This window comes from Salvelinus alpinus, chromosome 12 (assembly GCF_045679555.1).
Source record: "Salvelinus alpinus chromosome 12, SLU_Salpinus.1, whole genome shotgun sequence".
In the NCBI taxonomy this organism is placed as follows: Eukaryota; Metazoa; Chordata; class Actinopteri; order Salmoniformes; family Salmonidae; genus Salvelinus; species Salvelinus alpinus.
In genome coordinates, this window is record NC_092097.1 from 34777422 (window position 1) to 34919662 (window position 142241).

The 142241-nt window shown below is 43.1% G+C and overlaps 8 protein-coding genes and 1 long non-coding RNA gene across 19 annotated transcripts; 5 read left to right on the plus strand and 4 right to left on the minus strand.

Moving 5' to 3' along the window:
* Positions 1–9461: 9461 nt before the first annotated feature.
* LOC139535997 (protein unc-119 homolog B-like) lies at positions 9462–14316 on the minus strand. Its single transcript, XM_071336048.1, has 5 exons — positions 13937–14316; positions 12644–12757; positions 12349–12448; positions 12008–12180; positions 9462–11535 (listed from the first exon to the last, which is right to left on the minus strand). The coding sequence occupies exons 1-5, from the start codon at positions 14169–14171 to the stop codon at positions 11420–11422; spliced, it is 738 nt and encodes a 245-aa protein (XP_071192149.1). The 5' UTR covers positions 14172–14316; the 3' UTR covers positions 9462–11419.
* Positions 14317–15124: 808 nt separating this feature from the next.
* On the plus strand, positions 15125–50702 carry LOC139535996 (trichohyalin-like). 3 transcript variants are annotated; one of them, XM_071336047.1, is made up of 10 exons: positions 15125–15314; positions 20484–23915; positions 36213–36328; positions 47108–47342; positions 47986–48142; positions 48315–48335; positions 48418–48551; positions 49143–49333; positions 49571–49660; positions 50113–50702. In XM_071336047.1, exons 2-9 carry the CDS (start codon positions 20499–20501, stop codon positions 49644–49646), a joined length of 4347 nt encoding a protein of 1448 aa, XP_071192148.1. In that variant the 5' UTR covers positions 15125–15314; positions 20484–20498; the 3' UTR covers positions 49647–49660; positions 50113–50702. The 3 variants fall into 3 exon arrangements, with proteins under 3 accessions (XP_071192148.1, XP_071192145.1, XP_071192147.1); XM_071336044.1 differs by lacking the exon at positions 15125–15314 and adding an exon at positions 19612–19736; XM_071336046.1 differs by lacking the exons at positions 15125–15314; positions 48315–48335 and adding an exon at positions 19613–19736.
* LOC139535999 (uncharacterized) lies at positions 26013–46416 on the minus strand. Of its 2 annotated transcripts, none has more exons than XR_011667241.1 (4): positions 37765–46416; positions 36499–36577; positions 36144–36337; positions 26013–27808 (listed from the first exon to the last, which is right to left on the minus strand). It is a non-coding gene; the product is annotated as an uncharacterized lncRNA (long non-coding RNA). The 2 variants fall into 2 exon arrangements; XR_011667240.1 differs by having other exon boundaries at positions 36499–36580.
* Positions 50703–50882: 180 nt separating the features above from the next.
* Positions 50883–58690, plus strand: LOC139535998 (beta-crystallin B3-like). Its single transcript, XM_071336049.1, has 6 exons — positions 50883–55175; positions 56124–56205; positions 56593–56711; positions 56982–57114; positions 57970–58112; positions 58266–58690. Exons 2-6 carry the CDS (start codon positions 56131–56133, stop codon positions 58492–58494), a joined length of 699 nt encoding a protein of 232 aa, XP_071192150.1. The 5' UTR covers positions 50883–55175; positions 56124–56130; the 3' UTR covers positions 58495–58690.
* Positions 58691–66831: 8141 nt separating this feature from the next.
* On the plus strand, positions 66832–70097 carry LOC139535982 (voltage-gated hydrogen channel 1-like). Of its 3 annotated transcripts, XM_071336016.1 has the most exons (7): positions 66879–66938; positions 67354–67500; positions 67982–68204; positions 68424–68528; positions 68646–68868; positions 69092–69204; positions 69362–70097. In XM_071336016.1, the coding sequence occupies exons 3-7, from the start codon at positions 68028–68030 to the stop codon at positions 69416–69418; spliced, it is 675 nt and encodes a 224-aa protein (XP_071192117.1). In that variant the 5' UTR covers positions 66879–66938; positions 67354–67500; positions 67982–68027; the 3' UTR covers positions 69419–70097. The 3 variants fall into 3 exon arrangements, with proteins under 3 accessions (XP_071192116.1, XP_071192118.1, XP_071192117.1); XM_071336015.1 differs by lacking the exon at positions 67354–67500 and having other exon boundaries at positions 66832–66938; XM_071336017.1 differs by lacking the exon at positions 67354–67500 and having other exon boundaries at positions 66851–66934.
* LOC139535980 (tectonic-1-like) lies at positions 69990–80728 on the minus strand. The gene is made up of 13 exons (XM_071336014.1): positions 80292–80728; positions 78997–79114; positions 78781–78914; positions 77681–77832; positions 77384–77486; positions 75252–75364; positions 74881–75051; positions 74408–74533; positions 74161–74246; positions 73661–73798; positions 73331–73484; positions 72831–72962; positions 69990–70463 (listed from the first exon to the last, which is right to left on the minus strand). Exons 1-13 carry the CDS (start codon positions 80614–80616, stop codon positions 70317–70319), a joined length of 1899 nt encoding a protein of 632 aa, XP_071192115.1. The 5' UTR covers positions 80617–80728; the 3' UTR covers positions 69990–70316.
* A 43-nt stretch (positions 80729–80771) lies between these two features.
* On the minus strand, positions 80772–91441 carry LOC139535979 (STE20-like serine/threonine-protein kinase). The gene is made up of 17 exons (XM_071336013.1): positions 91097–91441; positions 90180–90344; positions 89846–89894; positions 89398–89547; positions 89074–89146; positions 88739–88933; positions 88362–88530; positions 85482–87539; positions 85038–85168; positions 84712–84835; positions 83837–84016; positions 83553–83682; positions 83214–83338; positions 82878–83063; positions 82565–82690; positions 82272–82385; positions 80772–81292 (listed from the first exon to the last, which is right to left on the minus strand). The coding sequence occupies exons 1-17, from the start codon at positions 91244–91246 to the stop codon at positions 81167–81169; spliced, it is 4251 nt and encodes a 1416-aa protein (XP_071192114.1). The 5' UTR covers positions 91247–91441; the 3' UTR covers positions 80772–81166.
* Positions 91442–119398: 27957 nt separating this feature from the next.
* On the plus strand, positions 119399–130525 carry LOC139535983 (phospholipid phosphatase 5-like). Of its 6 annotated transcripts, none has more exons than XR_011667236.1 (9): positions 119421–119743; positions 120444–120563; positions 121660–121768; positions 122063–122153; positions 123163–123368; positions 123544–123714; positions 128396–128500; positions 129602–129779; positions 130274–130525. XR_011667236.1 is itself a non-coding variant. In XM_071336020.1 (8 exons), exons 2-8 carry the CDS (start codon positions 120493–120495, stop codon positions 130338–130340), a joined length of 876 nt encoding a protein of 291 aa, XP_071192121.1. In that variant the 5' UTR covers positions 119399–119625; positions 120444–120492; the 3' UTR covers positions 130341–130525. The 6 variants fall into 6 exon arrangements, 4 of the variants coding, with proteins under 4 accessions (XP_071192121.1, XP_071192122.1, XP_071192123.1 ...); XR_011667237.1 differs by having other exon boundaries at positions 119428–119625; positions 123163–123351; XM_071336020.1 differs by lacking the exon at positions 128396–128500 and having other exon boundaries at positions 119399–119625; positions 123163–123351.
* A 1501-nt stretch (positions 130526–132026) lies between these two features.
* Positions 132027–141184, plus strand: LOC139535287 (triacylglycerol hydrolase DDHD2-like). The gene is made up of 16 exons (XM_071334600.1): positions 132027–132033; positions 132644–132846; positions 133266–133358; positions 133494–133611; positions 135384–135473; positions 135590–135731; positions 135875–136083; positions 136226–136287; positions 136400–136528; positions 136616–136705; positions 137060–137215; positions 137494–137649; positions 137752–137857; positions 138083–138256; positions 140537–140696; positions 140780–141184. The coding sequence occupies exons 1-16, from the start codon at positions 132027–132029 to the stop codon at positions 140844–140846; spliced, it is 1962 nt and encodes a 653-aa protein (XP_071190701.1). The 3' UTR covers positions 140847–141184.
* The last annotated feature ends 1057 nt before the right edge of the window (positions 141185–142241 follow it).

The following is a 142241-nucleotide window of genomic DNA, read 5'->3' on the forward strand; positions in this document are numbered from 1 at the left end:
AGGATGGAGTGGCGTCAAGACACTTCTATGGATTTGACATGGGGTACACCAGGGATTCATGACAACTACACTACGCCTTGCAGACACAGATACATGATTTTTACACTATCACGTTGACCCTAACCATACTGTTGATTTACTATTTTTACACTGCTGACACAGATATTTTATTTCACCGTTCCAGCAATTTATGGATGCATAACCAGGACAGCGCAGTACAGCTTTTATTGTCCCAGCTCAGTACACCCCCTTAGACCTCCTCCTTGCAGAGACCCATCCAGGTTGTGCCACCAATCTGACCGACTGGGTTCAAACCATCAACCTGTGTCTCTTGCACACAACAAAACTGTGTTAACCTGCTGAGCTAAAGCCTATAGTAGGCATTCTCTCTAGGAACTGCTCTGCTCCGGGGTGCCAGAGGCCTGATATGTAAGCTACACAGTACCATGCCTCTGCTCATTTTGAACAGTTTTAACTGTACTGTACATGCCTGTTCTTAGTCACAGTAGCAGCAGGTTGCTATGGCTCTCTGTCTCTTTACAAATGGTTGAGGTTTTAAGTCACCCTGGATATGTCTCAAATGGTCCTCTATTCCCTAGTGTACTACATTTGACCAGATCCCATATGGCTATGGTAAAAAGTTGTACACTGTGTAGGGAATAGGGTGACATTTGGGACAAAAGTCCTTATGCCCCCACACTGCATGCCCATGTGACCACCCATGTGACTGCCTTAACCAACTAAGTGGCAGATTACCAGCTTTTCCCCTAAGTAGGCTACCCTCTTCACTGGGACAAGAATGTCGCCTGAGGGCTTTAAATGCATTGGTGGGACTGCTCCTGTCCTATGGTACAGTGAGGTGCATGTACTACCCTACCAGCTATGTGTATATTAGATGAACTGTCAAAGTGTACATGTCAAAACTGCAGTTTGTTTACTGCTATTTACTGTGCTGATTTGAAAGGTGCACATTGAGCTATAGCCTACATAATATGTGCATTACAGAGAAATGGGCAACATCTAATGCATCAAAACATTGAATGAGTGACAGAGAGAGAGAACGAGAGAAAGGGAGAAAGAAAGAGAAAGGACAGAGAGAGAGAAAGGGGGCTCCAACAACTAAAAACTCTAGTCCAGACTCTCTCATTTTCCACACATAAATGTGTGTGTTTACAATACCTCCAATGCATCAAACTGCACTTAATACACACACACACACACACACACACAATAATGAGTGGTGGCTGTTTATGTGCAGCCTCACGAGACGTGCTGTCAGGCGTATGTGTGTCAAACGGTTGCGAGGGCTGGTGTTGGGGGTGGGGGCTGGCGGGGGGAGAGGTGGACCATGGCGAGAGAACAGTATGTAGGACAGAGCCTAGCTAGCGCCCTATCCTGACTGACTGACTGACTGGAGCAGTGGGCGTGATACATTTCTGCATGCATGATCAATGGGGCTGAATAAAGAGAGATAGAGGGAGTGAGAGAGAGGGTGTGAGAGGGGGAGGGGAAGGAATGAGTTGTGAAAGTGATAGGAAAACGAGCAAGAGGAGAAAGGTAGGAAACATTTTTGCAAAAGAAAGTGATGGGACTAGGTGCTAGATATGATATGATGGAGAGAGGGAGACACTTGGAAAGTATATTAGTATATATGAATGAGTAAATGGGAATGAGTAAAAATGGGCTAAAGAAGAGAGAAGGCAAACAGAGATCCAATCAGTACAAAATAGACGCTTAAAAGAATAGTAGAGAGAAAGATGAAGACTTAAAGTATGTCATCAAATCAAATCATCAAATCAAGTTTATTTTATATAGCCCTTCGTACATCAGCTAATATCTCGAAGTGCTGTACAGAAACCCAGCCTAAAACCCCAAACAGCAAGCAATGCAGGTGTAGAAGCACGGTGGCTAGGAAAAACTCCCTAGAAAGGCCAAAACCTAGGAAGAAACCTAGAGAGGAACCAGGCTATGAGGGGTGGCCAGTCCTCTTCTGGCTGTGCCGGGTGGAGATTATAACAGAACATGGCCAAGATGTTCAAAATGTTCATAAGTGACAAGCATGGTCAAATAATAATCAGGAATAAATGTCAGTTGGCTTTTCATAGCCGATCATTAAGAGTTGAAAACAGCAGGTCTGGGACAGGTAGGGGTTCCATAACCGCAGGCAGAACAGTTGAAACTGGAATAGCAGCATGGCCAGGTGGACTGGGGACAGCAAGGAGTCATCATGCACGGTAGTCCTGACGTATGGTCCTAGGGCTCAGGTCCTCCGAGAGAGAGAAAGAAAGAGAGAAGGAGAGAATTAGAGAGAGCCAAGATTTTCAAAATGTTCATAAATGACAAGCATGGTCAAATAATAATCAGGAATAAATGTCAGTTGGCTTTTCATAGCCGATCATTAAGAGTTGAAAGCAGCAGGTCTGGGACAGGTAGGGTTTCCATAACCGCAGGCAGAACAGTTGAAACTGGAACAGCAGCAAGGCCAGGTGGACTGGGGACAGCAAGGAGTCATCATGCCCGGTAGTCCTGACGTATGGTCCTAGGGCTCAGGTTCTCCGAGAGAGAGAAAGAAAGAGAGAAGGAGAGAATTAGAGAGAGCATACTTAAATTCACACAGGACACTGGATAAGACAGGAGAAGTACTCCAGATATAACCAACTGACCCTAGCCCCCCGACACATAAACTACTGCAGCATAAATACTGGAGGCTGAGACAGGAGGGGTCAGGAGACACTGTGGCCCCATCCGATGATACCCCCGGACAGGGCCAAACAGGAAGGATATAACCCCACCCACTTTGCCAAAGCACAGCCCCCGCACCACTAGAGGGATATCTTCAACCACCAACTTACAATCCTGAGACAAGGCCGAGTATAGCCCACAAAGATCTCCACCACAGCACAAACCAAGGGGGAGCGCCAACCCAGACAGGAAGATCATGTCAGTAACTCAACCCACTCAAGTGACGCACCCCTCCTAGGGACGGCATGAAAGAGCACCAGTAAGCCAGTGACTCAGCCCCTGTAATAGGGTTAGAGGCAGAGAATCCCAGTGGAGAGAGGGGAACCGGCCAGGCAGAGACAGCAAGGGCGGTTCGTTGCTCCAGAGCCTTTCCGTTCACCTTCACACTCCTGGGCCAGACTACACTCAATCATATGACCTACTGAAGAGATAAGTCTTCAGTAAAGACTTAAAGGTTGAGACCGAGTCTGCGTCTCTCACATGGGTAGGCAGACCGTTCCATAAAAATGGAGATCTATAGGAGAAAGCCCTGCCTCCAGCTGTTTGCTTAGAAATTCTAGGGACAATTAGGAGGCCTGCGTCTTGTGACCGTAGCGTACGTGTAGGTATGTACGGCAGGACCAACTCGGAAAGATAGGTAGGAGCAAGCCCATGTAACGCTTTATAGGTTAACAGTAAAACCTTGAAATCAGCCCTTGCCTTAACAGGAAGCCAGTGTAGGGAAGCTAGCACTGGAGTAATATGATCAAATTTCTTGGTTCTAGTCAGGATTCTAGCAGCCGTATTTAGCACTAACTGAAGTTTATTTAGTGCTTTATCCGGGTAGCCGGAAAGTAGAGCATTGCAGTAGTCTAACCTAGAAGTAACAAATGCATGGATTAATTTTTCTGCATCATTTTTGGACAGAAAATTTCTGATTTTTGCAATGTTACGTAGATGGAAAAAAGCTGTCCTTGAAACAGTCTTGATATGTTCGTCAAAAGAGAGATCAGGGTCAAGAGTAACGCCGAGGTCCTTCACAGTTTTATTTGAGACGACTTTACAACCATCAAGATTAATTGTCAGATTTAACAGAAGATCTCTTTGTTTCTTGGGACCTAGAACAAGCATCTCTGTTTTGTCCGAGTTTAAAAGTAGAACGTTTTCAGCCATCCACTTCCTTATGTCTGAAACACAGGCTTCTAGCGAGGGCAATTTTGGGGCTTCACCATGTTTCATTGAAATGTACAGCTGTGTGTCATCCGCATAGCAGTGAAAGTTAACATTATGTTTTCGAATAACATCCCCAAGAGGTAAAATATATAGTGAAAACAATAGTGGTCCTAAAACGGAACCTTGAGGAACACCGAAATGTACAGTTGATTTGTCAGAGGACAAACCATTCACAGAGACAAACTGATATCTTTCCGACAGATAAGATCTAAACCAGGCCAGAACTTGTCCGTGTAGACCAATTTGGGTTTCCAGTCTCTCCAAAAGAATGTGGTGATCGATGGTGTCAAAGGCAGCACTAAGGTCTAGTAGCACGAGGACAGATGCAGAGCCTCGGTCTGACGCCGTTAAAAGGTCATTTACCACCTTCACAAGTGCAGTCTCAGTGCTATGATGGGGTCTAAAACCAGACTGAAGCATTTCGTATACATTGTTTGTCTTCAGGAAGGCAGTGAGTTGCTGCGCAACAGCTTTTTCAAATTTTTTTGAGAGGAATGGAAGATTCGATATAGGCCGATAGTTTTTTTATATTTTCCGGGTCAAGGTTTGGCTTTTTCAAGAGAGGCTTTATTACTGCCACTTTTAGTGAGTTTGGTACACATCCGGTGGATAGAGAGCCGTTTATTATGTTCAACATAGGAGGGCCAAGCACATGAAGCAGCTCTTTCAGTAGTTTAGTTGGAATAGGATCCAGTATGCAGCTTGACTGGGAGTGTTAGTGGCTAGGCTGTAGGTTTCATAAGTTCTATGGCTTTGTGTACGTTCTCAATACATAAATGCTGGGCAAGGCCAACACAGATTACGAGATCATTTTGTCATATTGTAGCAAATTCGGGGCAAGCCTTCGTAGAATCTTGCACCTCTGCCATGTAAATTAACAGTGGCAGGGAAATGGAAATTACTGCTGAGTGAGAGATTTCCCTCACAAATCACTTGCCCAATGCCACTGCGTTGTAGGTTCATGGCACGCCAGGAAGCCTTTGCCTTGGGTATCGGGGAGGAAGCCAATAGACCAACAGGACACCAAGAGGAAATAAGTAATTCACTTTGATCGAGGTATTGTTCAACTGGCAGGTGGTAAGAGGAGGAAGGGAAGGCTTTAGGAGAAGGAGTGAAAAAAAACAAGCACACCTGTGCTGCTAGGGCAGAGCTCCACCTCTGTTCTCCTGGTATGACAATCCTTCCATCCCCAGGGGAGGGTTTATCGAGGGAATGAGACAAAGGGAGGAGAGAATGGGCGAAATGTAGAGGAATGCCTCAGACAGCTTCAACACAATGGTGGACGTTTAGCTGGTTTTAATTCATTTAGATACATCTTTAATCTCATAAGCACAATACATATACTATCAAATGATTGATAGTATATGGAAGCAAGGAAAAGCAAAGGGGGAGAAAGGAAAGTGGTGAGTGTCACGCCCTGACCTTAGTATTCTATGTTTTCTGTATTATTTTGGTCAGGTCAGGGTGTGACGAGGGTGGATATGATTGTTTTGAATTGTCTAGGGTTTTTGTATGTCTAGGTGTGTGTGTGTAGTCTAGGCATATGTAGGTCTATGGTGGCCTAGATTGGTTCCCAATCAGAGGCAGCTGTTTATCGTTGGCTCTGATTGGGGATCCTATTTAGGTTGCCATTTTCCAGTTTGTTTTGTGGGTTATTGTCTATGTGATGTTGCATGTCTGCACTCAGTGTTTATAGTGGTCACGTTCGTTTTGTTGTTTTGTATTAGTTTGTTCAGTATATTTCTTTATTAAAAATAAGTATGTATTATAATCACGCTGCGCCTTGGTCTCCTCTCTATGATGTTCGTGACAGTGAGGGAAAAAAATAGTTTATTTACACATTATTTTACTCAGACAACTGGGTGACTATTTTAGGTGTTTCAAAAAAAGAAACTGGGAGTGACACATACACACAACACACTCCAACACAGTCACAACAGAGGCTTCCAGCTACGACTTAGCACAGGCCTAACACTTACGGACAGCTTGTCAATACAAAGTTACAAAGACAATGGCTACGGGAAACACGGCACCATTAGGGAAACTTTATATCCATCGTTGTCTTACTTATTGCATTATAGTCTCTCCCAACCAACTCACAATTCACTGATCATGTCATTTCTACACATTGACCACTTTTGCACTATTAGCTGCCCTTTGAGTATTTCGCACATGAGCTATAACGTTACAATTGCTATCTTTGGAAAGGAAGGTTATATTGATAGATGGTGTTTTCTTGTTGAAAATCTCTAGCTTTGAGGGTTGTGTGGTTCATGGTAATTTTCAGGCTTGGGCATGCATTCACTTTTAAAGCAGTAGTACCATGGTTGTACAAACATTATACATCAGCGCAATTAACGTTGGTTAACCATTGCATAAGTGCAGAAAATGTCAGTTTTCTAGACACCATGGTAACCGTGTAGACACCCATCATTACATATTTAACATTACCATAATGTCTTTGGCCTTTGAAGATGGTCAATGTGAGATCTAAATTTGAATATTGTGGTCGTGACCAATGGACAAGTGACAGATCAACCACCAAATAACGTTAACAGTCCGTCAGATCAGAAACCCCCCCATAGGGACCTTTGGGGGAAAGACTTTGCCCAGTGGCTAAATCTACAGCTCTCATTTACAAAGCACCTCTGCCAAAGACACACACACACACACACACACACACACACACACACACACACACACACACACACACACACACACACACACACACACACACACACACACACACACACACACACACACACACACACACACACACACACACACACACACACACACACACACACACACACACAAGTGAAGTCAGAATATGGCCCTGTACTCTTTTAATCCTTCCCCTCCCCACTCCCCCCACTTCCATCCACAGGGCCTATCAACGCCATACCTCCCTGCTATTTATAGGATACGACTGTCCCCTCATCCGCTCCCCCCTGCCAAAGCACAGACATGGAAGTGCATTTCAATAATCAACAGTGGCCTCCTCTCCTCTCCTTCATCTGCACTGATCCCAACCAGAAGGGAGAGGGGTGAAATGGCAGATGCCAATCGCAATTGTAAATGAGAACGTGTTCTCAATTTGCCTACCTGGTTAAATAAAGGTTAAATAAAAAAAATAAAAAAAATCAACGACCCCTATATAGAAGTCCATGGTTATTGATTCATGGGGAAGGGGCAGATTGAACTATCTGATTCAGAAGCCTATAGTTTGATAGTGTCCTGATTTTCTGTTTGATTGATTGATTTTCTGTGTGTATGTATGTGTGTGTGTGTCTGTGTGTGTGTGAGTGGGAGCGAGAGAGAGATGGGAGAGAGGTAACTCATGCTGTAATTGGTGTGTATTCCAACATGTAGCATGAGCTTGTATATTTACATCTAACCCCTCTCACCTTTCACCATGGTAACGTGGCCAAGTGGCCCCCAGGCAAAGCCTTTTGTGTGACCTCACCAGTAAGGAAATATCAAGATGACAAAATCAGCAGGAGCAGAAACTCGCTGAAGATTTGCAGAAACTCTTCATCAGTTTAGATTTTGGCCAGTCATTTAGCAAAATTCTATGTATCACATTTCAGTATTGAAAGGAGCAGTTCGGCTGGAGGGGTCATCTTGTGGACCGAACCGGAAGTGCAACATGAAGGTAAACGTCAAACAGACAGAACAAATGTTTGACAATTCACATAAACATAATATAATTAACTTAAAACCATTTAACAGAGTGACAGGAGAAAGAACGAAAATGAGAGAGAGAGAGGCAGGGTAGGAAGACAGGGAGGTACAGTGTTGCTGAGGCTCCATTGTGGGGGCTTTTGTGAGGCTCAGATTGTCTTCTTCTCTGGGAAAGTGGAAACTCAACACTTCTCTCCGGAGGTCTGGTTACCAGGTGAGAGAGGAAGCAAGAATGGAAAAACAGAGCCCAAGCGAGAGAGAGGAGGAGGGAGGCGGGGCGGAGAAATGTGGAGAGAGGAATGGGCGATGAGGGAAGAAAAAGAGAATGAGATTTGGACATGAGTTGAAGAGAGGTGGAAAGAGACAGAAACTGAGAAAGGGGGAGATGTAGAGCTGTACATACAGATAAGAAAATAGAGAAGGAGAAAGAGGGAGGTTTTGTTCAAAACCCCACAGGACTCAAACAGCTGGGGGTAAGTAAGTGTTCACCGTAAATCACTGAATAGACTACACCATTTTGTATAAAAAAAATGTGTCATTCTACAAAACTTTCTGTGTATCAGATCTAATAATACACTACGTCTAAATCCAATTTCTACAACCTTACATTTTGGGTTATCATAGGGTTATGATAGGGTAAGCAGTGGTGGAAAAAGTACTAAATTGTCATTTGTCAAGATTCCTTAATAGAAAATGACTCAAGTAAAAGTGTCACCCAGTAAAATACAACTTGAGTAAATGTCTAAAAGTATCTGGTTTAAAATGTACTTAAGTGCAGTGGTGGGAAAAGTATTCAATGGTCATACTTGAGTAAAAGTTGAAGAAAATGCTATACATCAAATTCCTTATATTAAGCAAACCAGTTGACACAATTTTCTTGTTTTTTATTTATTTACAAATAGCCAGGGGCACACTCCAAAACTCAGACATAATTTACAAAAACACTATTTGTGTTTAGTGAGGCAGTAGCAATGACAATGCATTATATTGATAGGTGTGTGAATTGGGCCATAATTGCTGTACTGCCTGAGCATTCGAAATGTAACGAGTACTTTTGGGTCAAGGAAATTGTATGGGACTAAAAAGTACACATTTTCTTTAGTAATGTAGTGGAGTAAAAGTAAAATTTGTCAAAAATATAAATAGTAAAGTACAGATACCCCTAAAAAAAACTACAAGGAAAACTCCACCCAAAAACAATATTTTGGTATTTGTTTCATTAGTCCATTGTTTATATAGTCCCAAAATGTTTTGCATGTCAGCCATCAGGTTATCAAGATATATAACTTTCAAAATACAGAAATACAACTAGTATGATGAATTTTGCATCATATGATGCTAAATGCATCATACCAGCTGTATTTCTGTACTTTGAAAGTGATATATCTTGAAAACTTGCTTGCTGACATGCAAAACATTTGGGGACTATATCAAACAATGCACTAATGAAACAAATACCAAAAGGGTGGAATTTTCCTTTAGGTAGTACTTCAAATGATTTTTACTAAGTTACTTTACACCACTGAGGATAAGACAGTTGTAAGCTCATTAGGCATTTCAAATTATATTCTTCAAGAATCAGTGGTTTTGAATCATTAATCATTCAACAGATTGATCATCTGTGATTTAGTTCTTGTTGTTGTAGTAGTTTCTTGACCAAAACAGGACAGGTTCTTCTCACTTGATTCTTTGTCACATGACTCCCCCTCGTGGCCAACACCTGACACTGTTTTCTTCTTAGGAAACCCGGAAGAGCAGGCGCTCTCTCCTTCCAAGTAACTTCTTAACAGGTTGAATGAATGAATTACATTGCTGAAACATACTGTTGTTGCACCTCATCAAAGGAATTTGAAAATTCACATGTTTATTTTGGATACATTTTAAGTATACACTTAACCCTGGACACCAGTAGTTTACAAAACACAAAAGGATACACAATTTGATTTCTAGCTATCTCTAACAAAGATCTATCACCAATTTCCCTAAAATCCACACATATTTCACACATTTTGATGCCTCATGCAGTTTTGGTGTTTCTTGAGGAAACAATCAAAAACACTACAACTTTTTACTTTATAACATGATAAAACATGGTAATAAAAAGTGTCAACCTGCCATATTAATACAATCAAGAGTTGGGTAAAGAACTGTATCCTATATGACAATTTCTGACCAGGGTTGTCTTTTCAGTTTGTATAAATAAAAATATAATACTACGTTCTATTTATAAGTGCCTGTCAAATCACTGAAGAACACCAAAAATAAAGGATACATTATGTACAGAAATGTTTTAGTTGCAATACCTGTCTGTTACTGCTTTAGATTCTTTCGTTCTGAATCCGATTTGACTGTAAACGTAAGAGTCCTTCCTCTGATCAACTTGTTTGTGAAGTATGTTATTGGACCTGCATGTTGGATGCACTATAAATAAAGTTGAATTTGAATGCAAGTACATTCAGGTGACATGCTACAGTAGGTCTCTCTGGGAGGGGGTGTGGTGAAAGTACAGTGCCTAGTGAAAATATATACACCCCTTGCACAGTTGTCACATTTTCTGCCTTCAAATTAAATATTTAAAAAATAAATTACATTTAGTTTTTATTTCCTACTAATATACACAACAAGCTCCACATTTTCAAAGTGAAAGAAAAAGTATAGAACTTAAAAAAAAAAAATTATAATAATTAAGATGTCTTCAGACCCCATAGTTAATATATGGTAGAAGCAACTTTGTCAGCAATTACAGCTGTAAATCATCTTGAATAAGATTCTACCACCTATGCACAACTCTTAGGGCAACATATATCCATAGTTTTTGTCAAAATTGCTCGAGCTCAGTACATTTGGAAGGGAATCATTGATGGGCAGCAATATTCAAACCTTGTTTCAGATTTTTCAAGCAGATTTAAGTCAGGACTGAGACTGGACCATTCAGAAACACTCAACACCACTTTGAAAGCCATTCTGGTGTGTCTTTGGCATTAACATTGGTGTAATTGTCTTGCTGTAAAATAAAACTCTATCCCAGGGTATTCAGAAGACTGAGGCAGGTTTTCCTCTAACTTCTTACCTGGGCTTTGCTTGTTTCATATTTATTTTGATCCTGACAAACTCACAAGTCCCTGCCGGGGACAAGCAAGTGGTGTGTAGACTTTCACTAGGCACTGTATGTGAGTGAGCTGGCATGTGTGTTTGACAGTGAGTGTGTGTGTGAGTGTGTGTGAGTGGGTTTGTGTGTGTCTTCCCCCTTCCTCTCTTATTAATACATCTAGAGTGACGGGTGGGCACAGCAGGTAACGACAGAGAGAGAGAAATAGAGAGAAGGAGAGGGAAGGAGGGAGCGAGGGAGATTGTTTCTATATCTGTCTGCCTATCTGCCTGTCAGTCTGCCTGTCTGTATGTATGTATGTGGGCATTGTCTGGTCCTTTATGAGTATGACTCCCCCTAAAAGTCAAAGAGTGAACAGTACATTAACTGTCCTTTTACACACTAACATAAATCACTTGGTTAGCTGAAACACATTTCATTTTTGGTGAGAGAAAGATAAAGCACTATATGGCAGAATGTTGCCATACTATTGCCAGTAGTCTATTTGGCTCTAATGTGGATCTGTCCTGCTGTTCTTAAACTTTTCCATACTAGCAGCTATGCCATGACAATAGAGTTTGTTTAACTTACAGTACTCAACACTTGGGTGAGAGTCTGTTTGTGTGAGTATAGGCTTTGGCACAGCACACACACAAACATACACACACACACACAAACAGGCACATAACAGACTCAACGCCTGCCCCCGTTATAAGAGTAGTCTGCCTTGTTGTGCATGACCAGTCTGTTGTCTACGAAGTAGAAGCTGTCCGATCTCGTCTCGTAGGGATGCTCCACCATCTGATGAACTGGAAGGGAACATAATCATAACATGGAACATATTATTCTGTTTTTGATGTTATTTCAATCCATAGGGGTGGCAGGTAGCCTAGTGGTTAGAGCATTGGACTAGTAACCGAAAGGTTGCAAGATCGAATCCCCGAGCTGACAAGGTAAAAATCTGTCATTCTGCCCCTGAACAAGGCAGTTAACCCACTGGTCCTAGGCCGTCATTGAAAATAAGAATTTGTTCATAACTGACTTTCCTAGTTAAATAAAGGTCAAAAATATACAACTGCTAAATACAAAATGTCTGGAAAATGTATTCAAAAGGTGATGTGCATGTCCTTCAGTAAATGGTTGCAGTTCCACCTAAATGTAATGTACACATTTTATTTATTTACTCAAAACTATTTATTTATGTAGCACTTTTCACAAAAACATCAGTACCAAAGTGCTTCAAACGGGGTCATTGATTGATGGATGGAATGTGACACTCACCCAAGCTCTCAGACAGCTGAGGGAACTCGTAGATGTGTTCACAGGTGTTGCGGCTGTTTGGGATACAGAAGCCGAAGTCAAAGTCAAAGCTCTTCAGGAGGTGATCCCTGAAGTAGTGCCTTTCAATCATCCTGAAGCTGTTCAGAGGCCGGTTACCAACCGTAAACTCCACTCTGACACATCAGAGAAAGGTGTCAACATATAATAAGTACTGTGTGTGTGTGTGTGTGTGTGTGTGTGTGTGTGTGTGTGTGTGTGTGTGTGTGTGTGTGTGTGTGTGTGTGTGTGTGTGTGTGTGTGTGTGTGAGAGAGAGAGAGAGAGAGAGAGAGAGTATACGCACGTGGCTCCCACAGTCCTCAGTTGTAGGAATGCAGTGGTGAACTGGTAGCATACAAAACGTCCGGCACTCATGTCTCCCTCTCCATTCTCCTCATCTTCCTCTGAGGTCAAAGACACAACAACAAACAGGATATATTTTTAAACCAATGGCACGGTGATCAATCAGAAATACAGGGTATTTCTCAGACATACTACAATAGTAATACACTGACACACACAGACACACACCCACACACACACCCACACACACACACACACACACACACACACACACTGAGAGGGAATATGAACTGTACCCGTATGAGGTGGTTTTACAATTTCAAACAACACAGTCCCTGTCTCCAAGTCTCTGATTTTAAAGCGGATGAAATCTATGTCGAAGATGTTGTCCTCTGGTTTACACAGGTACCCTGGGATGGACAGACAGTAGAGGTGGTCAGTGGCTGTCTTAAAATATATACTATTTTAAAGGGCAGTAAAATCTATCTATCTTTCTTTCTTTCCTGAACAAAACTATAAAAGCAACATACAAACAATTTTACTGAGTTACAGTTTAAATAAAATCATTAGGCCCTAATCTATGGATTTCACATGACTGGGCAGGAGTGCAGCCATGGGTGGACATAGGTCCACCCACTTGGGAGCCAGGCCCAGCCAATCAGAATTTGTTTTTTCCCAACAAAAGGGCTTCATTACAGAGAGAAATACTCCTCAGCATCCCCTCCCTCCCCTCAGACGATCCCGCAGGTGAAGATGCCGGATGTGGAGGTACTGGGCTGGCGTGGTTATACGTGGTTTGCAGTTGTGAGGCCAGTTGGACGTACTGCCAAATTCTCTAAAACAACACTGGAGGCGGCTTATGGTAGAAAAATTAACATTCCGATATCTGGCAACAGCTCTGGTGGACATTCCTGCAGTCAGCATGCCAATTGCACGCTCCCTCGAAACTTGAGGCATCTGTGGCATTGTGTTGTGTGAAAAAACTGCACATTTTAGAGTGGCCTTTTATTCTCCCCAGCACAAGGTGCACCTGTGTAATGATCATGGATTATCTTGGCAAAGGAGAAATGCTCACTAACAGGGATGTAAACAAATTTCTGCACAGAATTTGAGAGAAATAAACTTTTTGTGCTCATGGAAAATGTCTGGGATTATTCCTGCTCATGAAACCAACATGTTGTGTTTATATTTTTGTTCAGTATATGTGATTTTTTATTTAAGTCACTTAAGAATAAATGCTTATTTACAATGATGGCCTACCCCGCTGAACCCGGACAATGCTGGGACAATTGTGTGCCACCCAATCATGGCCAGTTGTGATTCAGCCTGGAATCGAACCAGTCTGTAGTGACGCCTCTAGCACTGAGATGCAGTGCCTTACACCGTTGCGCCACATCTAGCAAGGGATCTCTGATTTGTCATAGCAACTAGGCTATTCAGGTAAATAGACAGGCATAGCTTGCCAGTTTTACTCAACGCCAGTGTAGCTATGTAAATTATACTGTATGTAAATTAACCTGTAGCTAGCTACCCATTTGTATAAACAGCCAACCACTGCCAATATCATGTAGAAAATAGATATAGCCTACCCCGAGTAGCAACCCGCAATCTTAGGACCTCTTCAGGGGTGATGTGGCCAACTTGTGTTCGAAGATCATCTTCTGTGACGGGCCTACTATCCACCTGGCTTTGCCGAGACTTGAGTCTCTTCAGAACCCCTCCACCTGGCTTGCGCTCCCGCGCAGCAGCCGCGGAACTGTGCCCGGTGATCGAGACATTCTCAGTAGCAACAGGCGGGTCGATGCGAGCTCTAGCTCCGCTCATAATTACCAGTGATGATGACAACCTTGTCTATTTGTCTCGATCTACCTCGCTCAAAGCAATAAGATGGCGCCGTAGATGTCGAATGAAGAACCTCCGCTTCTCGCTGACGATGGATCAAGCACTTGTTTTTGTAAGCACACGCTTTACAGTTGCCATGGCAACAGGTCAGAGATAAAGTTGAGGTGAGATGGACTTTCAGAGAAATACCGCTAGGGGCAGGATGTGCACCACAGACCAGACATGGCACAGGCGACACCTGCTTGCTTTTAAACGCACACTCGGACTTTTGCGCTAAGGACATTTGGAAAGGACAATTCGATGTACGCATGTGGTGGGCAAAGGCATTCGAACCACATGTAACCCTTGTGTTTTTTAAACACCCCACTAATTAACAGTCCCTCCAAGATGTCTTGCTTTTCATACGCATTAATTCTGGAAGAGACGGCTTTATGAGTTTTAGGATGCTGTAGGGGAGTATGGGGTAGGTTGAGCTAAATGGCTAAACTGAGCCACCCTTGTTTCTAGGAAATGGCCATGAATTCTGATTATTTCCAGGGATACACAACATCCAGAAATATATGTAGATATCTTTGTTAGAAATAATACAATATTTCCCATGATGAAGTGATGCTGAATGTAAAAAATGGCTCAATTTACCCACTCTCCCCTACTGTTTTATCTCAGCTGGAAATCTAAGGCTGTAGCCTATTAGTCAACACAAGCCTATGTTTTATAGGCATAGGCCTACTAATTAGACTTTCAAAACTGCAACTACTAACTACTGCTATCTAGCCTACTAGCAAATTGTGGTTAGAGGCGCAAGAAACTAGGCAAAACCAAAATCACCATCACCAATCAGGGAAATTTTGAGCTTCTTGAACTGTAAAAATAACCCATTTCTCTAGCCTCTTGTTCAATTCATATCAAACCTGTTTGTCCAGTCAGTCATGCCGCAGCACCTGTGGGAGGGACAGATCTGTCCGGACACCCGCTCTAGGGACTGTCGCAGACTATCGTTCGCTGTGGCACAATAGTATTCTTGTGTGGGATCTGTGTTGAATGACTTTGGGAGAGACGGAGACAAATTCACCAAACAGCCTCTCTTCAACACATATTGTAATCTGGAGATCCTAAAGATAACAGGTAAAGTCTCAAGCCTATTTATATAAAACACCAGAGTTGTCAGTTGATCAAAGCAATATGTCCACTCCTGTAACAGCTACGTTATCGTTAGTATGCTATTTGATCATAAAACGCTTTTAATTTGTCGGTATAGGCTAGGGATATGCAACAAGGAAAAGGTGAACTATTTCACTACCAGGAATCATAATAGCGCAGGAGGTCATTTCAGGACTTTAGTTATTTTAACTTTAAAAAAAAGTTAGCGCTGGTTTTAACATGACAGTATTTATTTGGTCTCTACCTGCGGCGAAGGAGATATAAGATTACATGAGTTCAACGACAGAGAGTTCATTGTGTGCTGCATTTATTTATTGGTCACTTATTAATACCAACTAAAGGTTACAGTCAAATAAGTTTTGTTTATCGCTTGTTTTTCTTACAACCAAACATGGCGCAATACTTTGGTATGTGTTCCGTAGAAAAAAAAGACCTGTCTTAAATATCAGTCTGCAAAGGATAGACTTGGCTAGTGGAGTGTATTTTCGTATTTTCTTTGGTGGACTGACTGCGAACATAGACACACCGATTTGAGACTGGTGGGAGCTCAGTTACAGGTGTTCTGGAATTGCGAATACAAAAAGTATCAAACACAGTGTTTTTTGTGGTCTATTATATGGGGTGGAATAGATCATTGATAATACAAATAACAGAATTGGCTAATAGTTTTTGATTGAAAGTGGTGACCGTCACCATTTGTTTACAACAAGAAGTGACTATGTTGCAAACATTTCCCATTAGATCCTATTTCACTATATGACAGAGCCTTATTCAATCGAAACCTGTTCTGTACTTAAAAGTGGAAACCCAGTTTGATGAGAGCCCTGAGCGCCAGTACTATAATGACGGGACTAGAGAGGGGGACAATGTGCTTTTCTGGTCAGAAGTAGCCTAGTGCACTTTATATGGAATTAGAGTACGATCCCACTGGGCAAAGACATCAGTTCAACATCTAGTTTTGATTTGCAATTACGTGAATTCAGTTTGAAATCAACAAACCATTTCACCACGTCATTGGATTTAGGTGGCAAGTTGGGTGAATAAATTACGAAAATCCCTTACATTGATGACTTTTTGCAAAACCAAACGGTTTTCCACATTGATTCAACATCACCACATTTTTTATTTATTTAAATGACATGGACACAATGTTTATTCAACCAGTTTTTGCCCAGTGGGATTTGGGACATACACCCATGCCTCCCAGTCAGACCTTGGGGCTCCTCAGATGGTTTTAAAGTGCTTCATATGTGGAGCAGTGGAGTGTGGTTGGACTGGTTTATACTACATTGAGAGCTGACAGGAAAAACCAGACAGGATGTGCGACATGCAACTGGGACACATTTGTGTTTTGTTCCATTCAAATCAGATGACTTCACTCACAAATCAACCAAACAACCTGGCTTGCCTCTTTAATGTCAATCCAAGAATGGTTACAATTTGAACAGCTTTCTTAAACATCTCAATAAAAAAGTCATAATAGCATAGAGATTTGGCACTATCAGCTATACTAGTATCAATCAGAGATAACATCTGTTTAGATTTGATATTAAATCATGAATATAATGGCAAAGGAAAACTATCACTGTTTATTTGAGGGTAACAACAGCCCTTTTTGTAGATCGTCCCTGTAAAGGTGATCATAAGTATAAGATTAATCATCTTTAACTCTGTGAGACCCAAACATAGATTCAAATGAGGGAAAAAAATATTACCCTCTATAAATATTACCCTCTAATACTCCTAATAGACCTCTGATGGATCAAAATCATTGACAGGCGATAGAAAATATTGTGTCATGGTATATAAACCTAAAATGTAGTCTTATTTTGTCTGAAATAGCTAAATTTATCATCTTGACCAATCCATATTTTAGTATTTTGCTATCAAAAACATATATTTTTCAAAGCCTCAACTATTTTGAAATACATACTTTTAGTTGTATTTGGTTGTCCTTTCTGGCTGGACTTGGAAAGATAACGTGTCTTTACCATAAAATTAATGACCGTGAATGGTATTATTCTGACTTCATAAACCACTATATAAAAATATATATATCTTCATTTTTGTTATTTTAATGTCTAGAAGGAACATCAAAGTTAATGTTGAAGTATTTGGTTATCCATATTTGCAGAATTCGGAAGGTATACAATCTCTTTAACTTGTCTATCAATCTATAAATGTGGTCCTATGCCTGAGTTTGGCCACCCTTTAATAAACCCAATGTTGCCTTTTTGAAACACTTACAAAACTACTTCTACATCTGGCTCAGAATGTGTGTTTCACAATTTTTTTTATATACATAATCACTACATCTTAAAGAAGACAGGAAAAAATATTTCAAGTCACGTAGTTGCATGGATGGCCTACTACATATGCTTGTGTAAGGGACCAGTGTGGTCTCAGACAAGTGGACAGGTGTCAGATTCAGAGTGTTTAATAGTCACATGTACAAGGTTGCAGGTGTGATTGGAAGGTTCAGTGAAAATCTGTCTAGTGGTGGCTATTCAGCAGCCTGATGGTCTGAGGGTAGAAACTATTGGCCAATCTTCCAGTTTTTGCCATGATACTCCTGTATTGCCCACGTCTAAGGGAGAACAGGCCATGGCTTGGGTGGCTGAGGTCCCTGATGATCTTCTTGGCCATCCTGCGACACCTGGTGTTGTAGGTGTCCTGTAGGGCAGGCAGTGTGCACCCAATGGTGCACTCGGCTGCATGTTTCACCCTCTGAAGCACCTTGTGGTTTCTAATGTTTCAGAGGCTAATGATGCCACAATAATCACTGACACACACAAATACGATTAAGAGATACATCTGGGCCTAAGGAGATGCACTGTGCTTGAAATAATAATTTAGTTTAGGACCTGTACAGGATGCAATTTAGGAAGCATTGCATTTTTGCAACTGAGGGTCTCAGGGTTAAGTGAATATAGTGCTAAAGATTTGTATTTGGTTGCAAATCCCTCGCTAAAATAAGTGAATTGTTATGCATAATGTAGAATTTAGCATAACAACTGTCAGTCCAATGACATTTATTTCACTGACATAACAATAATACTGTACAGTTACGGTGTAAGAGGTAGCTTATGGTATAAGAGGTACAGTTGAAGTCAGAAGTTTACATACACCTTAGCCAAATACATTCAAACTCAGTTTTTCACAATTCCTGACATTTAATCCTAGTAAAAATTCCCTGTCTTAGGTCAGTTAGGATCACCACTTTATTTTAAGAATGTGAAATGTCAGAATAATAGTAGAGAGAATTATTTATTTCAGCTTTTATTTCTGTCATCACATTCCCAGTGGGTCAGAAGTTTACATACAGTCAATTTGTATTTTGTAGCATTGCCTTTAAATTGTTTAACTTGGGTCAAATGTTTCAGGTATCCGTCCACAAGCTTCTCACAATAAGTTGGGTGAATTTTGGCCCATTCCTCTTGACAGAGCTGGTGTAACTGAGTCAGGTTTGTAGGACCTCCGTGCTCGCACACGCTTTTTCAGTTCTGCTAACAAATTTTCTATGGGATTGAGGTCAGGGCGTTGTGATGGCCACTCCAATAACTTGACTTTGTTGTCCTTAAGCCATTTTGCCACAACTTTGGAAGTATGCTTTGGGTCATTGTTCATTTGGAAGTACCATTTGCGACCAAGCTTTAACTTCCTGACTGATGTCTTGAGATGTTGCTTCAATATATTCACATAATTTTCCTGCCTCATGATTTCCTGCCTATTTTGTGAAGTGCACCCGTCCATCCTGCAGCAAAGCACCCCCACAACATGATGCTGCCACCCCCGTGCTTCACGGTTGGGATGGTGTTCTTCAGGTTGCAAGCCTCCCCCTTTTTTCGCCAAACATTACGATAGTCATTATGGCAAAAACTTTCTATTTTTGTTTCATCAGACCAGAGGACATTTCTCCAAAAAGTACGATCTTTGTCCCCATGTGCAGTTGCAAACCGTAGTCTGGCTTTTTTATGGCGGTTTTGGAGCAGTGGCTTCTTCCTTGCTGAGCGGCCTTTCAGGTTATGTCGATATAGGACTCGTTTTACTGTGGATATAGATACTTTTGTACCTGTTTCCTCCAGCATCTTCACAGGGTCCTTTGCTGTTGTTCTGGGATTGATTTGAACTTTTTGCTCCAAAGTACGTTCATCTCTAGGAGACAGAACGCATCTCCTTCCTGAGCGGTATGACGGCTGCGTGGTCCCATGGTGTTTATACTTGTGTACTATTGTTTGTACAGATGAACATGGTACCTTCAGGCATTTGGAAATTGCTCCCAAGGATGAACCAGACTTGTGGAGGTCTACAATTTATTTTCTGAGGTCTTGGCTGATTTCTTTTGAGTTTCAGATGATGTCAATCAAAGAGGCACTGAGTTTGAAGGTAGGCCTTGAAATACATCCACAGGTACACCTCCAATTTACTCAAATGATATCAATTAGCCGATCAGAAGCTTCTAAAGCCATGACATAATTTTCTGGAATTTTCCAAGCTGTTTAAAGGCACAGTCAACTTACTGTTTTAAACTTCTGACCCACTGGAATTGTGATACAGTGAAATAATCTGTCTGTAAACAATTGTTGAAAAAATGACTTGTGTCATGCACAAAGTAGATGTCCTAACCGACTTGCCAAAACCATAGTTTGTTAACAAGAATTTTGTGGAGTGGTGGAAAACCAAGTTTTAATGACTCCAACCTAAGTGTATGTAAACCTCCGACTTCAACTGTAACTTTTTCAGAGGTATTTTTTCTCTGTAAAAATCTAGCCCAACCAGCCTCTTTTAGCTTGGCCTGAGAGAACCAAACCAACTGGCTTTCAACCCTGAGTATCATCAGAGTATGTGAAAGTGATATGTAATGGTGAAAGTTTTTTTCACAGAGAGCAGAGTGACAGCTTAATGTGAAGTAAAGCCAATGATTTGTTTTGTACCTGGCTTCATGTAGCACGATTAGCCTAACATAGCCTTTCTTCTTCTCCCCTCTCTTCTCACTTCCTCCTCTTCCTCCCCTCTCCCTCCACTTCTGTCCCTTCACCTCTCCTGCCAAACTCTCCCTTTTTCTCCACCACTCTCATTTGCTCCACTCCCTTATCCTCTCTTCCCCTTTTCCATACTATTTTCTGTTCTCAGGAACGAAGTGAGGGCATGGCAGCTCGTGTGGACGTGTCCTCTGGTGAGGTGGGCCAAGCAGGAGATGCAGGTATCAAGCCTGAGCTTGGCCCCAAACCCTGCCTGATTCCCAAACCCTTTTCACTGCAGAGGAACACCACATTCCGCTCCATCCTAGCCCCAAAGACACCAGAGCCTAGCAAACCAGAGCCTTGTCAGCCTATTAGTGCCCCTGTGTCTGACTCAAGCAGCGTTGTGAAACTCGATGCAGAGAGCACCACGATACCTGAACTGACCAATGCTCTCGAAGTTCCTTCAGCCAAAACACCCCAAACTGAATCGACCCACACTACTGAACAAAACCAAATTGCTCTTTCCACATCCCTTACTACCCCAAAATCTGAGCCACCAGCTAGTACCACATCTGACCCAACTGGAACCTCAGAGGCAAATCAAGTCAGTCTTTCTGAACTGGACGAACATGGCCCCTCTGATACAGGCCACTCCGCCACTGGAACTGAGCCTGTACCATCACCATCAGTCACCTCAACTCCTCTTCAACCGCAGTCTGAAAACACTGTGAGTGAGCCCACCCCTGCGGTCGTCAGGCGCCACGCTGGGAAGGATCAGGCAGCCCACTTGGGAGGAGGCAGGAAGCGGCTGTCCATGGAGCTCACCTCCAGGTTTGAGTCGGCCGGCCTCTCGCTCCCCTCACAGCCACCAGCTAACCAGGAACGGGAACAGGTGACCATGAGAGAGACTGCAGTCTCCAAAGTGTCAGTCCTCAGGGCGAAAGAGGAAGAGAAGGTCACTGATTCACCAGGGTCGCCGTCTGAACCAGAGTGCAGACTCAAGCACTCAACACCACTGAATGAAGAGAGGGATGGAGAAGGGGTAGAGGAGGAAGGAGAAAAGAAAGGGAGCAGCATACAACGGAGGATCAGTCTGCTGTTGGACTCCTCCTCGAGGCCAGAGGCTCTGACCAATAGGGAGGAAGTACCTCGTCCAATGAAACAAGCAGTCAGTTCTGGTGGTGTGAAACAGCGGATCAAAGACTGGGCAGCAGACACACCGCCTGTTCGGGCATCCAATCAGAGGGTGGATGTTGCCCCTCAACCATTCCCTGTCAGAGTACACCCTGTGTTGAGTGTCACTGGGGGGTCGTTGGCGACGAGCAAAAGCGTTCAGCTAGCTCCTCGAGAGGACAAGGCTTCCACCCTACTTCACGCTGGACATTCTGGGATAGAAGATGAGGAGGAGGATGATGAAGACGAGGATGAGGAAGAGGAGGAGGGAGAGAAGGAGGAGAACATGGTACCACTCTACAAAACAGTAGGGATACGTCTTGGACAGGAAGATGGAGGGGAAAAACAGGAGCTAGTGGTTGATCAAATAGGGAAAGAGATGGAGGCTAAGGTAAAAGAGGAGGAAAAACTTGCAGAAGTGGATAAATTAAAACAGCTGGAACTAGAAGAGAGACAGGCAGAAGATGAGAAGGAGAGAGAAAGACAAAAAGTAGTGGAGAGGGAAAGGGAGGGACAGAGAGAGGAGGAGAGGGAAAGGGAGAGACAGGAGGAAGAGAGAAAGAGGGAAGAAGAGGAGGAGAGAAAAAGACAAAGAGAAATGGAGAGGGAAATGAAGAGACAGAGACAGAGAGAGGAGGAAAGAGTTAGGGAGAGACAGAGAGATAAAGAAGAGAGAGAGAGAAAGAGGAAAGAAGAGAAGGAGAGAGAAAGACAGATTGAACTTGAGAGGGAAAGGGAGCGACAGAGAGAGGAAGAAGAGAGAAAGAGGGAAGAAGAGGAGGAGAGAGAAAGACAGATTGAACTTGAGAGGGAAAGGGAGCGACAGAGAGAGGAAGAAGAGCGAAAGAGGGAAGAAGAGGAGGAGAGAGAAAGACAGATTGAACTTGAGAGGGAAAGGGAGCGACAGAGAGAGGAAGAAGAGAGAAAGAGGGAGGAGGAGAGAGAAAGACAGATTGAACTTGAGAGGGAAAGGGAGCGACAGAGAGAGGAAGAAGAGCGAAAGAGGGAAGAAGAGGCGGAGAGAAAAAGACAGATTGAACTTGAGAGGGAAAGGGAGAGACAGAGAGAAGAAGAAGAGAGAAAGAGGGAAGAAGAGGGGGAGAGAAAAAGACAAAGAGAAATGGAGAGGGAAATGAAGAGACAGAGAGAGGAGGAGAGGGAAAGGGAGAGACAGAGAGAGGAGGAAGAGAGAAAGAGGGAAGAAGAGGAGGAGAGAGAAAGACAGATTGAACTTGAGAGGGAAAGGGAGAGACAGAGAGATGAAGAAGAGAGAAAGAGGGAACAAGAGGAGGAGAGAAAAAGACAAAGAGAAATGGAGAGGGAAATGAAGAGACAGAGACAGAGAGAGGAGGAAAGGGATAGGGAGAGACAGAGAGATGAAGAAGAGAGAGAGAGAAATAGGAAAGAAGAGAAGGAGAGAGAAAGACAGATTGAACTTGAGAAGGAAAGGGAGCAACAGAGAGAGGAGGAAGAGAGAGAGAGAAAGAGGAAAGAAGAGAAGGAGAGAGAAAGACAGATAGAACTTGAGAAGAAAAGGGAGAGACAGCGAGAGGAGGAAGAGAGAAAGATAAAGAGGAAAGAAGAGGAGAGAGAAAGACTGATAGAATTTGAGAAGGAAAGGGAGAGACAGAGAGAGGAGGACGAGAGAGAGAGAAAGAGGAAAGAAGAGAAGGACAGAGAAAGACAGATAGAACTTGAGAAGGAAAGGGAGAGACAGAGAGAAGAGGAAGAGAGAAAGAGGAAAGAAGAGAAGGGAGAAAGACAGAGAGAAGTGGAAGGGGAAAAGGAGAGACAGGTAGAGGAAGGAGAGAGGGGGAAGCTTAGGATGAAAGAGGAGAGATTGAGAGAGAAGGAAAGGGAGAAACTCAAAGAAAAAGAGCGAGAAATGGAAATACAGAGAGAGGAGGAAAGGATGCAGGAAGATGAGATAAAGAGAGAAGAAGATCGGGAGAAAGAAGAAGCAGAGTCCCCAATCCAATTCATCACTCTTAAACCTGACCAACCTCCCAAGCCAGAGCCTCCTTCTCCCTCAACTACCGTCCCCATCATAGAACCCATACCAAAGGAAGAGAAGCAGCCTCACATCGAGGTGGTCTACGACGACTTCTCTGTCAAAGAGGAGAAGCCTCTTATCAAGATGGTCTATGATGATTTCTCCGTCAAGCCCCGGCGGTGGGGGTCTCAGGCCAGGTTCCTTGCTGACCGTGCCCAGGTCGAGTCACCCTCCCATGGAACAGAGGAGCCTGAGTCACTGGGCTCCTCGGAATCCGACCCCCAGAGAACCGTTGTTGACACCCAGGAGCCAGCCCAAGAGAGTCCAGTCAGCGTCGAACCTCACCCAGCCGAGAGGGATCTAGAGGGGGGAGTCCTCACCCCAAAGGACGGGACAGAGAATAAGGAGGAGGGCACCAGCATGGACACGGAGGAGGTAAGCAAGGGGAATATCAACTGGGGAGAAAATATGAAAATTATAACACAAAAGGGTATTTAATGGCCTAGGTCATTTTCCTTTCCAACACTGGTGTGGATTGACTTTCCATTGGTTTAAACCCTGGTGGTATACTGGGGAAATTGTGTTTCCATAAGAATCCACATAAAGGTATTTATGGGGGTAGCCATAGAGATACTTATCATTTTTATATTTAATTCTGCGTTACAAGCTATTATAAAATCTCAAAGCAGGTTACACGGGTATTGGCTAAATATCAAGGTATCCCTTTAATGTGGTACTACCTGTTAAAGGAACAGGTATGAAGTCACTGCTAAAGAAGGCAGTGTGTGTGAGTGTGTGTGTGTGTGTGTGTGTGTGTGTGTGTGTGTGTGTGTGTGTGTGTGTGTGTGTGTGTGTGTGTGTGTGTGTGTGTGTGTGTGTGTGTGTGTGTGTGTGTGTGTGTGTGTGTGTGTGTGTGTGTAACTGTAAATAGTTGGATCAAGGTGTGTCATTGTGTAATGATACTGACATGCCCTGAAACCAGAACCTATTCACTACCTACCCTGCCTGCTACCTAGATAACCATAGGTACAAATAGGTGTTGGTTCAAGGGGTGTGTGGTTATACACAGACTCTCTGTCTCTCTTACACACACACACACACACACACACACACACACACACACACACACACACACACACACACACACACACACACACACACACACACACACACACACACACACACACACACACACATGCATGCATACGGACTTGCACAAGCACACAAAAATACACATACAATACAAATACACCCGGGTACATACACTAACAGACAATGACAATGCCTACTTGGTCTTGGTGATATTTCATTCACTTCTTGTGGTTTTCTACTGAATGAGAAGTTGTCATTGAGCAAGAACTTATTGTGGCTCTCTGCTGCCCCCATGCAGTACAGAGACAGTATTACAAAACACATTGGGATATTTGACAGAATTTAGAACTTGAGTATAAGTAAATAGGAAAGTGTTTCTTTAATGAGGAATTCCCTTGGGTAATATAGCTAAGTTGTCTCAAATATCCCCACATATACTTTGTGTGTGGGCGTGTGTGCTTGCTTCCGTGTGTGAGCGAGAAATAGAAAGTAACCGAGATCGAGACATTTCACTTCCCTTCCATCACTACTGCAGTCTTTGTCTTCCTTTAATTTTACCTTCACTCAATGTATTTCTCTACTAGAAAAGGGTTGTATATACAATGACTTGTCCCATAGTACCAATTATATTGTCTTATGAAATTCGGATTGTTATTCTGTTTAAGTTAATAAGTATTTTAGTTTCAGGTTGCATATGTCTTTTGTTGCGATCTAAAAACAATAAATAAAATGTATATATAAAAATAAAAGGGTTGTATATAGGGAGGGAATTAGAATAGCCATATCTCCTCTTTTAGCTGTTTGACATAGATATGAAAAAGGACATTGGGAGATACAGGAAGGATAGGCCAGACTAAGGGTGATGTATAAAGGAGGAAGACAGAGAGAGAAGATATTGTGTATGGATACATAGGGATAAACTGATGAAGAAGTGTTAAAATAGAAATGCCTGAGGCTTCTATGGGTGAGTGATCTCTTCTGCTCATAGAATAACGAATAGCTATACTGTATATTGAAAGCTGTCACACTTGTGTTCATTGTGAAAGAGAACTAGAGAAGTCAGGGCAGTTAGCATGGCTAAATAGGAAGGTATCTCTTTAGAGCCACACCGTGCACACCACAAATAGTGTAGCTTTACTGTAGAATATCAATCTCGTTCTACTCGCTGAGAAGAGCATGAAATCACCACTAAAAAAGTCAAGCTATTACACGCACATTGGCACGACTAAGAGGTAGCAGCTAACAACATGCTGTAGTATTTTGATCATGCAAACCCTGCAAAATCTGAATTTGAATTAAGCGTTTAGTGACAGATGCAGATGAAGACAATTTAGACCTACGCAATTAGTTTATTTTTTTACAAATTTTTTATTTTCAATTTCATAAAAGCAGATGAATATTGACACATATTAATGCAGATGTGTACAATTCATGGTATATGGTAAAATAAGTGAAAATATATTAGGTGGTATATTAACATAACAGAAATCATAAAACATTTCCAGCCAGAGATAATCATTATTATAAACAAATAGAGCAATAGAAAAAGACACCCAAACCCACACACAAAAAAGTACAAATACAAAACAAAATGTGGGGAGGGGCTTTATTTCATGCCATTAATACTGCCACCTGCAATCATGGAATTTTTTTATCAGGAGTATAATTCATTGTCTGATCCATCCTGCTGACTTGGATGGGATTATGTCATCTTTTCATTAACCCATCAGAAGTCCCACCCAGTTGACTACTTCAACATGGTGAAAGTCCTCAATGGCACTGCCCATGCTGATATAGGCTTTGTGGCACGTGAGCCATCTATCCAAGTCTATGTTTTCCTTATATTTAGCTCACTTCCTCTATTCACTTTCATTTGAATGAGTGAGTTACCATTTAGTCCAGTAGATGGTGCTAAATAACCAAACTATATTTACTTGTACAAAAGCTGAAGTTACCTTTCAGTGAGTCTAATTATATTTACTTCCCATCGTGGGAATCCCTCACTCATTTCACTGGTTTCATGCAGATTTGAAAAGTTAATAATGAGCATTGTCAAAGGAGGACAGAAATTGTGTTACTAGTTACAAGCATTTCGCTATCTCACAATAACATCTGCTAACCATGTGTATATGACCAATACATTTGATTTGATTAGTTAATCCCCCAATCAATGCTCAATATGTATAGGATGTAATTCATCAATATAAAACTAAACAACACATCTGTGAAGCTAAAACAGTCTTTTCCATGTAATATTATCTTTATGATTTTTTAAGGTGAGTCAGGTTTCTCCAGTAAGAGCTAGAGGGAGAAAGGCTATTTCTGGTCTGAGAGAGCAGAGTGTCAGTGTCAGTGTGTTTGCTCTCCAAACACAGGCTGAGCAGCCAACCATGAGGGCTGTTCAGACTGACTGACTGACTGACTGACTGATTGACTGACTGACTGACGGATTGATTGACAGATTGACTGATTGATAGATGGACAGTATGTAGTAGTGGAAAGTTGCATGCATAACTTAATAAGATATTAGAATCCTGCCCTCACCCTCCATCCATTAACACTGTTCAACAACCCCACTTCTCTCATGATAGCAATTCATAAATACCATACATGGTACGACAAGCTAGATCTTGCTCTCTGTCTCTCTCCCTCCGTCCCTTGTCACCCCTCCCTTTGCTGAGAGAGTGCCTCTCTCCCTCTCTCGCTCTCTCTCTCTCTCTCCCTCTCTCTCTCTCTCCCTCTCTCTCTCTCTCTCTCTCATAAACATGGACGCACAAACACACAGTGAAAGCAATACGGCTAGAGGTAGGGCTCATCGACTGACAGGAAAGTTCCTCTTCTATTTTCCTCTTCCCCCGTTTTCTTTCTCACACATACGCAAACACTGTCTCTCTGTCCTTTCTCTCTCTTTCTCCTTCTACCTCACACACTCTCTCCACATACCTCTATCTCTCTCCCTGTTTCTCTCTCTCAGTCTGTCTCTCTCCCTGTTCCTCTCTCACTCAGTCTCTCTCTCTCTGTCTCACTCGTTCTCGTTCTCTCTCTCCCCAAGCCTGAAAAATTTAGATTTGGACTCCGGCACCTGCCCATTACCTACAGCACAGAGAAAGGGCGAGACGGAGGCAACAGCAGAGCAGCACCTTGGTCCATCCTCACCTTCCCATGGGATTTTCCACCTTCCTTCCTAACACAGAGCCCAGCTTTGATTGTTGTTTTCTGGGAACGTTCACTCAACTCTGTGGAGATAAAAGCAGAGAATTAAGCTCAACTCACCTGGTTGTGCATGAATGGATGCAAGGAGAAGTCAAGATTCCCATCTGGTTTTCCCATTTTTCTAAAAGAAATGGGAGGAAGGGTCTGAGAGAACCTGGGAGTTACGTGGTCTTTAACTGCGGGAGAGACAGACAGGTTTGGTTTGTGAACGAGGGAATGTGTTAGAGCAAGAGAGAAAGAGAGAGAGAAAGAGACTTAATATATAAAGAACATGCGAGAGCTTAAGTAGTTGTACGTAGATGAAGAGTAGATATAGGCTAGGTAGTCCATCTGGCTGGCTGGGTTTGACATTGAACGTGAACAATACAATAAGGAAAATAGTCTATCAACTGCAACAGGAGTCATAGATTGATAACTTACAGTGTGTTTTCACTTTCAGACTGTTTCTTAGTGTTTGACAGAGTCTAGTTGTCACTGTGTGTGCTCAGGTTTTCCTAGTCCCATCCATTGTGGTGAGCCCTGCGGTGTCAGAGGAAAGTTTTGTTGTATTCAGAGCACATGGTCGGCCAGTTCACATGATTGGCAGGGCTAAACAGGAAGAGTTGTTTCAGTAAGTGGGAGTGAGGTGTATACAGAAGCATGCTTTGAGCCTAAATTGGACTTTGATTAACTCAAACTGGACTGGTTACTGTGGACTTTCCTTGACGAGGACATGTTCTATCGCTGCCATCTTTGACCTTTGTCCTCTGAAACCAGGAAGTAAATAAAACACAGCCAGGGAAGGAGGACTTCTCAACCTCCACACCCCAAACCTTAATCCAACCCAAAAAAGTATTGACCCTTGGTTAGCACATTCTGCTGGTTTCCATATTAACCCGGTCACCACTGTGACCACTCAGCATTATCACGGTGGTAGCCAATAGACATGCAGAACCTGGGCGGTAAACTGTCCTCCGCCCAGGTCCAGGTCTCTAGCTGGGTGGGCAGCATGCGTCGTTCCCTACAGGGGGCACTGAACTTAGTCTGGGAAAATGATGATGAAGAGGATGAGGTGGTGAAAGAAGATCAAGAGGAGGAGAAGGTAGAGGAGGAGGAGGGAGAAGGTGGGGGCGGGAGGTTCCATAGGGCCGTGTCTCCACTGCATAGCTTTGCCTCCCAGAGCCGGCGATCCCTGAGGTTGTTCTCGGTCCGGAGTCGCCAGCGGATCAAGCTAAGTAGACGGGCAGCAGACACCAGCGCTGTAAGGGAACTCATCTGAACAACGTCATTATCTGCTCTTGAACCAGACTGTTTTTAGAATGAACATAGACCTAAAAGTTCTACTTAGCCAAACAGCTTAATTCCCTAAATAGTCTGAAGGCCACTACCACTTCTTTCTCCCCCTCCATCTCTCCAACACGTTTCTACCTCTTTCTGCTTATTCCTATCCTTCTCGCCCCTCAGAGGCTTGTGTAGGCCTATGGTTTGTGTGTGTGTGTGTGTTTGTGTGTGTGTCTGTGCGTGCCGTGTTTATCAGTGTGCGTATGGTTAGCATTTCCCTCTGTCAGTGGTGTGAATGAGAGTCTGGGGAAAGTGACAGGAGGCCTGAGGGAAAGAGATAAGATCCATGGAAACACTGTAGCGTGCGTGCGTGCGTGCGTGCGTGCGTGTGTGTGTGTGTGTGTGTGTGTGTGTGTGTGTGTGTGTGTGTGTGTGTGTGTGTGTGTGTGTGTGTGTGTGTCTGTGTCTGTGGGCATGCATGTGTGTGTGTATGCTCCTTGCTATGAATATCTGCTCATGCTAACCTCACACCTCTCAAGGCCCATGTTTTCGTGTCCATGTATAGTCTTTCTATTGCTCTCACTGCAGAACACATTTAGCAGAACCACACAGCTGTGTTGAATTGCTTACATCTCTGTAATAGAGCTGATGGTGTGGTTTGTGCTGTAGACCTGCAGAAAGGTAGACTGCTTCAGGGTGCAACAATATGCCGTCCATAACCACTAGTGTGTGTGAGTTTCTCGAAATTATGTGAGTGCGTTTTTTTAAACTCTGTTCTGTCTCGGAAGCGAGTATGTCTCCTTGCGTATATTTCTATCAGGCCTGAGGCCTGCACATTCAATGTCTGAACACGTGCATGGGTAATTTTTGGTGTGGGTGAGTGTGTGTCTATGTGTATGTGTCATTTATCGCTGCATTGTTTAGAGGACATGCATTAGGTCCTTTTTCAGTCTGGACGGCTTTGAGCCCCCCCATAACTTTACTGTGAAGCACAGATGTTAAAATGAGGTGTGACTGCAGAGTACTACCTGCTCTGTCTTGACTTGTAACCCTCCCCCCTTAGGATCCCTTGTTGATGTCACTTGTTAAATCCACTTCAATCAGTGTAGATGAAGTGGAGGAGACAGGTTAAATAAGGTTTTTAAGCCTTGCGACAATAGAGACATGGATTGTGTGTTTCATTCAGAGGGTGAATGGGCAAGACAAAATATTTACGTGCCTTTGAACAGTGGCAGGCACATTGGTTTGTGTCAAGAACTGCAACGCTGCTGGGTTTTTCATTCTCAACAGTTTCCTGTGTGTATCAAGAATGGTCCACCACCAGCCAAGGTGCAATGCTGCTGAGTTTTTCACGCTCAACAGTTTCCTGTGTGTATCAATAATGGTCCACCACCAGCCAAGGACATCCAGCCACCTTGACACAACTGTGGGAAGCATTGGAGTCAACATGGGCCAGCATCCCTGTGGAACGCTTTCGACACCTTGTAGAGTCATGCCCCAACGAATTGAGGTTGTTCTGAGGGCAAAAGGGGGAGGTACAACTCAATATTAGAAAGTTGCTCTTACTTACTACTGCCTACCTTATTTGACATTGTAAGCTTTTTATGTAAACAATGGCTAGCTGCCCTTTGGACTGCTATACAGCTGCCAATGCAACTCTGGAAATTTAACCCTGCTGCTATACATACACTACATGACCAAAAGTATGTGGACACCCCTTCAAGTGAGTGGATTCGGCTATTTCAGCCACATCATTTGGTGACAGGTATATAAAATTGAGCACACAGCTATGCAATCTCTATAGACAAACATTGGCAGTAGAATGTCCCGTACTGAAGAGCTCAGTGAAGAGCTGAGTAAAGAGCTCAGTGTCATAGGATGTCATAAGATGCCACCTTTCAGTTTGTAAAATTTCTGCCCTGCTAGAGCTGCCCCGGTCAACTCTAAGTGCTGTTATTGTGAAGTGGAAACGTCTAGGAGCAACAACGGCTCAGCCGCGAAGTGGTAGGCCACACAAACTCACAGAATGGGACCGCCGAGTGCTGAAACACATAGCATGTTAAAATTGTCTGTCCTCGGTTGTGAACTCACAACCGAGTTCCAAACTGCCTCTGGAAATCCTCTGGAGTGACGAATTATGCTTTACCATCTTGCAGTCCGACGGACGAATCTGGGTTTGACAGATGCCAGGAGAACGCTACCTGCCCGGATGCATAGTGTCAACTGTAAAGTTTGGTAGAGGAGGAATAATGGTCTGGGGCTGTTTTTCATGGTTCGGGCTAGGCCCTTTAGTTCCAGTGAAGGGAAATCTTAATGTTACAGCATACAATGACATTCTAGAGGATTCTATGCTTCCAACTTTGTGGCAACATTTTGGGGAAGGCCATTTCCTGTTTCCTCATGACAAGGCCCCCGTGCACAAAGCAAGGTCCATACAGAAATGGTTTGTTGAGATCAGTGTGGAAGAACTTGACTGGCCTGCACAGAGCCCTGACCTCAACTCCATCGAACACCTTTGGGATGAATTGGAACACCGACTGCGAGCCAGGCCTAATCGCCTAACATCAGTGCCCGACCTCAAAAATGCTCTTGTGGTTGAAAGAAAGCAAGTCCACGCAGCAATGTTCCAACATCTAGTGGAGAGCCTTCCCAGAAGAGTGGAGGCTGTTATGGCAGCACAGGGGGGACCAACTCCATATTAATACCCATGATGGAACGAGATGTTTGACGAGCAGGTGTCCACATACTTTTGGACATGTAGTGTATCAAACAGGGTTGTGAGGCCATACGGCTCTGTCCCAATGGACTTTAGTCAAAAGTAGTGCACTATATAGTTTATAGGTTGCCATTTGAGATGGAGCCGAAATACACCCAGTCCTCCTGTCTGTCACTGTACTTCCTCTATGAGGCCATAGCCTACTGTACTGTAGGCAAATCCCCTGAGAGAGGCTCATTCAGCCACACAGTGACAAGGCCAGCCAGACCAGAGTGATGCAGCACGATATGAAGCATTGTGCAAATGAAGTCACACAGAGATAATATCTCACTCACTCTTTCTCTCTCTGTGTGTGTAGCCTGACTCACCCCACCCAATCAATCAGCACAAAGCAGTAAAGTAGTTATGAAGGAAGATGTTTACCAAATCAAAAGCCGTTCTTCTCCCACTGTATTTACACAGAGGTTGTTTTTGTTGTCGGGTAACATAAAAAACGACAGTAGGTTGGCATGTGTGCCTTGACAAACACTAGTGTGAGTTGAGGTTCAAAGAATGTGTCAGTGTGTGTGTGTGTGTGTGTGTGTGTGTGTGTGTGTGTGTGTGTGTGTGTGTGTGTGTGTGTGTGTGTGTGTGTGTTGTGTGCTCATGTGGTGTTTGTGTTTGACTGTGTCAGTGCGTGTGTGTGTGTGCGCGCTCGTGTGGTGTTTGTGTTTGACTGTATCAGTGTGTGTGTGTGTGTGTGTGTGTGTGTGTGTGTGTGTGTGTGTGTGTGCGTGCGTGCGTGCTAAGGTGGTGTTTGGGTTTGACTGTGGTGTGCTGTGTGTGCATGTGTGCTCGTGTGGTGTTTGTTTATGACTGTGTCAGTGTGTGTGTGTGTGTGTGTGTGTGTGTGTGTGTGTGTGTGTGTGTGTGTGTGTGTGTGTGTGTGTGTGTGTGTGTGTGTGTGCGTGCGTGCGTGCTTGTGTGGTGTTTGTGTTTGTGTTTGACTGTGTCAGTGTGTGTGTGTGTGTGTGTGTGTGTGTGTGTGTGTGTGTGTGTGTGTGTGTGTGTGTGTGTGTGCGCGCGTGTGTGCTCATGTGGTGTTTGTGTTTGACTGTGTCAGTGTGTGTGTGTGTGTGCGCGCTCGTGTGGTGTTTGTGTTTGACTGTGTGTGTGTGTGTGTGTGTGTGTGTGTGTGTGTGTGTGTGTGTGTGTGTGTGTGTGTGTGTGTGTGTGTGTGTGTGTGTGTGTGTGCATGCTCGTGTGGTGTTTGACTGTGTGTGTGTGTGTGTAGTGTGTGCGTGCGTGCGTGCTAAGGTGGTGTTTGAGTTTGACTGTGTGTGTGCTGTGTGTGCATGTGTGCTCGTGTGGTGTTTGTTTATGACTGTGTCTGTGTGTGTGTGTGTGTGTGTGTGTGTGTGTGTGTACTCATGTGGTGTTTGTGTTTGACTGTGTCAGTGTTTGTGTGTGTGTGTGTGTGTGTGTGCGTAGGCGTGCATGCGTGCGTGTGTGTGCATGCTCGTGTGGTGTTTGACTGTGTGTGTGTGTGTGTGTGTAGTGTGTGCATGCTAAGGTGGTGTTTGTTTATGACTGTGTCAGTGTGTGTGTGTGTGTGTGTGTGTGTGTGTGTGTGTGTGTGTGTGTGTGTGTGTGTGTGTGTGTGTGTGTGTGTGTGTGTGTGTGTGTGTGTGTGTGTGTGTGTGTGTGTGCATGTGTGTGTGTGTGTGTGTGTGTGTGTGTGTGTGCGTGCTTGCTTGTGTGGTGTTTGTGTTTGTGTTTGACTGTGTCAGTGTGTGTGTGTGTGTGTGTGTGTGTGTGTGTGTGTGTGTGTGTGTGTGTGTGTGTGTGTGTGTGTGTGTGTGTGTGTGTGTGTGTGTGTCTGTGCGCATGGTGTTTGTGGAGGACAGTGTACCCTCTTGTGACCAGCTCATTAAAAGATGCATGCTTGGCTGGTTGTTCAACCTCTTCCTTTCGTTGTTGTAGTTACCGCTCTTGGCTTATTGTGTTCTGCCTAACACCGTCAGTGTTGTAAAGTACTTACGTAAAAGTCGTTTGTAAATAATGTCTGAGTGTTGGAGTGTGCCCCTGGCTATATGTACATTTTTAAAACAAGAAAATGGTGCCATCTGGTTTTCTTAATATAAGAAATGTGAAATTATTTATACTTGTACTTTTGCTTTTGATAATTAAATAAAACTCAGCATAAAAAGAAACATCCCTTTTTCAGGACCCTGTCTTATCAAAGATAATTTGTAAAAATCCAAATAACTTCACAGATCTTCATTGTAAAGGGTTTAAACACTGTTTCACATGCTTGTTCAATGAACCATAAACAATTAATGAACATGCACCTGTGTAACGGTCGTTAAGACACTAACAGCTTACAGACGGTAGGCAATTAGGTCACAGTTATGAAAACTTAGGACACTAAAGAGACCTTTTTACTGACTCTGAAAAACACCAAAAGAAAGATGCCCAGGGTCCTTGCTCATCTGCGTGAACGTGCCTTAGGCATGCTGCAAGGAGGCATGTGCCATACTGCAGATGTGGCCAGGGCAATAAATTGCTATGTCCGTACTGTGAGACGCCTAAGACAGCGCTACAGGGAGACAGGACGGACAGATGATTGTCCTCACAGTGTCAGACCACGTGTAGCAACACCTGCACAGGATCGGTACATCCGAACATCACACCTGCGGGACAGGTACAGGATGGCAACAACAACTGCCCGAGTTACACCAGGAACGCACAATCCCTCCATCAGTGCTCAGACTGTCTGCAATAGGCTCAGAGAGGCTGGACTGAGGGCTTGTAGGCCTGTTGTAAGGCAGGTCCTCACCAGACATCACCGACAACAACGTCGCCTATGGTCACAAACCCACCGTCGCTGGACCATACAGGACTGGCAAAAAGTGCTCTTCACTGACAAGTCGCGGTTTTGTTTCACCAGGGGTGATGGTCGGATTCACATTTATCGTCGAAGGAATGAGCATTACACCGAGGCTTGTACTCTGGAGCGGGATCGATTTGGAGGTGGCGGGTCCGTCATGGTCTGGGGCTTGTTGTCATTGCAGGCAATCTCAACGCTGTGCGTTACAGGGAAGACATCCTTCTCCCTCATGTGGTACCCTTCCTGCAGGCTCATCCACACATGACCCTCCAGCATGACAATGCCACCAGCCATACTGCTCTTTTTTTGTGGGTGATTTCCTGCAAGACAGGAATGTCAGTGTTCTGCCATGGCCAGCGAATAGCCCGGATCTCAATCCCATTGAGCACGTCTGTTGGATTGGAGGGTGAGGGCTACGGCCATTCCCCCCAGAAATGTCTGGGAACTTGCAGGTGCCTTGGTGGAAGAGTGGGGTAACATTTATATTTGAGCAATTACATTTACTTTTGATACTTAAGTATATTTAAAACCAAATACTTTTAGACTTTTACTCGAGTAGTATTTTACTGGGTGACTTTCACTTTTACTTGAGTATTTTTCTATTAAGGTATCTATACTTTTACTCAAGTATGACAATTGGGTACTTTTTCCACCACTGAACACTGTTCTATTGCATCTCCTTGTCTTCTCCATGTTCAGGGGAAGATCTGAACAAGACTCCACAAAATACGGAAAAGCATATTTGATGTAATCTGTCAGTTAACAAAAAGATAGTTGATAAGAGTTGACATCATTCAGATACCGTAGCTAAGATCATTCATCAGATAACATCATACATACACTGAGTGCACAAAATATTACGAACACCTTCCTAATATTGAGTTGCACCCCCTTTTACACTCAGAAAAGCCTCAATTCGTTGGAGCATGGACTCTACAAGGTGTCGAAAGCGTTCCACAGGGATGCTGGCCCATGTTGACTCCAATGCTTCCCACAGTTGTGTCAAGTTGTCTGGTTGTCCTTTGGGTGGTGGACCATTCTTGATACACACAAGAAACTGTTGAGAATGAAAAACCCAGCAGTGTTGCAGTTCTTGACACACTCAAACCGGTGTGCCTTGCACCTACTACCATACCCCGTTCAAAGGCACTTAAATATTTTGTCTTGCCCATTCACCCTCGGAATGGCACACATACACAATCCATATCTCAATTGTCTCAAGGCTTAAAAATCCTTCTTAAACCTGTCTCCTCTCCTTCATCTACACTGATTGAAGTGGATTTAACAGGTGACATCAATAAGGGATCATAGCTTTCACCTGGATTCATCTGTTCAGTCTATGTCATTGAAAGTGTTTTGTACACTCAGTGTACATCATACAGGTATCATACAGAGGTCGGCATTCATGGAATGCTCCTTTCATTAGCATTATATCGGCCCTCTGGGCCAAGTGTCAGCTGAGTATCGGTATTTGTTCTACTCCATGCAAAGTTTCCTTCTCCATGAAACTTACCTACATTTTTGATAATGGTCCCTCTCTGTTTTTCTCTCTCTCTCTCTCTCTCTCTCTCCCCCCCATCAGGTTCAGTTGACGTGTTATGTGGGGGCAGAAGAGGGGCGTGACACAGAGGCTCTGATTGGTGGAGAGCCAGACAAGCAGTACGGGGGCTGTGACACGAGACTGTCTGAGGATGACTGGTGGGTGCACTGCAAAACAGGGGAACCATACAAGAGTCAGTGCAGCTCAATAGTGCAGCTCAATAGTCTTAAGTAGCTCCCTCTCCTGTATGGCTCCCTCTCCTTTACCTGCTCTGATGTGAAAAGACAGGATACGGGTGATTCTTAATCGTCTTAAGTAGCTTCCTTACCTTGCCTCCTGTTCTTTGTCTGCTGTGATGTGAAGAGACAGGATAGGACAGCGGAAAGTAGTTTGGCTTCTTCTGACCTCTGCTGGTTGATTAAATGCATCACAGGTAGTGTATACCGAACAAAAATATAAAGCAACATGGAACAATTTCAACGATTTTACTGAGTTACAGTTCATATAAGGAAATCAGTCAATTGTAATAAATTCATTAGGCCCTAATCTATGGATTTCACATGACTGGGCAGAGGCGCAGCCAATCAGACTGAGTATTTCCCCACAAAAGGGCTTTATTACAGACAGAAATACTCCTCTGTTTCATCAGCTGTCTGGGAGGCTGGTCTCAGACGCTCCTTCAAAACTTGAGATGTCTGTGGCATTGTGTTATGTGACAAAACTGCACATTTTAGAGTGGCCTTTTATTGTCCCCAACACAAGGTGCATCTGTGAAATGATCATGCTGTTTAATCAGCTTCTTGATATGCCACACCTGTCAGGTGGATGGATTATTTTGGCAAAGGAGAAATGCTCACTAACAGGGATGTAAACAAATTTGTGCACAACATTTGAGAGATGTAAGCTTTTTGTTGCGTATGGAAAAGTTCTGGGATCTTTTATTTCAGCTCATAAAACCTAGGACCGACAATTTACATGTTGCGTTTAGATTTTTGTTCAGTATGTCTTGTCTTTGGCATCATTAAATTGAAGACTGTTATTTTATCAAATCAATTCTCTGTAATTATTATTACGTGAATATTCTAATCATGTAAATGTAATTAACTAGGAAGTCGGGGCACCAAGGAAAATATTCAGATTACAAAGATATAATTTTCCTAATAAAACTTTTCAGATATTTTAATATCTGATCAATTAGTCTTCTAATTAATGAATTATTCTTTACCTCACGTTAGTCTCATTCCAAACGTCGTAAATTGTTGGTTATCTGCATGAATCCAGTCTTCACTATGAATCATCCATTCCATACATCAATTGTCTCAATCATTTATTTATTAACTAACTAAATAATCACAGAAATGCATAAACAAATAACAAAGTAGATGTGGTTACAAGGAAATGACAGGGGATGTGCCCTATAGTGGGCTAAACCGATATTACGGCTTGGTGGACAAAAGGGAAGTGGGTGTAGACTGAGAAAAGCGGGAATTACACAAATGAGTCACTACACACTTGATAATTATATTCATTGAAATGCTAATCCTTTGCACATAAACGCTCACTCATTCAGTGAGCAATCAATCAATATATTTACGCTCAGTGTGTCGTCGTGATCTCTGTTGGAATTGTCCGTCTTTCTGTTGGAAAGTTCTTCCGCCCTCTCTCTCTCTCTCTTCCGTGGTTAGGATGGATACTTCAGAGTCCCATTCAGAAATATTCTTATAGAATAGATGTTTTGGCGTTAGTCAGTCCTCGCAATCACGGGTACATCATTTCTAGCTGCAGACTAGTAATTAGTATCGAAGAGTAGCTCTTGTTCTGTCAGATCGATAGTCTCAGAGTTTAACCACATGGTATGGTTAAAAGATTCAGCAATCTACTCAAACCTTCGCTCCCTCTGTGATTGAGGTACTGGTCTGCTGGGAAATTCCCAAGGTGGGGGTTATATCCAGAACCGTAGAAAAGGGCTGTCCCATGACGCCAGATCAATGTCTGTGCTCATGGGGCGGGCCTATAACTTAGTTAAACTCCAAAGGGAATTGGAGTTTCCTTCATTAAACAGTTTAAAATCACATTACATAATTTCACAAATAGTTTCGTCTTTACTCATTCATTTTATGCAACAATTAGATGCAAGCCTCACAACTGAGACTCTTGTATAAACAGAGTTATGGTAATGTGGCTGTATTGTCTCATGAGTTTCACAAACATTAAACGAAATGGACCGGTCATAGCTGGATTCTCCCCCGACCGTGTACACATTCTCCAAAACATGGACTTTGTTCAGTTCTCAGGTTCTGTGATGTGGAAGAGGTTCCTTCGTTCTCCTGTGAAACTCACTCTCTCTATACTGCATGGCCATGAGGAGAGAGACTCCTCTAGGAATTTATGACCTGCGATAACAGAGCCTGGGTGTAGGGGGAAGAGAGAGGTGGTGAGAGAGAGAGAGAGGGGGATGGTGCTCGCTGTATCCAAAGAGGGCCACGTCATGACAGTCCCCCCTTGTGGTTTGGATCTTGTGATTATCCTGCAAGTTACAAATCAACATAAAAATAATGACCACGTGATGTCCTGTTTGTAGATCATCGTTGCAGTCCCCTCTGGTGGTTGAACTTGGTAGGCTCTCTGAAAGCGGAGCAGTCCACCACAAGGATGTTCAGTTGATGTCCGGTTGGTGATCGCCGTTGCGGTCCCCTCTAGTGGTTTACCTTGGTAGGTTCCCTGGAAGCTGCAAAGTACCACAGGAAGGGCCAGGGGATGTACTGGTTGGTGATCGCCGTTGCGGTCCCCCCCTCTGGTGGTTTACCTTGGTAGGCTCTCTGAAAGCGGGGCATGCCGCCACAAGTATGGGCAGTGGATGTCCGCATTTGGGATTGCCGTTCTGGACGCGTTGTCTGGTCGTCCAGACTGGAAGATCTGGGCAGTAACTTAGGCAGATGTTAACAACGCACACGCACACGCACTCATGAAATATATATAATTACATTCATTCCCCAATGTGCAGCGTTGTGGCACTAAGTGATGGTTGTATGGGGACTTTGTTTATGGCTCTAACACTTCCTAAGTGACAAAGGAACTGAACCGAAAAGGAATGAAAGCATAAACAAAAGATATACAAAATATAGTTCTCACACAAAAATCATCTAATTGGACTGTATTCTATATACGTCCAATGTCCTGGCAAAATGACTATCAAGGCATTGTCTCTAATGCCATATCTAGGGTTTTCCTACTTGGTGTGTTGCTTAGGCACTATCCTAAGTTGATAACTATATGATAAGTCTACAGCTGTAAGGCACTAGTTTTGGACACTCTACAGGGATGACCTATGGACTTCTGGGAAGAAAACTGATGAATACTGTAGAGTCAAAGGCCTCAAAGTAAATGTTCAACTTTACTAAGGCTGGTATTTTGCTTGAACCCTTAAGTGATCCTAGCATAAATCCTAATTGGATGTTCCGTTGTGCATGTGCGTTTATGCTTACACAAGCGCGCATGTCAAGGGAAGAAAACCAAGTATCCTGGCAGATTACAACTTGTTCAGAATGAGTCTGATATAGTCAGGTAATTTTCAGGTCAATGCCTGGAGGTCAGTCAGAATTGGTGCGAGGGAGTCTGTATTGGTTTTACTCCAAGTCACTGTGTCTTCCACTATTGTAGTGGCGATAGGTATGAACAAGTCTATTTCATAGCTATGTTATCCACAGATGAGCTAATCTCAGGACTGAAGTACTCTTTAAGTATTGGACGAGTCGTACGTGGTGTGATCATGGTTAAAGACTTCTAATAATTTTCTTTCTAAATGAAGGATTCTATTTATTAGTGCCATGTGTGTTAACCATTGGAAGAGTGCACTGGAGATTCCCTTCCCCGTGTTGCACTCTGAGTGACTCCTATGTCGCTGTTGTCAAGGGTAATTTGATTGGTTAGGTTTCTAACCTTCTTCCTGATTGTAGCTGGACTGACTGTTGCTGGTATTGGTACTGGTACTAATATTCTGAAATATTATACTACCGGAACACATGATTAGAGCATTTTACTAGTTGTATTGTAGTTGAACCTACACATGGCAAGGAATGATTTTTGTTGCCATTTGTTTTGGAGGTGGACAAGTCCACTGGACTTCCTTTACGACCAGTGTGGTACACCTCAGTACTATCTTAGATGTGTTCTAAGATAATCCCCGTCTAGGGGCCTTTCTGCTCCTCACTGTTCTCATAGGGGAGTTTACAACTAGATTTGATTTATGCTCTGGCGGCCTCGTACGGTGTTGTCCATAGTCTCGACCCCCCCACCGGCCTCGATGAGGCTTATCATGGGTCTGGGCTACTATTCCCCCCCTTTGTGTCTCGGGACCCCCCCACCAGCGGGTGGTGTTGGTGTCCGAGGCGCAAACGAAAAGTTCAAACCCTATGTACGAGTTGCCAGTGGCCGCGTTATTATGAGAATGGCTGTAACCTTTCAACCAAATCTCCTGGTGTTTGTGCTTCAAAACGCTCAGTGGCTGTCGAGGCCTTTCAGTCACCACCGCGTCCGCGTGTGGCAACCTCTTCAGTACCTACGAACTGAGACGAGGATATCGGTTTGTGATATCGTAGTGTTTCACCAGTGGGAGTCATCGGGTCAGTTGCTGGACTGACGTCATTAGTGTCATTGTAAGGGGTGACAGTCCCCCACAAAGCGGAAGGTGTATCATGGGAAGCAGAGTATACTCTGCGCATCAATATTTTTCTTGCTGAGAGGGCTGCAGTGCTTGCAGGAGTGTCCGAAGGGCAAGAGAAGTTAATCTCAACTACTGTATTGCACGACTGCAAGGAGGAGGGAAGTTGCTCATTTACAGAGACAGCTGGCTCAAAATCATGAAAAGAATGGTCAATCAGGTTGGCTGATGGAATGTTTCAAGATATCGTAATATCTCCTTGGATAGGATTCTGCACCAAGAGGTTTCTAAACGTCTTTTTCCCAAGGGGTGCTTTCGACAGATACCCCTCGTGAATGACTGCATTGAAGCTAGCGTTAGGGGTAGACAGTGTGGTCAGTGGAGAAGGCACTGTGGCCTGTGACCATACCTGGTTGGTTTTCTAATCCATCAGTGGAAGTAACCGATCCATCAAGTCTCCTCCAAGTACCAGGGGTACAGATTCGAGGCTGGTAACATACACAGGGTGAATGAGCGATATGTCCTGGAAGTGTAGTTTCAGCATGACTCTCAATGTGAGAGACGAGGTAGTCTGAGTGACCCCTCGAAGTGTAGTGTCACATCGTTCCACTTTTAACCAACGTTTAGTTGGCTTCAAAGCTCTTTTGAGATCATCAAACAATGTTTGAGAGATGAGTGATATTGTCGCACCCGAATCAATTAGCGCATGACAAGTTAAGCAGTCCTCCATGACTGTTTCCAGGTATGGGCGTTTAGATTCGTGTTTAGTGGACATATTTCCCACAAAGTGGAGTGGTCGTTTGCAACGACGTGATGTGTCATTTCTGTTCAAGGTGGAAGCAGATCGACTTTTCAGATTTTGAGTGGGCTTGGCTTTAACGAAGCGTTTTACCTTTTTCTTCGCAACCTTTGTATCAGAGTGTATAGACAAAGCCTGTGGGCTTGTTTCTTGATCAATCGGGCCCTGGATAGGGTCTCGAGTGAGAGCAGGATAAATTTGAACTTTAACGTCCTTGCTATGGGTGTTAATTCCTGCGGACCTGGTGTCCGGTAATTCCCCGTGTAGTCCGGTAATTCCCCGTGTATCTTTTACCCTTTTCTCAAATTGTTCTCGCTTTAGTTCTTCACGTAGTGGAACTTCTGGAGAACATCTACGTTTTGATCGTCATTTAACCCTTTGTTACTCTTGTGCTCTGACACTTTTTGTGGGTTGGGTGCAGGAACATAGCGAACAGGTCAATTGTAGCGGTAGTCGTTTTAATGGTGACGTACTTTACAGTTATTTAGACCACAGAGGTTATTGGAATCATGATTTCGTGGTAGAAACCGTTGTTGTGCGTCATCTCTCAACGCTCCAATACCTGATAATGCACACTCTAACTGGAGTGAGTGCTCCTGGTCAAACTTCAAAACCTGGTCAGGGCTCTTAGCATTGTGAACTTTTGAGGCCTCAAAAGCTGTGCTTGCAAGCTCTCTGAGTTGTAAGAAAGGCAAGCCAACGTGGGCTGCAGGGCCCAAGTAGGTAATGAAGGTGGGATACATGTTCGACAGAAACATTTGTTTGAATGGTAACAGCTCTTCCATTCCTGTTTCAGTGAGCAGGCCAAAGTAAGCTGAACAAAGCCTATGATAGTAAGCTTGTGGGTGTTCGTTCCGAGCTTGTTTGACGGTGTTAGCCAGTGAGCTATCGTGTTTGCGAGTCGCAGAACCACTGAATTCTAATTTCAAAGCTGTGGCAAGTTTAGCGTAGTCATTTAGCACGTGTTGCTGTTGTAGACGAATGAACCTTGTCACGTGTCTATTCGACGTTCGCTTCAACAGGTAAACCCTGTCAGAACCCGTAGGGTTCGGGTAGCCATCCAACGTGTCCTCTATGTCAGCTAGGAACATCTCAGTATCGTTTGGCTGACCTGGAACGGGGTCAATGGTGGGGAAGTTCTTGACGAGTTTGTCAAGGTATTCCGCGCCAAGCGGGCGGAGAGGGTTGGCTTCATCCTGTGGGGAGATTGGGGCCGTAAGGCCAAGAGGAGAAGCCAAGCTTTGGCTTTGTTGGCCAAGAGGCGCCATATTACTCAGTGCCGAATGGCCAAGAGGAGAAGACTGAGGGACACATGAGGGAGGCAAAGTCTGAAACCTTTACTCCTGTGAGTACAGGGCTCCGGTTGCTTGGATGGGTAGTCATGCTGTAGAGCGTGACCATACTGGACTTCCTCCAGATGGTACCTAAGGGTGGTATTCTGCTGCATTGCAGAGTCCACTTGAGCGCTTAGAGTACTGCTTTTGGACACGTGAGTGTCGCACTTGCTCCTTTCGGTCTCAAACTTATCTGTCATGGTTTGCAGATAGAGTCTTGAGTACGGAGCGAGAGATTCAGTGATGAGATTTCCTCCGCTTGCTTAGAAATCAATGTTTCCATCTTCATCACCTGAGTTCTCTCATCATTCATTTGGTCAGCGACTTCAATGAGTTCTGCTGATTTGTCATCCAACTTTGTCATTGTGTTCATTAACTGATCGTCTTTGGTCCGCAGCGTTTTGAGTAGAACCGTGTTACTTTGAGTAACGTTCAACAAAACTGCATGCATGTTATCAAGTTGAGCGTGCTTGTTTGAAGATAACTCTTCAGATTGATCTAGTTTGGCGTGGACATCAGCGTATTTAGTTTTGGCTAAATCGAGTTGTTCCTGTAGAATATGATTTTGTTCCTGTAGAAGACGATTTTGTTGAAGAGTTTGTGCTTGTTCATTGTCATACGTTTTTGCAATTACATTTAATTGTTCCGTTTTCAAACGCAGTTCCATAGCTAGCAGAATTTTTCCCTTTTCTGCATTTGTCATTGGTCCACCTGTCCCTTTATGTCTACCGTTACCTGCTCGTGCTTCAGCTGTGCACTGCGGTATTGGACAGATGCCAATCTCGGATGGCAAGACATCAGGGCTAGACTGGAGAGAACCTTTACGAGGCCTGAACCCAATGGTTGATTTTGGACAGCGTTGTTGTCAGCTGTTTTTCCGCTAATGGCATAATTAGGGTTGATATCGCTGCTGAGGTCAGAGATCAATCCATTTATGGGTGGAGGTTCACTAATTAGCGGGCGAGTAGGGACTACCCCCTCTGATAGCTTGCACATTATTAGAACATTTGAAAGGAAAAATGTTTTTCCTATTTTTCCAAAGTTTGGTTTTGGAATATGTTGGAAGCTGCAAAGACAATTATAATCTATTTATAGACGTTAATGAATCATCAGTAATGTACCAGTACTGTGGGAGTTGGACGTGAATGAATTTGCAAAAGCAAATTGAATTAATCAATGATAATGATTAATCATACCTGAATAGGCTATCTAGGAAATTAAACTTTAAATTAACCTGGGAAGTTGGTTCATCTAGGTTACTATTGCAAAGTTTAAAATGTCTCATTAAATTGGAAGAACCTAGAAAGGTATGTTCGACAATTTAAATAATTAAATTGAATGAGACGATGATATCCAAGCAATTGAGATTGTCTGGATTATCATAAAAGTAACCAGTAGTTTAAATGTTAGGGTACATTCACCACTATGGTACACTTGCCCCTAAGGCTGAAGCCACATGGGATTCCCGCTGGAGGCAGGACTGATTGATCTATTTTAATGATAAATCAAACCTGTATAGGCTATCTGGGAATTAAACTTTAAATTAACCTGAGAGCATTCCTTCATCTAGGTTAATGTGGAAAAAGTGTAACTTGTCTCATTGTAGAAACCCAATTAATGTGGATATTATTTAAAAGATCCACTTGAAAAGTAAATCTGGCAATTTCACTTGTTAGTTAAATTGAATGAGACGTCGATATCCAGTCAATTGCGATTGGCTGGATATCTTAACGTGATCCAAGTTTGGGTGTCACATACTCCTTTTCCCAATAGATGTACTGGCGACTCTTCACCACCCGTGATCACAGAATGCTGAAATCAACGGAAGTACAAAGGGCGGGACTTCCGTCGCGCAAGGCGGATGAATTTAAACGGGACACAGGAAAAATAAAATACTGTTAGCTTAGCATCTCGTGCAAGCTAATCCTACTTTGTTCAGAAATATAACTTCCAAGCACAAAATAGGGTCCCCTTACCATGGAAAGTGGGGGTTTACTAGTGACGTCTCACATTAACCCATTCGGCATACTTTGCTCGCGTTATGTTGACCGGAGCGACTCGGTACATAATACAGATACGCCTGTGGTCTATCCACACTGGCTTAGTGTGGTAGGCGGACAGAATACTTCGGCTTGAGCGCAGAACAGATCTATTCTCTTATAACCGTACTGGCTCTATGCCCTAATATTGACTGACAGAAATAGTATCGTTTTACCTAACGGACTAAATCTGGAATTTATCACTCATTGCTCTGATGCTAACGACACACGACCGGAGGCACTCTCCGTAGCTTTTTCAAATGGAAACACACACAACCAATTAATTTCTATACAAAGCAGTCTGGTTGTACAATTCTGTTTGCACAATTGATATATAGAATTCAACAGCAAAGTCCAATTCTATCTAAGATTCCTCGCATGGGGCGTCATACATATCGTGTCTTTGGCATCATTAAAATGAAGATTTATTTTATCAAATCAATTCTCTGTAATTATTACGTGATTATTCAAATCATGTAAATGTAATTAACTAGGAAGTTGGGGCACCAAGGAAAATATTCAGATTACAAAGTTATAATTTATACCTAATACAACTTTTCAGATATTTTAATATCTGATCAATTACTCTTCTAATTAATGAATTATTCTTTACCTCGCATTAGTCTCATTCCAAACATCGTAAATTGTTGGTTATCTGCACGAATCCAGTCTTCACTATGAATCATCCATACATCAATTGTCTCAATCATTTATTTATTAACTAACTAAATAATCACAGAAATGCATAAACAAACAACAAAGTAGATATGGTTACAAGGAAATGATAGGGGATGTGCCCTGGTGGGCTAAACCGATATTACGGCTTGGTGGACAAAAGGGAAGTGGGTGTAGACTGAGAAAGGCGGGAATTACGCAAATGAGTCACTAAACACTTGATAATTATATTCATTGAAATGCTAATACTTTACACATGAATGCTCACTCATTCGGGAATAATTGCAATCAATATATATATTTACACTCAGTGTGTCGTCGTGATCTCTGTTGGAATTTTCCGTCTTTCTGTTGGAAAGTTCGTCCGCTCTCTCTCTCTCTCTTCCGTGGTTAGAATGGATACTTCAGAGTCCCATTCAGAAATATTCTTATAGAATAGATGTTTCGGCATTAGTCAGTCCTCGCATTCACGGGTACATAATTTGTAGCTGCAGACTAGTAATTAGTATCGAAGAGTAGCTCTTATTCTGTCGGATCGATAGTCTCAGAGTTTATTCACGTGGTATGGTTAAAAGATTCAGCAATCTACACAAACCTTCGCTCCCTTTGTGATTGAGGTACTGGTCTGCTGGGAAATTCCCAAGGTGGGGGTTATATCCAGAATCGTAGGAAAGGGCTGTCCCATGACGCCAGATCAATGTCTGTGCTCATGGGGCGGGCCTATAACTTAGTTAAACTCCAAAGGGAATTGGAGTTTCCTTCATTAAACAGTTTAAAATCACATTACATAATTTCACAAATTGTTTCGTCTTTACTCATTCATTTTATACAACAATTAGATGCAAGCCTCACAACTGAGACTCTTGTATAAACAGAGTTATGGTAATGTGGCTGTATTGTCTCATGAGTTTCACAAACATTAAACGAAATGGACCAGTCGTAGCTGGATTCTCCCCCGACCGTGTACACATTCTCCAAAACATGGACATTGTTCAGTTCTCAGGTTCTGTGTTGTGGAAGAGGTTCCTTTGTTCTCCTGTGAAACTCACTCTCTCTATACTGCATGGCCATGAGGAGAGAGACTCCTCTAGGAATTTATGACCTGTGATAACAGAGCCTGGGTGTAGGGGGAAGAGAGAGGTGGTGAGAGAGAGAGCGAGAGGGAGATGGTGCTCGCTGTACCCAAAGAGGGCCACGTCATGACAAGTATATAAACAGGCACATCTCCATGGTTTGGTATAGCCACATTAATTAATGCAGTACCAGCTCCCAAGTACCTAAATACTTGGAAATCACTTTTACTTGTCTATGTATGTCACCTTTTTATTTTTTACATACTAAGTTCAGATATTTTGCCCACCAACCTGAATCCGTTGAGTTTTTGTAGTTGAATGATGTTGTGATCTCTTTTGAATTTCCCACATCCTCAGTCGGCAGAAAACAGAGGACCAGATCTCGCCTGTCATCACACCAGATGAGCCTGACAGTACTTCTCCACTAGAAGAAACAGAGGACCAGATCTCGCCTGGCATCACACCAGATGAGCCTGACAGTACGTCTCCACTAGAAGAAACAGAGGACCAGATCTCGCCTGTCATCACACCAGATGAGCCTGACAGTACTTCTCCACTAGAAGAAACAGAGGACCCATTACCCTTTCCTGAAGTAAGTCAAGGCCTATCTGGTACTTTCCATTATGCATGTGTAACAGTATAGCTTTCGTCCGTCCCCTCGCCCCGACCCGGGCTCGAACCAGGGACTCTCTGCACACATAGACAACTGACACCCACGAAGCATCGTTACCCATCGCTCCACAAAAACTGCGGCCCTTGCAGAGCAAGGGGAACAACTACTTCAAGGCCTCAGAGCGAGTGACGTCCCCAATTGAAACACTATTAGCGCGCACCACCGCAAACTAGCTAGCCATTTCACATCGGTTACACTCACCCCCCTTTTGACCTCCTCCTTTTTCCGCAGCAACCAGTGATCCGGGTCAACAGCATCAATGTAACAGTATAACTTTCGTCCGTCCCCTCGCCCCGACCCGGGCTCGAACCAGAGACCATCTGCACACATCAACAACTGCCTCCCACAAAGCACCGTTACCCATCGATCCACAAAAGCCGCGGCCCTTGCAGAGCAAGGGGAACAACTACTTCAAGGCCTCAGAGCGAGTGACGTCACCGATTGAAACGCTATTAGCGCGCACCACTGCTAACTAGCTAGCCATTTCACATCGGTTACACATGCAAGCATTTACAGGCAATACAGTACTTGATTTTGCTTGTTCCTTTGTGTGTGCATACAGATCTCCGCCCCTCTATTGGACACAAGTCTTCTGCGTGCGAGGGCAGAGCTGAGAAAGAGTCGACGAACCCGCCCCACTCGAGCTTTCCGTCAGAGCTCTACCACAATAATGCTTGAGGAAGACCCAGTCCACGACTGGAGGTTCTATGACTCCTCAGGTTAGTAGACGATTCCAAATCAACCCATAGGACTGACCTTCCCCATGCACTGTAGACTTGAAGGGATCATATAGTTCTAGGAAAAAGGGTAATAGCTACACCTTGCTCTCTGATAGCCTAGGTGGAAGTACCAATATACTGTATATTTCTTACACCAATCTCATCTTTTCAGATACACACAAGTGGCTAGAAGGTAGGGTTTAAGGATTATTACAACCATCCCTCATGTAAGGTAATTCACACAAGGCCAACCATCTGTTTTACCACTTTTGCAGATAAGCTAGACTCTCTGATACGGGGGGATTGTGAGTCTGATGAGGAGCAGCCCAGAGGGAGGGAGGTTTGTTCACAACATTCCCAGCCCCAGAGAATAGCCCTCTTCTCTGGAATGGACCCGTCTGCCCTCAAGGTACATGCTCTCAGCACCCCTATTTTACAACCTGAAACACCCAAATGCCATCCTTTTCCCTGTGTAGGGCCCACAGGGCTTTGGTATAAAAAGTAGTGCACTATATAGGGAAGGGGTATTCAAATACTACACTGGAGGCCCGAAGTACTGCTGGTTTTCTGTTCTACCTTATAATGAATTGCACCCACCTGGTGTCCCATGTCTAAATCAGTTCCGGATTAGAAGGGAAGAATAAAAAAGCAGTGCAACTGGCTTCGAGGTCAAGATTAGAATTTGAGGGATATAGGGAATAGGGTGTAATTTGGGACGTAACCTAAGGCTGACATTCAATCAAACCTGCACTGCTGGACATCTGCACTGCATGGGGAAAAACGACATATTTCCATAAAAAGTGCATTTTGGGTGATAAACAAAACAAGTATGATTGTTTACAAGTTATTTCTTACAGCAGGAATCAGGACAACATTCATTTAGAAAGATTTTTCACAATGCAGGACCAATGTGATTTTGCTTAGTAAGGGTTTTCCTGTGTTATCAAAAATGTCTATATATGACTTGTTCATATCTTAAATGTATCACTGTCTCTCCTAGGCCCAACTGAAGAAGCGAGGAGGTGGTGCTGGAGGAGGTGGTGGAGCCGGTGGAGGTGAAGGAGTAGACACAGACCGTCAGATGGACAGACTTGCCCCGTCCCCCTCTCAACTCTCCCGCTCTCCAAAACGTTCCTCCTTCCTCCCCGGGGGGTCACGAGTGCTGCCCCCTGTAGGGAACAAAGGTGCAGGGTAAGTTTACTCCCAACATGCTGCTCTTATCTTACTAGCATAAAACCACAAGTGATTTTTGTAGTTTTAAAATGTTATTCAACATGAAGCAACAAAATGTGATTAAGAAAAAAAGAACAATATGACATAACAACAAGCAATGCAGATGACATAGCTAGCTGGCAACATTAGTTAGCTATTAGCTACAATAGTTATCTGCAAGGCAAACCGTTTGATCTTTGTTTGTGTGACCCTCAGGGGGGACAAGTTTCCTTCATGGCTGCGAGAACTCAAGTCTAAGAAGCGCTCGAGTCAATACAACAGTGAGGCCTAGCTGAGCAGAGCAGGGTGAGGGGATGGACCCAATTTTACACCTAATATTACAAATCAAAGTCCATATCTGATCACATTCCCCTTCTATCCACACCTTAAAGTGATAGTTAACTCTAAAGAAAGCTTAACGTTTGTTAAAGTGATGCTCCAGAACTTTTGTATAATTTCAGCCAGTAGTTTTGAAAGTGCTGCTCACTTTGGTGTACCATGTCATCCAGTTGTGTACTACGTCATCTATGTTGTATGATATGTTTTCCTGCTAAATAAACGTTGCAATATGTATGATATGTTAAGAATCCAATTCGTAAAATATGTTACGAATTTGTTGTGCTTAAGATCGCAGACTACATCTTTAAGTTTGCAGATTGACAATGTCAGACACACTTTGATTTTGGAGAGAAATATCACATTAAATATGCCCCCTATCTGTGTCATGTAAATTATATTGTATTTCTGTTTACCTCTAGGAGATACCATTGACAAGGTGATCATTCAACTGCTACTGCAGTTGTTGCTGACAAACACAGCTGTGGGCTGGACTCCAATCATGTACCTTTTCAAAAACACACTTTTTTTAATGAATGAACTATGCAAGACAATGGAGAAGCATTGGATACTTCCCTGCGTTGTGACCATCTTTTTCCACTTTCCTATTTGACAAAGGAACTATGAGCATGTAGATACTTTATTTGCAACACACACACACAAACACACATACAGACACATACACAGATGATTCGAGGAGTGGACTCAAAATTCCCTTTTCTGTTAATTTGCAACATTTGCCTCTTATCCCAGGCCACTGTATTTTCTAGACTGTATCTCTCCATCCATCCATACTTGCATTCCAGATTCGCTTGACGTAATTACCATGTGTGTTTAGGTCATGCACACTAATATCCACAATACCACGATGTTCACAAACCTACTTGAATTGTACATGTTTTGCCATGTAATTTCTTGTTTTGAACTAACCCATCTGTTTCTCTGCTCTTATGTTATGCACTCACTCGCTGCTCGGATGAGCTGCTCTTGATAAAAGCATCTGCTAGATAAATTGAAATGATCTCTACTCTATCCAAACAGGAAAAGGAGTATCTCTGTCTGGAGGTTTTTGAATAACTTCCTTAAAACCTTTACTGAATGTCTCAAGACATAAAAAAATTATTTTCCAATAGTTTGGTTCTTAATAGAACCATAATTGTTTTGGTTCCGTTCCACTGTTCTGACCAGCAAAATAAAGTTCTGAACCGGTTCAAACCCCCAAAAAGTACCAGTTAATATAATTATTTTCTGTTCTTTTTTAAACTAAAATCAAATCAAATGTATTTATATAGCCCTTCTTACATCAGCTGATATATCAAAGTGCTGTACAGAAACCCAGCCTAAAACCCCAAACAGCAAGCAATGCAGGTGTATAAGCACAGTGGCTAGGAAAAACTCCCTAGAAAGGCCAAAACCTAGGAAGAAACCTAGAGAGGAACCAGGCTATGAGGGATGGCCAGTCCTCTTCTGGCTGTGCCGGGTGGAGATTATAACAGAACATGGCCAAGATGTTCAAATGTTCATAGATGACCAGCAAGGTCAAATAATAATAATCACAGTAGTTGTCGAGGGTGCAACAAGTCAGCACCTCAGGAGTAAATGTCAGTTGGCTTTTCATAGCCAATCATTGAGAGTATCTCTACCGCTCCTGCTGTCTCTAGAGAGTTGAAAACAGCAGGTCTGGGACAGGTAGCACATCCGGTGAACAGGTCAGGGTTCCATAGCCGCAGGCAGAACAGTTGAAACTGGAGCAGCAGCACGGCCAGGTGGACTGGGGACAGCAAGGAGTCATCATGCCAGGTAGTCCTGAGGCATGGTCCTAGGGCTCAGGTCCTCCGAGAGAGAGAGAAAGAAAGAAAGAGAGAAAGAGAGAGAGAATTAGAGAGAGCATACTTAAATTCACACAGGACACCGGATAAGACAGGAGAAATACTCCAGATATAACAGACTGACCCTAGCCCCCCGACACATAAACTACTGCAGCATAAATACTGGAGGCTGAGACAGGAGGGGTCAGGAGAAACTGTGGCCCCATCCGATGATACCCCCAGACAGGGCCAAACAGGCAGGATAAAACCCCACCCACTTTGCCAAAGCACAGCCCCCACACCACTAGAGGCTTCTATGGAGGAACTTTGAATCTCTTTGAACTTCAGGTAGTTCTCTTAAATACGGCCTCTGCAGAAGTCAGGGCATTCATACCTCTTGCGCTTCGCAGAACAGTGCAGAGCTGTTGTGAAGGAAGCAGTGAGTTTGTGTTTATACAGGACCTCACGCCCCCACCTACCGTCAACCAATCATGTTAATGCGGAGCTATACGGAGCCCTCTGCATTGTTACAACATTTGGGAGGTGCACAGTGATGTGGGACAAAGCTTGATTTGGCCTCTGCATGTCTCCGGAAGCTCTGCATTGCGTCACACCCTCCATACGGAGCCTCCGACCACATTTTTGGATCAAGCATAAATTGTCTTTTAGTAGGTACATGCTTCAGAGGGAGGTAGCCTATAAAACACTGGCAGGCAGACACTGGAAGAAGTTTCGGAGTGACAGAGGGAGGGCTTTGTATAGGCACTTGACTGCATTTTTTTGTGGGACTGGTAAAAAAAATGCCCAGAATGTAAAATAACATTATTAACAATATTCCCATGCTTTTAAAATAACAGTTGAGCTTACTTTTATTTACTCCAAGCAGAGATGGGACTCATGAAAGTGTATTTTATTAGGCATTAATCAAGCAAAAACATATTTATTTTTTATTGTGACAAGCCATCAATAAGATTCAAACCTATAATATTCTGTTAGTACACTGCGCCACCAGGATGGAGCTAGCATGACCAGTTTTTTATGCATACAAAGCTGTTCATTTTAGTCTATTCAAACAGACACCATTTCAAAGGAAAAAGCACTCATTAAGATCAGCTGTGTCCATTTAGTGGGTGCGGCCAAAACACCTGAACACACTTAACAAGATAGAGGATAGAGTTTTGTTGATGCTAAGAACAGAATGTATGTTTTTAAATAACATTCTTAAAACAATTCTATTAAACTTTTCTTGTGGTTTTAATACTTAACAACACTGCTATAAGACTTAACAACACTGCTAGCTCAGTTTGGGTTAACTGTCTTGAACTCCAAGCAAAGATGCCTAAACATTAATCATGCAAACACATTCCTATTTTATTGTGGCACGGCGCCAGTAAGATTCAAACCTATGATCTTCTGTTCACTATTCATGGAATAACTCCACTGAGCCACCAGGATGGAGCTAGCATTCCATGTAAAAAAAAAACTGAAACAAAGCTGTTCATTTTAGTCTATTCAAAACACACCCCATTTCAATGGAAACAAGCACTCATTAAGATCAGGTGTGGCCAACACAGGTGGGATCAGGTGCAGCCAACACACCTGAACATGCTTAACAAGACAGAGGCTAGAGAGTGTTTTGTTGTTAGAAAGTTCTTTGAATGTTACTAATGTTTTCTTGAGGTTTTTATGGAAAGATTTCTTAATGTTCTGAGAACATGACTTTAAATAGAATCATGAGGAAACATGCAGAAAACGTTATGCTGAAGTACTGAAATTTCCACAGAAAAACGTTGTTTCTTAACGTTCTCTGAACATTCTGAGAACATGACTTTAAAAAGAACCATGAGGAAACCTGTATGAAACGTTATGCTGAAGTACTGAAATTTCCACAGAAAAACGTTGTTTCTTAACGTTCTCTGAACATTCTGAGAACATGACTTTAAAAAGAACCATGAGGAAACCTGTATGAAACGTTATGCTGAAGTACTGAAATTCCCCCGAAGAACATTGTTTCTTAACGTTCTCTGAACTATTTGAGAACATTCTCAATGTGAAACCAGTTGGAGAACACTCCAAGAACATTTAAAAAATGTTTATGAAATGTAACCATGTTTGAACTTTTAGGAAACGTTCTGTTAAAGTAATGAAATACCAAAGTTGTGGGAAGGTTGTATGCAAAAATAACCATAGGACAACTACGCTCTTACCAAGCTCTAAGAAACATATAGTTCTCAGAATGTTATGCACTAGCAAAGGATCACTAACCCTGTCTCAAAGGATCACTATCCCTGTCTCAAAGGATCACTATCCCTGTCTCAAAGGATCACTATCCCTGTCTCAAAGGATCACTATCCCTGTCTCAAAGGATCACTATCCCCGTCTCAAAGGATCACTATCCCCGTCTCAAAGGATCACTATCCCCGTCTCAAAGGATCACTAACCCAGTCTCAAAGGATCACTAACCCCGTCTCAAAGGATCACTAACCCTGTCTCAAAGATGTCAATTCTCTCAAAAATGTTCTATGGAATCGTTTGTTTCTTTAATGCTATGTTTATTAAATTCACTGGAATAATAGACAACATGCAAAAAATACACACACTCAGAGATACAAATACGGTTGGCCCATATACAGTAAGAAACATTATTTTGAGTGGCACCATAGAATGTTTCTGACACCTACAACTACCGGTCTACATTGGCTGTGTGCAAAGCGTGTGATAGGAGCATGTTGGTTGCATGCACCAGGTGTCAATAGACAACATCACTACTGTATTGCAAGGAAGGGCTTCTCCAGATTCCCCCTGGAAAGTGACCTTGTAAAAATGTCCAGTGCATCAAGGGAGGTGTGTAAGAAGATTTGCATGTTGTTTGCATTGCTGTTTGCATGGCAAAGACCAATGTTTGACTTGGATCCTGCTAATATAGAACTGAACCATGTACTGACACCTACCTAGTGCATAGGACAGGGTGGTGTTAAGAGTAGGTAAACAGTGTCACACACAGTTTAGAGAAAGAGGTGAATAGAGAGATGCAAGGAGAGAAAAAGGGTAAGAGGTTAAACAATGAGGAGGAAAGAAACTTAAAGGATTAAGCAATGGCTGAAAATAAGAGAGGGTGATGAAAAGGATGAAAGGAGAAAAGTAAAGGAAATGCACTACGGGAGAGTGAACGTGGGAGAAGATGAAGGGGAGTAAATAGAACAATAGAAAGGAGAAAGAGAAGGAGAGATGGCGGGGTAGTGGAGAGGCAGACGGATGGAAAGCTGGACAGACAGACAGATGGGCAGCTAGCTGTGGCCAATAGTGCTGAGTGGGGTTGATCTCTCTCAATCCTCTTGGCTCGCTGTCTGTGTGTGCCCACCATCGGGCCACTGGCAGGGTGGCAGCATGAGCGTGGTCAGCCTGGGTGGCAGCCCTATTGAGGGGCAGTGTGATGGACACAATGCAAGCGACAGACTTGCTGCATCAACAGCATCCCCCATTCCTGTTTTTTTTTGCTGCAGTGTGCCATTTATAAACCATAAATACCCCCCCGGCCCCTAGTGCCTGCTCGCCAGGCCTCCACACTCACACGCCCTCATACAGAGAGAGAAAGACAGAAATAAAGAAAAGAAAGAACAAGGAAAAACGAAGAGAGTGTGGCTCGTACGTGGTGCAGTGAAGCACAAGCCATCCAGGTAAAAACAGATCCCTCTCTTTCCTCTCTGTCTGTTGTCTTGTGCTGCCAACAACTCTTGCTGTTTTCAAGTATCCCTATTTATTGCTCTCCATAACCTTGTGCGCACTGTTGTTTTACCTGGAATTGAATATGTGTGAATGTATCAAATGCGATAGTGGAAAAGAATATGTAATATAGTGAGATCCAAAAGAATTGGGACAGTGACAAATTTTGGGAGTTTGGCTCTGTACTCCAGCACTTTGGAAATAGAAATTATACAATGACTATGAGGCTAAATTGCAGACTGTCAGCTTTAATTGTAGGGTATTTTCATCCATATAGGGTGAACCGTTTAGAAATTACAGCACTTTTTGTGAATAGTCCCCCCCATTTTAGAGGACCAAAAGTATTGGGACAAATTCACTTATGTGTAATAAAGTAGTAAAAAGTGAAATATTTGGTCCAATATTCATAGCACGCAATAAATGTGAATAAACATTTGTTGGAAACATTTTCTGTTTGTTTTGGTTGTGTTTCAGATGATTTTGTGCCCAATAGAAATGAATGGTAAATAATGTATTGTGTCATTTTGGAGTCACTTTTATTGAAATAGGAATAGAATATCTTTCTTAACGCTTCAACATTAATGTGGATGCTACCATGATTATGGATAATCCTGAAGTGTTTAGAAACAGATTCTATAGTTATTTACAATACAAGTGACTCCAAAATGACAATACATTATTGGAGTATTTGTGCATGCAAAAACTACAGTATTTGATTGCACTCAAATGCCAAACGTGGTACTGGACAACGCCAGAGGCTTGCTGATCTTATTGGCCAGACCTAAAGTGACCACGGCACAGACCACCTCTGAGTTAGCTGTTATAGTCCCTGTTGGAGGGAGGGTGCTATGCTGCCATTGTGTTAAGTGACTGACTGTGTTTGGGAATGTTTTGGAATGCAGAGGTAAAATGTCAGAGCAGCAGGGTGCACCGGAGCAGCTAGCAGCTGGGAAGAGCCAAGGAGGGGCAGGAGCCACCTATAAGGTGGGTGTATGGTGAACTTGCAAGGTGGGTGTTAGGCAGAAGCTAATCCTAGAACTGTAACTTTGGGGAAACTTCACCCAGAGCTACAAGGTCACTGGACTTTAAAAAATATATTGTAATCCTAGTGTTCCCAGGGTCCCACTTTTATGAAGGGTCACTGATACTATGTATTTACAATGAAATAAGCAAGTACAGAACAATTACACTGCACTATACAGCACATTGTTACATTAGAACTGTGCAACTTGTAGGCCTATGCAGTTTGTGCTAATGTTAAAGTTGTTGTTGTAAAAAGGGCTTTATAAATACATTTGATTGATTGATTGTTTATCTTATTTTACACTATGTATTATTACTTACTTAACACTGACCTGGCTTGCCTTGCAGGTGGTGGTGTTTGAGTTCGAGAATTTCCGTGGGAAGAAGGTGGAGCTGTCTGCAGAGTGTAAGGATGTGATTGAGAAGGAATGTGAGAAGGTGGGATCTGTCATTGTGGAATCTGGACCGTAAGTGTCAATGATTTTGATTTCCTACATTTCCCATGATGCCTCATTCTTAGCCACTTACTCCACTACTCCCAGCCTCTTATGACACTGACTGCACATATTTAATTCAACCTCAGTCTCTAGACAATTAATTACATTCCTATTGAAATACATACAGTATATACATTTCGATCACATTTACAGTTTTTATCAATTACCTTTAATTTACTATCTCACAACTACCATTATTTACAAACAATTGGTAAAGTGCAATTACGTTTGTGTTCTCAGCTGGGTGGCGTTTGATTGCCAGGCATTTGGCGGGGAGCAGTTTGTCCTGGAGAAGGGCGAGTATCCTCGTTGGAGCACCTGGACCAACAGCCAGACTAACAACTGCCTGCTGTCCTTCAGGCCACTCCGAGTGGTCAGTATGTCCCTGGAATTATAATTACAATCAGAATCAACTTTATTCACAAAGTATATTTACATGTTTCAGGAATTTGACCTGGTGAAACGCTGTACAATAAACAGAATATACAGAGAGAATATAGACCAAATAATTTACACATAATCTACATACAGTATATAAGGATGTTAGCCTACTGACCTTAGCAACCCACAGTGGACAGGCATTCAAGTGTCATAAGGTAAGACTGTCAAGCTATATATAGTCTCTCTAGACAGACGGTTTGCATCTGGCAATGTATCAATGCTCCAGCTAAAATGTCTGTACAAGTTGGACATCAGTTGGGACAGAGACACGGGTGGATTTAGTTATTTGGAGGCCCCAGGCAGAGGCGGATTTTTAGCCCTGCCAGCGACACGTGTGATTTATTGGGAGAGTTGTCTGTATAAAAAAAAAGAAGTAAATTCAATAAAATAAAATAAAAGTTATAATCTTTTGAAATGTCAGAGAGAAGCCAACAAAGACAACATCCACCCCAGACCTGTTGCCTATAGGCTTATATTGCTCCAAGGTTGGCGATATCTGAGACTAGTCAAGCTAAAGGGTATAGACCAAAAAGTTATTCTGTCTATAAATAGCCAACTTATTTCTAAGTAGGGTTGTCAACTCTCCCAGTTTGGCCTGAAGTCTCCCGGAACTGGCCTTTACCTACTGGTGGATGGTGATGTTGAAGGACTTTTATAATCTTGCATAATAAACTTGCAAGTTTGGTTCAATCTACAGTAGCTTCCATCTTTCAAACTAAACACCAACTAAATAGCAGTGTGGAAAACAAGGCATAACCACAACCTGTTCTGATCTGTGTTTCTCCAGGACAGTGCAGATCACAAGCTCCACCTGTTTGACAAACCAGGTTACGCAGGGAGGAAGATGGAGATTGTGGACGACGACATTCCCAGTCTGTGGGTCCATGGCTTCCAGGACTGTGTGGCCAGTGTAAAGGCTCTGAATGGAACGTAAGTTCAACACCTCTACATATAATTGAGGTCAGGAATACAGTATCTCTCTACAGCTAGGTTACTGCAAGGTTATCTATCATGCAAGTGTGTTTTTTTGTGTTCCATAAATGTGATTATGACTGTATGTTCCTCTTCCCCTATCCTCCATAGGTGGGTGGGCTACATGTTCCCAGGCTACAGGGGCCGCCAGTATGTCTTTGAGCTTGGAGACTACAAGCACTGGAACGACTGGGGAGCCAGTCAGATCCAGTCCATCCGGCGAGTGCGCGACATGCAGTGGCACAAAAGGGGCTGCTTCACCGCCCCTGCCCCGCCACCTGCCCCCACTCCTGCACCCAACCCCACACCCCCACCCCCTGCCACCGCTGGCACCAGCTGAAAGACAGTGGCTGTGGCCCCAGGCTCCCTAAGAAGCCAACCCCGGGCCCCCCAACCATCCAGGGCTCCACTGAGCCTCTCCTCATCACAGAGGGCCACCAAGAAACGACGAACTCGCAAGTGAAGTGACCATCACTGACTTACCTATGTGTCTGGAGTGGAAATAAAGGCTCTGACCCTGATTTGGTTTGATCCAACTGGATGAGAGTGTATTGTTTTTGTCTAACAGGCCCTCTTATTGAGATGCTCTGAAAACAACTGAGGTTGTTAGAATAATATTATTTAGTGTGTCAACGCCATACAATAGCAGAAATATTATTTGGTTTAAAGTACTTTTTTACAATATACTGTAGCCCCATTATTAGAATGGATGTAGGGTAAAACACTGACCAGCAGATGGTAATATGGAACCAGAAGACATCAATCTGCATGGGAAGTTGAGACGAGTGTCGAGGAGAGGTCAAAGACTAATTAAAACATTCATGTTTATCACCATTTAAAAAAGTATACACTTTCACCCAACAAACTTCAGGTAGACTACGAGACATTCCATTGTGAGGAGGGGTTAGGGCAGGGATGGGCAACTACAGTCAGAGAGGAAGAGACCAAACTCGGCGGAAATTCTGTCTCCATCCATCAGGTGGCGTTTTTTTCCGTTTCGCCCCACCAAGCTAGGAAATCTTGTATGGAGGTCAATGAGTGTCGAATTTGGTCAACAACAAAAAATGAATGGCTTATTTTCTACTTGAGGTTTATTTAATCTAGTATACGTTTTGTGTAATGCTTAAGTTGTTAAAAGTGTACTGATATAAGTAGGACATGTGACATCCCAGCAACTTTGAGAGAAAAAATATTTATATCGGAGTTGTCTCGAGATGGCTATGCATATTCATGGCATGAGGCTGGTAGCATAGCGTCTCTCTCCATTGAATACAGGCGGTTGACGTCAACAACCCTCATTGAATATTCAAAAAAGGATTACAATAATGAGATGTATCCACCAATCCAAAGAAAGGATAGCCGTGCCGCTTTGTGGACAACGACTCCCATTGTTAGATCGGAGAGACATGTATCTTGTCAGTATATCCATAATCTTTGCTAGAGTCCTGGGGCCCAGAGTGGTGTCACACTTTCCCCCCTATCCCTAGCAAACACAGCTGATGAAACTAATTGCATTCTAAACTGAAGATCATGATTAGTTGATTATTGGAGTCAGCTGTGTTAGATGGGGAAAAAGTGTGACCCCAAACAGGCCCCAGAGGCAGGGGCGTTTCAAAGATTTTAAGACATTGGGAGCTTAGCCCAAAGCCAGTAGAGGGGTCCGGAGGCAAAGGAATTTCAACAGCTAAATTCATAAGTTTGGTGCACTTTGAGATGAACATTGAGAGATTAGCTCTTTTTAGGTAACTTGCACTTTCCTACCTGCCACAGCAGACACTGACAGTAGTGTCTGGGGATACTGGGATAACTTAACTTTGTTTGGGCCGGTGTAGTGACGACCCGTCATTCAGGGCAAGTGGGGCAGAGCTTAAAACCTTTCTAGCTCAGGGGTTCCGCTAGCGGAACACCCACAACATTCCACTGAAAAGGCAGCGCGCGAAATTCAATTATTTTATTTTTTTTTAGAAATATTTAACTTTCACACATTAACAAGTCCAATACAGCAAATGAAAGATAAACATCTTGTTAATCTACCCATGGTGTCCGATTTCAAAAATGATTTACAGTGAAAGCACAACATATGATTATGTTAGGTCAGAGCCAAGTCACAAACACACACAGCCATTTTTTCAGCCAACAATTGGAGTTAGAAAAAGCAGAAATATAGTTAAAATGAATCACTAACCTTTGATTATCTTCATCAGATGACAGTCATAGGACATCATGTTATACATGTATTGTGTGTTTTGTTCGATAATGTGCATATATATATAAAACAAATCTCAGTTTACATTGGCACGTTACGTGCAGTAATGTTTTGTTTCCAAAACATCCGGTGATTTTGCAGAAATACTCATAATAAACATTGATAAAAGATGCAAGTGTTATTCACAGAATTAAAGATAAACTTATCCTCTATGCAACCGCTGTGTCAGATTTTTTAAAAAACTTTATGGAAAAAGAATAATCTGAGAATGGCGTAGGTGGGAAGAGTTAGCCAAATTATTTCAACAATTAGCGTCATCCGGCTGGTGTGTGACCTGACGGACTCTGGATGGCCTATTGCTGGAGCTAGTTAGGGGTAATAAACTATATAATGTAAATGAAACAATATTTTAAACATTAAATGCTTTCACTATTTGTGTATGAATTTCTACAGTTTATAGTTGGTTTGAAGTCATTGAAATTTGGAGCTATTGGAATTTTAACGTATTGTCCCATCTACATTGTATAATTTACAGACGGTCCATAACGTGTCCTATAGGGATATCCAAAGTCAAGCCAAATTTACCACATGCATTATGATCGGGTAGCTTGCAGTTACACTTCGAATTAATGAAAACTTGTGTGCTGCCAGCTGTTGCTAAGAATATAAGAATATAAAGAGACAAGAGCCAAAACATTTTACCTCTAAAATGGAATAAGACCACATTAACCAGGTTTTATCTAACCTTTTTATGCGAGAAAAGTACAAATGTCCCGACAGGGCTGATGGTAACAGCACATTTGTCAGTAAAGTTTACAAAGGTCGACAAATCAAAATACGCTAGACAAGGTGGAAACTTTGTGTCAGTAAAATGTATTATGCGAGAAAAAGTGCTGGAAATGCTTTTATGTGCAAATATTGATATAATATCCATCATATCGAAGTAAACTTGGAGTCACTCAATGACATGGTGCGTGGTCCTCCCACCACGACTCGGGAAAGCATGCAGTTTATTAGACTACAGATTAAATAAATTATGGGCTTGATGAGTTTGATGCTCCTTTCCAATGAATATTGAGGGTCTCATTCTGTTGACATGATGATCCATGCTTGGCTGCCGTTTGATAAATTAAAATGATTTTGCTCTTTTGTCCATAATAACCTCATAATTTAGCCTATACCCGCACTGTATCTGCAAGCTGTTGGCTAGAGAGCACATGCCAATACCAGAGTTGGTACATTCGCTATATAAACGCACCATTTGTTTGTTAGAAAACCATCAGTAGAGTTGAAAATGCGATGAAAACCCATTTAACTTGTATTTTTGTTATTCGGTACATGGGAATTTAACCGCAAAGTTATTTTTATGTGCACTACAACATCACCCACAGTATTTTATCCACAACAAGTCAATTTTTTATTTTTATTTATTTATTTCACCTATATTTAACCAGGTAGGCAAGTTGAGAACAAGTTCTCATTTACAATTGCGACCTGGCAATTTGATGGAAACACATCTCTGCTGGGAAAATGTGCATATTGTTTTTATGCTGATTTTAGAATATTTGCATGAAAATCTGTTGCCAATGGTATTTTGGCATTTTATTAGGATCCCCATTAGCTGTTGCAAAAGCAGCAGCTACTCTTCCTGGGGTCCACACAAAACATGAAACAATACAGAATGACATAATACAGAACATCATTCACAAGTACAGCTCAAGGACAGAACTACATACATTTTTAAAAAGGCACACGTAGCCTACATATCAATGCATACACACAAACTATCTAGATGAAATAGGGGAGAGGCATTGTGCCGCAAGGTGTTGCTTTATCTGTTTTTTAAAACATTTACATTTACATTTAAGTCATTTAGCAGACGCTCTTATCCAGAGCGACTTACAAATTGGTGCATTCACCTTATGATATCCAGTGGAACAACCACTTTACAATAGTGCATCTAACTCTTTTAAGGGGGGGAGGGGGGGTAGAAGGATTACTTTATCCTAAAACCAGGTTTGCTGTTTATTTGAGCAATATGAGATGGAAGGAAGTTCCATGCAATAAGGGCTCTATATAATACTGTACACTTTCTTGAATTTGTTCTGGATTTGGGGACTATGAAAAGACCCCTGGTGGCATGTCTGGTGGGATAAATGTGTGTGTAAGTTGACTATGCAAACAATTTGGGATTTTCCCACATGGGATGGAAACCTAGCTTCTAATTAATTTCATTTTGTCAGTTCTACCAGCTAATGTGTGATTTTTAGATTACATAACATTTGAGGACACAATTTAAGGGCCTATGTACAGGTAACTGACAATAATGGAAACACTTGAGTAGATGAGGGATACAAAGTATATTAAAAGAGGTGCTTCCACACAGGTGTGGTTTCTGAGTTAATTAAGCAATTAACATCCCATCATGCTAAGGGTCATGCATAAAAATGCCCAGGTGCCCATTATTTTGGCTACCATGGCTAGAAGAAAGTGCAGAGATTTTGAAAGAGGGGTCTCAAAGGAGCATAGGGGGTTTAAAGGGTGTGTGTGTTTCTGTCACCATATCTCCACCCAATTGAACACTTAAGGGAGATTCTGGAATGGCACCTGAGACAGTGTTTTTCCACCACCATCAACAAAACACCAAATTATGGAATTTCTCATGAAAGAATGGTGCCACATCCCTCCAATAGAGTTCCAGACACTTGTAGAATCTATGTCAAGGCGCTTTGAAGCTGTTCTGGTGGCACGTGACCCAATACCCTATTTAGACACTATGTTGGTATTTCCTTTATTTTGGCAGTTACCTGTATTTTCAACGTTTTGTTCACCTACAATCTAACCACAAAGCTGGCCATCTTTTCCACTCTCTTTCTGGCTGCCCTCCCCCTTCCCTTCTAAGTTAAAGTTAGTTTATTTGTCATATATACATGAGTACACAGTGGAATGAAATGCTTAATTTCAGGTTAACCTCTCGATAATGTAACAACAATAGAACAAGTAAGTAGCTAAGTGAATAGAAAGAATGATACAAAAACTAAATGAAATAATTTCACAGATTTAATGACCAGTTATTATTATTTTTTTTTTACAAAGTCAAGCATGAGTCAAACATGAGTCAAGCATGTTTACCTGTAAAATGGAATAGGTTATAAGACCTTGTTGATTCATTTTATTTTGTCAGTTCTACCACCTCAACATTGCCCATTTTAAACAGGGTTAGAATATCAAGTTGTACTTTTAAATAACTCTGACTGACACCCAATAGCATAAGGATGCTGAACACTAATGCTAGCTCATTAGCATTAGCCAACCCTTATGCTGAGGGAGACTAGCAACCCTGCACAAACCTGTGGCTAACTCTGCTGCACTTTGACTTTCTGTATGTTCTGCCCTCTCCACCTCATTGACTGCTGCCTCCTCTTGCTCAACGTGCTTGCTTTTTTTGCCTCTTTCGGAAGAAGTTCTGAATATCCATATATGCTTTGTGCAATGCTGCAGACTCTGACTGAGTGACAGGCATTTTGTTGAGTGATGATATTGACGTCTAACCGGTGCTGTAGGGGTGGGGTCAAAGGGATGTGAGCGGTCGACTGCGTTGTGAAATCTCGACCAATCACAGCAGGCTCCACGTCTCCAGGGGCTTCTTGTAGTGCCCGGTACAGCCTAGCGCAGTATATTATATTGTTTATTTTTGTCATAAAAATGTGTCGCTAAAACATTTGTTTTAAATACTACATAGCGAAGGTGAGGTGTGGTTATGGAAACTCATATCAGACTGAAATGTATTAATGTATTTCAAAATGTTAAATAAAAAACATCAAAAGGTTCAGGGCTGGACCAAAAACATCTGGGGCTGAAGCCCAGGACCACTGCCCGAGTACTGGAGTTGCCCATCCCTTGGTTAGGGTTTCTTCTGGACAGGGTCTAACTATACTGGCCCAATAAGCATATGCCCTAGAAATATCCCTTATTAGGACTGTCGTTAGGGCGTTCAACATTGGTGCTGGTGTCCTGGGTTGGAGACCCGCGAAGGTAGTCGCCCTATTCTCACATTCTTAGCAATATATGTTAATATCATTATTTTGTAACAGTTATGACACACCCGTCTAATTAGTTTGTCAATGACACGTTTGTTCTACATTGTATATGTGGTGTAGATTTTAAAAAGACGATAGTTCCCTTTAAGATGCTCAGCTATATAGAATAAATAAATACTGATAATATATTAGGTAGTGGAAATGTGGTCATAATTTGTGCTCAAGGGGAAATCCTACAGGTTCCCATATTTCAATGGTAAAGTCATTTTACTTTGATCAGATAGGTGTGTTGTAACTGTTGCCAAATAAAGTATGTGAGAGTACTGTGATTCCCCTAGCGGGTCCGGAACCGAGGCCACCAGCACCAATGACGAATGCCCTAATCACTGTCCCAATAAGGAATATCTCTAGGACATGTACTTATTGGGCCAGTATAGTAAGGCCCTGTCCTGTCCAGAAAAAAACATACCCACTCCTCCCCAGTAGTGTTGGGGAGAAAGGAATTACACTAGAAATGTAACTCCATTTTGCAGTAGCTTGGTGGTAGTTGAACTAAATTCAAATCTTGGTAGTGTCTTCAGTAGTTCATTACTTTTTTGCCATGAAACGGGGTAGCTACTGGAACTACACACTACTTTTTTTTAGGTTGGAAAGAATTTTAATTTATTTTGGCACCAGACCTGCCTAATTCTCAATTGAAGCATATGTTTTGTGTTTAATAGACAAAATTACACATTCTGTTAACTTCTAACTCCAAACTGACCTGACCTGCAATTTGTAGTCTATTGATATTTCAAATTTAGATAGTGAAAAATTATCCTAAGTAGTTTGGATGTTGTGAACTACCTTTTCAAAGTAACTTTAGTTCAGTAAACTATACTTTTTCTTGTGGGTAGCTTTAGCGTAGTATAACTTATTACAGTGTAAAGTAATTGGTAGCTTGGTAAACTATTGTTTCAGAGTAGCTTCCCTAACACTGCTCACTAGACACTTGTGAAAATGTGAAATAACTTGATAGGTGTAATTTTTTAAGCAATAGGATGAATGCACTTTGAAGTAAATCTCAGCCTTTTTTAAAGTACACTCAAGAAACTACTATACTGAACAAAAATATAAACGCAACATGCAGCAATTCCAAAGACTTTACTGAGTGACAGTTCATAGTAGGAAATGTCAATTGAAATAAATAAATTAGGCCATAATCTATGGATTTCACATAACTGGGAATACAGATATGCATCGGTCACAGATACCTTAAAAAGGAAGGGGCGTGGATCAGAAAACCAGTCAGTAGCTGGTGTGACAACCATTTGCCTAATGCAACTCGACACATCTCCTTTGCATAGAGTTGATCAGGCTGTTGATTCTGGCCTGTGGAATGTTGTCCCACTCCTCTTCAATGTCTGTGCGAAGTTGCTTGATATTGGCGGGAACTAGAACACGCCGTCGCTCCAAAGCATCCCAAACATGCTCAATTGGTGACATGTCTAATGAGTATGCAGACCATATTTTCCGCTTCCAGGAATTTTGTACAGATCCTTGCCAAATGGGGTCGTGCATTATCGTGCTAAAAGATGAGGTGACGGAGGCGGATGAATGGCACAACAATAGGCCTCAGGATCTCGTCACGGTATCTCTGTGCATTCAAATTGCTATCGATAAAATGCAATTGTGATCGTTGTCCGTAGCTTACGCCTGCCCATACCATAACCCCATCGCCACCATGGGGCAGTCTGTTCACAACGTTGACATCAGCAAACCGCTCGCCCACATGACGCCATATATGTGGTCTGAGATTGAGAGGCCAGTTGGACGTACTGCCAAATTCTCTAAAACGACATTGGAGGCAGCTTATGGCAATAGCTCTGGTGGACATTCCTGCATGTCTGGTGGACATTCCTCCCTCAAAACTTGAGACATCTGTGGCATTGTGTTGTGTGACAACTGCACATTTTAGATTGGCCTTTTATAGTCTCCGGCACAAGGTGCAGCTGTGTAATAACCATGCTGTTGAATCAGCTTCTTGATATGCCACACCTGTCAGGTGGATGGATTATCTTGGCAAAGGAGAAATGCTCTCTAACAGGGATGTAAACAAATATTTTATTTCAGCTCATGAAGCATGGTACCAGCAGTTAACATGTTGCATTTATATTTTTGTTCAGTGTATTTTACACACGTTATTGTTAAAACCATTTGTTGACCATGATCACTAAAGTTATTAAAGCTTATTGGCTACAAAATCAATTATATCAGGCACTTGCAAGGCAGAAGATGTTTATTCTTTTTTATAAAACAATAAAATATCTATTATGATAAACTATATTGGTCTAGATTTTTTGGGGGAAATTCAACATGGGCTGCCCACGCAGTTAACTTGCATCTTGAGAAAGAGGGTTTGGTTTGTTAACATCTTGCATGGTTCTGCAATGTTTAAAAGGAGAAGTAATGTATATTGTATAATACACAGCTGGGAAACACATAAGTGCCAATTCATCCTGACTGTTGAGCAGTCGTTCATAGACTTTAAGAAGGCAGGTAAGTTACAATAGGTTGCCTATTCTTTGTGTATATGACAATATGATGGTTTATAAAATATTTATTCCAGAGACTACTCAATGTGTGTTTGCAGAAATACAGCTGGTAAAAATATGAACCTCGTGTTAATGCTAGTAAATTGGTTATACTAACAATGTCCATGTTAGGAAATTAGTGGAAAGCTTTGGATAAACAGTAAACAATATAGTTCTATTGTGTTATTGTACCTCAGACAAACTTGTGACATTTGAAAGTTTTAGCATAAACATCCTTAAGAGTCTATTGACACACCTGTGCCTCAATCTAAGTACCATAATAAAGACAATTCCCACCAAAATCCATCAGTTTAAGCTAGAGATCTGTTTTTTCATTGGCAATCCACCGCATCCGCCTATGTCGCCTTCCGCAACTGAAGATCGCTGAGCTACAGCTGCGTTTGTCAAACCATGAGGTTTGGCCATCTAATATGACCACTCTATGGAAAGATGAAGATCCCACGAACACGATGGTGATCTCCGTTTTGTTCAATGAGCCCCACAAATGTCACAGGGCTCGTCTGAAGGTAATCCGGTACCGGTATTTTTTTTTAATGTGAGGTAGTTTTGTGCCAACAGAAAAAAGGGGTTAAATATGTGCCCAAAAAACTAAAATATTTCCTGAGCTTTCTTATTTCTACTAGATATAGTTCAGACACTTCAAAACCTTATGATTTATTTTTGGACTGTCTGTTTTGCAATTTATTTTATACCTACAGGGGTCTTAGAAAATTAAAAATGATCATGATGATCTTAAAACAATTCCATATGTTAGCTTAGTAGAGAGAGAATTATGTTTGAATACAGTACATCGATGTTGTAATAGTAATTTCCAGGTGAACAAAAAGGAGAACAGTCATTGATAAGGTCAATGAAAATCAATCCAGTTTAATTACAAGTTGCAACAGGGAGACACCTCCACCACAGAAGCCCTCCCCCCAAAGACTTGAGGTTTTTAAATTACATTCAGTTAAACTTTTAACCTCTAATTTCCAAATGGCCTTGCAGGAAAACTGTCTCTTTTTGGTGGGCCACCCCATCCCCCTGCATCACCATGTCCAAGTACCTGAGGCATTTCACCACGGTGGGTGACGACCACACAGCCCAGTGGCAGGATGAGAAGCTACATGAAGCTAGTGAGGAGCTGGGACCAGCCACAGGACAGATGCCCCAGGGGGAACTCTCCTTCAGAGACTCCCTGAAGATGCTCTACAGCTCCGACAAATTCCAGGTATGGAATATGAGTGGAGTAGGCAATGCTCATACTATCAATCAAACACAGCTAGTAAATGTTACCTTTGCTCAAATCAAATGTCAACTGTGGATGGGGAACTTACGTATGTGTGTGTGTGTGTGTGTTTTTCAGTCTAGGCCGCAAATATGAGACAGTAAATTCTCACATATGCTTGACAGGTTGGTCTTGTCTGATGAGTGTTTGCCTCTGGTTTAGATAGTTGTGGTGTGCCTGGTCGTCCTGGATGCCATCTTTGTGCTGGTCGAGCTACTGTTTGACCTAACAATCATCAATTTGGAGCATGGACACATTGCCCCTCAGGTGAGTCTAGAGTGCAGTGTTTCCCAAAGTCGGTCCTGGGGACAACAACACTACAGCCCAAAAAAATCTGTGACCCCAAACTTCCTACAACTCTTCTGTCCTTTCCCTCTTCACCAGGTGTTCCACTACCTGAGTCTGGCTCTTCTCACCTTCTTCATGGTGGAGCTGGCTGGGAAGCTCTTTGCTTACCAGCTGGAGTTCTTCCATCACAAGTTTGAGGTATTTGACGGGCTGGTAGTGATTGTGTCCTTCATCCTGGACATTGTGTATATCACCATTGATGCCTTCATGGGCCTCCTGATCCTCCTCAGGCTCTGGAGGGTGGCCAGGATAGTCAACGGTGAGAGATTTCGTACTTTGTTCACGTTCATTAAGCATCAAAGGGAAGAAAATGGACTGAAACAGGGAGGGACTCCCTGGATATGTCCAATAAACACACATTTTAAAGCGTCATCCAATGCATGCCCTAATGAACACAACCTATATGTCACACAGCTAGCTAGGTCTCCAATGTTGTAAAATGGGTTTGTGTCCAACATGTCATGTTTTCTCCCACCACTCAGGTATCCTGGTGTCTGTGAAGGCAAGGGCCGATCACAAAGTTCACAAACTGAAGGAGAGCAATGATCAACTGGTCCAGCAAGTTAGCGAGCTACAAGAGCGCAGCGGCAAGGCGGTGAGTTGGCCAGCCCCCGGGAACCCAAACCCCTACCCCCCCAAGACAAGTTTAAAGACATTTACATTTTGGTAATTTAGTACACTCTTATACAGTGTCTTACAGTCAGTCAATAGACCCTTTTTCAACACACCCTTCAATCTCTTCACCTTTTTAGGAACAAGAGAACAGTAAACTGCGGGCTCTCCTGCGACAGCATGACATTGAGTACTGATGCAGGAAGAGGAACAAGATGCCATTTTCATTATCCACTTCTAAAGTTTTATTGGAATTGATCAATAAACAAGGGCATATTCTGAAAAGTGTTGACCATCCATACACCATTTGTGTCAGTAATTCCACCATGACAGGAGCTTACACTGCCCAGATAGATACTAGCCTGGTCCCAAATCTGTTTGTACTCTTGCCAACTCAATTGCTATCATTGTCAAACCAAACATTTGGCATGACAATGAATGACAAGGAGTTGGTAATATAGCACAAAGACTGGCACTTAGGCTAGATAGATTCCACGTGATTAGGTCAACCTTCCAACCATTATCTGCATATTTAAGCAGATTATAAAAGCTGATCAGACTTCATATGCCAGTATCTCACAATGCAATGAGCATACGTCTTATTTGATATATATATATATGTGCTATGCCTTTATTCAGCTAATCAATGAATTGACAGCTAATATTTTGTACATAAGATCCTGTAATGAATTTGTTGCATCTTGCTGTTTTTCTGAATACCCATTGCTTGCTATGCAAAGACAATACAAGTATGAATCACTGTGAAAGTATTATTAAATGTTGCTTTATTGATTTTTTGTAATACTCTCTCATTTGATCTAAACTACAGTATGTACAAATAAATAAAAGGTTGTTGCTAACAGCAGCTGAGTAGCATCAGAGAACATCATATTTTTTGCTCTACATTTTGGTCAGTGTACCAGGGGACTCTAAAGAGGCAACATCAATATCCACACTAGCATATGATTAAGAATGAAGCAATGTATTGGCCATGCATTCTAAGTGGTATGCTGGTGAGGATATTGAAACATAGTTGCGGTTTCTTGTGTGTGTTTGTGTGTGCAACACCTTCCCACTCTTCCGTCTGTCAGTCGTTCAAACAAAAGGGAAGAAGAAGTCGTAAGGCAGCTTGGCGTCGATAGTGGGCGAGGCCTTGAAGCCCGGCCGGGCGGCTGCAGACACAGGTATGAAGGTCACAGAGCTGGTGACAGACATGACACGACTGCCTCCAGAGAGTAACGCCTGAGGAAAAGAAAAATGGCAATAAAACATAAGTAGGGTGTTAAATAAAGGTGTCATAGCATTGACCAGAGGTCTGGAAGAGGAACTCTATTGTTCCATCACTTCGCAATATGTTTAAGATGCATAAATTAAGTTACTTTTGAATAAAGGGAATCGAACAGTAGCCTACAATTTCTAAGGAAAGTCTGTTGTTCCATTACAGGGCATATAATGATCTTGGTAAGTGGACTACATGTATTAGATTTACATTTTGGTCATTTAACAGACACTATTCTCCAGAGCGACTTAGTAAGTGAGACACTTATCAGTGTAGCCACGATGGGTGCTCTGGTTGCTGTTGTACAAATACAAGCTGATCAAGTAAAATTTTTGTTCAGCACTTTGTGACAAATGCTTCTATAAAAAGAGCACTATTCAATCAATATTACATTGGTTTCGTCAAATCCGTGTCTCAATATTTTCTGAATGTGTATGCTTGTTATACTTTACACTGCTGCAAGATCATTTTACAAGTTATTTGAGTAATACACACTACCGTTCAAAAGTTTGGGGTCACTTAGAAAAGTCCTTGTTTTCCATGAAAACATACATGAAATTAGTTGCAAAATGAATAGGAAATATAGTCAAGACGTTGACAAGGTTATAAATAATGATTTTTAATTCAGATAATAATTGTGTCTTTCAAACTTTGCTTTCGTCAAAAAATCCTCCATTTGCAGCAATTACAGCCTTGCAGACCTTTGGTATCAATTTGTTGAGGTAATCTGAAGAGATTTCACCCCATGCTTCTTGAAGCACCTCCCACAAGATTGATTGGCTTGATGGGGCACTTCTCACGTACCATACGGTCAAGCTGCTCCCACAACAGCTCAATAGGGTTGAGATCCGGTGACTGTGCTGGCCACTCCATTATAGACAGAATACCAGCTGACTGCTTCTTCCCTAAATAGTTCTTCCATAGTTTGGAGCTGTGCTTTGGGTCATTGTCCTGTTGTAGGAGGAAATTGGCTCCAATTAATACCACAGGGTATGGCATGGCGTTGCAAAATGGAGTGATATCATTCCTTTTTCAAGATCCCTTTTACCCTGTACAAATCTCCCACTTTACCACCACCAAAGCACCCCCAGACCATCACATTGTCTCCACCATGCTTGACAGATGGTGTCAAGCACTCCTCCAGCATCTTTTAATTTTTTCTGCGTCTCACGAATGTTCTTTGTGATCCGAACACCTAAAACTTAGATTCATCTGTCCATAACACTTTTTTCCAATCTTCCTCTGTTCAGTGTCTGTGTTCTTTTGCCCATCTTAATCCTTTCTTTTTATTGGCCAGTCTGAGATATGGCTTTTTCTTTGCAACTCTGCCTAGAAGGCCAGCCGGAGTCGTCTTTTCACTGTTGACGTTGAGACGGATGTTTTGCGGGTACTATTTAATGAAGCTGCCAGTTGAGGACTTGTGAGGCGTCTGTTTCTCAAGCTAGACACTTTAATGTACTTGTCCTCTTGCTCAGTTGTGCACCGAGGCCTCCCACTCCTCTTTCTATTCTGGTTAGAGACAGTTTGCGCTGTTCTGTGAAGGGAGTAGTACACAGCGTTGTACGAGATCTTCAGTTTCTTGGCAATTTCTTGCATGGAATAGCCTTCATTTCTCAGAACAAGAATATACTGACAGGTTTTTTTTCTGGACATTTTGAGCCTGTAATCGAACCCACAAATGCTGATGGTCCAGATACTCAACTAGTCTAAAGAAGGCCAGTTTTATTGCTTCTTTAATCAGAACAACAGTTTTCAGCTGTGCTAACATAATTGCAAAATAATTTTCTAATGATCAATTAGCCTTTTAAAATAATACATTTGGATTAGCTAACACAACGTGCCATTGGAATACAGGAGTGCTGGTTGCTGATAATGGGCCTCTGTATGCATATATATCTATGAATATGTAGATTTTCCATTAACAATCAGCCATTTCCAGCTACAATAGTAATTTACAACAACGTATACACTGTATTTCTGATAAATTTTATGTTATTTTAATGGACAATTCTTTTTGCTTTTCTTTCAAAAACAAGGACATTTCTAAGTGACCCCAGACTTTTGAATGGTAGTGTATATTTTGAATCAATGGTTGTGTGGTGAGAGATTTTTACAATCCAAATGAATGCACAACGACAGGTTTTGAATGAAAGACTGGCTGCTTTACAAGTGTGACCAGTTTGGAGTTTTGTACTAAGAGTTGTGAAAATAGTACCAAAGCAGTTAAAAAAACGAAGTCCTGGACTAAAAAGCACTTTCATGGATATTCTCCATTGAGCATACTTTTTAGTAGTAAAGTCCCATAATGTTTAAGATGACTCAAGGTTTACCAGGTTGCTGGTATTGGTGTGAATCACTTCAATGACACTGACAATCTGAGCCTGCGGGTTCACCAGGGATCCATATTGGGTCCATTGCACTTCCAGGTGAAGAGACAGGGGAATGCTGCAACTCTGAGCTTCCTGCTTAGTCCAAAAGAATAGAAACATATAAGGGCTGTTACCAACCATCAATATGGAGTCATTGTTGTTTACACCATTGTGGTTGTTGAGAAACCGGAAAAAGCACTTCTCATAACCAACTATGTCTGTTGGTGGTGGAAGTCCTTCAATCAACCATCCCTTCTCTGCAAACTTTCAAGATTCAATCCAAATGTCTTATCAATTTCATCTACTGTTTTGTGTCATCGTTGCAGTATGTTTTTAATGGTTGTAATGTAATGGTTGTCTATGTATCCTTAATATATGCTATGACAGCAACATCTACATCACAACATTCAAATTAATATTTTCTAACATGCAATGAAAATACTTTGCCCAAAGCTTCTCACCGTAGGTTTGGTTTGGTTCCTTATTGGCACCCAGTCCATTGGGTTCTGAGGTGGGGAATTCCCAAAAGAGGCCACATACTGGGGGAAGCTTTGTCCCCTCAATACTCCTAGAACCACTTCTGATACCACTGAGCAGTTAGCGGTCTCATCCAATCTAGAAATAGATAAGAGAAATACAGTATTTCCTTCACCTCAATGCCTTAGTTACTTACAGACAACCAAAGACATTCACATTAGGGGGTGAGGGACAAGGGTCAAGAAAAAGTGGCAAGGGATTTGTTTGGGATTGGGCCTTAGGTCCTGTAGAACAGAGCAGTCTTCCTCTCTCACCTCAACGTGCAGCCTGACACCATGTCGACCCCGAACAGGACAGGGGAGCGGTGATGGGGCCCTCTGAGACAGTCTGACAGTTTGGAGCCATGGAGGAGGGTAAAAGCTCCCCTCGAATCAGCACTGTGAACTATTCCAGTGAGCAGGACAGTTAAGGACACAAATACATTATGTCTGGCCTCTCGTCAAGTTTGAGAAATACTCAGATATAACTTATAGGTTTCATATACGTTTTAATATTGGTTCTTCAATATAGAGTCAGTAATAGGGTGCTTATTCATGTTCATATCTCTTAAAAAACAGAAGAATAGGGAGTTATTTCAAGAAAACCAAGGAACTAGTGAATCAACAGCTCATAGAAAGCTGAAGCATCTGCTCTTCAAAGGGATCCAATGCCACTTTGATCAGAACAAATTGATAGTTGATGACGTGAAAACTCATGAAGAATATGCCATGTAAGAGAAATTATAACTCACTCTGGCCACTCCAAAAAAGGATATTCTGCTGTTTTGGATCCAGCCAGTAGAGGGAGCCCCACAACATAACCAGGATTCCCACTGGAGTGGAGCGCCACTTGGTCAACATTCTGCAAGCAGAAGACATCAAGGGGAGAGAGGTATTGCTGACTGAAGTGATAGTGATTTTGGCTTTCGTTTACATTAAGAGTAAACCACTTTTCTGGGTTGATGCAAAAGTTCTATGCATAGAACTATGCAAAATGCTAAAAAATATATATAAATATGGCACCTGGACGAATTCAATTTGAAACTCCTGCTCTATTGGGACCATGTTACGGTCGATGGCTCCAAGGACCAAAGACGCGTTCACATTCACAATGTCTCCAGCCTCACTGTACGTGACCGTGTAAATAACCTGTCAGCAGAGGAAAACAGAATGTCAAAATTTGACATTAGTGATGAGTCTGAATGTTTATGATTAGGACAAGTCTTCAAGTCATGCCATGTTTCCTACAATCAAGCAACGGCAATAAAATAAAGTACTATTTTTCCACAAATTTGGGTCCACCTCATTCCCACCTACCACCTCCCTTGGCCATGAGACAGGGTATCTGTCACATTTATCAATACAAAATAGCATTCCTGCGTAATTGCGAGGGGTTACAAATTGCCTCGCTACACACGTTGGCATGTTCTTTTTTTTACGCAAGTAGGCAGAGCGGCCATCCTGTGTAGCTTGCTTTGTGAGGCTTTAGACTTCACCTGGAGCACCACATTGATGCACACTGCTGAGTCAGGGGCCACAGAGTCCAACAGTAGCGGGTCCAGGCTCAAGTCACCAGTGATATTCAGCTGGGTCTGAGTCCCCTCCAAAGATAGCAGGACAATGGAGGTCACCCCCACAGCCACAAATCGCATATCTTCACTCTTCTTCTGTGAAATAAAAAGGGAATTGGTCTGTTCAGATACAAGTTTCAGGTGGGGTTTTACAGAGTGGTTTTTCTCTCATTTATGCTGGCCACAACTACAAGTAAAGGACTAGTCGACAACATTATTTGGGTAGGAGTTGACAGAACATTACATTTTGCACTTTCCAAAACATAAAGCTGAACATCAAGGCGAGACCAACTCACAGAGAGGAGGCGGGGGTCAGTGTAGCTGTGCATGTTCAGGGCCTGCAGGGTGGTACAGTCCCACTCCAGGACCAGGCTCCGCATGCATCTATTGCTCTGCTCCTTCAGAAACGCTGAAAATGCATGTCACAAATACAATTTGATGAGAGAGGTTTAGGCTAAAGTGAAGGATGAGGACAAAACTTAAGTGGTGTGGTTACATTGTGACCCACTTCAATTTTGGCCTCTGGCCCCTCCCCCTCAAACATCCTCCTCCTCTTCCACACAAACACTGAGAACACTCAGCCCTGGTCTGGTTCCATGTTGATCCCTAGCCCTTTTATAATTCCCTGATCGAAAAGGACTAAATAGATGAAAGCAATGTGAAAAGCTCCATGGCTCAATGTATCAGTGTATACATTTGAAGTCAGAAGCTTACATAAACTGAGTTTAAATGTGTTTCACAATTCCTGACATTTAATCCGAGTAAAAATTCCCTGTCTTAGGTCAGATAGTATCACCACTTTATTTTAAGAATGTGAAATGTCAGAATAATAGTAGAAAGAATGATTTATTTCAGCTTTTATTTCTTTCATCACATTTCCTGTGGGTCAGAAGTTTACATGCACTCAATTAGTATTTGGTAGCATTGCCTTTCAATTGTTTAACTTGGGTCAAACGTTTCGGTTAGCCTTCCACAAGCTTGCCACAATACGTTGGGTGAATTTTGGCCCATTCCTCCTGACAGAGCTGGTGTAACTGAGTCAGGCTTGTAGGCCTCTTTGCTCTCACACGCTTTTTCAGTTCTGCGCACAAATTTTCTATGGAATTGAGGTCAGTGCTTTGTGATGGCCACTCCAATACCTTGACTTTGTTGTCCTGAAGCCATTTTACCACAACTTTGGAAGTATGCTTGGAGTCATTGTCCATTTGGAAGACCCATTTGTGACCAAGCTTTAACTTCCTGACTGATGTCTTGAGATGTTGCTTCAATATATCCACATAATTTCCCCACCTCATGATGCCATCTATTTTGTGAAGTGCACCAGTCCCTCCTGCAGCAAAGCACCCTCACAACATGATGCTGCCACCCCCATGCTTCACGGTTGGGATGGTGTTCTTCGGCTTGCAAGCATCCCCCTTTTTCCTCCAAACATAACGATGGTCATTATGGCCAAACAGTTCTATTTTTGTTTCATCAGACCAGAGGACATTTCTCCAAAAAGTACGATCTTTGTCCCCATGTGCGGTTGCAAACCGTAGTCTGGCTTGTTTATGGCGGTTTTGGAGCAGTGGCTTCTTCCTTGCCGAGCGGCCTTTCAGGTTATGTCAATATAAGACTCGTTTTACTATAGATATAGATACTTCTGTACCCGTTTCCTCCTGCATCTTCACAAGGTCCTTTGCTGTTGTTCTGGGATTGATTTGCACCTTTCGCACCAAAGCACGTTCATCTCTAGGAGACAGAACACGTCTCCTTCCTGAGCGGTATGACGGCTGCGTGGTCCCATGGTCTTTATACTTGCATACTATTGTTTGTACAGATACACGTGGTACCTTCAGGCATTTGGAAATTGCTCCCAAGGATGAACCAGACTTGTGGAGGTCTACAAATTTTTTTCTGAGGTCTTGGCTGATTTCTTTTGATTTTCGCATGATGTCAAGCAAAGAGGCACTGAGTTTGATGGTAGGCTTTGAAATACATCCACAGGTACACCTCCAATTGACTCAAATTATGTCAATTAGCATTCTAAAGAAGCTTCTAAAGCCATGACATCGTTTCCTGGAATTTTCCAAGCTTTTTAAAGGCACAGTCAACTCAGTGTATGTAAACTTCTGACCCACTGGAATTGTGATACAGTGAATTATAAGTTAAATAATCTGTCTGTAAACAATTGTTAGAAAAAATACTTGTGTCATGCACAAAGTAGATGTCTTAACTATAGTTTGTTAACAAGAAATGTGTGGAGTGGTTGAAAAACAAGTTTTAATGACTCCAACCTAAGTGTATGTAAACTTCCGACTTCAACTGTAAGTAGAGCCATCACAGTACTGCTTCAGCCCCTTCAGATCTTTGAAAACCTAGGGACCTAATTGGGAGGGGGCCAATACTGACAGTGTGGATGTACATGGAGCTGAACAGTCTCTGGTACCTGCAGGGTTCAGGTCAGAGCAGTGGGCTGTAACAGAGGGGGCCGGCAACCGGAAGAACCCCCTTCCTCCGCTTTCTTCCTCCGTTTCTATGACATCTCCGTACTGAAGGGGGGAAAAAAAGAGTTGGAAAGAGAGTGAAGGCGCTAACTGAAGCTAGTGTCAAACTTTGTTCATTGTAGATCCCAAGAGTATTGCACTATTAAGTATCTTGTACTATCACCAGAAAACAATCTCACAACAAAAACACTGTTGATTCTTTTTGATGGACATTGTCAACAGTGTGGGGTGAGTCTCACCAGGTATCCAGGTGAAGTTAGCGGTTCCACTGTAGACGTTGTGGCCCCATTATTGGCAGAACCAAACAAGAACTGCACAAAGTGCTTGTAGAGGCCATCAAAGTTCCCTGCGGTAGGAACCTCAGGTGTGGCGAGGGACAGTCCTACCTCATCTTCAACACAGATGTACAGTACATAGATAATTGTCACCTTATCATAGACTCATAGCTCAATTATGCTTTTAGATGTTTGAAATTCAAGAATCCCACATTCACATTCTTCGAGTGATTACAGGTGTGTTCTTTGTTATTACAGGTGTTTATGTCCCTACTTATGTCAGATAATGATCAACTAACATTAATAAACTGCTAGTAAACCAAAGACGTTAAAGAACTAGAGTGGAGGGAGCATAAGAATCAGGTCATGGATTGTACAGAGTGGCTACAGATATGGAGTTTCAGTATCCCAATTTGCCCAAACTACAAATTCTGCGCATATGCATTATTTTTTTTACGTAGCCGAGTGCCCACTCCACTGCCAACGTACTTGCTGCCTAGAAAGTTTGGCTACCTAGAGGTGGAATGCAGAAAGACACAGACAGCCAGTCTAATTAGCAATTGAATGTTATTTTTTTAATCATCATTGCAAACATTGGCTAAGCTGCGCAGGAGGCAGACAGGCAGTCAAGTAGTGTTCTTTTTTCAGGAACTACAATATGGCAGCAACTATAAAGATTAGCCTTCATCATCACACAAAACGCTGAAAATGTAAGGACTGCGTCCTGCTTGTGCAACTGCAATATCCGTTACAACAGACAGAGAATGTTGTAGCCTTCATAAAATGTTTTGGAAAGTTCATTCAAATCGCCATAGGGTTTTTATTTCAGCTGTTCAGAAATATGAGGCAGACATCATCAGGGTTCAAAAGAGGGTGAGTAAATAGAGAAACATGAAGGGAGAGGGAGTGAGCAGCAGCTACATTAGAAAAACTAATGTGATCCGGATCCTTAGCTTAAAAAAAAAAAAAAAAAAGGTTTCCGGAAGGGCGGGCGGGGGTGAGGCGAGGCTCTGTATCCGTAGCCACAGCCTAGATTATATTATATCAAGGCCTATTAAACTTACAGTTAGTTGACTGTATGCAGAAGACGTCTAGGTTAACCTCCTGCTGGACAGACCTCTGCACCTGAGCATAGCCATCTATAGTTTCACTAATAGTGTAGGTGACCACGTCCTGACCGCAAAGCTTCGGCTCACCACTGGAAAGAACACATAGATCAATTATTACACTGATTATGTCAAACCCCAAGTCATCAGAAAAGAGGAGTACTAGTGACTTGCCGGACTGTTGTCACTGTACAGCCGGTGAAGAGAGCTAATTCTTGTCTGCAATCTGGGTCACAGCAACAGTTGGGGTCACACTGGTCCTTTAATTGATCGCACGGGCAAATTCTGGAAACTGAGGATAAAGAATGCTAATTTAGCTGAAGTGACACACTAGACAGAGCTCACCTAATGGGTTACACCTTGGCTAATTCCATGATCCTTATGCGTGTGTTAGTCTCACTAGACAGACGAGTTGCCTACCACAATGTAACCAATGTGCGGTTGCCCCAGTTCTGGAATTTCCAAGACTATGTGCATCCCAAATGGCACCCTATTCCCAATATAGAGCACTACTTTTGACCAGGGCCCATAGGGTAGTGGACTGTATAAGGAATAGGGTGCCATTTGGGATAAACCCTACATCTAGGGCCTACCCACCCTTTACCCATGTTATGGGCTTTATTGGACTATGCACAAACCACATCACATGTAGATTGCCTGAAAATGTTATATTCAATGTCTATGTACCCTTATGTATGGCCCTGTTCAAATACTTTCGAACAAATACATTTCCTTGAAATATCTCTGATAAGGGTTATTCTGTCTAAAGTAGTGTAGGCCATACTGCCCTACCAAGCAAAAGAGCAGTAACTGTGCATTTGGTCCAAAATGTGTTATTCACTTTATTTCATACATTAAATACATGCTTTATCGTGTGGACAAATATCCTGCCTCCATTGTGTTGTGTATTGGAGAAAATGGGGGGTCAAGTTTGCAGTAACTGCAAGAAGTTAAGGTGAAACCAAGGAAAAAGGCAGTAACTGCCATCACACACGTCAGTTACTTACTGCCTTTTACCTTGGTTTCACTGAGCTTTGTGCTGCTGTGTCTACGGTTGACCTTGGTATTATTTATTGTTCTTCGTTGATACAAGTATCAAACTATATGACACTGACAGCCACATACAAATAAATATATTAACACAAGTTTGTGTAAAAAACAATCGTCATGGAAACGTATTCCAGTGGGTGTACCAAGCAAGAAGGCAGTAACTGCCTTCTAGGGACAAATGTCATGTCAGAGGTTAGGGTCAATATTAATAAAAAAATAACCTCATCGTAAGACAACAGATAACCACATCTCAAATGATCTGCCTACAATTCATTTGGTTGGACAATAAAAAAAACTTTTAAGTCATTTTTCACAGTTTCACTCTATGAGCAGTTACTGCTCTTTTGGTTGGTAGAGCAGCATAGTACAGAAAGTTGGGTGCAGAGACGTTACATTGAGAGACAATCAACCATCCTTACCATCCGTGACAGAGGGAGGCAGGGAGCCGGATAGCGGCAGAGGTACTTGAGGAGACATGGACGGTGGCGTGGACTCTGTGGTTGACGGTGTACTAAAACCAGTCCCATCTCTTGTGCTAACCACATTCGAGGCAGTTGAAACAATCTCAACGTCTAGACCGGTGGAATTCTCATAATCCGTGAAATTCTGCTTACCTAACAAATCAATGACTGATTCGTTAACGCGTGCAAAAGTAGAATTGAAATCGTCCGTGTTTTGTGCTACACTGAACTCAAAAAATGGCCATGTATATAACGTTATCAGCACCCAAACAAAGGCGTCCATCTTTATTATTGATTTCTGGAAGCATTATGTTGCTTAGGGGATCCCTGTTGCATTCTGGGTATTCCAACCCGAATAGTTTATTGGTGCTGTCTTCAGCCAGCAGGAGGACATGTGCTCACAATCACAGGATACTCAGCAATAGATGATGACCAACATTTTATATGGATTTGTAATTTATTGCAAACATTAGGTTAAAAATAATAGACGGGAAATGTCTGCCCCACAACAGTGTTTGAAAGAATACATACTAAAGTAGCTTGCTACACATCCTTCAGTGGTCAACTATTGAAATATGTACAAACATGTCCTCTATTCTCTTGCAAGAGAGGCATATACAATATTTGACAAAAATATATATATTGTCAGTAATTCCTCTTATACTCACTCCTCTGTAGAATGAGTTTAGGTACTTTAAAAAATGTCAGGCACTGTCAGATAAAATAGATAGTATGTTGTTTATATACACGTATGTGAGTTCCCTGTGAGAGTGTGTCTGATATAAAACGCAGTTAGATTTTTCAGGATTGTTTTCTCTTTTGGTCATGGTCAGTTAAGAGAAGTTGAGGCTTGAGAAGAATCGTGAGCGTCGAGGTGCAAACCTGGACTCAGGCTCACTCCCCCGTCTCTTCGCTCCCTCCTTCTCTCTCCTCCGGCGAGCCAGGTCTTCCTCCAACACCTACACACACAGACAGAAACATATTCAAACACAGACAGATGGAAGGACGACGGATGGACAGACAGACACATAGACACACAGATAGATACACAGACACACACACTATACCAGACTATGCCTGCACACTCAGGCATAAACACGTTCAAACACGGACGGACAAACAGACTATATACCCTCATTGAACCTTTCAGGTCATCGAGTCAAGTCAACAAGTGCAAAGGAACATGTTTTGGGATTCAAAGTGTAGCCCTGATGTCCCTTCAAACAGCAAGCTGTTAAAAGTGTATGCATGTCTAATGGATATGACAACATTTCTCCTTGGAGCCATACCTGACCTTAATGAACCTTTTCAGATCTCCAAGGACAACAAGTAAGATGGGAGCATGTTTTCAGATTTAATATACTGCCCTGTTGCCTCCCGAGTGGCACAGCGGTCTAAGGCACGGCTGCGACCGGCAGACCCATGAGGCGGCGCACAATTGGCCCAGCGTTATCCGGGTTAGGGGAGGGTTTGGCCGGCTGTAATGTCCTATCGCGCTCTAGAGACTCCTTGTGGCGGCCGGGTGCATGCACGCTGGCTTTGGTTGCCAGCTGTATGGTGTTTCCTCCGGCACATTGGTGCAGCTGGCTTCCGGGTTAAGCAAGCACTGTGTCAAGAAGCAGCGCGGCTTGGCAGGTCATGTTTCGGAGGACGCATGGCTCTCGACCTTCGCCTCTCCCGAGTCCGTATGGGAGTTGCAGCGATAGGACAATTGGATATCACGAAAATTAGGAGAAAAATGGGTAAAAAGTATAACAATAAAATAAATACTGCCCTCTTGCCTCTCATCGTTAATCTGTTACCATGGTGTGCATGGCTAATGGATATGGCAGCTGAACATTGAACAATATCCACTCACTGTCTCCTTTCTCCCTACTTGCTTTGCCATTCAACACACTATTCCCACAACAACCTCTCTTCTTTCTCTGTCTCCCATACCTCTTTCCTGCAGGCCAGCTTGTCTTTCCACTCGTTCAGCTCTAGAGTGTGTTCATCCTCCAGTCTCCGAATCTTCTTCTTCTCCATGTCAACTAACAGCTGCAGTTTCTCATTCTGAAACACACACACGAGCACACACGCATAAATGTTTTGTATTTTCTTTCTATAATCAATTATGCTTATTTGATTATATGAATACATTCTATTATAGAGTATACCAGTTTATAGTAGATATAATATAAATATCTACAACCCAGTGAGCTTGCTAGCACATGGTGCGTAGTGTAGTGTACCTGCAGCTCCTGGAGTTCAGTCATATTGCCGTCACACTGCTCCTGCACCTCCCTCAGCTGGCCCTCCTGGACCTGCTGCAAACTCTGCCTCTCAGCTCGCTGCCTACCCTCCTCCTCCGACATAAACTGACATACAGAGAGAGAGATGGAGAGCATAGAGAAAGAAATAGAAATTGTGAGAGACGGAGAGAAAAAGAGACAGAGACGAAGACAAAGAGGATTGCCAAACAAACAATTACTAGTGGCCAATTGAGCACAGCAAAGAATGTTAACAATTTGGGAACTGAGAAGTCATACAAGTCCCTGTACTGACCAGTGTGAGGCGCTGCCTGTGCTCTTGCCCACTCAGGCCCAGTGTCTTCAACTCTTGCTTGAAGTGGGCCAGCCTGGCCTTGGCCTCTGTGCGCTGGGCTCGTTGGAGCTGCGTCCTCTCCTGGGCCTGTTGAGCCCTCTGCTCATCCAGCAATGCCCGATGGAACTGGGACGCCCTGTCTATATCCTGGGAAAGGACAGGGGAGAGGGGATCATGGTCATGGTGTCATGGTGTGTGTGTGTGTGTGTGTGTGCGTGTGTGTGTGTGTCTCTGTGTGTGCATTTGAGTATGCAAGTTTGGGGGGTTAGGGTTCTTAGTGAGAGCATTCCAACTCACTTTGCTGTGCCTCTTGGTGAGCTGTTGTCTTTGCAGTGAATACTGCTCCTTCACCTGCTGCTTGAAGAGGTGGTACTTCTCCTGCAGATGACGTTGCTCCATCTCCCAAATGACTGATTCCCGGGCTGGAGGCAAGGAGCCCATATATGTGAATTAATCAAATATTTCTATAGGCGCAAACACAGTCAATGTCACCGTTGTGGTCAATGTCTAATTTCCTGTCGGTCTGTGATTTGGCTAACCATTGTCATAAAGCAGCCCATAATCGTAACCAATTTGTGAGTGCGTAGGTGCATGCATACGTGAGTGTGTGCTGATCGTGTGCGTGCATGTGTGTACCTCTCTTAAGCTGCTGGGTCTTGACAGTGATGTCCCACTCCATAGAGGCCACCTTCCTCTTGTGTTCCTGGACTCCTTTCTGGAGCGTCTCATTGAGCTCCTGCTGCTGCTTCTGCAGGTAACGCGCCTCCTGGGATGAACACAAGAGGAAACAAGATATACCAAGGGCTCTCTGTGTGTGTGTTGGTGTGTATGTGTGTGTGTGTGTGCGTGCGTGCGTGCGTGTTGTTCGTGCGCGCGTGTTGTGCGTGCGTGTGTGTGTGTTTGCGTGCGAATCGGTGTACTTCTCTGGGTTGAGCCTTCAGTACAGCAGCCTTGCGGTTCAGCTCTCGTTCCTGCTGGCTCTTGAGTCTGCGTGCGTCCTCTCTGAGCCTGGCTGTGTGCTCTGTCTCCATGCGGCTGCTCTGCTGAACATACTGCTTTTCTACCCGCTCCAGCTCACTGTCGTAATACTGCTTCTTGCTCTGCACAATGCACACAAAACACACCACATTTGCTGGAGTTTGTAAGACGGGGGGAAAGATTGCCACAAATCTCATGCAATCACTCAATATTGAAAATTTGTTTTTCAGGTTGTTAAATTCAAATCCCATACCTTAAAACCTGAAAGAAATTGTGTTTTTGGAAGTCACAATGGTGTAATAACAGAATGTAGATTATATGAATTAAATTATATTTTCGTGTCATAGTGCCAGTTGGCAACCCATCCCTTATGGGATTAATTGACACATACACAAACATTACAATAATTCACTGTGATAATTCAGTGATAATTCTTCCGGTGTTCTTTGCAGTGCAAGTCGTATAAAGAGTGAAAAAAATGAATACACAATAGTAAATAATGTTATCCAAAAAATAACTATATCCCTAGAGCAGTAAACATATACATACTGTACATACATACATACATACATACATATACAGATAAATAAATACAGAAAAATTAAACAGAAGGCATTTGAACCCAGTCTGGCACAAAGAGAAGATTCAAGTGGGAGACAGGCCTACACACAATTTACAGTATATACATACAGTACGTGCCATTTGCTATATAGAAGCTAAATATTATATTATAATTAAATTATAGGTAGCCCTTTTTCTTTTATTCCAGGCTTTATCTAAATATTCCGCAAACGGGACCCTGGGTCCCACTACTCACTGTCATCTCCTGGGCGATCTGTCGGAACATCATCTCTCTCTGTTGCTGCAGCCGCTGCTCCATCTGGGAGTACTCTCTCTGCTCCTCCCTCTGAAGGAGCTTTAAAGCCTGCAGCTCCTGGCGCCTGCATAGTCAGGTACACACACCCACACGGACACACACGGACACACACACACGGGAGATTGAACATACTAATGAAGTGAATGCATTGAATATGAATGTGTTTAAGTCTCCCATCTAAGACGTATTTGAAATTCTGAGTCTATCCTTAATCTAGTTATTTTTTCATTGGAGCCCAAGCCTTGTTTCCAGAGGGAAAAGTTTACCTGGCGCAGCGCATGTGCCGCTCTTTCCCATCGGTCTCTTTCAGGACCTTTGACGTGGTGACGCTGACCTCTCGGCCGTCCACCATGAACTTCCGGGTCCTTTTGACCGTCTTCCTGTTATGGATCAACTCCTGGAATACAACAAAGAAAAGATTACAGTCACAAAGTGCTTCTGTATAGTTGGTGTAATCTATCTAGGGAAGCACACAACACTTCTTATTACTTCTCTTAAAGGGAAATTACACTCTAAAATCGACTTTTGTCAGATGTTTTCAGACCTCAAAAGTGGACTACTTTTGAGTTTTGAAAGCACCTGAGAAACTTTGATTTTGGAGTGGAATGTCTCTTTAATCTTAATAAATTGTACCCTTGTGTTTTATATTCTGTATTATATTCACTTGGGGAACCAATGGGTGCCAGCCTGCCCTGATCACTATCACTCACCTCTACAGGTCTTGACATTGTTGAGACTGTCATTGTTGAGTTGTCTTTCTCTGTCATGTCAGCTTGGTCATCAGTGGCAGCCATCTTGGGTTGACTGTCTGTCACTTGGTGCCAGTTTCCATTTGATGCTGAGTTCAGGTGTACTGTGTCTGTAGCTGTTCCCTGAGATCTAGTTGAGCTCTGTTCGGTCAATATGTTTAATTGGGTCTGACCTGCCTCCTCCTCTTTACCTCCTTCCTCCAGCTTCTTCCCTCCTTCCTCTTTCCCTCCTTCCTCCCTCCCACTATTTGACTCCAAGGTCAAGTTTACCCTCGTCATAGGTTCTCCAGTTGGGGGGTCAGTCATCTTCTCTTCTCCCTTACTGTCTTCTTGTTTGTTTCTCTCTTCTTTCGGTTCCTGCTTCATGGTCATATTGGTTTCTTGTGCTTGGATAATCACTATGTTATCACTTTCTAATCCAAGGTCCTCCTCTTTACTCTGTTCATCTTTTCCCTCTGTTCTGTCCTCTGCTCTCTCTACATTTTCACATTCAGTCACTTTGATATCAATGATTTTATCTTCTGTGTCTGCCCTCAAACTCTTCTCCTTTTCACTGGTCTCAACTTCCATTGTTGATTCACTTTGCTTCTCTGCTTCAGTCTGTATTTCTCCTGTTTGTTCTGATTGTACGGTCTCTTCAATATCACTCTTAGATTCTCCGTTCTCTATTTCAGGACTTGCTTCATGTTCTTTTAAGTCCATTCCTTTGTCTGGAGTTTTCTCAATGTCTGGACAGTTGCTTGTCTCTCCCTCGCTTGTCTTTAACTCCACCTTGACCTCCTGTTCTTCTTTTACATATGTCTTGTCTTGTATTCCTTCTTCATTTATCTGCATCTTATCCCTTTCTTCTACCATACTCCCCTCGTGCTCTGCCTCTTCATCTCTATTAGCATGTAGTTCATTCTCTTCTAAAATCTTCTCATCCTTGTCCTGCTCCTGCTCCTCCTCTCCCCTCTCCTTTTGTATTTCCTCCTTGGTCCCTTCCGTCCTCTCGTCTTTGCTCTGTTTTGTCTCTTCCTCAGCCTTCCCACTGGTGGCCATCTTGAAGTGGTTATGAGTGGACAGATCCAGAAAGTCTAGCACTGAATGCTGGGTTTCTCCTCTCTCTTTTGTGGATGGGTGGGGCATTTCCAAAGACAAGGCTATAACCAGTGGACTTAGTGTGTGCACTAACTGGCGAGGAGCTTCTTCTACCCTATGCTTAGTATCGTTATTTGGTGCTGATTTGAGGATACCAATTTCCTTAACTGAACATTGAGCCTCAGTAATTGGTTGTTTATTGTCAGAGTCAAGTGCATCACCAACAGAGTCATTGGTACTGTTTTGGTTCATATCAGTGTGGATGCCTACTATTTCCTGTTCAGAAGAAGAAACCACTTCCAGGTCAAGGTCTTGGGCCTCACAGTCATTTGAGATTTCATCCTTCTCTTTTTTCTGCCCCTCAACCTTTTCTTCTGCATCATCTCCTGTGTCATTTGTTTCAGGGATGGGTGGAGTGATCCCTCCCTCCAAGCTGCACCTCCCAACATTCTCACACAGATCCTTCTCCGCATCCCCTGCATCTCTCTCTCCTGCTGGATGTGTCACTTCCTGCTCTTCTGATTGGCCAGTGGGACTGTCCTCCTTGTTCTGTTGGGTCTGATTGGCTGGAATTGGGGGGGTGTCTCCCCAGAGACCGGACTTGCAGCGCCGAGACCCGGTGGTCAGAAAGGAGAGAAAGGTCCCTGGCTCCCAGACCGACAGACGCCTGGCCAGCTTTCTGGCCCTGTCCGTGTTGGGAGTCTCCACCCTGGTCCCAGCGGTGCTCCCATCTTTCACTGGGGTGGAGGAAGAGACTGGGTCAGGGTTGGATGGAGGTGGTGGTGGACTCATACCAGCCTGTATGATAGATGGGCCCTCCTGAGGTTTCTCTGGTACCTGCATTGTTTCTTCTTCCTGCCCCTTCTCAGACTGGGCAGTCCCTCCATCCGACCCCACAATCGTGTCCTCGTCTAGAGAGCCCCCATGGTCGATCAGGGACTGGCAGAGAAAATAATAGGATGTGTTACCATTGTTGTTCATTTAAGACAGACTTTAGGAGGCAATTTCAATTGAATCTATTTTCTGTCCTATCTACTTTAAGACAAATAAAAACACTCAAAGAACAAAATGTTGGAAAGTTGATGTATGAACTTCCACCTACAGTATAGAAGCAGAAATAGAGAAACTTTCCCAACACGTTTTAGATCGAAGCAGATCTCTATTAGAAAGGCATCACTCCCTCAAATCAAGTCTGCATCCCAAATGGCACTCTATGGAGAGCAATAGTAATGCCGTCTTTCTGGACTCCACCATAGCTCGTTGACCTAAGCCTATGGCGAAATGAATGGGGGTTTTGGAGGGGTTATGGACAAACGCCGAAAATAAGGTCTGTGGTAAAAACAGGCATAGGAGATCTTATATGTTTTGTTCTATGAGATAATCTTCATCACTTTTTGTGAATTTTGAAGCATTTATGTAATCAAAACAAGCACATAAAGCCTTCATAATTCATAAAGGTCATGTTAACTAACTTGTATTATTACATAGAACAAAATTTATAAAATCTCCTAAGCCTGTGGTAACCTCAGACCTTATTTTCGGTGTTTATCCCAAAACCCCATTCTTTCCCCATGAATTTCCCCCATAGGAACGGCCGATCGAACCAAAGGTAACTCATTTCTGTTTTTTAGGACTACAAGCTGGCGAGCTCTGTTCCCTATATAGTGCATTACTTTTGACCAAAGCCTATGGGCCCTGATCAAAAGTAGTGAACTATATGGGGAATAGGGTGCCATTTGGGAAGAATCCCCCATCTCTTACCGCTGTCTCCTCCATCACCTCAGCCTTGGCCTCGGCGATGAGTTCTTTCAGGGCTCGACCGTCCCGTCCAGCGCAGGGGAAGGGGTGGGCCAGGAGCTGCTGGGCTCCCCACCGGGCCTCAGGGTTCTTCTGCAGCGCCCTCCGCAGGAAGTCCTGGAAATGGGAGGACCTGAAAGTGGGAACACAGTGCAGGGCCACAGGGATGGGTATAGGTTTCAGGTGACGCATCCCAAATGGCACCCTATTCCCTATGGGAAAATATGTGTTCCATGTGTTTGATACTATGAGCTGGCCCTCCCCATTTAAGGTGCCACCAGCCACCACTGATTCGTAAAAATAGAGACATCTCCATGTATGACTAACTGTCCCTGACTCACCAGAGGCGTGGGTTGCTGAGGGTGGGTGGGGGGGACTTGGTGATCTTGAGCAGGACCCTCATAGGGTTGAGTGAGTGGTGAGGGGGCTCCATCTCTGCAGCCTCGATCAGCGTCACGCCCAGGGACCAGACGTCCGCCTTGGGGCCATACGGGTTCTCCTTGGAGGTCTCACACTGGATCACCTCTGGAGCCATCCTGGGATAGACGGACGGGCAGACAGAGGGACAGACGGACAAAGTTAGACATAGGGGTTGTTGAAAAAGAATGCACATGGGAATGTGGCTGCATGCTAACAACATTTAAACATATACAAAAATGATAGGAGTAAGACAAACCAGTAAGGGGTTCCAATGAAAGTGGCTCTTTTCTGGAGGGTGTGTATGTTTTTGGCAGACACTCCGAAGTCGGCTGGGGATTGAAACAGGGCTTTGAGAGGACTCAATGAGAGGCACTGATACACTATAAGAGAGACACTAGGATAGACTTATAAACAACATTTAGACAGGCACACAGTCAGGTAGACAGGTAAACGGACGGATGGATGGAAAATCCGAGAGAGAGAATGGAACAGAGACAGAGAGAAAGACGGACAAAGAGAGAGAAAGAGAGAGAGAGATTATAATCCAGTAGTTGTAGGAGTGTGCTGTGCAGTTTTGTACCCAGTTTGACGTGTCCCTCCATGGTGAGGAGGATGTTGCCTGCCTTCAGGTCTCTATGGATGATGTGGTGTTGGTGGAGGTAGGACAGAGCTTGCAGGGTCTGACAGCATACCTCACTGATCTGCTGCTCAGACAGGCCCCGCTCCAGCTCTGGGGGGTTCACACACACACACACACACACACACACACACACACACACACACACACACACACACACACACACACACACACACACACACACACACACACACACACACACACACACACACACACACGCACACACACGCGCACACACGCACACACACGCGCACACACGCGCGGACACGCACGCACACAGACACACACAAATACACAAACACAATAACATATAAGGACAAGCAGTGGCTTCCCAGAGGAGGAAAAACGAAAGAAATGGAAACCAAGGAGTACATGACGCTTTGGCTCCCACCTAACATGATGTCATCCAAGGCCCCCCCTGGGCAGAACTCAACCAGGATCTATGGGACAGAAAGAGATTGAATCTTCAACGATCAATCATCAAAAGCCTTAACTGTATATATATAATGGATAGTTTTTGTATTTATTTTTTATTTAACTAGGCAAGTCAGTTAAGAACAAATATTTTTTCACAATGACGGCCTAGGAACAGTGGGTTAACTGCCTTCTTCAGGGGCAGAACGACAGATTTCACATAGTCCACTGAAACCCCTCCAACAAGTCCTGACCCAGTGCATTAATATTGACACCTAGCAATGGAGTCAAACAGCTGAAAAAGACCTCACCCACAGCCAACCCTCAAAGAAGGTGGCGTCCAACAACCCAAGGATGTTGCTATGGCGGCAGGCTGCCAGGATGTCGATCTCGGTGATATAGTCGTCAAGCTGCTCCTCGTTGCGTACCTCCATCACTTTAGCAGCAGCCAGGGCCCCAGTGGTGTGGTTCTGGGTCTGAAAACAGACAGAGGAATACACTATGGTCTCTACGGTGCCATCTACATTATACTGGCTTTAGTCTATATATTATTTGTAATTCATCATCTTCTCGCAGGCTTTGCATCAAAATGCTTTGTATGAAAAAAGACCGTTAAAAATATCACAAACAATACCTTGAACTCATATACCAGTGAGAGAGATACACATGACATCACTCTAATCTAGGTGGCCCTAGTTCTTTGCATCTTGGATTCAATAATAATACAGTATTTTACATTTATAATTTACAAATGAAGAATAAAACCATCACATTAAAGTTGGAAATCAGTCAGCTAAGTGCAACAACAGTCAAGGTGTTTCTGCAAAAACAGAAGAGCAGATGCGTGTCGGTTATACGTCAAGACAGGAAGTTATATTTCAGCCTGTATGGGTTGACAGGAAAACGACAAACCACAGTATGGCCTCATGACGCATGCTATACTCTGCCTACCATGGAGAAGATCCACAACACAGCTTTAAATCAAAAGCACTACAAAGTTTGGTAACACGGTTGGCTGCTCTTGTTTTGCACTGAGACATCATTTCACTCCATCATTGCCATATTGAATTAAATCCAGAGTTAGTTACTCTCCATCCCATCAGAGATGCTAGAATTTTCATCTTAAATGTAATATTTTTACGGATTTGGTTTGGTTTGGAGAGGAAAGGAGACAAGACCAGACCAGAAGTTAAAAGAAGTTGAGTATTGGGCCCCAGCCTGCTGGTACCTTGTAGACCTTCCCAAAGGCCCCATCTCCCAGCTCCCCCTGGGTGTCCCAGGTCTCTCGCGGGTCCACGTCTCTCCGGAGGTTCTCATAATCCTTCACCCTCTTCTTCTCAGGGCCCAGACGAAAGATACGCATCAGAAGGGACGCCATGTCCCTCACCCCACCTTGCCCTGTCCTCCTTAGTCTACAAGGATCTCCTCAGTTTACAGCGCTACAGTGGACAGCAGCCCACAGAAACAAAGCCTACACAACCCGTTTCTCATATACAACGTCCGCCCAAGATAGTAAGGACAGGCAGAACCAAGCATCAAGTTCCACTGTGGGTGGAGACCCAATGTGGGTGGAGACCCAATGTGAAAGGTCTTTGACTCGCCTGCACACCTCTTTGTCTCTGAAACCTCTCAGAAGAGACGCAGGAAGTGACTGTGCTAACCACATCCTACACAGAAAAAAAGAGAAAAAGAAAAAGCATGCAGTGAAAGAGATTTTTTGGGGTAGGCCTATGCCCTGTTTATCTTTTGTGCATTGAGAGATATATATCTGCCTCACTCAGAGAAATAAGTAGTACTGTTGTGCTTTACAGTCAAATATAACAAATAACTACATGTTTCATAATGAAATGTACAAATGATACATTTGTGACATCAATATTTAAAAACATTTATAAAAAAAATATTCAAACAGTAATATGAGATCTTTATGTAAAACATTTACATTTGACATTTTAGTAATTGAGCAGATACTCTTATCCAGAGTGCATTCATCTCAAGATAGCTAGGTGAGACAACCACATACACTACATGACCAAGAGTATGTGGACCCTTTCTGTATGGACCTCACTTTGTGCACGGGGGCATTGTCATGCTAAAATAGGAAAGGGCCTTCCCACAAAGTTGGAAGCACAGAATCATCTAGAATGTCATTGTATGCTGTAGTGTTAATATTTCCCTTCACTGGAACTAAGAGGCCTAGCCCAAACCATGAAAAACAGCCCCAGACCATTATTCTTCCTCCATCAAACTTCACAGTTGGCACTATGCATTCGGGCAGGTAGCGTTCTCCTGGCATTCGCCAAACACAGACTCGTCTGTCGCACTGCCAGATGGTGAAGCGTGATTCAACTGCTCCAGAACGCGTTTCAACTGCTCCAGAGTTCAATGGCGGCAAGCTTTGGAAACCCATTTCATGAAGCTCCCGATGAACAGTTCTTGTGCTGACGTTGCTTCCCGAGGCAGTTTGGAACTCAGTAGTTCACAATAACAGCACTTGCAGTTGACGGGGCAGCTCTAGCAGGGCAGACATTTTACGAACTGACTTGTTGGAAAGGTGGCATCCTATGACGGTGCCACATTGAAAGTCAATGAGCTCTTCAGTAAGGCTACTCTACTGTCAATGTTTCTCTATGGAGATTGCACAGCTGTGTGGTCGATTGTATACACCTGTCAGCAACGGGTGTGTCTGAAATAGCCGAATCCACAAATTTGAAGGGGTGTTCACATACTTTTGTATATATAGTGTATCACCATATCACTTTGGCATCGGCTAATTGGGGATCTCAATAAATACTACTAAATCGACAGTCAAAATATACAGGATACGAACATTCCATTAAAGCTAAACAATGGATATAGCGTTTTTCCAAAAAACGACATTTCATACACATCTAAAATGTATGAATAAAAAATCTGAGAACAGTAATATTTTACACACACATGAAGGTATCCATAAGCAATCATGTCTGATGAAAAAACAGAAAAGTGTAAAATTGGTGGATATAGCGTTTTGGAAATAAACTATTCACATTTAGAAACTGTGTAAATCAAACTCATCTATAAAAAAGGCAACAACTCCAATAACCGAATGGATTGGAAAATATTGTAAGATTTGAGAGTGGCTTTGTTGAGATGGCCGAGGCGGTTGAGATTGAGCAGAAAGGCCCATGATTTCTATTTCAGTTATAAATACACATGAGGGTTTTATGTTTCTGTTGATAACCTTTACTCCCTCTGCTCACCAAGGTTTCAGTGCAGCACCTGTAGAACTGGGTCAGAAGTGCTCAGGCAAACCTAACTTGAATCCATACATTTTATTTGAAGTCTCCTACATGAGATTTTTAAATGAGATAAACCAGGTGCACCTATTGACCCAGGCACATTTGTGGCCTGCTGGAGGTCATTTTGCAGGGCTCTGGCAGTGCTCCTCCTTGCACAAAGGCGGAGGTAGCGGTCCTGCTGCTGGGTTGTTGCCCTCCTACGGCCTCCTCCACGTCTCCTGATGTACTGGCCTGTCTCCTGGTAGCGCCTCCATGCTCTGGACACTACGCTGACAGACACAGCAAACCTTCTTGCCACAGCTCGCATTGATGTGCCATCCTGGATGAGCTGCACTACCTGAGCCACTTGTGTGGGTTGTAGACTCCGTCTCATGCTACCACTAGAGTGAAAGCACCGCCAGCATTCAAAAGTGACCAAAACATCAGCCAGGAAGCATAGGAACTGAGAAAAGGTCTGTGGTCACCACCTGCAGAACTACTCCTTTATTGGGGGAGTCTTGCTAATTGCCTATAATTTCCACCTGTTGTCTATTCCATTTGCACAACAGCATGTGAAATGTATTGTCAATCAGTGTTGCTTCCTAAGTGGACAGTTTGATTTCACAGAAGTGTGATTGACTTGGAGTTACATTGTGTTGTTTAAGTGTTCCAAAGTAAACTGCCTGCTACTCAGGCCCAGAAGCTAGGATATGCATATAATTGGTAGATTTGGATGGAAAACACTCTAACGTTTCCAAAACTGTTCAAATAATGTATGTGAGTATAACAGAACTGATATGGCAGGCGAGAACCTGAGGAAAATTTTGAAATGGCCGTTTTTCCATTGAAAGCCTATCCACCATACAAAGACTTATGACCCAGTTCACGATCCCTATGGCTTCCACTACATGTGGCCAGTCTTTAGGCATTGTTTCAGGCTTTTACTCTGAAAAATGAGGGAGAAACACCACTTTCAATGAGAGGACAGTGGAAAGGCCCAATGAAACAGGGGAAAAGTTTGCTGGACTCCACCCGGAGGGGCAGATCCTAAGTAGAAAGCCATACCCTCTGCCCGAGACGATAGGGAGGAGCCAGGGTTCGGTGACGGTCTGCTTGTCATCGATACCTGGAGGTGGTCTTAAGAAGAGCGGACCGGGCTCTCTTCCAGATACGCAGACAGCGGTGGACGAACATCTGGCCCAAGGGTATGTTGACCTCTTCCTCTTGCTCAGGAAAAAGCAGGGGCTGATAACCCACGGAGCACTCGAAGGTCGAGAGACCAGTGGCCGTGCAGGGAAGGGTGTTCCGGGCGTACTCCACCCACACGAGTTGCTGGCTCCAGGTGGTGGGGTTGGCCGAGACGAGGCACCGAAGAGTCAACTCCAGGTCCTGATTGGCACGCTCCGACTGGCCATTAGATTGAGGATGAAACCCGGAGGAGAGGCTGGCCGACAACCCAAGGAGGGTGCAGAATGCCTTCCAGAATCGGGATGAGAACTGAGGACCATGATTGGAAACTATATTGACCGGAAGTCCATGTATTCGGAAGACGTGCTGTACCATGAGTTGGGCTGTCTCCTTGGCTGAGGGTAACTTGGGAAGTGGGATGAAATGGGCGGCTTTGGAAAACCTATCCACCACCATAAGGATGGTGGTGTTGCCATCAGACGGCGGGAGACCAGTGACAAAGTCCAGGGATATATGGGACCAGGGGGGATTAGGAACTTAAGGACGCCGGCCGGAGCTTGCCGCGGAGTCTTATTCTGACCACACACCGTGCATGCGGCAACACCAGAAACCATAGTGGGCAAACCCCAGCAGCTGGGGACCATGTGAACGGGACCTTGGGTGAGGTGAGTGCAGAAAGGGTGGAAGCCATGGTGCTGTAGCCCCAGATTAAGTGGCGGTAGAATTGAGCAAATCCCAGGAAATGTTGCTGCTGCACTCTGGATGTGGGTTGGGGCCACTCCACCACCACCCTCACCTTGTCCGAATCAATCTGAATGTTCCTGGCAGCGATGACGTATCCCAGAAAGGAGATAGTGGAGTGAGGAATTTCACACTTCTCAGCCTTGACATTTGGTATCTGGTATTTTAATAGGGTCCCCATTAGCTGTTGCAAAAGCAGCAGCTACTCTTCCTGGGGTCCACACAAAACATGTAACATAATACAGAATGACATAATACAGAACATTATTAGACAAGAACAGCTCAAGGACAGAACTACATTTTTAAAAGGCACACTTAGCCTACATATCAATGCATACACACAAACTATCTAGGTCAAATAAGGACAACTGGTTCTCCTGGAGGCGTTGGAGGACTTGTCAGACGTGGAGAACATGCTCCTGAACCAAACGGGAAAAGACAAGGATGTCGTCAAGGTAGACAAACACGAACCGGTTCATCATGGCACATCATTGACCAGAGCCTGGAACATGCCTACCATCCGAACCAGATGGTAGGCATTCCGAAGGTCCAACTTCGAGAATATAGTCGCCCCATGGAGACGCTCGAAAGCCGAGGAGCGGAGTGGTAGCAGGTAACGGTTCTTTACCGTGATGTCATTAAGGCCCCGGTAGTCAATACCTCGGGGGCAGCTTTGTTCCCTGTCTGGTCCGGAGACCAAGACCATGGAAGGGTACATTGAGGACTCTCTGGGGGCAGGGATCATTCGTCCTTCTTCCTCCCCGGCACAGGGTTCTTCTTTGTGGAGAAGAAGGACAAAACCCTGCACCGGGGAGGAAGAAGGACGAATGATCCCTGCCCCCAGAAAGTCCTCAATGTACCCTTCCATGGTCTTGGTCTCCGGACCAGACAGGGAACAAAGCCGCCCCCGAGGCAGTGTAGGAAGAGATATGGAGGTCCTGATACTCAGCGGGAACGTGGAGAGATCCGAGGCTTACCCAAGCCCGCAGGAGGACATCCAGGGGCGGGCTGCGGCGCCTTGAGGAAATACGAGTGGAAGAACGGGCTCTAACCCAGGATTGAACACGTAGCCCAGTTGATCAGGGGGTTGTGCGTCTGGACATATGACAATCCCTAAACCACAGGTGCATGAGGAGATTCAAGAGCAGGAACTGCACGGACTCACTGTGATTCCCTGGCACTCGCATGTTGATAGGAATCGTGCTGTGAGTGATCCTGCCAATAGAGCGTCTGTCCAATGCTCTGGCGTCCATGGGAACGGAGAGGAGTTGTGTGGATATACCCAGCTCCGACACCAGGGTAGTATCCATAAAGCTCTCATCGGCCCCAGTATCCATGAGCACCCAGAGAGATTTAGACCAGTCACCCCACAACAGGATAGCATGGAGAAGAGTACGAGTAATGGGAGATGGGACACTCCCTGTATGGCCCACCAGCGTACTCATACCTACTGATGAGCCTGGGCTTTTTACTGGACAATTGGATATGTAATGTCCTGAAGTTCCACAATACACACAGCTTTTAGAGCTCAGTCTGCTTAAACAATCTATCCCTGCCCAGGAGGAGGCGAGTCGGCAGTCCTCAATTATTTCTGAGGGAAGTCGGATTCTCGCGGGAATGCAAGCGCCAGGGATTTCCGGGGTTCTTTGGAAACGAGGGGAAAACCGCGGACGGGCGCATGTACCCGGGAACAGACCTCCTCTACCTATTGCGTTCCCGTAGTTGCCGATCGATCCTTATGGTCAGGGCTATGAGAGAGTCGAGGTCCAAGGGCAGCTCCTAGGCTGTGAGCTCGTCCTTAAATCCCTCTGATAATCCATGAAGGAACTTGTCGAACAGGGATTCCAGGTTCCAAGCACTCTACCACGTTGTCTGCCACACTACGGGAGTCTTGATGCAGTTGAAGTAGCTTCTGAGCTGGCATTCTCCCAGACAACGGAAAATCGAACACCTTCCTTACTTCTGCCACAAAATCCTCCAGACTAAGGAAAACGGTGGATTGTTGCTCCCACACCGCCGTAGCCCAGGGGAGTGCCCTCCCGGACATCAGAGTTATAAGATACTCTATCTTAGAACGATCCAACAGAAATAAAGAGGGCTGCAGCTCGAAAATGAGAGAGCACTGCGAGAGAAACGCCCAGCAAGTTCCAGGATCCTCAGCGCTCCGGACGAGGTAAGCAGGGTTCTTGGGAAGCCGGGGTAGGCTGGAGAGAAGCACAACTGGTAGTAGGGTTACTGAGAGTCTGGGAGGTTTCCGTTGTGGTTTGCTGCCTAATAGATAGCCTGAGGAATTGTTCCAACAATGCACTGACGGCATGGTCATGGTATTCGGCCAAGGTGTGCAATCGTTCCATAAGGTTATGTAGTAACTACTTGTGTTTTCCAGTGGTGGCTCCTTGTGAGGAGACAGTGTTGCAGAGCTGGTCCGAGTCTGCAGGGTCAGTCATGGTCAGTTCGAACTATCATGACTCAGGATGAGACCCAGATGCAAGAACATGAGTCAGATGGTTCAAGTCTCAGAGATTTGTTGAATATACACTACCGGTAAAAAATTTGGGGTCACTTAGAAATGTCCTTGTTTTTGAAAGAAAAGCACATTTTCTGTCTATTAAAATAACATCAAATTGATCAGAAATACAGCGTAGACATTGTTAATGTTGTAAATAACTATTGTGGCTGGAAACAGCTGGTTCCTCTGTCCAGTGTCTGTGTTCTTTTGCCCATCTTAATCCTTCTTTTTATTGGCCAGTCTGAGAAATGGCTTTTTCTTTGCAACTCTGCCTAGAAGGCCAGCATCCCGGAGTCGCCTCTTCACTGTTGACGTTGAGACTGGTGATTTGCGGGTACTATTTAATGAAGCTGCCAGTTGAGGACTTGTGAGGCGTCTGTTTCTAAAACTAGACACTCTAATGTACTTGTCCTCTTGCTCAGTTGTGCACCAGGGCCTCCCACTCCTCTTTCTATTCTGGTTAGAGACCGTTTGCTCTGTTCTGTGAAGGGAGTAGTACACAGCGTTGTACGAGATCTTCAGTTTCTTGGCAATTTCTCACATGGAATAGCCTTCATTTCTCAGAACAAGAATAGACGGATGAGTTTCAGAAGAAAGGTCTTTGTTTCTGGCCATTTTGAGCCTGTAATGGAACTCACAAATGCTGATGCTCCAGATAATCAACTAGTCTAAAGAAGGCACGTTTTATTGCTTCTTTAATCAGGACAACAGTTTTCAGCTGTGCTAACATAATTGCAAGTGTTTTCTAACTATCAATTAACCTTTTAAAATGAGAAACTTGGATTAGCTAACACAATGTGCCATTGGAACACAGGAGTGATGGTTGTTGATAATGGGCCTCTGTACACCTATGTAAATATTCCATAAAAAATCTGCCGTTTCCAGCTACAATATTAATTTACAACATTAACAATGTCTACACTGTATTTCTGATCAATTTTATGTTATTTTAATGGACAATTTTTTTTGCTTTTCTTTAAAAATACGGACATTTCGAAGTGATCCCAAACTTTTGAACGGTAGTGTAGATGGGCAGGTAAAGGGCAGGTCGAGGACAGGCAGGGGTTCGTAATCCTGGTAATAGTCGTCAGGCAGGCTCAAGGTCAAGACAGGCAAAACAGGTCATAACCGGGGAGACTAGAACAAAACCCAGAAAGAGGAAAAAACACGGAGAAAGATGCTGTCACGACTTGACGGGACAAGACGAACTGGCAACAGACTAACAGATAACGCAGGTATAATTACACAGGGAATAATTGGGGGAACATGGGAGGCACCTGGTGGGGGTGTGGAGACAAGCACAAAATAATAATTATTGCAAACTATGAGATGACTTCATAAACAAATCTGTAAATGTCACAAGAGAAAAAGCCCTTATTAAACTCACCATATTATTTTCCATCAATGGATGTCAATTCAACTCGTTTGACTACTATTATTAAGCAATAAGGACGAGGGGGAATGCTATATGGCCACGGGCTGTTCTTAAGCAGGACGCAACTCTGAGTGCCTGGATACAGCCATTAGCCGTGGTATATTGGCTATATACCACAACCCCCCAGGGTGCCTTATTGCTATTAGGTCTGATATACCACGGCTTTCAGCCAATCAACTTTCAGGTCTTGAACCCCATTTGTAATTGTAAATAAATCCCTTTTTGTGCATGTGCATAACTTATCAGACCTTAGGATAAGACCCAGATGCAGACAGTTTGAATCACAGATGTATATTAAAAAAACAGGGGGCAGGCAGACAACAGGTCAAGGGCAGGCAGATGTCGGTAATCCAGGGCAGAGTAAGAAAGGTACAGATCAGCAGGCAGGCTCAGGGTCAGGGCAAGCAGAGGTCAATAATCCAGGGCAGTTTCAGACAGGTACAGAACGGCAGGCAGGCTCAGGACAGGCAGAGTGGTGTGAAAAACAAGGGCTAGAGAGAAACTGGAGTACGGGAAAAACCTTCTGGCAGCCTTGACGAGACAAGACAAACTGGCAACAGACAAACTGAAAACACAGGTATAAATGCACAGTGGATAATGGGGAAAATGAGCGATACCTGGAGGGGGGTGGAAACAAGCACAAGACAGGTGAAACAGATCAGGGTGTGACATAACTATTGATAAATCGGACAGGAGAGTTTGAGTGACGCAAATCTCAAAAGTAAGAAACACTTGGACGAACTTAAAAAAATGTATGTTGGGCTATTTTCTGGTAATTGTGCTGTTATTATGTGCCAGATGTTAAGACTAAAAACAGTTATAAATGGCCTATTTGCGAGATTTATTGGAATTTCAATAGGCATCGGCTAGAGACTAAAATCTCAGTTCATGATTATAATTGAACTTTGCCATGGTTTGCTTAGATAGATGCAGGTAGCATATAGACCCTGATAGGCCTACATCTCATTTCAGATAGTCTACAGTAGCCTAGGCAAAATGGATGTGTCACTGCAACCTTTAAGGCCCTAAATGATGTCACCATTGCCCTTGATTTTAAGCAATGTTGTGCTGCTTTTTTTATTGACTTGGCCAAAGCTTTTTATACGGTTGACCATTCCATTCTTGTGAGCTGGCTAAGGACTATTGGTGTCTCTGAGGGGTTGTCAAGCCCTGACCATAGAGAGCTGTTTATTCTCTATGTTGGTTAGGTTGGGGTGTGATTAAGTGTGGGTTATATGTTATGTTATGTATGTCTATGTTGGCCTGGTGTGGTTCCCAATCAGAGGCAGCTGTTTATCGTTGTCTCTGATTGGGGATCATATTTTGGTAGCCATTTCCCCATTGTGCTTTGTGGGATCTTGTCTATGTAATGTTGCCTGTGAGCATTATTATAGCTTCACGTTTCGTTTGTTTGCTTTGTTGTTTTGTTCTTTGAAGTTTTCTCTTCCTATTAAAAGGGATGGAAACATACCACGCTGCATCTTGGTCCAATCACTATGACGAACGTAACAGGGGTCTTTGGTCTGGTTTGCTAACTACCTCTCTCAAAGAGTGCAGTGTATAAAGTCAGAACATCTTCTGTCTCAGCCACTGCCTGTCACCAAGGGAGTACCCCAAGGCTCGATCCTAGGCCCCACGCTCTTCTCAATTTACTTCAACAACATAGCTCAGACAGTAGGAAGCTCTCTCATCCTGGCCCCTCCCTAGATTTTGTGTTAAATGCTCTACAACAAAGCTTTCTGACAGTGCAGTTAGATTAACAATAATTGGATCTTTCTGCCCATATAAGACATGTCTTTGTCCTGGGAAATGTTCTTGTTATTTACAACGTCATGCTAATCACATTAGCACATGTTAGCTCAACCATCCTGGTGGAGGGACAACGAACCCTTAACCAACATTTCAGTTTTAAGAAAATAAAGTTAAGAAAATATTTACTAAATAAACTAGAGTAAAAGATAACAAATGTAAAATAGTAACACAATAAAATAATAATAATGAGGCTATATACAGGGGGGACCAGTACAGAGTCAATGTGCAGGGGTACAGGTTAGTCGAGGTAATTTGTGCAAGTAGGTAGGGGTAAAGTGACTGTGCATAGATAATAAACAGTAAGTAGCGGAAGTGTAAAAACAAAGTGTGTGTGGGGGTGGGGGGGTGGCCATTTCATTAATTGTTCAGCAGTCTTATGGCTTGGGGGTAGAAGCTGTTAAGAAATATTTTGGACCTAGACTTGGCGCTTCGGTACCGCTTGTCGTGCGGTAGCAGAGAGAACAGTCTATGATTTGAGTGACTGGAGTCTTTGACAATTTTTTGGGCCTTCCTCTGGCACTGCCTAGTCCTAGTATATAGGTCCTGGATGGTAGGAAGCTTGGCCCCAGTGATGTACTGGGCCATACCCACTACCCTCTGTAGCACCTTATGGTCGGATGCCTCGCAGTTGCCATACCAGGCGATGATACAACCGGTCAGGATACTCTCGACGGTGCAGCTGCATAATATTATTGAGGATCTGGGAACCTGAGGGGGAAAAGCTGTTGTCATACACTCTTCACAACTTTCTTGGTGTGGTTGGACCATGATAGTTTGTTGGTGATGTGGATACCGAGAAACTTGAAACTCTCGACCTGCTTCACTACAGCCCAGTTGATGTGAATGGGGGCGTGTTCTGCCCTTCTTTTCCTGTAGTCCACGACCATCTCCTTCGTCTTGCTCACGTTGAGGGAGAGGTTGTTGTCCTGGCACCACACTGCCAGGTCTCTGACCTCATCCCTATAGGCTGTCTTATCACTGTCGGTGATCAGGCCTACCACCGTTGTGTCCTCAGCAAACTTAATGATGGTGTTGGAGTCGTGCTTGGCCATGCAGTTGTGGGTGAACAGGGAGTACAGGAGTGGACTGAGCACGCAACCCTGAGGGGCCCCCATGTTGAGGATCAGCGTGGCAGTTGTGTTGTTGCCTACACTTACCACCTGGGGGGCGGCCCGTCATGAAGTCCAGGATCCAGTTACAGAGGGAGGTGTTTAGTTTCAGGGTCCTTAGCTTAGTGATGAGCTTTGTGGGCACTATGGTGTTGAACGCTGAGCTGTAGTCAATGAACAGCATTCTCACATAGGTTTTCCTTTTGTCCAGGTGGAAAGGGCAGTGTGGAGTGCGATTGAGTTTGCATCATCTGTGGATCTGTTGGGGCGGTATGCACATTGGAGTGGGTCTAGGGTTTCCTGGATGATGGTTTTGATATGAGCCATGACCAGTCTTTCAAAGCACTTCATGGCTACCGACGTGAGTGTTACGGGGTGGTAGTAATTTAGGCAGGTTACATTCGCTTTCTTGGAAACAGGGACTATGGTTGTCTACTTGAAACATGTAAGTATTACAGACTCAGTCAGGGAGAGGTTGAAAATGTCAGTGAAGACATTTGCCAGTTGGTCGCGCATGCTCTGAGTACACGTCCTGGTAATCCGTCTGGCCCAGTGGCCTTGTGAATGTTGACCTGTTTAAACGTCTTGCTCACATCGGCTACGGAGAGCGTGATCACACAGTCCGGAACAGCTGGTGCTCTCATGCATGATTCAGTGTTGCTTGCCTCGAAGTGAGCATAAAAGGCATTTAGCCTGTCTGGTAGGTTCGCGTCACTGGGCAGCTCACGGCTGAGTTTCCCTTTGCAGTCTGTAATAGTTTGCAAGCCCTGCCACATCCGACAAGCATCAGAGCCGGTGTAGGATGATTCAAACTTAGTATCCTTTGCCTGTTTGATGGTTCGACTGAGGGCATTGTGTGATGTCTTATAAGCGTCCGATTTAGTATCCCATTCCTTGAAAGCGGCAGCTCTAGCCTTGAGCTCAGTGCGGATGTTGCCGGTAATCCGTGACTTCTGGCTGGGATATGTACATACTGTCACTGTGGGGACGACGTCGTCGATGCACTTATTGATGAAGCCGGTGGCTGAGGTGGTATACTGCGCAATGCCATTGGATGAATCATGAAACACATCCGGCCGTGATTGGGAGTCCCATTGGGCGGCGCACAATTGGCCCAGCGTAAATGAATAAGAATTTGTTCTTAACTGACTTGCCTAGTTAAATAAAGTTTAAATATATATTTTTTAAATACATACAATAAAATGAAAATTCCAGTCTGTTCTAGGAAAACAGTCCTGTAGCATAGCTTCTGCGTCAGCTGACCACTTCCCTATTAAGCAAGTCACTGGTACTTCCTGCATTAGTTTTTGCTTGTAAGCAGAAATCAGGAGGATAGAATTATGGTCAGATTTTCCAAATGGAGGGTGAGGGAGAGCTTTGTACGAGTCTCTGTGTGTGGAGTAAAGGTGGTCTAGAGGTTTTTTCCCTCTGGTTGCACATGTGACATGCTGGTAAAACGAATTTAAGTTTGCCTGCATTATAGTCCCCGGCCACTAGGAGCGCCTCTTCTGGATAAGCATTTTCTTGTTTGCTTATGGCCTTATACAGCTCATTGAGTGCGGTCTTAGTGCCAGCGTCAGTTTGTGGTGGTAAATAGACGGCTACGAAAAATATAGATGGCATTTAAAGGCTAAAGGCTACTGTTTATAGGGGAGAGGATATAGTTACAAATTTAACTTTTTCAGTGTTCCAGTCGAAATAAATATAGAATATATACGTCAATGTTAGATATTGTTTCTTAGAGCCAAAATGTTTGTATTGCTAATCTATGGGGTTATCACTAGTTACCACAGCCACAAAGTCCATATCGTAAAAATGCATGAAATGAAACATTTGCTTTTTGGTCTAAATTTAAGGTTAGTGTCAGGCATAAGGTTAGACGTGGTTAAGTTACAGTTAGGTCTAAAATCAGATTGTAGAAATATTCAGGGTTTAGCCAAATTTATGACTGGCTGTGTTTGAGAGCATCGCTGCAGGAGACCATATTTTTTATTATACCTAGGTGCAGGTGACTGCTGACTGACTGATCTACAAATCACCTTGCATCATAAATAACGACTCATTATTATTTGTAGTTCAGTCAGTCAGTCAGTCACAATTTATCAATGACACATTGCGGTTTTGATCCTCTCAGCCAATGTATTGGTGGCTGTGTGGTACTGTAACTGGCCAGTCTATAGCCCTGTTGTTCGACTGTTCGAGACCAATGAGGTAAAACAAAGATTATGGTAATCTACTCACGTTCGCATACACCGATTCAGGGATCATTTATATCCAGGTTGCATCCGGTTTATACGGACCAACATCACATGCGCACTAGTACTCAGTGCTTGCAGGGAGCAGCACGAGCAGCGATGACAACATCACGTAATCCGATACCCGGGCCAGGTCGATTAGAAAGGCCTGCTCGCTGAAGTGTTTCAGGGAGCGTTTGACAGTGATGAGTGGAGGTTGTTTGACCGCTGACCCATTACGGATGCAGGCAAAGAGGCAGTGATCGCTGAGATCTTGGTTGAAAACAACAGAGGTGTATTTAGAGGGCAAGTTGGTAAGGATGATATCTATGAGGGTGCCCGTGTTTACGGCTTTGGGGTTGTACCTCGTAGGTTCATTGATAATTTGTGTGAGATTGAGGGCAACAAGCTTAGATTGTAGGATGGTTGTGGTGTTAAGCATGTCCCAGTTAAGGTCACCTAGCAGCACGATCTCTGAAGATAGATGGGGGGCAATCAGTTCACATATGGTGTCCAGAGCACAGCTGGGGGCAGAGGGTGGTCTATAGCAGGCGGCAACGGTGAGAGACTTGTTTTTAGAGAGGTGGATTTTTAAAAGTAGAAGTTCAAATTGTTTGGGTACAGACCTGGATAGTAGGACAGAACTCTGCAGGCTATCTCTGCAGTAGATTGCAACACCGCCCCCTTTGACCATTCTATCTTGTCTGAAAATGTTGTAGTTAGGGATGGAGATTTCAGAGTTTTTGGTGGCCTTCCTAAGCCATGATTCAGACACGGCGGGTTGGCAGAGTGTGCTAAAGCAGTGAATAAAACAAACTTAGGGAGGAGACTTCTAATGTTAACATGCATGAAACCAAGGCTTTTACGGTTACAGAAGTCAACAAAAGCGCCTGGGGAATAGGAGTGGAGCAAGGCACTGCAGGGCCTGGATTCACCTCTACATCGCCAGAGGAACAGAGGAGGAGTAGGATAAAGGTACGGCTAAAAGCTATGAGAATTGGTCGTCTAGGACATCCGGAACAGAGTGTAAAAGGAGCAGGTTTCTGGGGGCGATAAAATAGATTCAAGGTATAATGTTCAGACAAAGTTATGGCCGGATGTGAAGTCAGCAGTCGCCTTCACTGTTTGAGCTAGTTTAATCTTGTTCTTGTGACAATGTCTTGTTTTGAGGTGTTTTGAATGATTTCATGTCAATGCTAATATTTCAAAACATTTGCTAGCTAGCTAACAAACAACTGTAACAATGTATTTGAGAGACAACAAGTGCTCATTGTGCAAATGTCAATAAACATTGGAGAGTTAATATAGTTTACATGTTGTCAACAATTTAAGCCAACTCCAAGTGTTTTGCCCCATAGTTTTGCATGCGTCGGTTTTATTGCTAAAAAGCTAACACGTCTATGGAATGGTCTAAAATGCACAAACTCTTCTCTCCCGGGGCACCTGGCCATGCAAAAATAAGTTGTTGTAATTTCTCAAGGGATATGTTCTGTGTTGGACTATGATGTTATGCCTTTCATAGACTCCTTGTATGTCTGCACCCTAACACAAGGCCATCGTGTTCCAGAACTGTTGATTGTATTGAAATAACTGTTGTGTGAACAACATTATTGTATTATCACCTTCCACTATATAACGGAAATGGAACAATTTCTTCCTTGAGTTCTTCCCTGTGAAATCAGAGGTGGATCTCCCCTGCAGCTGCTTGTAGTAAATATTTTGCTATTATATCATTAAATAATCTCTGCTTTAATCTTTGGATCACATTTTCCACAACATTTGGCACCATGACGTGGATGAGAGCGACCTGACTTTTTGATCCGTTTCACTCGGCATGGACTCAGACATCCCTCTGGCCACAACTTAAAAAGGTAAGAGACCTTATCAAAAATCTGTGTGAGGGACTGTCTGTTTTCCAGCCGAGCCTTAATGGTGAGAGATCTCTTTTCCTCCTCATCTACGAAATTTTGAGGTTCAAGTTGGTAGAACTATTTTTCCTATCATATTGAATCTGGCCGGTTAATACTGTTCAATTGTGGGTATTCGGAGTTTGACCACACTTTAAAGTATTCTGAGTTTGACTATACTTTAAAGCCCACATAATCACATGATACCCTTCAGGAAAACTATTCAGAGTTTGACCGAACTTCAAAGTAGGTAGAAAAGTATTTGGAGTTTGACGGTACTTCAAAGTAGGTACAAAAGTATTCGGAGTTTGACCATACAAAAAATAGGAAAGTATTCGGAGTTTGACCATACTTTAAGGATAGCATAGCCGGCTGGTAGAAAAGTATTGTGAGGTTGTATGTGTGGCATGTGTGTACAAGGAGTTGTTGGAGATTTGGTTTAATTATAAGGCGCTAAGAAAACTATTAGAAAGCATGGGTGCTGAACCCTCAGAATATACCGCTGGAGGTGATGATCCAGCAGGGAAAATACAACTTGCTCACCCAGACGTAGACATACGTACAGTTGAAGTCTGAAGTTTACATACACCTTAGCCAAATACATTTAAACTCAGTTTTTCACAATTCCTGACATTTAATCCTAGTAACAATTCCCTGTCTTAGGTCAGTTAGGATCACCACTTTATTTTAAGAATGTGAAATGTCAGAACAATAGTAGAAAGAATGATTTATTTCAGCTTTTATTTATTTCATCACATTCCCAATGAGTCAGAAGCTTTCATACACTCAATTAGTATTTGGTAGCATTGCCTTTAAATGGTTTAACTTGGGTCAAACATTTTGGGTAGCCTTCCACAAGCTTCCCACAATAAGTTGGGTGAATTTTGGCCCATTCCTCCTGACAGAGCTGGTGTAACTGAGTCAGGTTTGTAGGCCTCCTTGCTCGCACACGCTTTTTCAGTTCTGCCCACACATTTTCTATAGGATTGAAGTCAGGGCTTTGTGATGGCCGCTCCAATACTTTGACTTTGTTGTCCTTAAGCCATTTTGCCACAACTTTGGAAGTATGCTTGGGGTCATTGTTCATTTGGAAGACCCAATTGCGACCAAACTTTAACTTCCTGACTGATGTCTTGAGATGTTGCTTCAACATATCCACATAATTTTGCTACCTCATGATGCCATCTATTTTGTGAAGTGCACCAGTCCCTCCTGCAGCAAAGCACCCCCACAACATGATGCTGCCACCCCCGTGCTTCACGGTTGGGATGGTGTTCTTCGGCTTGCAAGCATCCCCCTTTTTCCTCCAAACATAACGATGGTCATTATGGCCAAACAGTTCTATTTTTGTTTCATCAGACCAGAAGACATTTCTCCAAAAAGTATGATCTTTGTCCCCATGTGCAGTTGCAAACCATAGTCTGGCTTGTTTATGGCGGTTTTGAAGCAGTGGCTTCTTCCTTGCTGAGTGGCCTTTCAGGTTATGTCGATATAGGACTCATTTTACTGTGGAAATAGATACTTCTGTACCTGTTTCCTCCAGCATCTTCACAAGGTCCTTTGCTGTTGTTCTGGGATTGATTTGCACTTTTCGCACCAAAGTACGTTCATCTCTAGGAGACAGAACGCGTCTCCTTCCTGAGCGGTGTGACAGATGGTGTTTATACTTGCGTACTATTGTTTGTACAGATGAACGTGGTACCTTCAGGCGTTTAGACATTTTTCCCAAAGATGAACCAGACTTGTGGAGGACTACAATTTTCTCTGAGGTCTTGGATGATTTCTTTTCATTTTCCCATGATGTCAAGCAAAGAGGCCCTGAGTTTGAAGGTAGACCTTGACATACATCCACAGGTACACCTCCAATTGACTCAAATGATGTCAAGTAGCTTATCAGAAGCTTCTAAAGCCATGACATCATTTTCTGGAATTTTCCAAGCTGTTTAAAGGCACAGTCAACTTAGTGTATGTAAACTTCTGACCCACTGGAATTGTGATTCCGTGAATTATAAGTGAAATGATCTGTCTGTAAACAGTTGTTGGAAAAATTACTTGTGTCTTGCACAAAGTAGATGTCCTAACTGACTTGTCAAAACCTATAGTTTGTTAACAAGACATTTGTGGAGTGGTTGAAAAACGAGTTTTAATGACTCCAACCTAAGTGGATGTAAACTGACTCCAACCTTAGTGTATGTACATTTCTGACTTCAACTGTAACTGCTGTAAAATGTATTAAGAGAAATGTTCAGAGTGATTCCTTTATGGATCATTTGATAAAGATAAGGTTAAAGCATTGTATGACTGTCTAAATAATCTGGGAAATAAAGTCTCAGACAAAGATTGGTGCATCTTCTATGCAAATATCATTGCCACGTTAATCAGAGCCTTCGTGAAGAGTTAAACCACGCTCAACCTCCCTCAGAGAATTATCCCCATAGTGAAATCCGATGCTGAATGGTTGGATGAATTGTTGATAGACTGGTGCATAGACCTTTCTCGGCCGGAGTGCTGTGGCAATTTTCAGATAAAATGCCATGAATTACAGATGGGAGGGAATACATGGTTAAAATGACTTGAACCCATTGTAGATGTTTATTCCTGCACCTCTGGAGATGTTGAACATCTCCTCCAGAACTGATTAGGACGTAGTTGCTGGACCCAATTGACTAGGGACTCTGATTGGGGGACTCCACAGCACTAAAAGTACTAGTGTTACACCGCTACCCTACACGTGTAGATTGGATCAAAATAACATCCTGTGTTATCCCGGGTGGCGCAGTGGTCTAGGGCACTGCATCGCAGTGCTAGCTGCGCCACCAGAGTCTCTGGGTTCGCGCCCAGGCTGGGCTGGGTTCGCGCCCAGGCTCTGTCGCAGCCGGCCGCAACCGGCGACGCACAATTGGCATAGCGTCGTCCGGGTTAGGGAGGGTTTGGCCGGTAGGGATATCCTTGTCTCAGTATTTAAAAAAAATATTATAAAAAAAAGAAAAAAAGAAAGTAATAAAATGTATGCACTCTACTGTAAGTCGCTCTGGATAAGAGCGTCTGCTCTTGGCTGGTAGGGATATCCTTGTCTCAGTATGTAAAAATGTAATAAAATGTATGCACTCTACTGTAAGTCGCTCTGGATAAGAGCGTCTGCTAAATGACTAAAATGTAAATGTAAAAATGTATGACTGGGGGGGAAGATGCCAATGGTTTCTCGAACAGAATGACAGACATCTTTTTCAAGCACTCTGGAATGGCGTCTGATGCGGAGGGGGTTAACAGCCCCCTGGCAATCAGCGTATGTGTGTGGGTTATCTAAGGTTTCTGAGCTACTTAAAACTTCTTGCGGATCAGTGGGACGCTACCGTCCCACCTGGCCAACATCCGGTGAAATTGCAGAGCGCCAAATTCAAATTAAATTACTATAAATATTAAACTTTCATGAAATCACAAGTGCAATACATCAAAATAAAGCTTAACTTGTTGTTAATCCAGCCGACGTGTCAGATTTCAAAAAGGCTTTACGGCGAAAGCAAACCATGCGATTATCTGAGGACAGCGCCCAGCACACAAATGCATAACAAATCATTTTCAACCAGGGAGTTGCGACACGAAAGTCAGAAATAGCGATATAATATATGCCTTACCTTTGAAGATCTTACTCTGTTGGCACTCCAAAAAGTCCCAGTTACATTACAAATGGCCCTTTTGTTCGATACACTCCTTCTTTATATCCATAAAAACTCAGTTTAGCTGGCGCGCTTCAGTCAATAATCCAATCGTTTTCCCTCTTTCAAAATGCATACAAAATGAATCCCAAATGTTACCAATAAACTTATCCAAACAAGTCAATCAACGTTTATAATCAAACCTTAGGTACCCTAATACGCAAATAAACGATACCATTTAAAACGGAGAATTGTTATTGTCTTTACTGGAGAAAAATACCAAAGAACGAGCTCTCATTCACGCGCTTGGAAACACTACAGCCAAAATGGGAGCCACCTAGAAAAACTACAATTTCTGGAAAAAAATTCCAAAAACCAGCCTGAAACTCTTTCTAAAGACTGTTGACATCTAGTGGAAGCCCTAGGAACTGCAATCGGGCACGATTTCGCCCTATTATAAAAGTGCCAGCCATTGAAATCAGTGGTAGGATGAACATTTTTTGGGAGGGATGGTTTGTCCTCAGAGTTTTGCCTGCCATTTCAGTTCTGTTATACTCACAGACATTATTTTAACAGTTTTAGAAACTTTAGAGTGTTTTCTATCCAAATCTACAAATAATATGCATATCCTAGCTTCTGGGCCTGAGTAACAGGCAGTTTACTTTGGACACGGTTTTCATCCGGACGTCAAAATACCGCCCCCTATCCCAAATAAGTTTTACGCAAATTCCTCCGGGTTGGCAAGCTAAAACCCTACCGGAAGTTACTGTCTTAGCTCAGCATTGCATGGAAACTATTAAGGATACTGGAAAGGCAGGAAGGGAATAACCAGCAAGAATAGGGAGGCAACATCTTTGTTACAGCAATGCCCACAGTCCCAAACATTATGGTAAACATACAGGGGAAGGAAATTCCTATGTTGGTAGATACAGGTGCTACTACATCCACTTTTGGTAAAGGTACAGGGCTTGACCTATACCTTACCAATAAAACTATAAACGCTTATGGATCTCTTCCACCCCAGTCATACACTTTGAAACAACACCCATGTCCTATTCCATAGGACCAATGAAAGTTGAAAAGGATTTTCTGTATTCACCCACTCAACCGTGTAACTTGTTAAGTAGAGACTTGTTAACTAAACTTAATATTACAATTTATTGTACCCCAGATGGAGTTTTCGTTGATATCCCAAACGATGAGATATTTAACCAATGAGTAAGCAGGTCAATTGAACCACACCCCCAGGAGGAATGGGGGTCTGACACTGCCTCCCAGACTATTCTGTCTCAGGTGCCAGAAACCTTATAGACAGAACATTCCAATTACAGTGGACTGATAGGCAGTGCTAGCCCAGTTATAATAATTGTTGATCCCAGAAAGAAACTCTAGTCTCGAGAGCTACCTTAGAAAGGAAGCTCCCTCCAAAGTTTATCTCTCCCCTTCTGAATTGGCCAAGGTATTTTGTAATTTCGACGCATTACATATGAATCTCAAAATAACATGACTTTCATGACTGCGAAGCAGAAAGTGAATATCCTAAGGAAATTGGTAATAAATATATAGAGTAACATTGTTAGGGTAGACTAAATTGCAAACAATGCCTTCCAATGAGGAGAAAGTTATCATGTTTGTTTTGTTTGATTTTAAACCATATAATAGGGGTAAAATCAGAACATAGTTTGAGAGTGATATGTGTGCATTAGCAGTAGTGATTGAGATGGTTTTCCTATTAGGAGGAGTAGCGGGGTCCTAGTTGAAGGAAACAGATATGGCGACTAGTGAGAGTAACAAAGACAGTGATAAAGACTGTTAAATGGAAAGATTCATGGTACTCGTGGTCTGTCAGTCTATGTCAAATTGAATGAGTGTTGACAATATGTGATATGTTATTAGTGCCTTTCAGATAACACTCTAATAATGCAATATATTAGTAATTTGAAGACGCTAAAGTTTCAATACTAGGTCACATGACGAGCAGAGCGATTGAGCCTTGGGACCGGTGTTTGTGGTTAAAGGTAAGCTTCCTGTTGATTGTATTGAAATAACTGTTCTGTGAACAATATGATTGTATTATCACCTCAGACTATATAAGGGACATGGAACCATTTCTTCCTTGAATTCCTCCCTGTGAAATCAGAGATAGTGCTCCCCTCCAGCTGCTTGATTAAAGATGTTTGTATTATATGTGAGCGGACCAAGTCGTTTGAGGTTGCTCTAAAGCAGAAAGGTGGAATAAACGAGTCAGGGGCAGGTTCTTAATTTAACTAATTTAACCTCGAATGAGGTATTTCTTTCGTCTCAAACTCTCCAACACAATCAAGGATGATCTCACAATGAAAACACAAATCTTCTTCTTTACAAGAACAAGGAACACAAGGCGAGTATCTTCAAACACGGGTGCGTCACCGCCTTAACGATCCATTCGTGGACAGCTCCCTTCGGGTGGTGGTCCAGATCCGTGGTGGCCATTCCCAAGAGGTAGTTTGTTCTCTTCTTCTCCCTTCCGAAAGGTATGTCCTTTCCTTTGTAGAAGCAAACACTCTTTTCTTCCTCCAGTCTCCCCCACTGCCGGATCCCTCTTCTCTCTTGTTGGAGAAAGAGAATAGGCCATTAGAACCGTCAGCTGTGCTTAATTGCCTCTGATCACCTTGACTCACATGCCGGGCTGCGCTACTATCCATGGGACCAGCCTGCCCTCTGGTGGTCCTTCCGCATATATCATTAAATAGTCTCTGCCTTAATCTTTGGATTTAATTTTTCACAAAAGCAGGGATGTGATTTGACGAACAACATTGCCCACCAATGATAGCACGGACTACAAAGGGAAAACCAGCCACGTCGCGGACACCGACGTCTTGCTTCCGGACAAGCTAAACACCTTCTTCGCCTGCTTTGAGGATAACACAGTTTCACCAACGCAGGCTGCTACCAAGGACTGTGGGATCTCCTTCTCCGTGGCCGACGTCAATAAGACATTTACGCGTGTTAACCCTCGCAAAGCTGCCGGGCCAAGACGGCATCCCTAGCCGCGTCCTCAGAGCATGCGCAGACCAGCTGGCTGGAGTGTTTACGGACATATTCAATCTCTCCCTATCCCAGTCTGTTGTCCCCACATGCTTCAAGATGGCCACCATTGTTTCTGTTCCCTAGAAAGCTAAGGTAACTGAACTAAATGACTATCATCCTGTAGCATTCACTTCTGTCATCATGAAGTGCTTTGAGAGCCTAGTCAAGGATCATATCACCTCTACCTTACCTGACACCCTAAACCCACTTCAATTTGCTTACCGTCCCAATAGATCCACAGACGATGCAATCACCATCGCACTGCACACTGCCCTATCCCACCTGAACAAGAGGAATACATATGTAAGAATGCTGTTCATTGACTATAGCTCAGCATTCAACACCATAGTACCCTCCACCTCCATTTTGCTGATCCTCAACACTGGGGCCCCACAAGGATACGTGCTCAGCCCCCTCCTGTAATCTCTGTTCAACCGCGACTGCGTGGCCACGCACACTTCCAACTCAATCATCAAGTTTGCAGATGACACAGCAGTAGTAGGCCTGATTACCAACAATGAGTTGGTAACAATGACCCAAATCCAGACAGCAGATGTTCTGAAAGAGCTGCAAAACCTGGACCCGTACAAATCAGCTGGGCTAGACAATCTGGACCCTCTCTTTCTAAAACTATCCGCCGCCATTGTTGCAACCCCTATTACCAGCCTGTTCAACCTCTCTTTCGTATCGTCCGAGATCCCTAAAGATTGGAAAGCTGCCGCGGTCATCCCCCTCTTCAAAGGGGGTGACACCCTAGACACAAACTGTTACAGACCTATATCCATCCTGCCCTGCCTTTCTAAAGTCTTCGAAAGCCAAGTTAATAAACAGATCACTGACCATTTCGAATCCCACCGTACCTTCTCCGCTGTGCAATCCGGCTTCCGAGCTGGTCACGGGTGGACCTCAGCCACGCTCAAGGTACTAAACGATATCATAACCGCCATCGATTAAAGACAGTACTGTGCAGCCGTCTTCATCGACCTGGCCAAGGCTTTCGACTCTGTCAATCACCGTATTCTTATCGGCAGACTCAATAGCCTTTGTTTTTCTAATGACTGCCTCGCCTGGTTCACCAACTACTTTGCAGACAGAGTTCAGTGTGTCAAATCGGAGGGCATGTTGTCCGGACCTCTGGCAGTCTCTATGGGGGTACCACAGGGTTCAATTCTCGGGCTGACTCTTTTCTCTGTATATATCAACGATGTCGCTCTTGCTGCGGGTGATTCCCTGATCCACCTCTACGCAGACGACACCATTCTGTATACTTCTGGCCCTTCCTTGGACACTGTGCTAACTAACCTCCAAACGAGCTTCAATGCCATACAACACTCCTTCCGTGGCCTCCAACTGCTCTTAAACGCTAGTAAAAACCAAATGCATGCTTTTCAACCGTTCGCTGCCCGCACCCGCCCCCCCGACTAGCATCACCACCCTGGACGGTTCCAACCTAGAATATGTGGACAACTATAAATACCTAGGTGTCTGGCTAGACTGTAAACTCTCCTTCCAGACTCATATTAAACATCTCCAATCCAAAATCAAATCGAGAATCGGCTTTCTATTTCGCAACAAAGCCTACTTCACTCACGCCGCCAAACTTACCCTCGTAAAACTGAGTATCATACCGATTCTCGACTTCGGCGATGTCATCTACAAAATTGCTTCCAATACTCTACTCAGCAAACTGGATGCAGTCTATCACAGTGCCATCCGTTTTGTTACCAAATCACCTTATACCACCCACCACTGCGACCTGTATGCTCTAGTCGGCTGGCCCTCGCTACATATTCGTCGCCAGACCCACTGGCTCCAGGTCATCTATAAGTCTATGCTAGGTAAAGCTCCGCCTTATCTCAGTTCACTGGTCACGATAACAACACCCACCCGTAGCACATGTTCCAGCAGGTGTATCTCACTGATCATCCCCAAAGCCAACACCTCATTTGGCCGCGTTTCCTTCCAGTTTTCTGCTGCCAGTGACTGGAACGAATTGCAAAAATCGCTGAAGTTGGAGACTTTTATTTCCCTCACCAACTTTAAACATCAACTATCTGAGCAGCTAACCGATCGCTGCAGCTGTACATAGTCCATCTGTAAATAGCCCACCCAATCTACCTACCTCACCCCCTTACTGTTTTTATTTGAATTACTTTTCTGCTCTTTTGCACACCAGTATCTCTACTTGCACATCATCATCTGCTCATTTATCACTCCAGTGTTAATCTGCTAAATTGTAATTATTCGCTCCTATGGCCTATTTATTGCCTACCTCCTCATGCCTTTTGCACACACTGTATATAGACTTTCTTTTTTCTACTGCGTCATTGACTTGTTTATTGTGTTATTGGCTTGTTTATTGTTTACTCCATGTGTAACTCTGTGTTGTTGTCTGTGTCACACTGCTTTGCTTTATCTTGGCCAGGTCGCAGTTACAAATGAGAACTTGTTCTCAACTAGCCTACCTGGTTAAATAAAGGTAAAATATATATATTTTATTTTTTTACAAATGAGTGTGGGAGTGTGGTGCTAGGAAAATGACTTTTCACCAAATGTCAACAAAACAAAGGAGCTGATCGTGGACTTCAGGAAACAGCAGAGGGAGCACTCCCCTATCCACATCGACGGGACCGCAGTGGAGAAGGTGGAAAGCTTCAAGTTCCTCGGCGTACACATCACTGACAAACTGAAATGGACCACCCACACAGACAGTGTGGTGAAGAAGGCACAATAGCACATCTTCAACCTCAGGAGGCTGAAGAAATTTGGCTTGGCCCCTAAAACCCTCACAAACTTTTACAGATGCACAATTTAGAGCATCCTATGGCAACTGCTCCGCCCGCAACCGCAGGGCTCTCCAGAAGGTGGTGCGGTCTGCCCAACGCATCACCGGGGGCAAGCTACCTGCCCTCCAGGACACCTACAGCACCCGATGTCACAGAAAGGCCAAAAAGATCATCAAGGACAACAACCACAAAAAGCCACTGTTCACCACGTTGTCATCCAGAAGGTGAGGTGAGTACAGGTGCATCATAGCTGGGACCGAGAGTCTGAAAAACAGCTTCTATCTTAAGGCCTTCAGACTGTTAAATAGTCATCACTAGCACATTAGAGGCTGCTGCCCTATATACATGGACTTGAAATCACAGGCCACTTTAATAATGGAACACTAGTCACTTTAATAATGTTTTCATATTTTGAATTACTCATCTCATATATATATATATATATATATATACATGTATATATACTGTATTATATCCTATTCTACTGTATCTTAGTCTATGCCGCTGTGATATTGATTCTCCAAATATTTATATATTCTTAATTCCATTCCTTTGCTTTAGATTGTGTGTATTGTTAGATATGATTTGTTGGATATTACTGCACTGTTGGTGCTAGAAACACAAGCATTTCGCTACATCCGCAATAACATCAGCTAAACACGTGTATGTGACAAATAAAATCTTATTTGATTTAATTTGAAATGTGCCATAGATGGGAACACAGACCAATCAGTTGACTTGGGGGGGTTAAAAACACGTGCCTGTGAGCTTTTCCTGCCAGTGTCCCCTAGCAGCAAAGACACCAGAGCACTTGCCGGTAAACTGATGAGAGAACATCGGCCCCATGTGTTTGTAACATGTAATAGCTTCATTAATTAATTTCATTATTTTGCAGGGATTCACACTTTCAGTACAATTACAGTACAATATCCTACACGTTATATAACATGCTAATGGTATTGTGTGATTCTTACTGCATGGTTGACATTTACATATGTATGTACAGTCGTTTCCCTCTGCTCTACTCTGCTCCGTCGTGCATAATAACAACCATCTAGCATTGGGGTATTTTGCTGTCATATTTTTGGGTTTCTGTGACCACTAACAGAGATTAGAATTCCCCTTAAGCAAACCACTAAACTCTGCAGAGGTTGAATAAGGTCAGGAGACACATTCATTGTGAAGACAATAGACAGGAGACACACATGTTAACCCGGTTTGATTTATTTACAGCCTTAGAATGACTTTTTTAGGTAATAATTTTCTAATCCTCCCTCTTGGTCTGTCTTTACAGAGTTTAGTCTAAAGGTATTAGCTACTTGTCTGTGCCTGAGCACAGAAAAATAAAAAGAGCCTGGAAATGATAACCTGTCAGATAACCTGCAGTAATAAAATGCCTGTACCACTGTATTTAAATGTAGCATGTTTGCATGAAAGCACATACTATATACTGTTCACTGTCCTTCAGTTCAGTACAGTTATTAATATGTGTAATGTGGACATTCAAGATTAATTAAGTTAATATTCAGTTAAGAGGAATTAACACAATGCTTAGCATATTTATATGTTTTCCCTTTATGTAATACTCATGATTTCCAGTGTTATATTTGGGACAGTCATTTGTGTACAGGTTATTGGTCACTAGACTTGATACTGAATGTTATGGATTGTTTTCATATCTGTTGATAGTGATTGACGCCAGACTGGAGGTACAAGGACCAAGGCCACTGATTATTATTGTATTCTGTGACACTGTGTGATTCTGTATCAGCAGATGTTGTGACTTCCTACAAGCCTCCCGGTGGGTGTTTACAGAACATTGGTGTGTGCGATTAGAATATAAAGGCCCGCTTAGAGAAGGCGAGATAGACATTTTCTCTGCTTCTGTGCTGGAGGTTGCAACTTGTAATTAAACTGGATTGATTTTGACTTTATCAATGACTGCTCTCCTTTTTGTTCACCTGGAATTACTATTACAAATCAAATCAAATCAAATTTTATTTGTCACATACACATGGTTAGCAGATGTTAATGCGAGTGTAGTGAAATGCATGTGCTTCTAGTTCCGACAATGCAGTAATAACCAACGAGTAATCTAACCTAACAATTTCACAACAGCTACCTTATATACACAAGAGCAAAGGGATGAAAAATATGTACATAAAGATATATGAATGAGTGATGGTACAGAACGGCATAGGCAATATGCAGTAGATGGTATCGAGTACAGTATATACATATGAGATGAGTAATGTAGGGTATGTAAACATTATATTAAGTGGCATTGTTTAAAGTGGCTAGTGATACATGTATTACATAAAGATGGCAAGATGCAGTAGGTGGTATAGTACATCCATATTACAATATGGATGTACTGTATTCAAACATAAGGCTCTCTCTCTCAGACTAGGCCCTGCTAAAACTAAAGCCCTGTTCAGAGTATTCCTCCAGTGAAGGTGGGGGGTCGGTACAGTAAATTATGTCCAATCCCAAACTGCCCATGTCTGGGATTTGGGGGTGGGAGGAGTGTATCCCTCTGGTGGTTGATTCTTTACATGGACTTGGGTGAAGTTTCCCCGTAGATACTGATCTTGGGTCAGCATTGCATTTTCCAAACTAATGGTTAAAGTTAGGATTGGGGGAGGGGAAGTTGATCCTAGATCTGTACCTAGGTGAAACTTCACCACAGATAGTGGTTGATGCCTTGCATAACCTTTGGGCTTCTGAGTGGCGCAGCAGTCTAAGGCACTGCATCTCAATGCTAGAGGCATCACAAGAGACTCTGGTTTGATTCCAGGCTGTATCACAACCAGCTGTGATTGGGAGTCCCATAGGGCGGTGCACAAGTGGCCCAGCATAGTCTGGGTTTGGCCGGGGTAGGCCGTCATTGTAAATAAGAACTTGTTCTTAACTGACTTGCCTGGTTAAATTTAAAAAAATAAGTGAGATGCCTGGTTGAGCCTGTTTTACTAGTGCTTCAACTGAGAGTTTCAAGTAGTGTTAATCGACATCTGGAATGACATCATATGCCATAGGGGGAGCTAGTAGCGCTGCACAAAGATTTCCATAAAACACGGAGTCAATCATGAATTGAAGCTACCTTGGCCAACTTCATGGATTCATTTGACTTCAGATTAATTTTCCTACTCCTTTCTGTGCTCTGTATTAGCTGAGATCATTAGGAGGGCCTGATTATTAACATAATAGCCAGATTGGTGTCAGATAATCTGTTCTTATTAACATCATTTGCAAAGCTAACACATGGACTTATTTTAAGATCGTCATACCATGGATCATTTAGCTGTTTGATTTTGAAACACATTGAAAAACACATTCATAAATGGGAAAAAAACACATTCATAAATCCATATTTGTTTCTAGGTCAAACCGTTCAGACGCTACAGACGTTTTCGGGATGTCTCGTTGTCTGACAAACACCACTGTAGAACGCCCACCTTCCGCAGATGCAGAAGGCCAACAGTCTTCGGTAATGCAACAAACAAAAAAACATACAGTAGCCCTATCTCTATCTTAAACTGACGGATTTTGATGGGGGGTTTTTAAATTATGTGACAGATTGTTAATACCCTCTAGGGCCTCAAACAGTAATTTGTGTAGTCTACATCACACGTTCAAGAAAGACAAGAAAGACAAATACATTGACATTTATTCCAGAAATCAGAAATTGTCCATTACAAACAATGAAGATTGATACAAAAAATGTATGTAGGCTACCTGAATATTCACCTCTGTTTATGCCATTTAATTTCATTGGTGTACCAAATTGGTACAACTCAGGCCTGATGAGGTGTGTAGCCTATTCCTCTAGATGTCACTCTAATGTAGTGACAGGCAAGGATTGTATTGTTTTCCGCATTCAGTCAGTTTCATAATGATCCCTTGCATAGCAGGTCGTACCAGAGTTACCTGGTCGGACGCAACAATAGTAGTGAAACGATGACTACAATAATTTGATATGCTTTTTCTTTCCATCTTTTACCGGAACAGTTCAACAGCCGACGAAGATTAGAATACTTTGATGCGCTCACAGGTCTGTATACGATACTGCGTAAAAACAAGGGAGTGGGGGATAGAACCGGCGAAGCCTACTGTATCGTGTTTGCGGATTTACAAGCTAGTATCCAGTCAGATGTGATTGTGGCATGCTGGTAGGTATCCTATGAAAATTACTCTGTAATCCGATGCGTAAACCACCGTAACTCATATATTTGGCTGTCTGCCTGAACTTTAAAGAGCCAAATAATTGGATTTTGGCTGAATTACGCAGTTTACTCATACATGCCGTGCTGTATCAGTAGGCTACGTGTCATTTTTACATTCGGTACAGCTTTAATGTTCAACTGCTCTCTCTGCCTGTTGCCCAGGGTTATGTTATGCATGGTACAGCATTATTTAGGCCTAATTTAGTAGTCTGCTAATTTGAAGAAAGTGAAAACTGATGTCACTTTGTTTGGTGGTAGTCCTTGCAAGCTGGGATCTTTGGAACGTCCCTTTAAAATGGTAAGAGGTTAGGGTAGGGACGTCCCAAGGAAGCCGGATAGCACTGGCCGTTTGGTGATAGCAATGCATAGTGGTGGCTTCAGTAGTTGTTTAACAAATTGAAAACATTGTATATCCATTGATGCATTTAGGAATGTACTTCTTTGCATCATACAGGCAGCGACATGCCATGATGACACTTGCTCACTCACTCATTTACTCACTCACTGACTCACTGATAAAAATGTCTGTCAGACTTTTAATAACTATGTTGTAGTCTGACAAAAGGACTTTCAAAGTTGGGCCCTCCTGAATCATCCAACTCTTCTATAGTTTATGACATGTCTCCATTTTCCTCCTGTCCTTTAGGCCCTAAGCAGAACCCCTGGGCTAGTTTGATGACAAGCTAGGCTAGAAGATGAGGAGGAGTCTAAATGACTGTTTCGTCTTTGACGTATTGACCCGTCTACTGTTGTTTGCAGTGTTCTGGTAAGTTGGCGGTTTTTAATGATAGAGATGGAGTATCAAATATACGATTCACTCTGACCCAAGTGGTCTGGACAACAACCTTGATTAATGTTTTGACCAGGGCCCAGGGTCTTGGAGAATGAAGAGAGATAGGCTGGCTTTTAAATGTACACAGAGAGCTAACATCAATAACATGCATGTCAATCTCTCCTGGATCAAAGTAGAGGAGAGATTGATTGCATCACTACTTGTCTGTGTGAGAGGTATTGACATGCTGATGGCACCGAGCTGTCTGTTTAAACGACTAGCACACAGCTTAGACACCCATACATACAGTACTCCACAAGACATGCCACCAGGGGTCTCTTCACAGTCCTCAAGTCCAGAACAGACTCCGGGAAACGCACAGTACTACATAGAGCCATGATTACATGGAACTCTATTCCACATCAAGTAACTCATGCAAGCAGTAAATCAGATTTAAAAACAGATAAATGTACTCCTTATGGAACAATGCGGACTGTGAAGAGACACACACACAGGCACACATGCATACGCACACACACACATGCACTCTACACACGTATATTGTACTATTGTTGTATGGTGGTACTATACATTTTGTGTTGTAGTGGTGTAATAATATTATGTGATGTACTGTAAAAATTTTGGTGTGATGTGCATTATTGTGTTTGGACCCCAGGAAGAGTGGCTGCTGCCTTGACAGCAGCTAATGGTGATCACTAATAAATACAAATGTAACAAGTATTTAAGTAGCTTTCTGGCCTTGAGGGTCAGATTGTTGTGAACTCCTCTGAGTATCGTACCGATCTCACTTGTGCACAAGTTCTGTCTATTAACCTTTGAAAATTACAGAAGTCTTCGCCTTGTCTTTGCATCCATAATTTTTCCACACCTTAGCAAATTGACTATTCCTAACAGTAGGCTTACAGCAACTTTAAATTCATGTGTATAGGTGCTGTTGCCCAGCCTTGTACCAGATCTGTTTGTGCTGTCTTTACAAGTCCTATGACAATCAATCACCATAGTAGTATATTGGAGCTGTTTCCTTATCTAATAATAGAACAGCTGCCAATGATTCTCTCTGTCCTTTTAGTGTGACGGAGGTGCTACCTCCTTTCTCTCGTGAGATCCAGCCAGAGGAGATGTGGCTCTACAAGTTCCACCATGTGGAGAATGACCACGTTCCTACCAAACTCATGTTTGTAAGTACCAGTACTACTAATGACAGTCTGCATAATTAACCTCTATAATAACGTATTTACAGCAGCCAGCCAAAGAAAATGAACTTCTTCTCAATGGTCTGGTTCCTAACAGGGTCTCTTCCTCTCCAAGTGGAGTTTTTCCTATTGTCACTGTCGCCTTGTAGGCTTGCTTTTTTGGGTCTGAATTTTGTCAAGACAGTCTGGTTTCAATATCAAAATGATTATCAGAACAAATTGGATTGAGTAATTTTCATGCACAATAAAACTGTTTTTTCCCTTCCCTCTGTTTTGCAGAGCATAGCACTTTTCATCCCTATGGCTGTCATCATGTTGTTTGCCTTTCTGAACAAGACAGAGAAGAGGGACATTAAGGATGCCTCTCTGGGTAGGTACAGTGTCACGCTCAGAAACCCCTCCTTTCTGCAAAGTACCTGTAGGCAAACTCAATGGATTTGGACTCCCCTTTAAGGCAAGATAACAGTTTAATTAACTATGGTTGAGGGTAAAGGTTTAACTGGGATGTGGACACGAAGCTAGAGTTAGGGTTGTGGTTGAGACTAGGGTTAGGGTAACCTAACGTAGCAGGCGTAAAATAAATGCCTAAGCTGCATTTCTTTCTTTCTGGTCCTGATGAGAAAAAAACAACTGTCAGGGGATGTTATCTTCTGCACTGTTTAACCAATCCAGTAAATGTGGAGGAGGAGTTAAGATGGAGCGTCACGTTGTTAATGTCCAAAAGCGGAAGTCGCGTCAAAGGCACTCTTTCCATTTCCCCTGAAAACCTGGATGCATCTTGTAGTTTCAGTCTCCGCAGAGGGCGGGGTTATGATTGAGACCATAAAGTCTTTGGCTGCATTTACACAGGCGGCCCAATTCTGATATTTTTTTCAGAGCTGATCTGATTGGTCAAACAATTAGTGAAAAAAGATCAGAATTGGCCTGCCTGTCTAAACGCAGCCATAGACAACATTCAAGGCAATAAATTGTTTCACAAATTATTGACATTTTTAAGAACTAAGATAAGCTTGCTTTTACATGAAAATCTCATATCTACTTTTACTGTAGATAACCCATGAAGATGTTTTGACTCATGATGAGCAACACAGTATGAAGTACAAGACACATTTAAAAATATATATATTTTGAATGAGTGAGGCAGTCCCAATCCTTTCATATTTTATGGGCTAAATTTAAGAGATATTAAAGTGTTGGGGAGGGAAAGGGCAGTGGGTCGGAGACGAACAGTGGTCAGTGGCTGTAACCGCTGGACCACATAGGCCACACAAGAGTCTCTTTCTGATTGACTTACATGTCAAATATTGTCACGTCAAATATTGTCACGTCATACTACAGAATACGAAAGATGTCTCATACAGTCTCTGTCTTCCTTTCAGCTGTGACGTTGACTCTGGTACTCAATGGGGTTTTCACCAACGCTATCAAACTGGCAGTGGGCAGGCCACGGCCAGATTTCTTCTACCGCTGTTTCCCTGATGGTCAGATGAACACGGAGCTGCAATGCAGTGGAGACCCCGACACCGTAGAGGAGGGGAGGAAGAGCTTCCCTAGCGGACACTCATCATGTGAGAGCAGACCTAAGGTCCATGCACGCATGCAAACACACACTTTACCAGTAACACTCATGACAGCTGGCGCCAGTTGATGACAACTAACGCAACACTTTTATGTCACAAACCGTTCTTTAGGTCAGCTAACTACATTATACTGTATATATCCAAGACCTTGACCTTTCTCTCTATGCGCTGCCTTCTCAGTTGCCTTTGCTGGTCTGGGCTTCACTGCTCTGTATGTGGCGGGGAAGCTGCACTGCTTTAGTCCAGCAGGACGGGGCAAAGCCTGGCGACTCTGTGCCTTCCTCGCCCCTCTCCTCTTTGCCATCCTCATCGCCATGTCCAGGACCTGCGACTACAAGCATCACTGGCAAGGTAGACAGCTTGATAGCTAACGCTCGGCAGAAACTAAGAGTTTTGATTGAAGTGTGGAACTAAAGGGTTTGGTAACAATTTGAACATAAATATACAGTGAGCTCCAAAAGTATTGGGACAGTGACACATTTGTTGTTTTGGCTCTGTGCTCCAGCACTTTGGATTTGAAATGATACAATGACTATGAGGTAGTGCAGACTGTCAGCTTTAATTTTAGGGTACATTTTAGGAATTACAACACTTTTTGTACATAATCTCCCAAACAACAAAATATGTCATTGTCCCAATACTTTTAAAGCTTAATGTGTATATACAGTGCCTTCGGAAAGTATTCAGATCCCTTGACTTTTTCCACTTTTTGTTACTTTACAGCCTTATTCTAAAATTGAGTAAATAGTTTTTTCATTCAATCTACACACAATACCCCATAATGACTAAGCAAAAACAGGTTTTTAGAAATGTTTGCAAATTTATTTTAAAAAAACGAAAAAAACAACAGATCACATTTACATAAGTATGCAGACCCTTTACTCAGTACTTTGTTGAAGCACCTTTGGCAGTAATTACAACCTCGAGTCTACTTGGGTATGACGCTACAAGCTTGGCACACCTGTATTTGGGGAGTTTCTCCCATTCTTCTCTGCAGATCCTCTTAAGCTCTGTCAGTTTGGATGGGGAGCGTCGCTGCACAGCTGTTTTCAGGTCTCTCCAGAGATGTTCGATCGGGTTCAAGTCCGGGCTCCGGCTGGGCCCCTCAAGGACATTCGGAGACTTGTCCTGAAGCCACTCCTGCATTGTGTGCTTAGGGTTGTTGTCCTGTTGGAAGGTCAACCTTCACCCCAGTCTGAGGTCCTGAACGCTCTGGAGCAGGTTTTCATAAAGGATCTCTCTGTACTTTTTTTCTGTTAATCTTTCCCTCGATCCTCACTAGTCTCCCAGTCCCTGCCTTTGAAAAACATCCCCACAGCATGATGCTGCCATGCTTCACCGTAGGGATAGTGCCAGGTTTCCTCCGGACCCATCACTTGGCATTCAGGCCAAAGAGTTCAATCTTGGTTTCATCAGACCAGAGAATCTTGTGTCTCATGGTTTGAGAGTCCTTTACGTGCCTTTTGGCAAACTCCAAGTGTCCTGCCATGTGCTATTTACTGAGGAGTGGCTTCCGTCTGGCCACTCTATCATAAAGACCTGATTGCTAGAGTGCTGCAGAGATGGTTGTCCTTCTGGAAGGTTCTCACATATCCACAGAGGAACTCTGGAGTGCTGTCAGAGTGACCATAGAGTTCTTGGTCACCTCCCTGACCAAGGCGCTTCTTCCCCTCTTGCTCAGTTTGGCCGGGCGGCCAGCTCTAGGAAGAATCTTGGTGGTTCCAAACTTCTTCCATTTAAAAATGATGGAGGCCACTGTGTTGTTGGGCACCTTCAATGCTGAAGCAATTTTTTGATACCCTTCCCCAGATCTGTGCCTTGACACAATCCTGTCTCAGAGCTCTACAGACAATTCCTTAGACCTCATGGCTTGGTTTTTGCTCTGACATGCACTGTCAACTGTGGGACCTTTATATAGACAGGTGTGTGCATTTCTAAATTATGTCCAATCAATGTAATTTATCACAGGTGGACTCCAATCAAGTTGTAAAAACATCTCAAAGATGATCAATGGAAAACGGATGCACCTGAGCTTAATTTCGAGTCTCATAGCAAAGGGTCTGAATACTTACGTAAATAAGGTATTTCTGTTTTTAATTTTTAATAAATTAGCTAACATTTCTAAAAAACTGTTTTCGCTTTGTCATTATTTTTTTATATATTTTTTTAACCTTTATTTAACCAGGTAGGCAAGTTGAGAACAAGTTCTCATTTACAATTGCGACCTGGCCAAGATAAAGCAAAGCAGTTCGACACATACAACAACACAGAGTTACACGTGGAGTAAAACAAACATACAGTCAATAATATTGTAGAAAAATAAGTCTATATTCAATGTGAGCAAATGAGGTGAGATAAGGGAGGTAAAGGCAAAAAAAGGCCATGGTGGCGAAGTAAATACAATATAGCAAGTAAAACACTGGAGTGGTAGATTTGCAGTGGAAGAATGTGCAAAGTAGAAATAGAAATAATGGGGTGCAAAGGAGCAAAATAAATAAATACAGTAGAGGAAGAGGTAGTTGTTTGGGCTAAATTATAGATGGGCTATGTACAGGTGCAGTAATCTGTGAGTTGCTCTGACAGCTGGTGCTTAAAGCTAGTGAGGGAGATAAGTGTTTCCAGTTTCAGAGATTTTTGTAGTTCGTTACAGTCATTGGCAGCAGAGAACTGGAAGGAGAGGTGGCCAAAGGAGGAATTGGCTTTGGGGGTGTCCAGAGAGATATACCTGCTGGAGCGTGTGCTACAGGTGGGTGCTGCTATGGTGACCAGTGAGCTGAGATAAGGGGGGACTTTACCTAGCAGGGTCTTGTAGATGACCTGGAACCAGTGGGTTTGGCGACGAGTATGAAGCGAGGGCCAGCCAACGAGAGCGTACAGGTCACAGTGATGGGTAGTATATGGGGCTTTGGTGACAAAACGGATGACACTGTGATAGACTGCATCCAATTTGCTGAGTAGAGTGCTGGAGGCTATTTTGTAAATGACATCGTCGAGGATCGGTAGGATGGTCAGTTTTACGAGGGTATGTTTGGCAGCATGAGTGAAGGATGCTTTGTTGCGAAATAGGAAGCCAATTCTAGATTTAACTTTGGATTGGAGATGTTTGATGTGAGTCTGGAAGGAGAGTTTACAGTCTAACCAGACACCTAGGTATTTGTAGTTGTCCACATATTCTAAGTCAGAACCGTCCAGAGTAGTGATGCTGGACGGGCGGGCAGGTGCAGGCAGCGATCGGTTGAAGAGCATGCATTTAGTTTTACTTGTATTTAAGAGCAGTTGGAGGCCACGGAAGGAGAGTTGTATGGCATTGAAGCTCGTCTGGAGGGTTGTTAACACAGTGTCCAAAGAAGGGCCAGAAGTATACAGAATGGTGTCGTCTGCGTAGAGGTGGATCAGAGACTCACCAGCAGCAAGAGCGACATCATTGATGTATACAGAGAAGAGAGTCGGCCCAAGAATTGAAGGATGTGGCACCCCCATAGAGACTGCCAGAGGCCCGGACAACAGGCCCTCCGATTTGACACACTGAACTCTATCAGAGAAGTAGTTGGTGAACCAGGCGAGGCAGTCATTTGAGAAACTAAGGCTATTGAGTCTGCCGATGAGGATGTGGTGATTGACAGAGTCTAAAGCCTTGGCCAGGTCAATGAATACGGCTGCACAGTATTGTTTCTTATCGATGGCGGTTAAGATATCGTTTAGGACCTTGAGCGTGGCTGAGGTGCACCCATGACCAGCTCGGAAACCAGATTGCATAGCGGAGAAGGTGCGGTGGGATTCGAAATGGTCGGTGATCTGTTTGTTAACTTGGCTTTCGAAGACCTTAGAAAGGCAGGGTAGGATAGATATAGGTCTGTAGCAGTTTGGGTCAAGAGTGTCCCCCCCCCTTTGAAGAGGGGGATGACCGCAGCTGCTTTCCAATCTTTGGGAATCTCAGACTACATGATAGAGAGGTTGAACAGGCTAGTAATAGGGGTTGCAACAATTTTGGCAGATAATTTTAGAAAGAAAGGGTCCAGATTGTCTAGCCCGGCTGATTTGTAGTGGTCCAGATTTTGCACCTCTTTCAGAACATCAGCTGACTGGATTTGGGAGAAGGAGAAATGGGGAAGGCTTGGGCGAGTTGCTGTGGGGGGTGCAGTGCTGTTGACCGGGGTAGGGGTAGCCAGGTGGAAAGCATGGCCAGCGTAGAAAAATGCTTATTGAAATTCTCAATTATAGTGGATTTATCGGTGGTGACAGAGTTTCCTATCCTCAGTGCAGTGGGCAGCTGGGAGGAGGTGCTCTTATTCTCCATGGACTTTACAATGTCCCAGAACTTTTTTGAGTTTGTGTTGCAGGAAGCAAATTTCTGCTTGAAAAATCTAGCCTTGGCTATTCTAACTGCCTGTGTATATTGGTTTCTAACTTCCCTGAAAAGTTTCATATCACGGGGGCTGTTCGATGCTAATGCAGAACCCCACAGGATGTTTTTGTGTTGGTTAAGGGCAGTTAGGTCTGGAGAGAACCAAGGGCTATATCTGTTCCTTGTTCTAAATTTCTTGAATGGGGCATGCTTATTTAAGATGGTGAGGATGGCTGGGGTGTTAAGCATGTCCCAGTTTAGGTCACCTAGCAGCACAAGCTCTGAAAATAGATGGGGGGCAATCAGTTCACATATGGTGTCCAGAGCACAGCTGGGGGCAGAGGGTGGTCTATAGCAGGCGGCAACGGTGAGAGACTTGTTTTTAGAGAGGTGGATTTTTAAAAGTAGAAGTTCAAATTGTTTGGGTACAGACCTGGATTGTAGGACAGAACTCTGCAGGCTATCTCTGCAGTAGATTGCAACACCGCCCCCTTTGGCCGTTCTATCTTGTCTGAAAATGTTGTAGTTAGGGATGGGGATTTCAGAGTTTTTGCTGGTCTTCCTAAGCCATGATTCAGACACGGCTAGGACATCCGGGTTGGCAGAGTGTGCTCAGGCAGTGAATAAAACAAACTTAGGGAGGAGGCTTCTAATGTTAACATGAAACCAAGGCTTTTACGGTTACAGAAGTCATCAAAAGAGAGCGCCTGGGGAATAGGAGTGGAGCAAGGCACTGCAGGGCCTGGATTCACCTCTACATCGCCAGAGGAACAGAGGAGGAGTAGGATAAGGGTACGGCTTAAAGCTATGAGAACTGGTCGTCTAGTATGTTCGGAACAGAGAGTAAAAGGAGCAGGTTTCTGGGGGCGATAAAATAGCTTCAAGGTATAATGTACAGACAATGGTATGTTAGGATGTGAATATAGTGGAGGTAAACCTAGGCATTGAGTGATGATGAGAGAGATATTGTCTCTAGAAACATCATTGAAACCAGGTGATGTCATCGCATGTGTGGGTGGTGGAACTGAAAGGTTGAATAAGGTATAATGAGCAGGGCTAGAGGCTCTACAGTGAAATAAGCCAATAAACACTAACCAGAACAGTAATGGACAAGGCATATTGACATTAAGGAGAGGCATGCTTAGCCGAGTGATCATAAGGGTCCAGTGAGTAGTGAGGTTGGTTGGGGTCACGGCGATTCAGACAGCTAGCCGGGCTATGGGTAGCAAGCTGGCAGAAGATGAAGGTTTGTTTTTAGCCACCTCGTGCGTTTCCGTCGGTAGATTAGTGGGGTTCCGTGTGGTAGAGGGGACCAATCCAATTGGCAAAATAGTTATAGTTATAGTGGCCTAAGAAAATTGTCCGATATACCTATTCAGATAGCAGCCGATAAGACAGCTAACGATTAGCGGGCCGCAGATGGGCGTTCAGGTAACGTCGCGATGGAGGGGCCAGTTATTATGGGGTATTGTGTCTAGGTTTATGCACTGTATATGTCACAGAGTTGCATCGTACGTTTGTGTACAACCCTTATTACCCCTTCTTGATAATAGGTAGTAATAATAATATTTTCTCATGTTACAGTAGAAGGTTGAGCCCGTTACATTCTCACTGTAATGGGCCTATTGATAAAGTGTTGCCTTATCCCGCATGGCGACTGGCTTTGCTTTGACCTTCAGGCTTTGTCATTGGCTTTCACAAGCCCTGATCAACTTTTGATGTCTTTATTTTCAAAATAATGCCAACCACTATCAACACAACCCCTGTTTCAAGTGTGGCAAATTACAATTATATTGGCTGGTTACAGATCATTCATTAATGAACTTCACATTGCACTAAATTGCTGAAATATAAATGTAAACTGAACATAATTCTAATATTTTTGTTCTCCAGATGTCCTGGTGGGCTCTCTGCTGGGGTTGGTGTTTGCCTGTCTGGGCTACTGGCAGCACTACCCGTCTCTCAGTGACTCAGACAGCCACAGGCCCCTGCTGCACAGGGAAGTAGTCCCGGCGGCACAGGAGCGCAAGCAGCAGGAGCAGCAGGCCAACTCAGGATACCTTCTGCCTCTGTAAGGAGCCCCAGGCCTGCTTCTGTACTGGGTGCATACCCATAATCTCTCCTTCTTCCTGTAGTGTGCACTCGTGTAATAATCCCCACACATGTAAAAGCATTGGATTGGTGTATGTGTTAGAGTTCCATGTACCAGTAATTTCCTTTCAAATCCATGAAGGGAAGTGAACAAGTGCACACTTTGGGAGAAAGGAGAGGTTATTGGGACACAACCTCTCATTTTACTTTCAAATCATGATGAATAAGTTTATATGGACAGGTCCCCCACCTGATCCTAGACCATCAGCCTTATGATTGCAGATCCAGACCTCCACTGTGGAAAAACAAACAAACAAACAACTTTAGTTGGAGAGGAGCGGTACCAAGTAGTCTGCTCCTCACTCAATCAGTGCTGTCTGTTGGTCTATTCCAAGAAGATTAAGAGTACTACTGTAAAAACAGGGTTGCATTCCCAGGCTGTCATGCTAATATCAATGTTTCTAATCTTTGAAGGACCAATTGTATAGAAGTGAAAGGACCTCCACGGTTACGTTGGATCACAAGCAAGGGAACATGCTAGCACTCTCGGTTTTACAAATCTAAGAGTAATCCAAATCGAATGAGAAAATGAATGAATCATATGGAGTCTTTCTTGATCACTTAAGATGCCAAAATTGGATGTCTCCTTTTTTAATGCACTTACAGATACTGTATGTATAGTACGTTGTTTACGATACTGTGCCAATAAAGTTTGTTAACAGGGAATGTACGGATTCAGCAGACTTTCTTTACATTGTCAATATGGTTTTCTACAGTTTTTGTTAAGTAGGGAACTTCACCCATGCTTTCGCTGAAGCCAATCATCCATGTGGTTTATGTTCCACAGCACAGTATGTTAACAGCACAGGAGGGTGGTGGCACCTTAATTGGGGAGGATGGGCTCGTGGTAATGGCTGGAGCGGAATTGGTGGAATGGTGTCAAACGTTTTCAATGTGTTTGATGCCATTCCATTAGTGCCGTTCCAGCCATTATTATGAGCCAGCCTCCACTGGTTAACAGCTGGAACATTGTGTCTTTATGTAGGAGAAGCAGAACACAGACTGACACCTAGCCTATTCAGTTGCCAAGTAGCTTTTACACTTCATTCTGTTCTAGATCTGTTGAGTTAGAAGTAGATATGGACTAACTGAATTGTCAAGGCTGACATTTTTGCTTAACTTACCCCCCCCCCCCCCACACACACTAAATATAATTAAACAATAGTCGTAAAGCTTTGCAGATGTTCCCATTCCCCACTCAAAGCTTGGAATCCTATTAGCTAGGTATTATTATTAGTTAAGATTTTTGTAATTTCTGTAGGATTCTGCCAGTGATTTATAGCTTACAGGTTTACTGTTGTGTTGCTACACATCTCTCTATCGTCATGGGAATTGACCTTTGATCCTACTACTGAATCACTAAACCGGTGATGTCATTCAGAACATATGAGTGTTGGGACCTGCTTGCGACAAGTAAAGTGTATCAGAGGAAAGTCCACCCTGTTGGAAATCTTAACAGACCTTTGTGTCTTTTTGCGTTTAACAATATCTAAATGGTTTGGGATTTTTATATATTCTAAGGAAGACTATTTGCAACTTTCAACAGAGAGAGATCCTAGAGATCCACTCAGGAGGAACTGCCATATTTGATAGAGCCATACTATAACATTAGCTGTACATTGAAGGTATGTAGCTATTTCTGATGTCTGCTCTCTACTTCAAAGAATGTTAGTTGTAATAGTATAAGTGATGAATTGACTACATTCACTCCCAGCACCATGATTAAGTGTCAAGTTCCAAGGTAAACAAACATTCCCAGTATGTTGTGAGATGGTATGCACAATCTATCCATGGATACTAAAGATCCAGATGTCAGTTCCCCTATAGCATCTAAAACAATGCTATTTTCCCTGAACCCCAGCACCAGATGAATGTGTAAATATTAGAATTCTGTTTGTGCCTCACAGGTAGCATATTAAAGCTTACTGGGTGACCAACCTGAGCCTATCAAATTACACCTCTTCATACAGTAGCCAGACAGTAGGTAAGCTTGTTTTTCATTTATTTGTGTCGTTCTGTTCTTTAAAAGCAGACAAAAAATATGGAAGTCCCCTATGGGGAAAATCTAAGAAATCTATTTAATTATTTTATATTATTTTCTGTCCTACTCTATTCTAATATATTCTATTTACTCCCACTCTCACATAGCTTCACTGATCTATCTGCCATGGAAGGTGTGACAGGTGTATATGAGCCGGTGCAGCACCATTGGTTCCACTGCCAGAATCCAGTGGACTGTAGAAGCTCCTGGATCCCATTCAGCAGAGAGGATTCTCTACGGCTGGAGGAGACACACAAACATGGCATGAGACTATTCATCACACTTTTACAAATACACATTTAATACAATACACATTACACTAATACACATGTAATACACATTAAATGTTCATTAATTAGTTTATTTATACAGAGGGAAATCATTTAAAATGTCAAGTATACAGTTAAAAACATATACAGTTAAAGACATTGTTCTTGTGTTGTTACCCCTCTATACCACAAACTATGTGATGTAGTACCCCGAAACAAGAATATAACTCAATTCTACTTCTGAGTGAACCATTGTTCATGCAATAGAGCCTTATTAAGATAATGGTAGCACTTTACATTAGAGCATGGAATAAAGTGGCAATAGCCTGGTAGTAGAATGGTAACACATTATAGTTACTCACAGAGTAACAGATAACCCTTAATTCCAGTTGAATGAAGTGATCCCTGATGATAACAGCAATGATAAAGATGATTATAATGATGTCCTCATAATTGTGGGTTTGCTCCTAACAGGGGAGACCAGTGGGGAGGAAGAAGTGGAGGTGGTGGTAGCCACAGAAGGGAGGCGTTTTGACGTGAGGCTGAAGGAGAGGAGGTGCTTTGCGGTGTACTGGGAGCAGCCCCCCTTGGAGGTGAGGCGCTGCTCCTGGTTCCACAAAGGAGACAAGGACATCTCCTACACCCCTTACCCAGAGGACACCAGCCTAGTCCTGGAGGTAGGACACCGTCTTTAATGGCACCCTGGTGCCTATATAGTACACAGGGCCCTGGTCAAAAGTAATGCTCTACTGTATATAGGGAATAGGGTGCCATATCAGATGCACACGTCATTACAAAGTGATATATCTACCCTGTTACCTTGGTGTTTATCTTAGTACCATAGTATTGTGGGGACAGTATTTACTTATTTCTACAGTCTGAACAGGTATACTGCAGATTGGTAATGACCTTGTTAGTTAATCTGTCAATTTATCGAACCTTGATAACATTGTCAATAACATAGTATGACTGACTGGATTTCAACCCGAGTCAACTGCACGCCCCAAGAGTTGCGCTAACTACCCAAGCTAATGTCTGGAGGGCAGGAGACGCGGGTTCGAACCCCAGTCCGTTACATTTGTATCACTGTATTAAGGAGGCCTACATGATGGCAGTGAAGCTGAATGACTGGATGAAGAAGAAGATACAATTCCCCACTGGAGAAACGGTGGTGTTGCACAGCCCTACGGTATGACTCCCTATTCATAATTACAATTAGCCCACTGTAGTATACTGTTTGTCTGTAAAGACCAGGTCAATATTGCGCTGTAAAATAGAACGTATGCAACTCAAGAGTTTATAGACCTTGCTCTGTCTCCGATAGCTTATGACACAGCAGCAGACAATCCCCTTGAAGGACTATATAAGCCTCCCCTCTGAGCAGAGTCAACCCAGGATGGTCAAGAGGGGGCTGGAGGGTATTAGAGTAGAGCTACCTGAAGGTAAGTGTATGAGCCAGGCCTACCCTCTTCAATGAGGGCTTTAATGTCTACAGCTCCGTGTAAGATGGTCTCTCCTGTACTGTACTACAATGTGTATTAAATGCCAACAGTACTGGTAATTGGCCTGAACAACAGATATTGCATTGTGTACGGAGATCTCAGGTTTTTGAACCTCTAATGCATTCGAGGATAATTTACAGTACATGTTGGTAATTACATGATGACAAATTACAATTCCTTACACAGTATACAGTGTATTCGGAAAGTATTCAGACCCCTTGACCTTTTCCACATTTTGTTACGTTACAACCTTATTCTAAAATTGATTAAAATGTTGTTGTTTTTCTTATCAATCTACTCACAATACCCCATAATGACACAGCAAAAACAGGTTTTTAGAAATGTTAGCAAATGTATATATAAAAAAAAAAAAACGTAAATATCACATTTACATAAGAATTTCCAGACCCTTTACTCAGTACTTTGTTGAAGCACCTTTGGCAGCGATTACAGCCTCAAGTCTTCTCGGGTATGACGCTACAAGCTTGGCACACCTGTATTTGGGGAGTTTCTCAAATTCCTCTCTGCAGATCCTCTCAAGCTCTGTCAGGTTGGATGCGGAGCATTGCTGCACGGCTATTTTCAGGTCTCTCCAGAGATGTTCGATCGGGTTCAAGTCCGGGCTCTGGCTGGGCCACTCAAGGACATTCAGAGACTTGTCGTGAAGCCACTCCAGCGTTGTCTTGGCTGTGTGCTTAGGGTTGTTGTCCTGTTGAAAGGTGAACCTTCTCCCCAGTCTGAGGTCCTGAGCGCTCTGGAGCAGGTTTTCATCAAGGATCTCTCTGTACTTTGCTCTGTTCATCTTTCTCTCAATCCTGACGAGTCTCCCAGTCCCTGCCTTTGAAAAACATCCCCACAGCACCACCATGCTTCACCGTAGGGATGGTGCCAGGAATCTTGTTTCTCATGGTGCGAGAGTCTTTAGGTGCCTTTTGGCAAACTCCAAGTGGACTGTCATGTGCCTTTTACTGAGGAGTGGCTTCCGTATGGCCATAGAGGCCTGATTGGTAGAGTGCTGCGGAGATGGTTGTCCTTCTGGAAGGTTCTACCATCTCCACAGAGGAACTCTGGAGCTCTGTCAGAGTGACCATAGGGTTCTTGGTCACCTCCCTGACCAAGAACCTTCTCCTCTGATTGCTCAGTTTGGCCAGGCGGCCAACTCTAGGAAGGGTTTTGGTGGTTCCAAATTTCTTCCATTTAAGATTGATGGAGGCCACTGTGTTCTTGGGGAGCTTCAATACTGCAGACATTTACCCTTCCCCAGATCTGTGCCTCAACTCAATCCTGTCTTGGAGCTCTACGGACAATTCCTTCGACCTCATGGCTTGGTTTTTGCTCTGACATGCACTGTCAACTGTGGGACCTTATATAGACAGGTGTGTTCCTTTCCAAATCATGTCCAATCAATGGAATTTACCACAGGTGGATTCCAATTAATTAATATCCACCTGAGCTCAATTTCGAGTCTCGTAGCAAAGGGTCTGAATACTTACGTAAATAAGGTATTTCTGTTTTTTATTTGTAATACATTTGCAAAAATGTCTAAAAACCTGTTTTTGTCATTATGAGGTATTGTGTGTAGATTGCTGAGGAAAATGTTTTATTTAATCCATTTTAGAATAAGGCTGTAACGTAACAAAATGTGGAAAAAGTCAAGGGGTCTGAATACTTTCCGAAGGCACTGTACATTATTTGTGTTGTTGGTTTTTCAGGAGAACCTGACCAAGTTGACCACCTTGTGTTCATGGTGCATGGCATTGGACCAACCTGTGACATCCAGCTGCGTGGTGTCGTTCAGTGTGGTGTGTAGAACCTTTGATCCTTACCCCTTTACCTGGCTTCAGATTCTTTCATAGAAATACAGCTAAATTAATGAATGCCCTCCCTTCTCTCTTTTGTCCCTCTCTCCCCCATGTAGTGAATGATTTCCGGGGTGCCTCTCTCAGCCTACTGAGCAGTCACTTCAAGCAGAGTCAAGATGGGACCCACATGGGCCGTGTTGAGTTCCTGCCAGTCGACTGGCACCGGGTGCTACATGGTGATGCCACTGGGGTGGACGAGTAAGGCCTTGGACACACACACGCTCTCTCGCGCTCATTCTCTCTGTCTCTCTCTTTCTTTCTCTCTTCTTTTCTTTCTCTCTCTCTTCTTTTCTTTTCCTCTCTTAAAAACACACTTTGACACTCACCCACCCTCCATACAGCGATATCCAGAGGATCACCCTGCCCAGCATCAGTCGTCTGCGTCAGTTCAGCAACAGCACAGTGCTGGACCTGTTCTTCTGCAACAGCCCCACATACTGCCAGACCATCATAGACACTGTGGCCTCAGAGATCAACTGCCTCCACCAAGTCTTCCTCCAGCGACACCCACAATTCACTGGGGCAGTGTCACTGGCTGGACACAGTCTGGGTCAGTACCTCATAGACCTCTCCTAACTTTTTAAAGCCCCTCCTAACTTTTTCCTCTCTCTCTTTTTTGTCTTTATTTAGACAAGGCTAGTATTGATAACCATTATAGTAAGTTGTATTCTTTATTTATATGACTTTTCTAGGTTCTCTGATCCTCTTTGACCTTCTGACAAATCAAGAAAGAAGGAACACAGATGAAGAGGGAGTAAGTAACAGGCTACTGCCAAAATGTACAACTCCATTTTGGTCATGGCCACAACCACCAGCATTTGTATTCTAATTAGCTTGATGTTAATCCTATATGCCTTGTGCTTCAGAGTAGCGTCAGCAGTCCAAGTGAAGCAACCACATTAGACTTTGAGAGCTTTGAGGACACACTTAGGAGCTTTGGATTGGGCAAGTATGTCCAAATGCTTACAAAGGAGCAGATGGACTTAGAATCACTGGTAAGCATGTGTGTGTGCATATGTGTGTGTGTATGTTTGTGTGTGTGACTGTCTAACGACTGTTTGTGTCCTCTGTCTATTCACTAGGGGCTGTGTTCAGAGACATTCTTCAAAGACTTGGGAATACCCTTGGGGCCTCGCAAGAAGATCATGTACTTGTTGAAGAGATGGAGAGGGGTATGACCTATCTCTCATTCACATCCAAATGGATTCAGTCATTGCACATAAACACCATGTGAGATTTTTCCCCAGTGTTCAAAATCTTTGATCTAACATTCCAGTCTATTGGATCCATTGTGCATAGCTTCCTGTCTGTCTCAGCCATGACAATATTCCATCCTAACTATTTGTAAAAGGCTGGAAGCTGGAAGTAGTGTCCCAAAAAATTCAATTTTTCTTACATAGGCCACTACTTGGGCCCTGGTCAAAAGAAGTGCACTATGTAGGGAATAGGATGCCATTTGTGATGTAGACTCATTGTTTAGATTGTTATTGGAGTTCCTCTCTCTCTCGCTCTCTCCTTTGGCCCAGCTGCAGGAATCCAGGACAGGAACTTCACACCCAGTTCCTGGCATCCCCGGCATTGCCGGTATGTATCCCCAAGTCCAAGAACACCCGACCCTCCTTTCAGGCACCCCCTCCACCAGCCCAGTGGATTACAAGTACTTTGACGTTGGCATTGGCCAGGTAAACAAACAACAGTGACAGCATTCTGTTACATGTACACATGCCTTTTCTCTGTCTCCCTCCCTGTCCTCCAATCACGGAATGTCTTAATAGTGTCTTAACGCAGTTAGCATGAGGCCTAACTAATACAACTGAAAATCTACTTCAATGAAATGTTTAATTTCATTTGAAAATGTTGCTACATTTTGATATCCATCCTTAGTTACAGAAAATGCAGAATTTACATATGGCGCATACTGAATTACTATTAACCATTAACCCCTTCCTTTCCTTCCCAGGTGTCCATCGTGTACCCTCAGCTGGCTTTCCAGCCACAGGCCTTCTTTGCCTTGGGCTCTCCTATAGGAATGTTCCTCACGGTGCGCGGCCTGAAGAGGATCGACCCCAAATACAGCCTCCCCACCTGCAAAAGCTTCTACAACATCTACCATCCAGTATGTTTATGGATCATACGTTATGAATATTTTATGTAGCTAAAGTCCATCTAAGTCATGAATATTCATAACGACCTGACTATGTGTTCTTCCTCGATGCAGTTTGACCCGGTTGCCTATAGGATTGAGCCCATGGTGGTGTTTCCAGAGGTGGACTTGCCCCCCATACTGATCCCACATCACAAGGGCAGGAAGAGGATGCATCTTGGTGAGACCTGAGACATAAAGCTTTGATCTGGATGTTATAGAAACATTTCAAGAAATACACTTGCTGCTTACCACTGGTCAATGGTAGCCCAATATGTCATGAGCTTTTTGTTAGGACCCTTGGGGAGCATTGCTAAAGCTCTAGTCTGTCTGATCATGTAAAAACACTGCCAACTTTCATCCACCATCCAATGCAGTGACCCTGTGTTGATATTGTGTCCCTCAGAGCTGAAAGACAGTTTGAAGCGAGTCAGCTCAGATCTACTGCTCTCCATCAGTACTGTCCGTGGTGTGTGGCAGACCCTCACCATGCTACCTGTCAACACACTACCCCCGGTGGCCGGGGTAGGAACCACAGCTGCACTGCCACCTCAGGATTCAGAAGGTGGGAGACCAGTGTGTAAGTAATCTAATTCATTCATTCATTCATTCATTAGGAACCATGTGTAATGTTTTAACATACATGCATTACTTTATTCTTCATAGTCTAAAAAAACAAATGTCCCTGTTTTTATTGTAGTAATTATAGTGTAGCTACACAGGTACCTTTTAAGAGCAACGTAATGTAACATGATGTAAATCAAATTTCAAATCAAATGTATTTATATAGCCCTTCGTACATCAGCTGATATCTCAAAGTGCTGTACAGAAACCCAGCCTAAAACCCCAAACAGCAAGCAATGCAGGTGAAGAAGCACGGTGGCTAGGAAAAACTCCCTAGAAAGGCCAAAACCTAGGAAGAAACCTAGAGAGGAACCAGGTTATGAGGGGTGGCCAGTCCTCTTCTGGCTGTGCCGGGTGGAGATTATAACAGAACATGGCCAAGATGTTAAAATGTTCATAAATGACCAGCATGGTCAAATAATAATAATCACAGTAGTTGTCGAGGGTGCAGCAAGTCAGCACCTCAGGAGTAAATGTCAGTTGGCTTTTCATAGCCGATCATTAAGAGTATCTTTACGGCTCCTGCGGTCTCTAGAGAGTTGAAAACAGCAGGTCTGGGACAGGTAGCACGTCCGGTGAACAGGTCAGGGTTCCATAGCAGCAGGCAGAACAGTTGAAACTGGAGCAGCAGCACGGCCAGGTGGACTGGGGACAGCAAGGAGTCATCATGCCGGGTAGTCCTGAGGCATGGTCCTAGGGCTGAGGTCCTCCGAGAGAGAAAGAGAAAGAAAGAGAGAATTAGAGAGAGCATACTTAAATTCACATAGGACACAGGATAAGACAGGAGAAGTACTCCAGATATAACAAACTGACCCTAGCCCCCCGACACATAAACTACTGCAGCATAAATACTGGAGGCTGAGACAGGAGGGGTCAGGAGACACTGTGGCCCCATCCGATGATACCCCCGGACAGAGCCAAACAGGAAGGATATAACCCCACCCACTTTGCCAAAGCACAGCCCCCACACCACTAGAGGGATATCTTCAACCACCAACTTACCATCCTGAGACAAGGCCGAGTATAGCCCACAAAGATCTCCGCCACGGCACAACCCAGGGGGGGGCTCCAACCCAGACAGGAAGATCACGTCAGTGACTCAACCCACTCAAGTGACGCACCCCTCCTAGGGACGGCATGAAAGAGCACCAGTAAGCCAGTGACTCAGCCCCTGTAATAGGGTTAGAGGCAGAGAATCCCAGTGGAGAGAGAGGAACCGGCCAGGCAGAGACAGCAAGGGCGGTTCGTTGCACCAGAGCTTTTCCGTTCATCTTCACACTCCTGGGCCAGACTACACTCAATCATATGACCCACTGAAGAGATGAGTTTTCAGTAAAGACTTAAAAGTTGAAACCGAGTCTGCGTCTCTAACATGGGTAGGCAGACCATTCCATAAAAATGGAGCTCTATAGGAGAAAGCCCTGCCTCCAGCTGTTTGCTTAGAAATTCTAGGGACAATTAGGAGGCCTGCGTCTTGTGACCGTAGCGTACGTGTAGGTATGTATGGCAGGATCAAATCGGAAAGATAGATGGGAGCAAGTCCATGTAATGCTTTGTAGGTTAGCAGTAAAACCTTGAAATCAGCCCTTGCCTTAACAGAAAGCCAGTGTAGGGAGACTAGCAATGGAGTAATATGAACAAATTTTGGGGTTCTAGTCAGGATTCTAGCAGCCGTATTTAGCACTAACTGAAGTTTTAGTGCTTTATCCGGGTAGCCGGAAAGTAGAGCATTGCAGTAGTCTAACCTAGAAGTAACAAAAGCATGGATACATTTTTCTGCATCATTTTTGGACAGAAAGTTTCAGATTTTTGCAATGTTACGTAGATGGAAAAAAGCTGTCCTTGAAGCAGTCTTGATATGTTCGTCAAAAGAGAGATCAGGGTCCAGAGTAACGCCGAGGTCCTTCACAGTTTTATTTGAGACGACTTTACAACCATCAAGATTAATTGTCAGATTCAACAGAAGATCTCTTTGTTTCTTGGGACCTAGAACAAGCATCTCTGTTTTGTCCGAGTTTAAAAGTAGAAAGTTTTCAGCTATCCACTTCCTTATGTCTGAAACACAGGCTTCTAAATATGGTTACATTTATGTGTAATATGTTCTTTGTGTGACATGTTTTTTGTATGTACTATGTGTATTTTTATCAAGTTACCCCTGTCTGCAACCACATTTCCCTCTGGGGACAATAAAGTTTGAACTGTGTTACCTGAATCTTCCCTCAATACTCTTTTCCAGGTAGTGGGGCCCCAAATGGTACAGTCTCACCTACAGAGATGAGGAATATCAGTGTTGGAATGTTGAATGGCGGACGTCGGTTTGATTACGTCCTTCAGGAGAAACCCCTAGAGAGCTTCAATGAGTATCTGTTTGCCATTCAGAGCCATCTCTGCTACTGGTAAGAACAACTGAGTGAGGGTTGGTATCTTACATGTTTTCTTTAGCTTTCTGCGGTATCTCATGTTTTCTTTTGTGTTTCAGGGATTCCGAGGATACTGTGCTGCTGCTTTTGAAGGAAATCTATGAGGGGAAGGGAATCCTTCTGTAGCATCTCCAAATGTCAATGTAAATGATGGAGCTTATGAGTTGTGTATAATGCTTGTAATACAGGAGACTCTGGAAGCATGCTACAGTATGCATCAAATTTGTTTGATTTCATTATAAAAAATGGTTTAGTATATTGAGGCTTTGTTAAATGCATTTTAAATATATTGTGATTTGATTTGGAGGTTAGTCATTTACAAACTGTTGTTTTTGGGTCTAAACCTAATGAACCGTTTGTATTAGAATGCATTTTAAATGTACTTTGATTATGGGCTCATTGTAGTTTGTTTACAAACATGGAAAATGTGACTAACTTTTCATTAAAAGATGTTATTCTCATTATTCACACTTTATTTATTTTTTATATAGGCCTATACAGCAATTTAGCACCATATGTAAGTGTGTGTGTGTGTGTGTGCACGCGTGCATGCCTGCCTGCGTATATATACAGTTTATATACAGTACCAGTCATAAGTTTGGACACACCTACTCATTCAAGGGTTTTTCTTTATTTTTACTATTTTCTACAGTGTAGAATAATAGTGAAGACATCGAAACTATGAAATAACACATGGAATCATGTAGTAACCAAAAAAGTGTTAATTAAACAAATAAAAATATATTTTAGATTTGAGATTCTTCAAAGTAGCCACCCTTTAACTTGATGACAGCTCTGCACACTCTTGGCATTCTCTCAACCAGCTTCATGAAGTATTCACCTGGAATGTATTTCAATTAACAGGTGTGCCTTGTTAAAAGTACATTTGTGTAATTTCATTCCTTCTTAATGCGTTTGAGCCAATCAGTTGTGTTGTGACAAGGTAGGAAAGGTATACAAAAGATAGCCCAAGTCCATATTATGTCAAGAACAGCTCAAATAAGCAAAGAGAATCAGCAGTAACTCATTACTTTAAGACATGAAGGTCAGTCAATTCGGAAAATTTCAAGAACTTTAAGTTTCTTCAAGTGCAGTCGTAAAAACCATCAAGGGCTATGATGAAACTGGCTCTCATGAGGACCGCTGTAACGTCTGCTTCCAACTCACACCCTCAAACACGTAGATCCCCTGAACGCAGCTCACTTTCCAGCTCACACTCTCAAACACCTAGATCCCCTGAACGCAGCTCACTCTCCAGATCCCAATCACCTGAATTCTAATCACCTGTCATTATCACACACTATTTAGTTCAGTTCTTTGCACCCCATCACTGTGAGGTATTGTTTGTTTTGTGACAAGTCTTTCGGAACTCTGTTTTTCCCATGATTAGAATCACTGGTATGATAGTTTTTGCCTGCCTCACTAATGACGCCTTTTGCCTATTCCCTGCCTGTACTTTAGCCTATCGGATTTCCTGTTATCTACCTATTGCCTGATCTCTCAGACTACATTACTAGGCTT

Bases quoted from the DNA above. Each gene is read 5' to 3' on its own strand.
- LOC139535997 (XM_071336048.1), bottom strand. From the start codon at position 14,171: ATGAGCGGAGCTAGAGCTCGCATCGACCCGCCTGTTGCTACTGAGAAT. The intron at 12,758-13,936 runs GTAGGCTATATC...TGTCCATCCCAG, and splicing joins ATTGCGGGTTGCTACTCGGG to GGTACCTGTGTAAACCAGAG. The intron at 12,181-12,348 runs GTGCGTATACTC...CTGATGTGTCAG, and splicing joins CTGAGGACTGTGGGAGCCAC to AGTGGAGTTTACGGTTGGTA.
- LOC139535996 (XM_071336044.1), top strand. From the start codon at position 19,704: ATGATGTCAATCAAAGAGGCACTGAGTTTGAAG. The intron at 23,916-36,212 runs GTAAGCAAGGGG...CCCCCCCATCAG, and splicing joins CCAGCATGGACACGGAGGAG to GTTCAGTTGACGTGTTATGT. The intron at 36,329-47,107 runs GTGGGTGCACTG...CCACATCCTCAG, and splicing joins AGACTGTCTGAGGATGACTG to TCGGCAGAAAACAGAGGACC.
- LOC139535998 (XM_071336049.1), top strand. From the start codon at position 56,131: ATGTCAGAGCAGCAGGGTGCACCGGAGCAGCTAGCAGCTGGGAAGAGC. The intron at 56,206-56,592 runs GTGGGTGTATGG...CTTGCCTTGCAG, and splicing joins GGGCAGGAGCCACCTATAAG to GTGGTGGTGTTTGAGTTCGA. The intron at 56,712-56,981 runs GTAAGTGTCAAT...TTGTGTTCTCAG, and splicing joins GTCATTGTGGAATCTGGACC to CTGGGTGGCGTTTGATTGCC.
- LOC139535982 (XM_071336015.1), top strand. From the start codon at position 68,028: ATGTCCAAGTACCTGAGGCATTTCACCACGGTGGGTGACGACCACACA. The intron at 68,205-68,423 runs GTATGGAATATG...CCTCTGGTTTAG, and splicing joins ACAGCTCCGACAAATTCCAG to ATAGTTGTGGTGTGCCTGGT. The intron at 69,205-69,361 runs GTGAGTTGGCCA...TCACCTTTTTAG, and splicing joins AAGAGCGCAGCGGCAAGGCG to GAACAAGAGAACAGTAAACT.
- LOC139535980 (XM_071336014.1), bottom strand. From the start codon at position 80,616: ATGGACGCCTTTGTTTGGGTGCTGATAACGTTATATACATGGCCATTT. The intron at 75,052-75,251 runs GTGAGTTGGTCT...TTTATTTCACAG, and splicing joins CTGACCCCCGCCTCCTCTCT to AAGAAGAGTGAAGATATGCG. The intron at 74,534-74,880 runs GTGAAGTCTAAA...CTCTGCTGACAG, and splicing joins GCATCAATGTGGTGCTCCAG to GTTATTTACACGGTCACGTA.
- LOC139535979 (XM_071336013.1), bottom strand. From the start codon at position 91,246: ATGGCGTCCCTTCTGATGCGTATCTTTCGTCTGGGCCCTGAGAAGAAG. The intron at 85,169-85,481 runs GTGAGTGATAGT...GTTGTATTCCAG, and splicing joins CAATGTCAAGACCTGTAGAG to GAGTTGATCCATAACAGGAA. The intron at 81,293-82,271 runs GTATGGGAGACA...CTGTGTGTGTAG, and splicing joins AGCTGGCCTGCAGGAAAGAG to GTGTTGGAGGAAGACCTGGC.
- LOC139535983 (XM_071336020.1), top strand. From the start codon at position 120,493: ATGAGGAGGAGTCTAAATGACTGTTTCGTCTTTGACGTATTGACCCGT. The intron at 120,564-121,659 runs GTAAGTTGGCGG...CTGTCCTTTTAG, and splicing joins CTGTTGTTTGCAGTGTTCTG to TGTGACGGAGGTGCTACCTC. The intron at 129,780-130,273 runs GTAAGGAGCCCC...TAATCTTTGAAG, and splicing joins TCAGGATACCTTCTGCCTCT to GACCAATTGTATAGAAGTGA.
- LOC139535287 (XM_071334600.1), top strand. The intron at 133,359-133,493 runs GTATGACTCCCT...TGTCTCCGATAG, and splicing joins TGGTGTTGCACAGCCCTACG to CTTATGACACAGCAGCAGAC. The intron at 136,706-137,059 runs GTATGACCTATC...CCTTTGGCCCAG, and splicing joins TGTTGAAGAGATGGAGAGGG to CTGCAGGAATCCAGGACAGG.